This window comes from Salvelinus alpinus, chromosome 6 (assembly GCF_045679555.1).
Source record: "Salvelinus alpinus chromosome 6, SLU_Salpinus.1, whole genome shotgun sequence".
Lineage (NCBI taxonomy): Eukaryota > Metazoa > Chordata > Actinopteri > Salmoniformes > Salmonidae > Salvelinus > Salvelinus alpinus.
In genome coordinates, this window is record NC_092091.1 from 5806790 (window position 1) to 5945608 (window position 138819).

The 138819-nt window shown below is 45.3% G+C and overlaps 5 protein-coding genes across 10 annotated transcripts in view; all 5 read right to left on the reverse strand.

Annotated features, from left to right (window-relative positions):
* Positions 1-7236, reverse strand: part of LOC139577464 (tripartite motif-containing protein 16-like) — a 13985-nt gene extending 6749 nt beyond the window's left edge. The window contains exons 1-2 of one of the 2 annotated variants that reach the window (XM_071404479.1): positions 5264-7236; positions 3058-3153 (exon numbers count right to left, since the gene is read on the reverse strand). In XM_071404479.1, the coding sequence (XP_071260580.1) occupies positions 3058-3153; positions 5264-5860 (693 nt within the window). In that variant the 5' untranslated portion in view covers positions 5861-7236. The remainder of the gene's footprint in view (positions 1-3057; positions 3154-5263) is intronic. The other variant, XM_071404478.1, reaches the window with a different exon arrangement.
* A 25992-nt stretch (positions 7237-33228) lies between these two features.
* On the reverse strand, positions 33229-47536 carry LOC139577461 (tripartite motif-containing protein 16-like). Its single transcript, XM_071404475.1, has 6 exons — positions 46708-47536; positions 46189-46284; positions 38240-38473; positions 35326-35485; positions 35141-35200; positions 33229-34927 (listed from the first exon to the last, which is right to left on the reverse strand). Exons 1-6 carry the CDS (start codon positions 47302-47304, stop codon positions 34413-34415), a joined length of 1662 nt encoding a protein of 553 aa, XP_071260576.1. The 5' UTR covers positions 47305-47536; the 3' UTR covers positions 33229-34412.
* A 9108-nt stretch (positions 47537-56644) lies between these two features.
* LOC139577460 (tripartite motif-containing protein 16-like) lies at positions 56645-84065 on the reverse strand. Of its 3 annotated transcripts, none has more exons than XM_071404473.1 (6): positions 83095-84065; positions 82569-82664; positions 69494-69727; positions 64288-64447; positions 64103-64162; positions 56645-58323 (listed from the first exon to the last, which is right to left on the reverse strand). In XM_071404473.1, the coding sequence occupies exons 1-6, from the start codon at positions 83689-83691 to the stop codon at positions 58160-58162; spliced, it is 1311 nt and encodes a 436-aa protein (XP_071260574.1). In that variant the 5' UTR covers positions 83692-84065; the 3' UTR covers positions 56645-58159. The 3 variants fall into 3 exon arrangements, 2 of the variants coding, with proteins under 2 accessions (XP_071260574.1, XP_071260573.1); XM_071404472.1 differs by lacking the exon at positions 56645-58323 and adding an exon at positions 63212-63866 and having other exon boundaries at positions 83095-84036; XR_011675300.1 differs by lacking the exons at positions 56645-58323; positions 64103-64162; positions 64288-64447; positions 82569-82664; positions 83095-84065 and adding an exon at positions 76440-77017 and having other exon boundaries at positions 69628-69727.
* Positions 84066-104713: 20648 nt separating this feature from the next.
* LOC139577467 (E3 ubiquitin-protein ligase TRIM47-like) lies at positions 104714-121588 on the reverse strand. 3 transcript variants are annotated; one of them, XM_071404488.1, is made up of 6 exons: positions 119409-121584; positions 118528-118623; positions 112586-112819; positions 107835-107994; positions 107650-107709; positions 104714-107418 (listed from the first exon to the last, which is right to left on the reverse strand). In XM_071404488.1, the coding sequence occupies exons 1-6, from the start codon at positions 120003-120005 to the stop codon at positions 106901-106903; spliced, it is 1665 nt and encodes a 554-aa protein (XP_071260589.1). In that variant the 5' UTR covers positions 120006-121584; the 3' UTR covers positions 104714-106900. The 3 variants fall into 3 exon arrangements, with proteins under 3 accessions (XP_071260589.1, XP_071260587.1, XP_071260588.1); XM_071404486.1 differs by lacking the exons at positions 104714-107418; positions 107650-107709 and having other exon boundaries at positions 107911-108182; positions 119409-121588; XM_071404487.1 differs by lacking the exons at positions 104714-107418; positions 107650-107709; positions 107835-107994 and adding an exon at positions 110751-111658 and having other exon boundaries at positions 119409-121588.
* Positions 121589-134283: 12695 nt separating this feature from the next.
* The window catches only part of LOC139577456 (tripartite motif-containing protein 16-like), a 23139-nt gene continuing 18603 nt past the window's right edge, over positions 134284-138819 (reverse strand). Inside the window, exons 4-6 of the mRNA XM_071404464.1 lie at positions 135873-136032; positions 135688-135747; positions 134284-135451 (exon numbers count right to left, since the gene is read on the reverse strand). Coding sequence (XP_071260565.1) covers positions 134922-135451; positions 135688-135747; positions 135873-136032 — 750 coding nt within the window. The 3' untranslated portion in view covers positions 134284-134921. The remainder of the gene's footprint in view (positions 135452-135687; positions 135748-135872; positions 136033-138819) is intronic.

Consider the following 138819-nt stretch of genomic DNA (forward strand, 5'->3'; position numbering starts at 1 on the left):
ACCATGTATTTTTCATAAATGTTTTATGATGAGTATTTAGGTATTTCAATTTGGTCTCTGTAATTGTTCTAGCTGCTTCGGTGCTATTTCCGATTGTAGCTGCAATGTAAAACTATGATTTATACCTCAAATATGCACATTTTTCAAACAAAACATAGATTTATTGTAAAACATGTTATAAGACTGTCATCTGATGAAGTTGTTTGTTGGTTAGTTTGGTTGGTTCTTGGTTAGTTTGGTTGGTTTTGTGCAAGCCACCTGTGCTGTGAAAAATGTCTGTGCTTTTTTGTATTTGGTGGTGAGCTAACATAAATATACGTGGTATTTTCGCTGTAAAACATTTAAAAAATCGGACACGTTGGCTGGATTCACAAGATGTTTATCTTTCATTTGCTGTATTGGACTTGTTAATGTTTGAAAGTTAAATATTTTAAAAAAATTGATTTTGAATTTCGCGCCCTGCACTTGGACGGGCTGTTGTCATAAGTGTACCGGCACCGCCCTGCAACCATAAAAGGTTAATATAAAACTACATTAAATACAACGTTATCTAGATATCATCGACACGTAACTTATGTGGAATTTATAAGACGCGGTTAACGTTACCGTTAGCTAGCTAACAACGTCTGTTACACTGTAACTTACCGGCAGCCACACATAAAAACGTATTGGTTAACAAAGCTTTGATTATGACCAAAGTCTATAGTAGTGAAAAGTCTCTCTCTCTATTGTAACTTACCACAAATTGCCATCATAGCCTATCTACATGAATGTGTCCTGTCAGAGACTTTTCCTCTCCGTTAACCGTTAGCTAGCAGTCTCGAGCCACAGCTGACGTTGACCACAATGAGCTACAAGTAGGACTGACGTCACTAGCGGTGCAGCAGCCTCTGCAGCAGCAGCCTCCCCCGGGTCCTAGTGCCCGCCCGGTAACACGGTTAAGATGCGATGGAACGGTTGACGGGAAAACAACAAATCACAGAGAAAATATATTGACTGATATATTGAATTGTTTAGGGTAGCTTTAGCTTTGGCTTTAATAAATTCTGAAAATACTTGAAAACCAAAATAAAAAAGAATAGTAACCCTCCTCAGGAACCACAAAACCCTCACAGACCAACTTCTTCTTCTATGATATAATGGTGGTCCTCAAACCAACGTTAAATGTGCATGGCGCCACCTAATGTGCTGGAGTGTGTCACATCTTGGAGTCTCCCTCCTACAAACTGCTGCAACATGACCATAAACGTTGCACCTGAAACAGCTCAGTGGATTCAACACAAAGACTCTAACAGGATAACTGATACATCCCAACATGACTTTGTCGGGTAAAGACTCAAAACTCAAAAGGACTGACAGTGACTCCTCTGTTTCACCACCGGGTCAAACGGCATCACAAACACCAAGAGTCTTCAACTTCAATTTCTCCACACCTCCACACTTAACACAATCCCAGAAATCACACATTTCAAGGGTGCCCTGTTCCTGAGAGCAAAGCAAGAAACAGATCTTGACCCAAGTTGTGTGACATGGAGCGCCCACTCCCTCTGGTCAGAAGAAACACAAACACATATCCCAAGTCCACTACAGGTTACCTAGGTTACCTGATTCAACTGCACCCAACTCCTTTCCCACCCACCCTGAAACTACTAATGGATCTGCCAAAAGGTATGGATCCACTTTCTCCAACAATGTAACTCCTACTGGACCCAACTCCTTTCCCACCCTCCCTGAAACCACTAATGGATCTGCCAAAAGGTATGGATCCACTTTCTCCAACAATGTAACTCCTACTGGACCCAACTCCTTTCCCACCCACCCTGAAACCACTAATGGATCTGCCAAAAGGTATGGATCCACTTTCTCCAACAATGTAACTCCTACTGGACCCAACTCCTTTCCCACCCACCCTGAAACCACTAATGGATCTGCCAAAAGGTATGGATCCACTTTTTCCAAAAATGTAACTCCTACTGCACCAGATTCTTCTTTATCATGTCCATTGATGCCATGCTCTGGTTCTGAGCTCTTCACCACACCTTCTACCTCACTTAACTCTCCCTCATTCATTTCCATTTCACCTCCAGAACTCAGTCTGGCGCACGACTCACTCAGTTTGAACTTGAATTATAACATTTGAAGTTTAATGTTTACTGTTGATTTCTGGTTGTTTATTTCACTTTTGTTTATTATCTATTTCACTTGCTTTGGCAATGTAGACATATGTTTCCCATGCCAATAAAGCCCTTTGAATTGAATTCAAATGAGAGAGAGAGCTCCGGGGCCTCCCGGGTGGTGCAGTGGTCTAGCTGTGCCACCAGAGATTCTGGGTTCGTCCAGGGTCTGTCGTAGCCATCCGCGACCGGGAGACCCATGGCGGCGCACAATTGGCCGAGCGTCGTCCGGGTTAGGGAGGGTTTGGCCGGTAGGGATATCCTTCTCTCATCGCACACTAGCGACTCCTGTGGCGGGCCGGGCGCAGTGCAGGCTGACACGATCACCAGGTGTACGGTGTTTCCTCCGACACTTTGGTGCGACTGGCTTGTGGGTTGGATGTGCGTTGTGTCAAGAAGCAGTGCGGCTTGGTTGGGTTGTGTTTCGGAGGACACATGGCTCTCGACCTTCGCCTCTCCCAAGTACGTACGGGAGTTGTAGCGATGAGACAAGACTTTAACGACTACCAATTGGATACCATGAAATTGAGGAGTAAAAAGGGGTAAAAATTAAAAAAGAGAGAGAGAGAGTTCCATGTTAATGTATAGGGGACATGAGTCGGTCATGGTTACTCATGGTTATGTGATGAGGTAGCCCCGCCTGCTACTTCTAAATCAGTGTCGGTCCAATAGGGAATGTCCTCTTGGTGTAACGGTCAAGATGTTGGTTTCTTCCGCGGTAGACCTGGGTTCATATCCCGTCAGTTACAATAAACAGTCAATTCTCTGAAAGGGGTCCAGACAGCCTGTTCTCAACAGTGGGATTGGATAGGGGCCCCTCTCCCTCTCTCTGATTGGAGAAGAGAAGTGAAATGGTGTGTCTCCTCTGGTCAACAATACTCACCTTGAGAGACTCCACATCCTGTTGAAGCTCCGTCAGCTCCTTCTCTCTCTGCTGGAATCTCTGCTGGACCTTCTGCTGACTCATCCCTAGCTGCCTCTGTGGAGAATCACTCTTCAATGAGCTATCAAGCTTTATTAGTCCAGTAGATCAATAGTATAGTCATGTGACATAGGACCCATAGAAGATAGGGATACAAATATTGAGGAAGTGTCTGTCTGAAATTATATCATTATGTAGTCATGTGAATGATTATAGTTTTAACAGTACACAAATCAGGGAGTTGATTGATTGTTTGATAACGAATGATAATGGTGTTTGATAACTAATGATAATGATGTTTGATAACTAACGATAATGATGTTGGATAATGAATGATAATGGGGTTTGATAACTAATGATGTTTGACTTGTTGGATTCTAGCTAGAAATATACTTATTCATGTTACCATACTATAACGTACTGATGACTTTACATGTATAAGGAATGTATATGTTGGGGTCAATGACGGGTGGATAGGAACTGGGTGTATGGAAAGTTACTGAGAGAGACAAGGGGAAGTGCTGAAATATTCTGTTCAAACATGTCATTGTTGAATATCAATGTTCCTAAAGAGGGAGACAAAGGGCAACTAGTTTCAGTCTCTGATAAGGCAGGCCAGCTGCAGAACTAGGGAGGAGTCAGGAATTCAACAGTCTAGTTAGTCTCTGATAAGGCAGGCCAGCTGCAGAACTAGGGAGGAGCCAGGAATTCAACAGACTAGTTAGTCTCTGATAAGGCAGGCCAGCTGCAGAACTAGGGAGGAGACAGGAATTCAACAGTCTAGTTAGTCTCTGATAAGGCAGGCCAGCTGCAGAACTAGGGAGGAGACAGGAATTCAACAGTCTAGTTAGTCTCTGATAAGGCAGGCCAGCTGCAGAACTAGGGAGGAGTCAGGAATTCAACAGTCTAGTTAGTCTCTGATAAGGCAGGCCAGCTGCAGAACTAGGGAGGAGCCAGGAATTCAACAGACTAGTTAGTCTCTGATAAGGCAGGCCAGCTGCAGAACTAGGGAGGAGACAGGAATTCAACAGTCTAGTTAGTCTCTGATAAGGCAGGCCAGCTGCAGAACTAGGGAGGAGCCAGGAATTCAACAGACTAGTTAGTCTCTGATAAGGGAGGCCAGCTGCAGAACTAGGGAGGAGACAGGAATTCAACAGTCTAGTTAGTCTCTGATAAGGCAGGCCAGCTGCAGAACTAGGGAGGAGTCAGGAATTCAACAGTCTAGTTAGTCTCTGATAAGGCAGGCCAGCTGCAGAACTAGGGAGGAGCCAGGAATTCAACAGACTAGTTAGTCTCTGATAAGGCAGGCCAGCTGCAGAACTAGGGAGGAGACAGGAATTCAACAGTCTAGTTAGTCTCTGATAAGGCAGGCCAGCTGCAGAACTAGGGAGGAGCCAGGAATTCAACAGACTAGTTAGTCTCTGATAAGGGAGGCCAGCTGCAGAACTAGGGAGGAGACAGGAATTCAACAGTCTAGTTAGTCTCTGATAAGGCAGGCCAGCTGCAGAACTAGGGAGGAGCCAGGAATTTAACAGTCTAGTCAGTCTCTGATAAGGCAGGCCAGCTGCAGAACTAGGGAGGAGCCAGGAATTCAACAGTCTAGTTAGTCTCTGATAAGGCAGGCCAGCTGCAGAACTAGGGATGAGCCAGGAATTCAACAGTCTAGTTAGTCTCTGATAAGGCAGGCCAGCTGCAGAACTAGGGAGGAGCGAGGAATTTGTCTCGAGGTCAAGCCACCACAACGACCCTCCTACTAAGGTCCTATCTCACACACATACACGTCCACACCCACGAAGGTTTAAGCATCAGACAGGGCCATGACTACACCAGTGAGAGGAAACAATTCAGTTCCTGCCTAGCAACAGAGATGTATTGGCTGTCTAGATGTGTAAGGAGTTGATCCTGCCTAGCAACAGATATGTATTGGCTGTCTAGATGTGTAAGGAGTTTATCCCGCCTAGTATGAGGTTATAAATATATGTTCTTGTGTAATCATACATTGTCTTTGCAGCTGTATGACCCAGTGGGTGAATAAACTTCCTTTGAGTTTTTACTCCGTCTGTTCAGAACCTAACAGACTGATCTCATATTCAAACAGCCTTAGGTCCTACTGTATCTTTAATTTTTTGTTTGTCAGACAGTCACCAGCAAGTTGTTCTGGTCTTACCTGTTTCTCAGTCCTCTCTGCTGCAGCTGACACTGTATCATGGCCTTTATGTTCATCCATTGTACACAGATAACAGATACACTGCTGATCGGTACGACAGTAAACCTCCAGCAGTTTGTCATGATGAGAGCAGATCTTCTCCTGTAGTTGTGCGGTGGCTTTGACCAGCTTGTGCTTCTTCAAAGCAGGAGATTCATAGTGAGATTGGAGGTGAGTCTCACAGTAAGAGGCCATACACACCAGACAGGACATGAGGGCTTTCTGCTTTCTGGTTCCAGTGCAGACATCACACGCCACATCTCCAGGTCCAGCATAGCACAGAGCAGGAGAAGGAGCAGCATGGAGTCCTGTCTTCCTCAGTTTCTCCACCATCTCAGCCAACATGTTATTTTTCCTCAGATTAGGCCTTGGAGTGAAGGTCTCTCTGCACTGAGGACAGCTATAGAACCCTTTCAGAACATCCTGATCCCAGCAGCCCTCAATACAGCTTCTACAGTAATTGTGTCCACAGGGGATGGTGACCGGTTCTTTCAGTAGATCTAGACAGACAGAACAACAGAACTGGTCCTGCTCCAGCAGAACTCCCTGCTGAGCCATTTGGACGGTTGTTCACTCTCACACAGACAGATGAGACAGAGACTCAGATCTGTTTCGTTTCCACAGAAGAGAGTTTTTGGGAGGTATGGACTTTCTGGTTCTGCCAGATAGGTGAGTTTAGAGAGAGGGAGGGGTTAGAGAGAGGGAGGGGTTAGAGAGAGGGAGGGGTTAGAGAGAGGGAGAGGTTAGAGAGAGGGAGGGGTTAGAGGGAGGGAGAGAGAGAGAAATGCATGCAGCTTTGTCGAGAAGGAGACAAAGATTTTAGTTCCTAGGTTAAATTATAGTTCCTGGTTAAATTATAGTTCCTGGTTACATTTTATTTAATCCATTTTAGAGAAAGACTGTAATGTAACCAAATGTGGAAAAAGTAAAGGTGTCTGAATAACTTCTGAATGCCCTGTAATGCCGTCTACAGTGCCTTGCGAAAGTATTCACCCCCCTTGGCATTTTTCCTATTTTGTTACCTTACAACCTGGAATTAAAATAGATTTTACGGGGAGGGTTGTATTATTTGATTTACACAACATGCCTCCCACTTTGAAGATGCAAATTGTTTTTTATTGTGAAACAAACAAGAAATAAGAGAAAAAAACTATAAACTGGAGTGTGCATAACTATTCACCCCCCAAAGTCAATACTTTGTAGAGCCACCTTTTGCAGCAATTACAGCTTCAAGTCCCTTGGGATATGTCTCTATCAGCTTGGCACATCTAGCCACTGGGTTTTTTTCCAATGTTTCAAGGCAAAACTGCTCCAGCTCCTACAAGTTGGATGGGTTCCACTAGGGTGTACAGCAATCTTTAAGTCTTTGAGATCTTTTGTGGGCTATACTCGGCCTTGTCTCAGGATTGTAAGTTGGTGGTTGAAGATATCCCTCTAGTGGTGTGGGGGCTGTGCTTTGGCAAAGTGGGTGGGGTTATATCCTGCCTGTTTGGCCCTGTCCAGGGGTATCATCGGATGGGGCCACAGTGTCTCCTGATCCCTCCTGTCTCAGCCTCCAGTATTTATGCTGCAGTAGTTTATGTGTCGGGGGGCTAGGGTCAGTTTGTTATATCTGGAATACTTCTCCTGTCTTATCCGGTGTCATGTGTGAATTTAAGTATGCTCTCTCTAATTCTCTCTTTCTCTCTTTCTTTCTTTCTCTCTCTCGGAGGATCTGAGCCCTAGGACCATGCCTCGGGACTACCTGGCATGATGACTCCTTGCTGTCCCCAGTCCACCTGGCCGTGCTGCTGCTCCAGTAGCAACTGTTCTGCCTGCGGCTATGGAACCCTGACCTGTTCACCGTGCTACCTGTCCCAGACCTGCTGTTTTCAACTCTCTAGAGACAGCAGGAGCGGTAGAGATACTCTTAATGATCGGCTATGAAAAGCCAACTGACATTTACTCCTGAGGTGCTGACTTGTTACACCCTCAACAACTACTGTGATTGTTATTATTTGACCATGCTGGTCATTTATGAACATTTGAACATCATGGCCATGTTCTGTTATAATCTCCACCCGGCACACCCAGAAGAGGACTGGCCACCCCTCATATCCTGGTCCTCTCTAGGTTTCTTCCTTGGTTTTGGCCTTCCTAGGGAGTTTTTCCTAGCCACCGTGCTTCTACGCCTGCATTGCTTGCTGTTTGGGAATTTAGGCTGGGTTTCTGTACAGCACTTTGAGAGATCAGCTGATGTAAGAAGGGCTTTATAAATACATCTGATTTGATTTGATATCTTCTTCCTCCCTGAAGTTGACAATCAGTCTACAACTACCATAAGACATAAGATATCTTCTTCCTCCCATCCTTACTGGGATTTACATTTAGCAGACAGTCTTATCCAGAGACTTACAGGAGCAATTAGGGTTAAGTTCCTTGCTCAAGGGCACACCGGCAGATGTTTCACCTTGTGGGCTGATTTATAGTAGAGGTTAGTTAGATGAATCATTGATGTGACTGAGGGGGAGTAGAGATTATTTACCTGAAATATTTCCCCTGAGGGGCAAGAAGGTATGTAACACAGATAAGAGGAGAGATGTCTTCCAGTGTTCTGTTCTCATCACAACCTGCTCTTCCACATTCTCACACACATTCCTCACTGCTGCAGACCTTAGCCTGAGTCCATTCTCACACACATTCCTCACTGCTGCAGACCTTAGCCTGAGTCCCAGTCTATTTGTGCCATCATGCCAACTCCTTGTCACTCATGGTGATGCCAAATGATTGGCTTGACAACAACAGCAATAGAGTTGGCAAGAACACAAATCTATGACCAGGCTACAGACACCTAGGATTATTCCTGTAGTCAACTCACACTGCACCACAAACACACACACGAACCCACTACCTGTACATCCCCCTCTGTCTAGGATCAGTAACCCACACTAACCCACTACCTGTATGTCTCCTCTGTCTAGGATCAGTAACCCACTACCTGTATGTCTCCTCTGTCTAGGATCAGTAACACACACTAACCCACTACCTGTATGTTTCCTCTGTCTAGGATCAGTAACCCACACTAACCCACTACCTGTATGTCCCCTCTGCCTAGGATCAGTAACCCACACTAACCCACTACATGTATGTCTCCTCTGTCTAGGATCAGTAACCCACTACCTGTATGTCCCCTCTGTCTAGGATCAGTAACACACACTAACCCACTACCTGTATGTCCCCTCTGTCTAGGATCAGTAACCCTCACTAACCCACTACCTGTATGTCTTCTCTGTCTAGGATCAGTAACCCTCACTAACCCACTACCTGTATGTCCCCTCTGTCTAGGATCAGTAACCCACACTAACCCACTACCTGTATGTCTCCTCTGTCTAGGATCAGTAACCCACACTAACCCACTACCTGTATGTCCCTTCTGTCTAGGATCAGTAACCCACTACCTGTATGTCTCCTCTGTCTAGGATCAGTAACCCACTACCTGTATGTCTCCTCTGTCTAGGATCAGTAACACACACTAACCCACTACCTGTATGTCTCCTCTGTCTAGGATCAGTAACCCACACTAACCCACTACCTGTATGTCTCCTCTGTCTAGGATCAGTAACCCACACTAGCCCACTACCTGTATGTCTCCTCTGTCTAGGATCAGTAACCCACACTAACCCACTACCTGTATGTCCCCTCTGTCTAGGATCAGTAACCCACTACCTGTATGTCTCCTCTGTCTAGGATCAGTAACCCACACTAACCCACTACCTGTATGTCTCCTCTGTCTAGGATCAGTAACCCACACTAACCCACTACCTGTATGTCTCCTCTGTCAATCTGTTTTCTATTTAGAGAATTATCTACTGTTATGAACTTGTATGTTTCTACTGATGCAAACTGTCTTTGTGTAACTCAGGAATGCGGTTAAGAGCAGTTTGGGTGTGACCAAAGTAAGTGACATATCCTGTTTGTTGGTATCTGCAATGGACACAGCTGGGTGGAGACATGTCAGAGAACAGAAACCAGCTGGAGCAGCAGCACCTAAATATCAGCAGAGAAGAGTACAGGCAGTTATCACTGGTCTGCACTCTATGTCTCCACCCATGTCTTCACACAGCAACACCTAAATATCAGCAGAGAAGAGTACAGACACAGGCAGTTATCACTTGTCTGCACTCTATGTCTCCACCCATGTCTTCACACAGCTGCACCTGAATATCAGCAGAGAAGAGTACAGACACAGGCAGTTATCACTGGTCTGCACTCTATGTCTCCACCCATGTCTTCACACAGCAGCACCTGAATATCAGCAGAGAAGAATACAGACACAGTTATCACTTGTCTGCACTCTATGTCTCCACCCATGTCTTCACACAGCTGCTAACTGCCATGTAGACAAAGAGGTTGTCCTTTTCTATAAAAGATGAGACCCAACCCTGTTTGTTGGGCTTTAGACTCTGCACTGTTGAGTGATGGTCAAATATCAGCAGAAATGTCACGACTTCCACCGAAGGTGGCTCCTCTCCCTGTTCGGGCGGTGCTCGGCGGTCGTCGTCGCCGGCCTACTAGCTGCCACCGATCCATTTTTCATTTTCGTTTGTGTCTGTCTGTATTGTTTATACCTGTGTCCTATTAGTTGATTTGGGCGGGTTTATTAAAACTTCTTGTCAATAGGTTAGCACTTTGTAATAATTACGTTCCCAAATTAAACTGCCTCGTACTCAATTCTTGCTCGTACAATATGCATATTATTATTACTATTGGATAGAAAACACTCTCTAGTTTCTAAAACCGTTTGAATTATATCTGTGAGTGAAACAGAACTGGACTTAGAGCAATTTCCCTATGTGGATGTGAGAATGCCAAATTTTCCAACCTGCTCTCAGACCTGTGTATAACTCTGCCTGTCTTCTATTTGTTGAGATGCACTGCATACGCCTTCCCCTGGATGTTAGCGAATAGTGAGACTTGAAATGGAGTCTCTACGTAGATCTGAAAGGTTATAAATAGCTTGGCAAGGAGGTGTCTGGTCTTTTCCCTCTTCGCTCTGACGCACGGAGGACCTTGGCATGTCGTACTAGAACCTTCGGTTATAGCTCTTAGAAATATCCGGCTGTGTTTTTATTCGATATAGGCTTTAAAGACATCATAATTTTGTTATTTTAAACCGAATTATATCAGTTTATGTCAGTATATTGCGATTTTCGGGTATTTATTTTTGTGGCGTTCTAGGTAGTTGGGTATCTCTGGCTTACATGCTAATGTTTACTGCTAATTGCAACGTTGAAGACGACATTCTACAACCGAGCAACGATTCTTTTGGACAAAGGACACCTTTCCCAAGATTCTGATGGGAGTTCATCAAAAAGTAAGAACTATTTATGCTGTTAATTCGTTGTTCTGTTGAAAAATGTAAAATGCATAAGCCGCCATTAATTTCAGTGCAGCCTCGCTTTAACGCACGCTGTATGTTGTAGTAACGTTCATTTAAAAAATATAACACAGCGATTGCATTAAGAACTAATTTATCTTTCATTTGCTGTCCAATCTGTATTTTTTAGTCAAGTTTATGATTACTTATCGATTAGAATAGGTGCTTTTCCCAAGATTTCTCCTGACATTTTCTTTGCAGCTTGGCTACTTTTCTCATTGTATAACCACGATTTGTGCCGCTAAATATGCACATTTTCGAACAAACTCTATATGCATTGTGTAATATGATGTTATAGGACTGTCATCTGAAGAATTCTGAGCAGGTCAGTGAAAAAATTAATATCTTTTGCTGGGTTATACGTTATCGCTATTTTTGGCTTGAATCAATGCTGTTGTGTGGTTTGCTATTGTGGTAAGCTAATATAATGCTATATTGTGTTTTCGCTGTAAAACACTTAAAAAATCTGAAATATTGGCTGGATTCACAAGATCTGTGTCTTTCATTTGCTGTACGCTGTGTATTTTTCAGAAATGTTTTATGATGAGTATTTAGGTCATTCACGTTGCTCTCTGTAGTTATTCTAGTCGCTTTGGTGAGAGTTGTGATGGTGGCTGCAATGGTAAACTATGATTTATACCTGAAATATGCACATTTTTCTAACAAAACATATGCTATACAATAAATATGTTATCAGACTGTCATCTGATGAAGTTGTTTCTCGGTTAGTGGCTATTTATATCTTTATTTGGTCGAATTTGTGATAGCTACTGATGGAGTAAAAAAATGGTGGAGTAAAAAAGTGGTGTCTTTTGCTAACGTGGTTAGCTAATAGATTTAAATATTGTGTCTTCCCTGTAAAACATTTTAAAAATCAGAAATGATGGCTGGATTCACAAGAAGTGTATCTTTCATTTGGTGTCTTGGACATGTGATTTAATGATATTTAGATGCTAGTATTTACTTGTGACGCTATGCTAGGCTATGCTAGTCAGCTTTTTTACTGATGGGGGTGCTCCCGGATCCGGGTTTGGGAGGAATTAGAGGTTAACCTCCGCTGCCTGCTAGTCTTTGTGTGGGATTGTTTGCTGTGGTTACGTTGTCAGGGGTTTATTAACCTCCGCTGCCTGCTAGTCTTTGTGTGGGATTGTTTGCTGTGGTTACGTTGTCAGGGGTTTATTAACCTGTTTGGCGTGCAAGCCCGACGTCGGTACACTTATGACAACAGCCAGCTCAAAGTGCAGGGCGCGAAATTCAAAATATATATATTTTTTAATATTTAACTTTCACACATTAACAAGTCCAAGACACCAGATGAAAGGTACAGATCTTGTGAATCCAGCCATCATTTCTGATTTTTAAAATGTTTTACAGGGAAGACACAATATGTAAATCTATTAGCTAACCACGTTAGCAAAAGACACCACTATTTTTACTCCATCAGTTTTTTACTCCATCAGTAGCTATCACAAATTCGACCAAATAAAGATATAAATAGCCACTAACCAAGAAACAACTTCATCAGATGACAGTCTGATAACATATTTATTGTATAGCATATGTTTTGTTAGAAAAATGTGCATATTTCAGGTATAAATCATAGTTTACATTGCAGCTACTGTCAGAAATTGCACCAAAAGCAGACAGAAAAATTACAGACACCAACGCCAAATAACTAAATACTCATCATAAAACATTTCTGAAAAACACATAGTGTACAGCAATTGAAAGACAGGCATCTTGTGATTCCAGACAATATTTCTGATTTATCAAGTGTTTTACAGCGAAAACACAATATAGCGTTATATTAGCTTAGCACAATAGCAAACATCACACCAGCATTGATTCAAGGCAAAAATAGCTATAACGTAATTCTTCAGATGACAGTCCTGTAACATCATATTACACAATGCATATAGAGTTTGTTCGAAAATGTGCATATTTAGCGGCACAAATCGTGCTTATACAATGAGAATAGTGTCCATAACGTCAAGCAATCTGTCCGGCGCCATCTTGTAAAGGCTATTCTTATCGAAAACTATTCATAAACTTGACTAAAAAAATACAGGTTGGACAGCAATTGAAAGACAAATTAGTTCTTAATGCAATCGCTGAATTACATTTTTAAAATTAACCTTACTGCGCAATACAGGCTGCGATAACGCAAGGCTACACTGCAGGAAATGGCGTCTTATGCATTTGACATTTTTCAACAGAACAATGAATTATCAGCATAAATAGTTCTTACTTTTCGATGAACTCCCATCAGAATCTTGGGAAAGGTGTCCTTTGTCCAAAAGAATCGTTGCAAGGTTGGAGAAGGTCGTTTTCAACGTTGCAATTAGCAGTAAACAATAGCCATGTGGGCCAGAGATACCCAACTTCCTACAACGTCACGAAAATAAATACCCGAAAATCGCAATATACTGACATAAACTGATATAATTCAGTTTAAAATAACAACATTACGATGTCTTCAACACCTATATCGAATAAAAACAGAGCCGGATATATCTAGGAGCTAAAACGGGAGCTTCTAAAATGACATGCCAAGACCCTCCCTGTGTCTGAGCGAAGAGTGGAAAGATGGGACACTTCGGTTCCAAGCAATTTATAACCTTTGGGAACTACGTAGAAACTCCATTTCAACTCTCCCTATTCGCTGACACCCAGTGGAAGGCGTATGCAGTGCATCTCAACCAATAGAGGACAGGCAAATTAATACACAGGTCTCAGAACAGCCAGCAAAATTCTGCATTCTGACATACACATAGGAAAATTGCTCTAAGTCCAGTTCTGTTTCACCCACAGATATAATTCAAACGGTTTTAGAAACTAGACAGTGTTTTCTATCCAATAGTAATAATAATATGCATATTGTACGAGCAAGAATTGAGTACGAGGCCTTTTTGAAATGGGCACCTTTTATCTGGCTACTCAATACTGCCCCTTGAGCCCAAACAGGTTAACCTCCGCTGCCTGCTAGTCTTTGTGTGGGATTGTTTGCTGTGGTTACGTTGTCAGGGGTTTATTAACCTCCGCTGCCTGCTAGTCTTTGTGTGGGATTGTTTGCTGTGGTTACGTTGTCAGGGGTTTATTAACCTCCGCTGCCTGCTAGTCTTTGTGTGGGATTGTTTGCTGTGGTTACGTTGTCAGGGGTGTCTGCACCACGGGGTTTTCTTTCTTGTACCGTGTTGGTGTTTAGGAGTAGAGGTTTCTCCTTTCTTGTACCGTGTTGGTGTTTAGGAGTAGAGGTTTCTCCTTTCTTGTACCGTGTTGGTGTTTAGGAGTAGAGGTTTCTCCTTTCTTGTACCGTGTTGGTGTTTAGGAGTAGAGGTTTCTCCTTTCTTGTACCGTGTTGGTGTTTAGGAGTAGAGGTTTCTCCTTTCTTGTACCGTGTTGGTGTTTAGGAGTAGAGGTTTCTCCTTTCTTGTACCGTGTTGGTGTTTAGGAGTAGAGGTTTCTCCTTTCTTGTACCGTGTTGGTGTTTAGGAGTAGAGGTTTCTCCTTTCTTGTACCGTGTTGGTGTTTAGGAGTAGAGGTTTCTCCTTTCTTGTACCGTGTTGGTGTTTAGGAGTAGAGGTTTCTCCTTTCTTGTACCGTGTTGGTTTTTAGGAGTAGAGGTTTCTCCTCCGTGTGTAGCGTTTATTTCTCTGTGTGTGTCGACCTCTTTTGGGGGCGTAATTCCCCCCCATGTTTTTGTTGAGTTGGGACTTCTGAATAAAGGATTGTGTCACTGGGACTTCCTTGCTCTCCTGCTCCTGATTCCTGCACCTCCCTCCTTCTAGGAGGCACGTAACACATAGTTCCATTTACTGAGGAAGTAGGTTCTGCATACACACTGACATTCTGAAGTTTATAACGTATTCCCAACTACATATTAGGGTGGAATGTTCCATTTGTCAACAGTAAGGTCAGAGTTATGTTATTGTAGATAGAGAGGTTATACTGACAAGGACTTTCCCCCAACTGGAGACCGGTTCCATTTGTAAACAGTAAGGTCAGAGTTATGTTATTGTAGACAGAGAGATTATACTGACAAGGACTTTCCCCCAACTGGAGACCGGTTCCATTTGTCAACAGTAAGGTCAGAGTTATGTTATTGTAGACAGAGAGGTTATACTGACAAGGACTTTCCCCCAACTGGAGACCGGTTCCATTTGTCAACAGTAAGGTCAGAGTTATGTTATTGTAGACAGAGAGGTTATACTGACAAGGACTTTCCCCCAACTGGAGACCGGTTCCATTTGTCAACAGTAAGGTCAGAGTTATGTTATTGTAGACAGAGAGGTTATACTGACAAGGACTTCCCCCAACTGGAGACCGGTTCCATTTGTCAACAGTAAGGTCAGAGTTATGTTATTGTAGACAGAGAGGTTATACTGACAAGGACTTTCCCCCAACTGGAGACCGGTTCCATTTGTCAACAGTAAGGTCAGAGTTATGTTATTGTAGACAGAGAGGTTATACTGACAAGGACTTCCCCCAACTGGAGACCGGTTCCATTTGTCAACAGTAAGGTCAGAGTTATGTTATTGTAGACAGAGAGGTTATACTGACAAGGACTTCCCCCAACTGGAGACCGGTTCCATTATCTATATCTCTGATTTACCACCCCAAGATATCCCTGCACAATGTCTATTTTCTCCCCTACTGGATGGAAACTACAAGTGTAATGGCTATGGTCAATGCAATGGCACTTATACATGTAGATCCTTCAAACTCCCCCAAACAGGGAAACAGATCCCAATCAAAGGTGTTATCACGTGCTCCACTAAGGCAGTTATCATATAACTTGTCCAAGGGATGGAAATTATTCTGGTAAAACAAAGCGCGAGTTAAAAGTACGAATCTCGGAGCATCAAAGCACCATTATTAGGTGCGAAATCTCGACATACCCAGTTGCGGCCCACTTTTTGGAAGCGAACCACTCGATTTCGTCCCTACGTAATATCAGCATCGAACATGTCTCCCTCCCTAGGAGAGGGGGTGACCTCGACAATTTATTGTTGAAACGAGAGGCTGCCTGGATCTGTCATTTATAGACCCTTGCTCCCTTCGGTCTCAACGTAGATTTTGATCTGAAGCCATTCTTGTGATTATTGTGATTTTGCTATTCATTGTAAATGTTTGTAGGCTTATGTAGCCAAATTGTATCTATGATCGTATGCTATCCATTCATCTAAAAATATATATTTAACCTTTATTTATCCAGGTTTTTCTCATTGAGATAACATCTATTTTCCAAGAGAGACCTGGTCCAATAGCAGCAAGGGGGAACAACGTTTCAGACAAAACAACTTACATACACTAACACAACATTAAACAAAACTATAAACACACACAGTACAACAATTACATATTACGTAAAAAAACACGGAAGTCTTAACTAAAAAACAGCTGTCCTGAAGACAATTACACTCTATGATATTTACATCAGTCAAGTGTTTAAACTCCACCAACGAATCTAGATCATCACACGTTAAAATGTTCAGGAGGGAATTCCAGGACCACGGAGCTGAGTAACTAAAACTATTTCTACCATGACCTGTTTTAAAGTTTGGTTCTGTTAGAAGCAAATGAGAATGAGACTGTAATTGATATTTATTTACTGACCTGACTAAAAAAGAACAGAGATTAAATGGCATTTTACCCAGAGAGAGAACACAGTAGACGGCACACGTCAAACGTGTGATTTATGACCCTATGTTATGGCTCACGTGGTCATGCCCATGTATGGGCATCCTGCAGGACATCCTGTCAGGGAGATCTCAAGCGCTCTAGGGAGTGCCCATATATGGGCATCCTGTCGTTCCGTTCTCACGCTTTAGAGTGAGTGTTTATTTAACCAGATACTGCATCTGTTCATTTGAAGCTGTCCTGATGATTGATGTGTAGGGACCTCGTTGAACTGGGGGATCTGTTTGAACATTTCAAAGAGTATGGTCTCCCCCCCCCTGTTGTAGTGACCTTAGGGCTGTTGTCTATGAAACAGGAATGTCCGGGGGTTTTGGGGGCAGCCGCATTATAAATAAGAGCTGAACACTACAAGCGACCTCTAAAAAACACTAAACAAGAAATGAAACATGTATTTTGTGATCAGTGACACACACGTGATGACAGTAACAACAGAAGCAGGACCCTGGTTGACCGTAACAGCAGAAGCAGGACCCTGGTTGACCGTAACAACAGAAGCAGGACCCTGGTTGACCGTAACAACAGAAGCAGGACCCTGGTTGACCGTAACAACAGAAGCAGGACCTGGTTGACCATAACAACAGAAGCAGGACCTGGTTGACCGTAACAACAGAAGCAGGACCCTGGTTGACCGTAACAACAGAAGCAGGACCCTGGTTGACCGTAACAACAGAAGCAGGACCCTGGTTGACAGTAACAACAGAAGCAGGACCCTGGTTGACCGTAACAACAGAAGCAGTACCCTGGTTTACCGTAACAACAGAAGCAGGACCTCGGTTGACCGTAACAACAGAAGCAGGACCCTGGTTGACAGTAACAACAGAAGCAGGACCCTGGTTGACCGTAACAACAGAAGCAGGACCCTGGTTGACCGTAACAACAGAAGCAGGACCTCGGTTGACCGTAACAACAGAAGCAGGACCCTGGTTGACCGTAACAACAGAAGCAGGACCTCGGTTGACCGTAACAACAGAAGCAGGACCTCGGTTGACCGTAACAACAGAAGCAGGACCCTGGTTGACCGTAACAACAGAAGCAGGACCTGGTTGACCGTAACAACAGAAGCAGGACCTCGGTTGACCGTAACAACAGAAGCAGGACCCTGGTTGACAGTAACAACAGAAGCAGGACCTCGGTTGACCATAACAACAGAAGCAGGACCTCGGTTGACCGTAACAACAGAAGCAGGACCCTGGTTGACCGTAACAACAGAAGCAGGACCTCGGTTGACCGTAACAACAGAAGCAGGACCTCGGTTGACCGTAACAACAGAAGCAGGACCCTGATTGACCGTAACAACAGAAGCAGGACCCTGGTTGACCGTAACAAGAGAAGCAGGACCCTGGTTGACCGTAACAACAGAAGCAGGACCCTGGTTGACCGTAACAACAGAAATAGGACCCTGGTTGACCGTAACAACAGAAGCAGGACCTCGGTTAAAACATAGAGAAAGGGAAGAGTATAAAGGAACAATATACGAAGCGCCAAAAAAGCTTTTTCTAAATATGTACAGTGAGGGAAAAAAGTATTTGATCCCCTGCTGATTTTGTACGTTTGCCCACTGACAAAGAAATTATCAGTCTATAATTTTAATGGTAGGTTTATTTGAACAGTGAGAGACAGAATAACAACAAAAATATCCAGAAAAATGCATGTCAAAAATGTTATAAATTGATTTGCATTTTAATGAGGGAAATAAGTATTTGACCCCTTCTCAATCAAAAAAGATTTCTGGCTCCCAGGTGTCTTTCATACAGGTAACGAACGGAGATTAGGAGCACACTCTTAAAGGGAGTGCTCCTAATCTCAGTTTCTTACCTGTATAAAATATACCTGTCCACAGAAGCAATCAATCAATCAAATTCCAAACTCTCCACCATGGCCAAGACCAAAGAGCTCTCCAAGGATGTCAGGGACAAGATTGTAGACCTACACAAGGCTGGAATGGGCTACAAGACCATCGCCAAGCAGCTTGGTGAGAAGGTGACAACAGTTTCTGTGATTATTCGCAAATGGAAGAAACACAAAAGAACTGTCAATCTCCCTCAGCCTGGGGCTCCATGCAAGATCTCACCTCGTGGAGTTGCAATGATCATGAGAACGGTGAGGAACCAGCCCAGAACTACACAGGAGGATCTTGTCAATGATCTCAAGGCAGCTGGGACCATAGTCATCAAGAAAACAATTGGTAACACACTATGCCGTGAAGGACTGAAATCCTGCAGCGCCCGCAAGGTCCCCCTGCTCAAGAAAGCACATATACATGCCCGTCTGAAGTTTGCCAATGAACATCTGAATGATTCAGAGGACAACTGGGTGAACGTGTTGTGGTCAGATGAGACCAAAATTGAGTTATTTGGCATCAACCCAACTTGCCGTGTTTGGAGGAGGAGGAATGCTGCCTATGACCCCAAGAAACCATCCCCACCGTCAAACATGGAGGTGGAAACATTATGCTTTGGGGGTGTTTTTCTGCTAAAGGGACAGGACAACTTCACCGCATCAAAGGGACGATGAACGGGGCCATGTACCGTCAAATCTTGGGTGAAAACCTCCTTCCCTCAGCCAGGGTATTGAAAATGGGTCGTGGATGGGTATTCCAGCATGACAATGACCCAAAACACACGGCCAAGGCAACAAAGGAGTGGCTCAAGAAGAAGCACATTAAGGTCCTGGAGTGGCCTAGCCAGTCTCCAGACCTTAATCCCATAGAAAATCTGTGGAGAGAGCTGAAGGTTCGAGTTGCCAAACGTCAGCCTCGAAACCTTGATTGACTTGAAGAAGATCTGCAAAGAGGAGTGGGACAAAATCCCTCCTGAGATGTGTGCAAACCTGGTGGCCAACTACAAGAAAAGTCTGACCTCTGTGATTGCCAACAAGGGTTTTGCCACCAAGTACTAAGTCATGTTTTGCAGAGGGGTCAAATACTTATTTCCCTCATTAAAATGCAAATCAATTCATAACATTTTTGACATGCGTTTTTCTGGATTTTTTTGTTGATATTCTGTCTCTCACTGTTCAAATAAACCTACCATTAAAATTATAGACTGATCATTTCTTTGTCAGTGGGCAAACGTACAAAATCAGCAGGGGATCAAATACTTTTTTCCCTCACTGTATAGAAGCCAAATACCGCCCGTAACTGCGCTGAAAGATCAAGTGCTGATGTCTAATGGACAACTATGGGGTTATGTGTTTGATTACCCAGCATGTAGAGTGAAACTCTATACCGTAGCCGAAGGAGAAGAATATACTGACCAGACTTTAGGAGTGGACTACAGGCTTGAAGACTGGCAGGTGTTTCGCAAGCTGGTGTGTCCCGAACTGAGAGTTATCACAAAGGGTTATAGCTTGTTCACGGGCTACGAGACCCGTTGGGAAGGTGCCCCTGACTCCTCAGGCAGAATATTTCATAGGGTGAAAATACAAAGAAAGAATGGACTTCCATGTGGGTGGAGTTCTGTATCAGCAACGAGGAAATCCTCAACGAAAACATCCGTGAAGGTGGACTGACTGGGGATTTTAGCTTATTCTTTTTTAAAGTTGGAATATAATGGAATTGAAAATGTTAGAGTTAGTGGATGCTCTTTTTGTACAGAGCCAACAAAGGCAGAGTATTGTTCAGCTAAGGAAGTGCATAATATATACGAATCCTGAGGATTATGATTCAAAGGAGCCCTCAGAAGGTTCATCCTCAGAAGGGTCAGCCCTCAGAAGGTTCATCCTCAGAAGGGTCAGCCACTGAAGGTTCATCCTCAGAAGGGTCAGCCCCTGAAGGTTCATCCTCAGAAGGTTCATCCTCAGAAGGGTCAGCCCTTGAAGAAAATTAGGTATGCGGCTGTTACGTTAACCACGCCCCGATACCATAGGACTGGTTCAACAATAAAAGGGGTGAACGTAAAGCCTCCTGTTCTTCATTTCAGCATATACCATGGATATTCATATACCATATCAGGACTCCGATACGTCATGGGTACCAGACCCTAAGGACTCTATGCCTCACAGCCCTCCTTTCTACGCCCCCCAAGCAAGCCCCCCGACACCCTCTACATGTACACAGCCTGAGGATGTGTTTGATGGGCTGGTCAGTACTATTTTTGTGGACACCATCAAGGCCTCTGTAGCCGCAGTTTTAGACGTGGTGATTGGCGAGTATATAAGAGAAAAATGCATCGGTTGTGAGATCAATCACACCAGCCAACAACAAGATCCGTGTTAATATGATATTTTGAGGAGCTGGTGAAAAGACTGTGGTCCAGCCGCTTTATACCATCGATGGTTAGAGCCCTGGAGTCTATGGGTCTTGTGCCATCTATTCCCAGTGTTTACGGTGTAACCGAGGCTTTCCTACATGAACTGAAGGAGGTGATCTACATCCACGAGAAACTCAAAGAAATCCGGCACACCCTGGTGGACGACAACAAATACAAGGAAGCTTTGGTGGCTGATGTGGAGACTTTCTGGCTCAATAAACCCCAAGAGAACGAGTAACAATATATATTTTTTATTTAGATGTAAAGCAATGGGTAACTATATGCATATGATGTTAGAGAGAATAAATACTTTTTTAATTTGAGAGAATTTACAAATGTTATGCAGCAAATTATTGAAAATGTATCGCTCTACAATGTATCGCTCTACACAACCCCCAATACCGGTGCTAATGCAGAACGTGTGCAGCAAATTTAGCAAATCATAAGTCATGTAAGACAAACGGGCAAGAATCTGCAATGGACACAACTGGTATCCCGTCTTGTGGATGATTCTGAGGAACTACAAACATCCTTGTCTAAGATTTTAGTTTATTTGTTTGAAACACCGTTTAATTGAAACATGTATCATATTTGTTGTTTATATACTTATATAACGGATGCGTCTTAAAAATTCAGCGATACAAGCCTGTAAATGTAAAGTATACAAGGTGTTGCATGCATGGGTCATTGAGAAAACAGGTACTACTATCCTGCTACGTATCCTGAAGGGTATGGATGCGTAATACTTAATGTTTGATAAAATATAATACAAATGAAATGTTGTCGTTATTTGAAAGGGGCTCATTAATGTTATTGTCCATCAGAGAAGCAAGAAGGATGGCGGAGCAGATGTTGAAAAACATTTATTATACCCCCTCTAACCCAGGGTCTTTAACTATACCCCCTCTAACCCAGGGTCTTTAACTATACCCCCTCTAACCCAGGGTCTTTAACTATACCCCCTCTAACCCAGGGTCTTTAACTATACTCCCTCTAACCCAGGGTCTTTAATAATACCCCCTCTAACCCAGGGTCTTTAACTATACCCCCTCTAACCCAGGGTCTTTAATAATACCCCCTCTAACCCAGGGTCTTTAACTATACCCCCTCTAACCCAGGGTCTTTAACTATACCCCCTCTAACCCAGGGTCTTTAACTATACCCCCTCTAACCCAGGGTCTTTAACTATACCCCCTCTAACCCAGGGTCTTTAATAATACCCCTCTAACCCAGGTTCTTTAACTATACCCCCTCTAACCCAGGGTCTTTAATAATACCCCCTCTAACCCAGGGTTTTTAACTATACCCCTCTAACCCAGGGTCTTTAACTATACTCCTTCTAACCCAGGGTCTTTAACTATACCCCCTCTAACCCAGGGTCTTTAACTATACCCCCTCTAACCCAGGGTCTTTAACTATACTCCCTCTAACCAAGGGTCTTTAACTCTACCCCCTCTAACCCAGGGTCTTTAACTATACCCCCTCTAACCCAGGGTCTTTAACTATACCCCCTCTAACCCAGGGTCTTTAACTCTACCCCCTCTAACCCAGGGTCTTTAACTATACTACCTCTAACCCAGGGTTTTTAATAATACCCCCTCTAACCCAGGGTCTTTAACTATACCCCCTCTAACCCAGGGTCTTTAATTACACCCCCTCTAACCCAGGGCCTTTAACTATACCCCCTCTAACCCAGGGTCTTTAACTATATCCCCTCTAACCCAGGGTTCTTAACTATACCCCCTCTAACCCAGGGTCTTTAACTCTACCCCCTCTAACCCAGGGTCTTTAACTCTACCCCCTCTAACCCAGGGTCTTTAACTATACCCCCTCTAACCCAGGGTCTTTAACTATACCCCCTCTAACCCAGGGTCTTTAACTCTACCCCCTCTAACCCAGGGTCTTTAACTATACCCCCTCTAACCCAGGGTCTTTAACTATACCCCCTCTAACCCAGGGTCTTTAACTATACTCCCTCTAACCCAGGGTCTTTAACTATACCCCCTCTAACCCAGGGTCTTTAACTCTACCCCCTCTAACCCAGGGTCTTTAACTATACCCCCTCTAACCCAGGGTCTTTAATAATACCCCCTCTAACCCAGGGTCTTTAACTATACCCCCTCTAACCCAGGGTCTTTAACTCTACCCCCTCTAACCCAGGGTCTTTAATAATACCCCCTCTAACCCAGGGTCTTTAATAATACCCCCTCTAACCCAGGGTCTTTAATAATACCCCCTCTAACCCAGGGTCTTTAATAATACCCCCTCTAACCCAGGGTCTTTAATAATACCCCCTCTAACCCAGGGTCTTTAACTATACCCCCTCTAACCCAGGGTCTTTAACTATACCCCCTCTAACCCAGGGTCTTTAATAATACCCTATTTAACCCAGGGTCTTTAACTATACCCCCTCTAACCCAGGGTCTTTAATTATACCCCCTCTAACCCAGGGTCTTTAATTATACCACCTCTAACCCAGGGTCTTTAATAATACCCTATTTAACCCAGGGTCTTTAACTATTGTCACGTTCCTGACCTATTTCTGTTAGTTTGTTGTATGTGTTAGTTGGTCAGGACGTGAGTTTGGGTGGGCATTCTATGTTTTCTGTTTCTATGTTGGTTTAAGGGTTGCCTGGTATGGCTCTTAATTAGAGGCAGGTGTTTGGCGTTCCTCTAATTGAGAGTCATATTTAGGTAGGTTGTTTCACAGTGTTCGTTGTGGGTGGTTGTCTCCTGTGTCAGTGTTTGTCGCACCATACAGGACTTTTCTTTTTGTTTGCAAGTTCGGTCTTTTGTGTAGTCATTTTCCTGTTCGTGAGTTCTGCGTTTTATGTATGTTCGCATGTCCAGGTTTGTCTACTCCGTTTTGTTGTTTTGTTAGTTTATAGTCAAGTTCGTATTTTCGTCTTTTCTGTAAATAAATATGTCATCACAACCCGCTGCGCCTTGGTTCAATCACTACTCCTCCTCTTCGGTTGAAGAGGAGGAGAACTACCATTACAACTATACCCCCTCTAACCCAGGGTCTTTAAATATACTCCCTCTAACCCAGGGTATTTAACTTATTTCAGCTAGGGGGCAGTATTTTTATGTTTGGAAAAATAACGTTCCCAAGGTAAACTGACTATTTCTCAGGTCCAGATGCTAGAATATGCATATAATTGACAGATTAGGATAGAAAACACTCTAAAGTTTCCAAAACGGTCAAAATATTGTCTGTGCGAGCCTAACCTTGACCGTGTGGCATTAACCCTTAACAGTTAAAGGAAGGTGTTTACATCAAACAGTTTGCATTGACTTCTCTCCCCATAGGAATACATTGCCTTCTCTCCCCATAGGAATACATTGCCTGCTCCCCTAAATTCAACCTGAAGCCTATGTGGGTTATGAATGTCTTATGAACCTGTCTTCGATGACAATCCATCAGGCCACTATGAGGTCTACCTATGTTGATTCTAAGCTTCCTGGAGCAACCGGAAATGGTTAAAATCACCCTAAAAGTTGTCTTGATATACATGACCTGCAATTGTGAAAACCACTGCATTCAACCCTATACAGATCAGTCAATTCTTAACATATAGACTTAAAACTCAGGATTCTGTAAAAGCCTACCCCAATGAGGATATGTGTTCACGTTCAGCTTCCTGTGCCAACCGGAAGTGCCTTAAATTGGGGTGTTAGGGGCTGTATCGAAGAGTTAAAAAAGTGAGATCTTTCCAAAACTTTAAATGTGTGATTAGGCAACCCTCATGAACTGTAAATCAGTCATGTCTCCCATAAAATTTCCAAGGAAAACTCACACACACACACAGCTAGGACGGAGGGACACAGTGTGGGGCTTAGAGACACACAGAGCCTGCAATAGTTACCTTTGTTCGAACTATTAACCTTTCTAGGGTATGTGGGACAGTAGCGTCCCACCCTGTCAACAGCCAGTGAAATTGCAGGGCGCCAAATTCAAAACAACAGAAATCCCATAATTTAAATTCCTCAAACATACAAGTATTTTACACCATTGTTAAGCTACACTTCTTGTTGATCCAGCCAGTGTCCGATTTCAAAAAGGTTTTACGACGAAAGCACACCAAATGATTATGTTAGGTATGAGCCAGAAAAAGACAGCCATTTTTACAGCTAAAGAGAGCAGTTACAAAAAGCAGAAATAGAGATGAAATTAATCACTAACATTTGATAATCTTCATCAGATGACACTCATAGGACTTCATGTTACACAATACATTTATTTTTTGTTCGGTAAAGTCTATATTTATATCCAATAATCTGAGTTTAGGCAAGAGGCTACTGTATCACTTGGCAAAAAGCCTGAGAATATGCAGAGCGACAAATTAAAATGAATTACTATGAAAATTACTATAACATCAAACTTTCATTAAATCACACATGAAAGATACCAAATGAAAGCTACACTGGTTGTGAATCCAGCCAACATGTCAGAATTCAAATAGGCTTTTCAGCGAAAGCATACGATGCTATTATCTGAGCATAACACCATAGTAAACAAAAGAGAGAAAACATTCCAACCCTGCAGGCATGACACAAAACGTAGAAATAAAAATATAATTCATGCCTTACCTTTGACGAGCTTCTGTTGTTGGCACTCCAATATGTCCCATAAACATCACAAATGGTCCTTTTGATTGATTAATTCCGTCGATATATATCCAAAATGTCAAATTATTTGGTGCGTTTGTCCCAGAAAAACACTGGTTCCAACTTGCTCAAACGTGACGACAAAATATCTCAAAGGTTACATACTTTTGTTTTAATGTGTAAATATTATTACGCATTTTATTTTTGGACTTACGTCGAAAATAGCGTGATGGTGACGGGCGTAAAGAAGAACCGGGGGCTGTTTGCACCCCTGTTTCCTCATCTAATGTTGGATCCAAATCAATTATTCCCAGTAGCAGTTGTGTAAATGTCGGGTATCCTATAGACGTTAAGGAAATCTGCTTTTGTACTGCCTCTCCTGAAAGGTGGAGATCCTTCGCTACTTGACAACTATCGACCCATATCAACATCGTCTGTACTGTCAAAGGTACTGGAGTCCTTAGTTAGTAGGCAGCTGAAGGCCTACCTCGAAGAAAACAACATTTTAAATGGATGCAGTCAGGTTTTAGGTCTGGCCACAGCACTGTTTCAGCAACATTGAAGGTTTTAAATGACATCCACTGTGCTCTTGACAACAAGTGTGTCTGTCTTTATTGATTTGTCGAAGGCGTTTGACACCGTGGACCATGCTGTGTTAATGCAAAGGTTAAAATGTTGTGGAATTACAGGTCATGATCTAGACTGGTTTATAAATGACCTATCAAATCATACACAATGTGTAATGGCGGATGGTTGTAAATCTGAGTCCATAGAGTTGTGCTCAGGTGTTCCGCAAGGTTCTATTTTGGGCCCACTGTTGTTCCTTTTGTATATCAACAACATTGGGGATCTTAATGAAACAGCGGATGTTCATTTTGTATATCAACAACATTGGGGATCTTATTGAAACAGCGGATGTTCATTTTGTATATCAACAACATTGGGGATCTTAATGAAACAGCGGATGTTCATTTTTGTATATCAACAACATTGGGGATCTTAATGAAACAGCGGATGTTCATTTTTAAGCTGATACTGTTCTTTATTCAAGTGGTAGTTTATCTTTAGTAGTTTATCTTTAGTAGATTATCTTTATCTTTTGAAAATGCCTTAAGAGCATTTAACATCATACAACAGAATCTGTATGATTTGAAGCTGAATTTCATATACCAGGCATGTTACTAATCATGTCATTGCCACATTGTCTGGACATACTATAGAGCAAGTCAAAATGTACCTATATTTGGGTGTGTGGGTTGATGACAAGCTGAGCTTCACTGTTCATGTGGAGAACTTGATAAGGAAGCTCAAGCTGAAAATAGGTTTTAATTACCGGCATAAGGCTTGTTTTTCTCTGGAGGCCAGGAAGGAGCTGGTACGATGTACATTACTGGCGGTTTTAGATTTTAGTGATGTTATATATATGCAGGCCTCAACCACGACCCTGAGAGCACTTGATTCAGTGTATCATGCAGCCCTCAGCCACTACCCTGAGAGCACTTGATTCAGTGTATCATGCAGGCCTCAACCACTACCCTGAGAGCACTTGATTCAGTGTATCATGCAGCCCTCAGCCACTACCCTGAGAGCACTTGATTCAGTGTATCATGCAGCCCTCAGCCACTACCCTGAGAGCACTTGATTCAGTGTATCATGCAGCCCTCAGCCACGACCCTGAGAGCACTTGATTCAGTGTATCATGCAGCCCTCAGCCACTACCCTGAGAGCACTTGATTCAGTGTATCATGCAGCCCTCAGCCACTACCCTGAGAGCACTTGATTCAGTGTATCATGCAGCCCTCAGCCACTACCCTGAGAGCACTTGATTCAGTGTATCATGCAGGCCTCAGCCACTACCCTGAGAGCACTTGATTCAGTGTATCATGCAGCCCTCAGCCACTACCCTGAGAGCACTTGATTCAGTGTATCATGCAGCCCTCAGCCACGACCCTGAGAGCACTTGATTCAGTGTATCATGCAGCCCTCAGCCACGACCCTGAGAGCACTTGATTCAGTGTATCATGCAGCCCTCAGCCACTACCCTGAGAGCACTTGATTCAGTGTATCATGCAGCCCTCAACCACTACGCTGAGAGCACTTGATTCAGTGTATCATGCAGCCCTCAGCCACTACCCTGAGAGCACTTGATTCAGTGTATCATGCAGCCCTCAGCCACTACCCTGAGAGCACTTGATTCAGTGTATCATGCAGCCCTCAGCCACGACCCTGAGAGCACTTGATTCAGTGTATCATGCAGCCCTCAGCCACTACCCTGAGAGCACTTGATTCAGTGTATCATGCAGCTCTCAGCCACTACCCTGAGAGCACTTGATTCAGTGTATCATGCAGCCCTCAGCCACTACCCTGAGAGCACTTGATTCAGTGTATCATGCAGCCCTCAGCCACTACCCTGAGAGCACTTGATTCAGTGTATCATGCAGCCCTCAGCCACGACCCTGAGAGCACTTGATTCAGTGTATCATGCAGCCCTCAGCCACTACCCTGAGAGCACTTGATTCAGTGTATCATGCAGCCCTCAGCCACGACCCTGAGAGCACTTGATTCAGTGTATCATGCAGCCCTCAGCCACTACCCTGAGAGCACTTGATTCAGTGTATCATGCAGCCCTCAGCCACTACGCTGAGAGCACTTGATTCAGTGTATCATGCAGCCCTCAGCCACTACCCTGAGAGCACTTGATTCAGTGTATCATGCAGCCCTCAGCCACTACCCTGAGAGCACTTGATTCAGTGTATCATGCAGCCCTCAGCCACGACCCTGAGAGCACTTGATTCAGTGTATCATGCAGGCCTCAGCCACTACCCTGAGAGCACTTGATTCAGTGTATCATGCAGCCCTCAGCCACGACCCTGAGAGCACTTGATTCAGTGTATCATGCAGGCCTCAGCCACTACCCTGAGAGCACTTGATTCAGTGTATCATGCAGGCCTCAGCCACTACCCTGAGAGCACTTGATTCAGTGTATCATGCAGCCCTCAGCCACTACCCTGAGAGCACTTGATTCAGTGTATCATGCAGCCCTCAGCCACTACCCTGAGAGCACTTGATTCAGTGTATCATGCAGCCCTCAGCCACGACCCTGAGAGCACTTGATTCAGTGTATCATGCAGCCCTCAGCCACTACCCTGAGAGCACTTGATTCAGTGTATCATTCAGCCCTCAGCCACTACCCTGAGAGCACTTGATTCAGTGTATCATGCAGCCCTCAGCCACTACCCTGAGAGCACTTGATTCAGTGTATCATGCAGCCCTCAGCCACTACCCTGACAGCACTTGATTCAGTGTATCATGCAGCCCTCAGCCACTACCCTGAGAGCACTTGATTCAGTGTATCATGCAGCCCTCAGCCACGACCCTGAGAGCACTTGATTCAGTGGATCATGCAGCCCTCAGGTTCATTACAAATCAGAAACGTCTAACACATCATTGTGATCTCTACAGCGCTGTTGGCTGGTCGTCATGGACCTTGAGTAGGCTTAAACACTGGTAACACTGATTTATAAGGCCATGTTGGGTACAATGACATTATATCTCTGTTCTTTTTTAGTCAGGTCAGTAAATAAATATCAATTACAGTCCCATTCTGATTTGCTTCTAACAGAACCAAACATTAGAACAGGTCATGGTAGAAATAGTTTTAGTTACTCAGCTCCGTGGTCCTGGAATTCTCTCCTGAACATTTTAAAATGTGATGATCTAGTTTCGTTAGTGGAGTTTAAACACTTGATCGATGTATATATCATAGAAGATTGTAATTGTTTTTAGGCCAGCTGTTTTTTGTCAAGATTTTTTTGTTGTTAATGTAAAATGTAATTGTTGTACTGTATGTGTGTTTATAGTGTTGTTTAATGTTGTGTTAAATACAAACTATAATAAAAAAATCAATACAGGTACTGTATGTAGAACCATAGTAAAGACCAGTATGGACTATCAATACAGGTACTGTATGTAGAACCATAGTAAAGACCAGTATGGACTATCAATACAGGTACTGTATGTAGAACCATAGTAAAGACCAGTATGGACTATCAATACAGATACTGTATGTAGAACCATAGTAAAGCCCAGTATGGACTATCAATACAGGTACTGTATGTAGAACCATAGTAAAGACCAGTATGGACTATCAATACAAGGTGACCATTTAGAATGAGGCCCAGTTCAATGAGAGGAAGTCTTAACAGAACTAGGGGATGACAGACAGGAAGTGGGGGGGTGGAGATCTAATATATTGTTGTGCCGAACACTAAAGCATGATATTGTAATAAATCTACACCCTATTCCCTACGTAGAACACTACTTTAGACCTGGTCAGAAGCACCGTAGTGCACTACGTAGGGAATAGGGAACCATTTGGAACAGAGACAGTAATTCCCCTGAACATCTTCCTCTTCCTCATCTGGTTCTTGAACAGCCCTTCACTCCTCCCCTCTTCCTCCCCTCCTCCCTTTTCATTCTATTCTATCAGCCACACCACTAGCTCACCTCCACACAATACATTTACAAGTTAAAGACACACCTTGGAATAAATAACAAAGGAAAACTATTACTAGATGAAGTTTAGTGTTTTTTATTATTTCCCATCACCATAAATCATATTTAATCACTGAACAGTAGCAGACCTAACTTCATCTGTTCCTGACTCTGGATAGTGGATTAAAAAGACCATCAATCTCCAATGATATTAAAGTCCTATTCTGAACATTACTGATATACTGAGTGGCAAGTCAAGATATCTGCTGGTTTTATTGTTTGGTCAACAGCACCACCTGCTGGACAGGTTTAATGTTGCTGGACTGAGCAGTATGGGAGGATGAAAGATGACACATTTAGGGACGGTTTCCTGGACATCTACATTGAACATACTTTTTAGTCCAGGACTAGGATTAATCTGTGTCTGGGAAACCAGTCCATATAGTTTAGTAGAAAGTAAGTGATACCAGCTTGTAGTGGGCTGACTAGTCCTGAATTGTCCTTTAGTTCCTGGACCATTTTCCATGCAGCTCCAGGTGACAGAGAACACATCAATTAGGACCAACAAGCTGATCAATGATACTGAGGAGAATTACATAGAGACAGAGAACCAACTGAGAAAACATATCAATGGTTCTGAATGACAACCAATATACATCAACACCAGACATCATGATTCATGGAAATGTACAAGATTAAAACATTGCAATTACAAAAATATGAAAACATTGAATTTTAATTCATAACATCTTCTGAAAATCAAATCAGTTAAATAATTGTAGATAAAACAGAGCAGAATGAATCATCACATCTGGGGACCATCACCACCAGCATGACTAGTATCTATGTGGACCCTACTACAGTTTAACCAGCTCAGCTATAGACTACACCAGTATGACTAGTATCTATGTGGACCCTACTACAGTTTAACCAGCTCAGCTATAGACTACACCAGTATGACTAGTATCTATGTGGACCCTACTACAGTTTAACCAGCTCAGCTATAGACTACACCAGCATGACTAGTATCTATGTGGACCCTACTACAGTTTAACCAGCTCAGCTATAGACTACACCAGCATGACTAGTATCTATGTGGACCCTACTACAGTTTAACCAGCTCAGCTATAGACTACACCAGCATGACTAGTATCTATGTGGACCCTACTACAGTTTAACCAGCTCAGCTATAGACTACACCAGCATGACTAGTATCTATGTGGACCCTACTACAGTTTAACCAGCTCAGCTATAGACTACACCAGCATGACTAGTATCTATGTGGACCCTACTACAGTTTAACCAGCTCAGCTATAGACTACACCAGCATGACTAGTATCTATGTGGACCCTACTACAGTTTAACCAGCTCAGCTATAGACTACACCAGCATGACTAGTATCTATGTGGACCCTACTACAGTTTAACCAGCTCAGCTATAGACTACACCAGCATGACTAGTATCTATGTGGACCCTACTACAGTTTAACCAGCTCAGCTATCGACTACACCAGCATGACTAGTATCTATGTGGACCCTACTACAGTTTAACCAGCTCAGCTATAGACTACACCAGCATGACTAGTATCTATGTGGACCCTACTACAGTTTAACCAGCTCAGCTATAGACTACACCAGCGTGACTAGTATCTATGTGGACCCTACTACAGTTTAACCAGCTCAGCTATAGACTACACCACCTTGACTAGTATCTATGTGGACCCTACTACAGTTTAACCAGCTCAGCTAGAGACTACACCAGCATGACTAGTATCTATGTGGACCCTACTACAGTTTAACCAGCTCAGCTATAGACTACACCAGCATGACTAGTATCTATGTGGACCCTACTACAGTTTAACCAGCTCAGCTATAGACTACACCAGCATGACTAGTATCTATGTGGACCCTACTACAGTTTAACCAGCTCAGCTATAGACTACACCAGCATGACTAGTATCTATGTGGACCCTACTACAGTTTAACCAGCTCAGCTATAGACTACACCAGCATGACTAGTATCTATGTGGACCCTACTACAGTTTAACCAGCTCAGCTATAGACTACACCAGCATGACTAGTATCTATGTGGACCCTACTACAGTTTAACCAGCTCAGCTATAGACTACACCAGCATGACTAGTATCTATGTGGACCCTACTACAGTTTAACCAGCTCAGCTATAGACTACACCAGTATGACTAGTATCTATGTGGACCCAACTACAGTTTAACCAGCTCAGCTATAGACTACACCAGTATGACTAGTATCTATGTGGACCCTACTACAGTTTAACCAGCTCAGCTATAGACTACACCAGCATGACTAGTATCTATGTGGACCCTACTACAGTTTAACCAGCTCAGCTATAGACTACACCAGCATGACTAGTATCTATGTGGACCCTACTACAGTTTAACCAGCTCAGCTATAGACTACACCAGCATGACTAGTGTCTATGTGGACCCTACTACAGTTTAACCAGCTCAGCTATAGACTACACCAGCATGACTAGTATCTATGTGGACCCTACTACAGTTTAACCAGCTCAGCTATAGACTACACCAGCATGACTAGTATCTACGTGGACCCTACTACATTTTAACCAGCTCAGCTATAGACTACACCAGTATGACTAGTATCTATGTGGACCCTACTACAGTTTAACCAGCTCAGCTATAGACTACACCAGCATGACTAGTATCTATGTGGACCCTACTACAGTTTAACCAGCTCAGCTATAGACTACACCAGCATGACTAGTATCTATGTGGACCCTACTACAGTTTAACCAGCTCAGCTATAGACTACACCAGTATGACTAGTATCTATGTGGACCCTACTACAGTTTAACCAGCTCAGCTATAGACTACACCAGCATGACTAGTATCTATGTGGACCCTACTACAGTTTAACCAGCTCAGCTATAGACTACACCAGCATGGCTAGTATCTATGTGGACCCTACTACAGTTTAACCAGCTCAGCTATAGACTACACCAGCATGACTAGTATCTATGTGGACCCTACTACAGTTCAACCAGCTCAGCTATAGACTACACCAGCATGACTAGTATCTATGTGGACCCTACTACAGTTTAACCAGCTCAGCTATAGACTACACCAGCATGACTAGTATCTATGTGGACCCTACTACAGTTTAACCAGCTCAGCTATAGACTACACCAGCATGACTAGTATCTATGTGGACCCTACTACAGTTTAACCAGCTCAGCTATAGACTACACCAGCATGACTAGTATCTATGTGGACCCTACTACAGTTTAACCAGCTCAGCAATAGACTACACCAGCATGACTAGTATCTATGTGGACCCTACTACAGTTTAACCAGCTCAGCTATAGACTACACCAGCATGACTAGTATCTATGTGGACCCTACTACAGTTTAACCAGCTCAGCTATAGACTACACCAGCATGACTAGTATCTATGTGGACCCTACTACAGTTTAACCAGCTCAGCTATAGACTACACCAGCATGACTAGTATCTATGTGGACCCTACTACAGTTTAACCAGCTCAGCTATAGACTACACCAGCATGACTAGTATCTATGTTGACCCTACTACAGTTTAACCAGCTCAGTTATAGACTACACCAGCATGACTAGTATCTATGTGGACCCTACTACAGTTTAACCAGCTCAGCTATAGACTACACCAGCATGACTAGTATCTATGTGGACCCTACTACAGTTTAACCAGCTCAGGTATAGACTACACCAGCATGACTAGTATCTATGTGGACCCTACTACAGTTTAACCAGCTCAGCTATAGACTACACCAGCATGACTAGTATCTATGTGGACCCTACTACAGTTTAACCAGCTCAGCTATAGACTACACCAGCATGACTAGTATCTATGTGGACCCTACTACAGTTTAACCAGCTCAGCTATAGACTACACCAGCATGACTAGTATCTATGTGGACCCTACTACAGTTTAACCAGCTCAGCTATAGACTACACCAGCATGACTAGTATCTATGTGGACCCTACTACAGTTTAACCAGCTCAGCTATAGACTACACCAGCATGACTAGTATCTATGTGGACCCTACTACAGTTTAACCAGCTCAGCTATAGACTACACCAGCATGACTAGTATCTATGTGGACCCTACTACAGTTTAACCAGCTCAGCTATAGACTACACCAGCATGACTAGTATCTATGTGGACCCTACTACAGTTTAACCAGCTCAGCTATAGACTACACCAGCTTGACTAGTATCTATGTGGACCCTACTACAGTTTAACCAGCTCAGCTATAGACTACACCAGCATGACTAGTATCTATGTGGACCCTACTACAGTTTAACCAGCTCAGCTATAGACTACACCAGCTTGACTAGTATCTATGTGGACCCTACTACAGTTTAACCAGCTCAGCTATAGACTACACCAGCATGACTAGTATCTATGTGGACCCTACTACAGTTTAACCAGCTCAGCTATAGACTACACCAGCATGACTAGTATCTATGTGGACCCTACTACAGTTTAACCAGCTCAGCTATAGACTACACCAGCATGACTAGTATCTATGTGGACCCTACTACAGTTTAACCAGCTCAGCTATAGACTACACCAGCATGACTAGTATCTATGTGGACCCTACTACAGTTTAACCAGCTCAGCAGTACCAGAGAGACAAATCCCAGGATAGAGGGGCTGAGTGAATGTGGTCTGGACTCTGTGGACGAGGGTCATTGTGTCAGAGACACTGTAGAAGGACAGAGTACCTGCCTTGTGATCCAGGTACACTCCTACTCTGGAGGACTGAGGACATGATACTTTAGTCTCAACATTATTGTGTCTGAAACAATAACCACCATTATAGCACTGTAAACTCCAGGACTTGTTATTGTGTCCAAATCTATTACCTTTTCCTGTCCCTGTTCTGCTGATGTCTTTATATGAGACTGCTGTAATAACAACACCAGTCCCCTCCACCTCCCAGTAACAGCGTCCAGACAGACCCTCTCTACACAGAACCTGCCACCAGTAGGTGAATCTGTCTGGATGGTCAGGATATGGTTGGACTTGGTGTGTATAGGTCACCTTTCTGTTCCCTTTAGACAGAGAGAGGTGTGTGTTTGCTGTGTTTGGGTCCAGTGTGAGCTGACAGGAATCTGGGAGAAGAGCAGAGACCAATGAGGGGAGTCAGATACTGTATCTACCCTGTCTTTGATTAGAGCACAGCAGAGATCAAATCAGAGACATATGAGGAGTCAGATAGATACCCAGTCTTTGATTAGATCTACTATTGCTATATATTTCTAGAGGGATTGTTAGGAGTGTCAGTAAAAAGAGACTGTTAGTTACTTCACAATAAAGAGACTCACATTGTAACAACTGTTCTCTGGTCTTGGGCTCTGGAGGCAGTACAACATCCACTATATTCACTACAGACACACAAACACATTGACAGAGAGAGGGAATGTTATCATCAGACCATATTCCACATGTATATGACTAGTAGGGAACTTTCAATGGTCTAAAGTTGATGTTCTTATTGTTTTCAACACACCTGTAGTGGAGATCTTGGTCCATTCTCCTTTAAGGAAGTCTTCTAGTTTCTCTCTCAGTTCAGACACAGTCTTACTCACATCTCCAAAGTACTGAAGAGGACGGACAACGATGCTGGGTAAGTCTGAAGATACACTGATACTGGAGAGAGACTGATAACTCTGGAGAGAGAGAGAGAGAGAGAGAGAGAGAGAGAGAGAGAGAGACAGAGAGAGACACAGAGAGAGAGAGGGGGACAGACAGAGAGAGAGAGGGACGGACAGAGGGACAGAGAGAGGGGGACGGACAGAGAGAGAGAGAGGGACGGACAGAGAGAGAGAGAGACGGACAGAGAGAGATAGGGACGGACAGAGAGAGATAGGGACGGACAGAGAGAGATAGGGACGGACAGAGAGAGATAGGGACGGACAGAGAGAGAGGGACGGACAGAGAGAGAGGGACGGACGGACAGAGAGAGAGGGACGGACAGACAGAGAGAGAGGGACGGACAGAGAGAGAGAGATGGACGGACAGAGACAGAGAAAGGGGGACGGACAGAGACAGAGAGAGGGGGACGGACAGAGAGAGATAGGGACGGACGGAGAGAGAGAGGGACGGACGGAGAGAGAGAGGGACGGACGGAGAGAGAGAGGGACGGACGGAGAGAGAGAGGGACGGACGGAGAGAGAGAGGGACGGACGGAGAGAGAGAGGGACGGACGGAGAGAGAGAGGGACGGACAGAGAGAGAGAGAGGGACGGACGGAGAGAGATAGGGACGGACAGAGAGAGATAGGGACGGACGGAGAGAGAGAGGGACGGACGGAGAGAGAGAGGGACGGACGGAGAGAGAGAGGGACGGACGGAGAGAGAGAGGGACGGACGGAGAGAGAGAGGGACGGACAGAGAGAGAGATAGGGACGGACGGAGAGAGATAGGGACGGACAGAGAGACAGGGACGGACAGAGAGAGAGAGAGGGACGGACAGAGAGAGAGAGGGACGGACAGAGAGAGAGAGAGGGACGGACAGAGAGAGAGAGAGGGACGGACAGAGAGAGAGAGAGAGGGACAGACAGAGAGAGAGAGAGAGGGACGGACAGAGAGAGAGAGAGGGACGGACAGCGAGAGAGAGAGGGACGGACAGAGAGAGAGAGAGGGACGGACAGAGAGAGAGAGAGGGACGGACAGAGAGAGAGAGAGAGGGACGGACAGAGAGAGAGAGAGAGGGACGGACAGAGAGAGAGAGGGACGGACAGAGAGAGAGAGGGACGGACAGAGAGAGAGAGAGGGACGGACAGAGAGAGAGAGAGAGGGACGGACAGAGGGAGAGAGATGGACGGACAGAGAGAGAGAGAGAGGGACGGACAGAGAGAGAGAGATGGACGGACAGAGAGAGGGGGACGGACAGAGAGAGGGGGACGGACAGAGAGAGGGGGACGGACAGAGAGAGGGGGACGGACAGAGAGAGATAGGGACGGACGGAGAGAGATAGGGACGGACGGAGAGAGATAGGGACGGACAGAGAGAGATAGGGACGGACAGAGAGAGATAGGGACGGACAGAGAGAGAGGGACGGACAGAGAGAGAGGGACGGACGGACAGAGAGAGAGGGACGGACAGAGAGAGAGAGAGAGGGACAGACAGAGAGAGAGAGAGAGGGACGGACAGAGAGAGAGAGAGGGACGGACAGAGAGAGAGAGAGGGACGGACAGAGAGAGAGAGAGGGACGGACAGAGAGAGAGAGACAGACAGAGAGAGAGAGAGAGGGACGGACAGAGAGAGAGAGAGGGACGGACAGCGAGAGAGAGAGGGACGGACAGAGAGAGAGAGAGGGACGGACAGAGAGAGAGAGAGGGACGGACAGAGAGAGAGAGAGAGGGACGGACAGAGAGAGAGAGGGACGGACAGAGAGAGAGAGGGACGGACAGAGAGAGAGAGAGGGACGGACAGAGAGAGAGAGAGGGACGGACAGAGGGAGAGAGATGGACGGACAGAGAGAGAGAGAGAGGGACGGACAGAGAGAGAGAGATGGACGGACAGAGAGAGAGAGAGAGATGGACGGACAGAGAGAGGGGGACGGACAGAGAGAGGGGGACGGACAGAGAGAGATAGGGACGGACGGAGAGAGATAGGGACGGACGGAGAGAGATAGGGACGGACGGAGAGAGATAGGGACGGACGGAGAGAGATAGGGACGGACAGAGAGACAGAGAGACAGGGACGGACAGAGAGACAGAGAGACAGGGACGGACGGAGAGAGATAGGGACGGACGGAGAGAGATAGGGACGGACGGAGAGAGATAGGGACGGACAGAGAGACAGAGAGACAGGGACGGACAGAGAGAGAGACAGGGACGGACAGAGAGAGAGAGAGGGACGGACAGAGAGAGAGAGAGGGACGGACAGAGAGAGAGAGAGGGACGGACAGAGAGAGAGAGAGGGACGGACAGAGAGAGAGAGAGGGACGGACAGAGAGAGAGAGAGAGGGACGGACAGAGAGAGAGAGAGAGAGGGACGGACAGAGAGAGAGAGAGAGGGACGGACAGAGAGAGAGAGAGAGGGACGGACAGAGCGAGAGAGAGAGGGACGGACATAGAGAGGGTCGGACAGAGAGAGAGAGAGAGGGATGGACAGAGAGAGAGAGAGAGAGAGAGAGAGAGAGAGAGAGAGAGAGAGAGAGGACGGACAGAGAGAGAGAGGGACGGACAGAGAGAGAGAGAGGGACGGACAGAGAGAGAGAGAGGGACGGACAGAGAGAGAGAGAGAGGGACGGACAGAGAGAGAGAGAGAGGGACGGACAGAGAGAGAGAGAGAGGGACGGACAGAGAGACCGGGACAGAGAGATAGAGAGGACAACATAATGATGTAGATGAATAGTTTCACATGAAGTTAATTTCACATCACATGTAACAAGACTAAGGTAAGACAGTTTAGTTACCTGGAGGAAATGGATGTGATCCTCTGTGTGTGAGAGCTGCTCCAGCTCAGTGCTTCTCTTCCTCAGCTCAGCTATCTCCTGCTTCAGTTGCTCCAGGAGTCCTTCAGCTTGACTCACTTGAGCCTTCTCTTGGGCTCTGATCAGCTCCTTCACCTCAGAGCTCCTTCTCTCAATGGAGCGGATCAGCTCAGTAAAGATCTGATCACTGTCCTCCACTGCTGCCTTTGCAGAGCGCTGTTAAGAAAGAGAGAGAGACAGAGACAGAGAGAGACAGTAGGTACAGTAGCCTCTCTGCACCTCATTGAGTCAGAACACTGCCACCCTGCTCTCCAGGTCCACCAGGCCTTGTCCCCCCTCCTGGACAGACAGGTACAGAACACCTCTTGGTCCTGCTCTACTCTCCTCCCTCCTGGACAGACAGGTACAGAACACCTCTTGGTCCTGCTCTACTCTCCTCCCTCCTGGACAGACAGGTACAGAACACCTCTTGGTCCTGCTCTACTCTCCTCCCTCCTGGACAGACAGGTACAGAACACCTCTTGGTCCTGCTCTACTCTCCTCCCTCCTGGACAGACAGGTACAGAACACCTCTTGGTCCTGCTCTACTCTCCTCCCTCCTGGTACCCCCTCCAGTAGCCTGCCCCGTAGCAGAGCTAGACCCAGCCTCTGCCCCCTGAGTCCTAGTTGGCTGGACAATATAACGAGTCCAAACGGCCAAAGAACGTTGTCTGAGCTGGAATACTAGCGAGGCCATAGCAAATGAATTGAAACAAACCTTCACAGAGCCTCTTCTGACTGGAATGATCCTTAGAATTACATTTCCCCTAAATGGCACCAAAAAATGTCTCCCTTTTTATTTGACCACTAAAACCTGTTCTTAGGACGGAACTGGAAAATAACAACTTGTCTCCCCTCCTGGACCGCTTGGTGTTAAGTAGCAGACTAGGTGAAAAATCTGTAAATCGCCTTTTTTAGGCAGATTTAGTCACTTAACCCTAGTGGCTCTGGATAAGAGTGTCTGCTAAATGACTCACATGGAAACTTAAATACAAAGTTAACTAGATATAATTTGTGTCATTTATAGCCTGGCACAGATAGTAAAACTACATTAAATACAACGTTAACTAGATATCATCTGTGTCATTTATAGCCTGGTACAGATAGTAAAACTACATTAAATACAACGTTAACTAGATATCATCTGTGTCATTTATAGCCTGGCACAGATAGTAAAACTACATTAAATACAACGTTAACTAGATATCATTTGTGTCATTTATAGCCTGGTACAGATAGTAAAACTACATTAAATACAACGTTATCTAGATATCATCGCCACATAACTTATGTTGAATTTAAAAGACACCGTTAACGTTACCGTTAGCTAGCTCACAACGTCTGTTACACTGTAACTTACCGGCAGCCTCACATAAAAACGTATTGGTTAACAAAGCTTTGATTCTGACCAAAGTCTATAGTAGTGAAAAGTCTCTCTCTCTATTGTAACTTACCACAAATTGCCATCATAGCCTATCTACATGAATGTGTCCTGTCAGAGTCTTTTCCTCTCCGTTAACCGTTAGCTAGCAGTCTCGAGCCACAGCTGACGTTGACCACAATGAGCTACAAGTAGGACTGACGTCACTACCGGTGCAGCAGCCTCTGCAGCAGCAGCCTCCCCCGGGTCCTAGTGCCCGCCCGGTAACACGGTTAAGATGCGATGGAACGGTTGACGGGAAAACAACAAATCACAGAGAAAATATATTGACTGAGATATTGAATTGTTTAGGGTATCTTTAGCTTTGGCTTTAATACATTCTGAAAATACTTGAAAACCAAAATAAAAAAGAATAGTAGCCCTCCTCAGGAACCACAAAACCCTCACAGACTAACCTCTTCTTCTATGATATAATGGCGGTCCACAAACCAACGTTAAAGGTGCATGGCGCCACCTACTGTGCTGGAGTGTGTCCAATCACGGTTAACATCATTTCTAAATCCTCCTACCTAACTCAGAACTTCTGAGAAAATAAAAAAGAGTCCTACTAACTTCTAATAGACCCTCCCCCATCCCCCAAATCCCTTCCAAACCCCCCCCCAACCCCGTCCAACCTCAATGACCCTACACTTCAATCTTTCCCTCTCTTCAACATCCTTACAACAATATAACAACACATGCTCCACCGTTTCATTGACCACACCCTCCAGACACAAACCATTCACATGCTGCCAACCAGATGTAAGGACCAGTTCAATGTACAATGTCCTAAACACAATCGAGTAAACACCACCTCTTCCTTCCTAATCTGACCTTTGATCCTTGGTCCACCGACCTTTAGAGGACATATAAATGTCCCTTGTGCTCAGAGTCCCATCTCTTCTGCCACACATCTATCAAAATGTCTCTGATCTTACATTTGGCCTCACCTCTACCCAGTGGAACATTAATATAAATGATATCTTGTTTCAAAGCTCTTTTAGATAACTGGTCTACAATTTAATTTCCTTCCACACCTGAATGTGCTGGGACCCAGCAGAATCTCACTACTACACCCATTCTCTCAATTCTCCATAATAACATTAATACCTACAACTGTCCAACCAAAGCCACTGCCTTGTCTACTAGTATATTCCCAACAGTCATCTAGAACAGTAGCAGTGGGATGCTCAACCTCACAGCCTTTCAACCCAATAAGCTAATGACAAAAAAGGCCAAGCTTCCTGCCATCCAGGACCTCTATACCAGGCGGTGTCAGAGGAAGGCCCTAAAATTTGTCAAAGACTCGAGCCACCCCAGTCATAGACTGTTCTCTCTGCTACCGCAAGGCAAGCGGTACCACATTCCACATTGACTCTGTACCGGTACCCGCTGTATATAACCTCCACATTGACTCTGTACCGGTACGCCTTGTATATAGCCTCCACATTGACTCTGTACCGGTACCCCCTGTATATAGTCTCCACATTGACTCTGTATCGGTACACCCTGTATATAGCCTCCACATTGACTCTGTACCGGTACCCCCTGTATATAGTCTCCACATTGACTCTGTACCGGTACCCCCTGTATATAGCCTCCACATTGACTCTGTACCGGTACCCCCTGTATATAGCCTCCACATTGACTCTGTATCGGTACCCCCTGTATATAGCCTCCACATTGACTCTGTACCGGTACCCCCTGTATATAGTCTCCACATTGACTCTGTACCGGTACCCCCTGTATTTAGCCTCCACATTGACTCTGTACCGGTACCTCCTGTATATAGCCTCCACATTGACTCTGTACCGGTACCCCCTGTATATAGCCTCCACATTGACTCTGTACCGGTACCCCCTGTATATAGCCTCCACATTGACTCTGTACCGGTACCCCCTGTATATAGTCTCCACATTGACTCAGTATCGGTACCCCCTGTATATAGCCTCCACATTGACTCTGTATCGGTACCCCCCTGTATGTAGCCTCCACATTGACTCTGTATCGGTACCCCCCTGTATATAGCCTCCACATTGACTCTGTACCGGTACCCGCTGTATATAGCCTCCACATTGACTCTGTACCGGTACCCCCTGTATATAGTCTCCACATTGACTCTGTACCGGTACCCCCTGTATATAGCCTCCACATTGACTCTGTACCGGTACCCCCTGTATATAGCCTCCACATTGACTCTGTACCGGTACCCCCTGTATATAGCCTCCACATTGACTCAGTATCGGTACCCCCTGTATATAGCCTCCACATTGACTCTGTACCGGTACCCCCTGTATATAGCCTCCACATTGACTCTGTACCGGTACCCCCTGTATATAGCCTCCACATTGACTCTGTACCGGTACCCCCTGTATATAGCCTCCACAATGACTCAGTCAATGTGGAGGCTATATACAGGGGGTACCGGTACAGAGTCAATGTGGAGGCTATATACAGGGGGAACCGGTACAGAGTCAATGTGGAGGCTATATACAGGGGGTACCGGTACAGAGTCAATGTGGAGACTATATACAGGGGGTACCGGTACAGAGTCAATGTGGAGACTATATACAGGGGGTACCGGTACCCCCTGTATATAGTCTCCACATTGACTCTGTACCGGTACCCCCTGTATATAGCCTCCACATTGACTCTGTACCGGTTCCCCCTGTATATAGCCTCCACATTGACTCTGTACCGGTACCCCCTGTATATAGCCTCCACATTGACTCAGTATCGGTACACCCTGTATATAGCCTCCACATTGACTCTGTACCGGTACCCCCTGTATATAGTCTCCACATTGACTCTGTACCGGTACCCCCTGTATATAGCCTCCACATTGACTCTGTACCGGTACCCCCTGTATATAGCCTCCACATTGACTCTGTACCGGTACCCCCTGTATATAGTCTCCACATTGACTCTGTACCGGTACCCCCTGTATATAGTCTCCACATTGACTCTGTACCGGTACCCCCTGTATATAGCCTCCACATTGACTCTGTACCGGTTCCCCCTGTATATAGCCTCCACATTGACTCTGTACCGGTACCCCCTGTATATAGCCTCCACATTGACTCAGTATCGGTACACCCTGTATATAGCCTCCACATTGACTCTGTACTGTAACACCCTGTATATAGCCTCCACATTGACTCTGTACCGGTACCCCCTGTATATAGCCTCCACATTGACTCTGTACCGGTACCCCCTGTATATAGCCTCCACATTGACTCTGTACCGGTACCCCCTGTATATAGCCTCCACATTGACTCTGTACCGGTACCCCCTGTATATAGTCTCCACATTGACTCTGTACCGTTACCCCCTGTATTTAGCCTCCACATTGACTCTGTACCAGTACCCCCTGTATATAGCCTCCACATTGACTCTGTACCGGTTCCCCCTGTATATAGCCTCCACATTGACTCTGTACCGGTACCCCCTGTATATAGCCTCCACATTGACTCTGTACCGGTACCCCTGTATATAGCCTCCACATTGACTCTGTACCGGTACACCCCTGTATATAGCCTCCACGTTGACTCTGTACCGGTACACCCCTGTATATAGCCTCCACATTGACTCTGTACCGGTACCCCTGTATATAGCCTCCACATTGACTCTGTACCGGTACCCCCTGTATATAGTCTCCACATTGACTCTGTACCGGTACACCCCTGTATATAGCCTCCACATTGACTCTGTACCGGTACGCCCCTGTATATAGCCTCCACATTGACTCTGTACCGGTACCCCCTGTATATAGTCTCCACATTGACTCTGTACCGGTACCCCCTGTATATAGCCTCCACATTGACTCTGTACCGGTACGCCCCTGTATGTAGCCTCCACATTGACTCTGTACCGGTTCCCCCTGTATATAGCCTCCACATTGACTCTGTACCGGTACCCCCTGTATATAGCCTCCACATTGACTCTGTACCGGTACCCCCTGTATATAGCCTCCACATTGACTCTGTACCGGTACGCCCCTGTATATAGCCTCCACATTGACTCTGTACCGGTACCCCCTGTATATAGCCTCCACATTGACTCTGTACCGGTACCCCCTGTATATAGCCTCCACATTGACTCTGTACCGGTACCCCCTGTATATAGCCTCCACATTGACTCAGTATCGGTACGCCCCTGTATATAGCCTCCACATTGACTCTGTACCGGTACCCCCTGTATATAGCCTCCACATTGACTCTGTATCGGTACGCCCCTGTATGTAGCCTCCACATTGACTCTGTACCGGTACCCCCTGTATATAGCCTCCACATTGACTCTGTACCGGTACGCCCCTGTATATAGCCTCCACATTGACTCTGTACCGGTACCCCCTGTATATAGCCTCCACATTGACTCAGTATCGGTACGCCCCTGTATATTGTCTCGCTATTGTTATTTTACTGCTGCTCTTTAATTACTTGTTACTTTTAATTCTTATTCTTATCCATATATTTTTTTTTGTTGATTAGGATCTCGTAAGTAAGCATTTCACAGTAAGGTCTACACCTGTTGTATTCAGCATTTCACAGTAAGGTCTACACCTGTTGTATTCGGCGCATGTGACTAATACAATTTGATTTGATTTAGTAGGTCACTCCTACTAGATTTACCAGATGATAAACTATTCAATACAGACAGAGAATCTGAGCATCCTATAATTCTAACAGGTTGTACGTCCTCCACCCACTGGAGGACAACTATTATCACCAACAGTTCAACTGAGGGTACTGACAGTTCATCTGTTAGTCTTCTACATATCTGCACATCAAATTCAGGAAGGTAAACGCCTGCTCCTGTGTGCCCAGTATCTGGGTCCTTGGATCCATCTGGGAAAAGAGGTCAAAAAGCATAGAAACTTCTACCAATGAAATTGTCAACCAGTTTCCCTTCATCACTGACTTCTGACCAATAATTTCCTTTTGTCTACCAAGGTTAGATCAACAACAGGATCTGGGAGTAACCATGGAGGAACATCCCCTATCACCACAGAAGGGCCAACCTCCAACTCCCTCAAACCACTCTCATCAGCAAGCTTTCCAACTGTCCAACCAAAACCACTGCCTTGTCTACTAGTATATTCCCAACAGTCATCTAGAACAGTAGCAGTGGGATGCTCAACCTCACAGCCTTTCAACCCAATAAGCTAATGACAATTTTTTACACCGTATATCCAAAGGCATCTCACCTGCCTCCACTAGTAAGACACATACAGATGTTGATTTAAATGCACCAATACATATCCTTAAGGCTATATACTGGATTCTGTCCAGCTTCTGAAGACAAGTCTTTGCTGTTGTGTCATAAACTATACACCTGTAATCAATTGTTGTCCTGATCAGAGCTCTATAAATATCCATCAACGATTGTCTGTCAGCACCCCATTCATAACCAGAGACCCACACAACCAACTACCACGAAAGTGATGGAATGAGAGAGAGAGAGAGAGAGACATCGTTACAACACTGTACATAGACATAATATAACGTTTCTTCTTCTTTGGAGTTTAACGGTGGTTGGCATCCAATTGTTGCATTATCGCCCCCAACTGGACAAAATGGGAAAAAAAAGGGGAAATTATGATAATACTAAGTAACACCATTCCAACTAACCCTACACTCATTAAAAACCCACTACCCCATTCCACTACTTTGACCCTATCTGCTCCTGCACCATGCCAACTAACCCTACACTCATTAAAAACCCACTACCCCATTCCACTACTTTGACCCTATCTGCTCCTGCACCATGCCAACGACCTGGGAGGACGGGACACCACCACTCAACACACCCTGGAACTCTTCTGAAGTCAAATCTCGTATGACCAAATACTTCTCTGGTTCTGAACTCTTCACCACACGTTCTACCTCACTTAACTCTCCCTCATTCATTTACATTTCACCTCCAGAACTCAGTCTGGCGCACAACTCACACTGTTTGCAATTGAATTATAACATTTGAAATGTCTCTATTCTTTTGAAAATAAATGTTGTGTAATGTTTACAGTTCATTCACGATTGTTTATTATCTACTTCACTTGCTTTGGCATAGTAAAGATATGTTTCCCAAGCCAATAAAGATCTTTGAATTGAATAGAGAGAGAGAGAGCTCCATGTTAATGTATAGGGGACATGAGTCAGTCATGGTTACTCATGGTTATGTGATGAGGTAGCCCCGCCTGCTACTTCTAAATCAGTGTCGGTCCAATAGGGAATGTCCTCTTGGTGTAACGGTCAAGATGTTGGTTTCTCCCACGGTAGACCTGGGTTCATATCCCGTCAGTTACATTAAACAGTCTATTCTCTGAAATGGGTCAAGACAGCCTGTTCACAACAGTGGGGTCAGTGGGATTGGATAGGGGCCCCTCTCTCTCTCTCTCTCTCTCTCTCTTTCTCTTTCTCTGACTGGAGAAGAGAAGTGAAATGGTGTGTCTCCTCTGGTCAACAATACTCACCTTGAAAGACTCCACAGCCTGTTGGAGCTCCTTCAGCTCCTTCTCTCTCTCCTGGAATCTCTGATGGACCTTCTGCTGACTCATCCCCAGCTGCCTCTGTGGAGAATCACTCTTCAATGAGCTATCAAGCTTTATTAGTCCAGTAGATCAATAGTATAGTAATGTGACATAGGACCCATAGAGAGGAAGGTCTACAATCCCGAGGAAGTCCCTTTACAATATGATATTATGTTGCTATGTGAATGATTATAGTTTTTATGGTGGGCTTACATGTATCAAGGGGTTGACACTGAACTTTGAACTCATAAAAGGCCCTTCAGAATGATAATAGTGTTTGACTTTAGAAAATGGTGATACATTTGGAGAATCTGGGTTAACATATCTATATACTCAAGGTTTGTGTTCATATTTGTGAATCCATTTCATTTGATTTCTCTCTAGTTCAAACAGATTTAGTTCCTACTGTATCTTTAATTCTTTGTTTATCAGACAGTCACCAACAAGTTGTTCTGGTCTTACCTGTTTCTCAGTCCTCTCTGCTGCAGCTGACACTGTATCATGGCCTTTATGTTCATCCATTGTACACAGCATACAGATACACTGCTGATCGGTACGACAGTAAACCTCCAGCAGTTTGTCATGATGAGAGCAGATCTTCTCCTGTAGTTGTGCGGTGGCTTTGACCAGCTTGTGCTTCTTCAAAGCAGGAAATTCATAGTGAGGTTGGAGGTGAGTCTCACAATAAGAGGCCAGACACACCAGACAGGACATGAGGGCTTTCTGCTTTCTGGTCCCAGTGCAGAAATCACACGCCACATCTCCAGGTCCAGCATAGCACAGAGCAGGAGGGGGAGCAGCCTGGAGTCCTGTCTTCTTCAGTTTCTCCACCAGCTCAGCCAACATGTTATTTTTCCTCAGATTAGGCCTTGGAGTGAAGGTCTCTCTGCACTGAGGACAGCTATAGACCCCTTTCAGAACATCCTGATCCCAGCAGCCCTCAATACATATTCTACAGTAATTGTGTCCACAGGCAGTAGTGACCGGCTCCTTCAGTAGATCCAGACAGACAGAACAACAGAACTGGTCCTGGTCCAGCAGATCTCCCTGTTGAGCCATTTGGACAGTTGTTCACTCTCACACAGACAGACGACAAAGAGACTCAGATCAGTTTCGTTTCCTCAGAAGAGAGTTTGTGGGAGGGGGAGGGACATCCTGGTTCTGCCAGAGGGGTGGGGTTAGAAGGAGGGAGGGGTTAGAGGAATGGAGGAAGAGAGAGAGGAACTGCATGCAACAGCAAGAGGGAGACAAATAGTTTTGTTCCAATGTTAGAGCCCTTAACATGGAACAAATGACATAATGAATCTTAAAATGTGAGTTGTTAGAATATCTGAAGGGTAACAGTTTCTATGAAGTAAGTATCATTATTTTAATGACCTTTATAATGCCTTATAACACACCTATGTGTTGTAATTAATCAATAAGGCCTGAGGAGGTGTGGTATATGGTTAATATACAGCACCACGGATAAGGACTGAGGAGGTGTGGTATATGGTTAATATACAGCACCACGGATAAGGACTGAGGAGGTGTGTTATATGGTTAATATACAGTACCACGGATAATGACTGAGGAGGTGTGGTATATGGTTAATATACAGCACCACGGATAAGTACTGAGGAGGTGTGGTATATGGTTAATATACAGTACCACGGATAAGGACTGAGGAGGTGTGCTATATGGTTAATATACAGCACCACTGATAAGGACTGAGGAGGTGTGGTATATGGTTAATATACAGCACCACGGATAAGGACTGAGGAGGTGTGGTATATGGTTAATATACAGCACCACGGATAAGGACTGAGGAGGTGTGGTATATGGTTAATATACAGCACCACGGATAAGGACTGAGGAGGTGTGGTATATGGTTAAGGGTATATGGTTAATATACAGCACCATGGATAAGGACTGAGGAGGTGTGCTATATGGTTAATATACAGTACCACGGATAAGGACTGAGGAGGTGTGGTATATGGTTAATATACAGCACCACGGATAAGGACTGAGGAGGTGTGGTATATGGTTAATATACAGTACCACGGATAAGGACTGAGGAGGTGTGGTATATGGTTAATATACAGCACCACGGATAAGGACTGAGGAGGTGTGGTATATGGTTAATATACAGCACCACGGATAAGGACTGAGGAGGTGTGGTATATGGTTAATATACAGCACCACGGATAAGGACTGAGGAGGTGTGGTATATGGTTAATATACAGTACCACGGATAAGGACTGAGGAGGTGTGGTATATGGTTAATATACAGTACCACGGATAAGGACTGAGGAGGTGTGGTATATGGATAATATACAGCACCATGGATAAGGACTGAGGAGGTGTGGTATATGGTTAATATACAGTACCAAGGATAAGGACTGAGGAGGTGTGGTATATGGTTAATATACAGTACCACGGATAAGGACTGAGGAGGTGTGGTATATGGTTAATATACAGCACCACGGATAAGGACTGAGGAGGTGTGGTATATGGTTAATATACAGCACCATGGATAAGGACTGAGGAGGTGTGGTATATGGTTAATATACAGTACCACGGATAAGGACTGAGGAGGTGTGGTATATGGTTAATATACAGCACCATGGATAAGGACTGAGGAGGTGTGGTATATGGTTAATATACAGTACCACGGATAAGGACTGAGGAGGTGTGGTATATGGTTAATATACAGCACCATGGATAAGGACTGAGGAGGTGTGGTATATGGTTAATATACAGTACCACGGATAAGGACTGAGGAGGTGTGGTATATGGTTAATATACAGCACCACGGATAAGGACTGAGGAGGTGTGGTATATGGTTAATATACACATATTTATCAGATGCTATTGCAGGTGTAGTGAAATGCTTGTGTTCCTGGCTACAGCAGTGCAGTAATATCTAACATTGCTTGTGTTCCTGGCTACAGCAGTGCAGTAATTGTAAAGGTTTTCTTCCAGGGGTGAAGGAGAGGACCAAAATGCAGCGCAAACATGTTTAATTAAAGAACAGTGAACACTACAAACAACTACCAAAATAACAAACGTGACAAAAACCGATACAGACCTATCTGGTGCAGAACACAAACACAGAGACAGGTAACAACCACCCACAACGAACACTGTGAAACAACCTACCTAAATATGACTCTCAATTAGAGGAACGCCAAACACCTGCCTCTAATTGAGAGCCATACCAGGCAACCCTTAAACCAACATAGAAACAGACAACATAGAATGCCCACCCAAACTCACGTCCTGACCAACTAACACATACAACAAACTAACAGAAATAGGTCAGGAACGTGACAGTAATATCTAACATTGCTGGTGTTCCTGGCTCCAACAGTGTAGTAATATCTAACAATGCTTGTGTTCCTGGCTCCAACAGTGCAGTAATATCTAACAATGCTTGTGTTCCTGGCTCCAACAGTTCAGTAATATCTAACAATGCTTGTGTTCCTGGCTCCAACAGTGTATTAATATCTAACAATGCTTGTGTTCCTGGCTCCAACAGTGCAGTAATATCTAACAATGCTTGTGTTTCTAGCTCCAACAGTGTAGTAATATCTAACAATGCTTGTGTTTCTAGCTCACAGAGGGCAAATCTAAAAAGTAAAAGAATATATTAGGACAAACATTGATATATATATATATATATATATATACTGTATACTGTTTACTGTGATGTGATGCAGAGACAATTTGGAGTACATCTGTAGTATATCTGAAGAATAGTATATGTACAGTAGTAGTTAAATACGACAGGCCTTGACTAGAATACAGTATATACATATGAAGTGGACAGTAGTAGTTAAATAGGATGAACCAGGACTAGAATACAGTATATACATATGAAGTGGACAGGAGTAGTTAAATAGGACAGGCCTTGACTATAATACAGTATATACATATGAAGTGGACAGTAGTAGTTAAATAGGACAGGCCTTGACTAGAATACAGTATATACATATGAAGTGGACAGTAGTAGTTAAATAGGATAGGCCTTGACTAGAATACAGTATATACATATGAAGTGGACAGGAGTAGTTAAATAGGACAGGCCTTGACTAGAATACAGTATATACATATGAAGTGGACAGTAGTAGTTAAATAGGATGAACCAGGACTAGAATACAGTATATACATATGAAGTGGACAGTAGTTGTTAAATAGGACAGGCCTTGACTAGAATACAGTATATACATATGAAGTGGACAGTAGTAGTTAAATAGGATGAACCAGGACTAGAATACAGTATATACATATGAAGTGGACAGTAGTAGTTATATAGGATGAACCAGGACTAGAATACAGTATATACATATGAAGTGGACAGTAGTAGTTAAATAGGACAGGCCTTGACTAGAATACAGTATATACATATGAAGTGGGTAAAACAGTACACATTATTAAAGTGACCAGTGATTCCATGACTATGTACACAGGGCAGCAGCCTCTAAGGTGCAGGGTAGAGTAACCGGGTGGTAGTCGTCTATTGACAGTGACTAAAGTTCAGGACAGGGTAGAGTAACCGGGTGGTAGCCGTCTAGTGACAGTGACTAAAGTTCAGGACAGGGTAGAGTAACCGGGTGGTAGCCGTCTAGTGACAGTGACTAAAGTTCAGGACAGGGTAGAGTAACCGGGTGGTAGCAGTCTAGTGACAGTGACTAAAGTTCAGGACAGGGTAGAGTAACCGGGTGGTAGCCGTCTAGTGACAGTGACTAAAGTTCAGCACAGGGTAGAGTAACCGGGTGGTAGCAGTCTAGTGACAGTGACTAAAGTTCAGGACAGGGTAGAGTAACCGGGTGGTAGCCGTCTAGTGACAGTGACTAAAGTTCAGGACAGGGTACTGGGCGGGGCTAGCTAGTGGTGACTAGTCTGATGTCTTTGAGATAGAAGCTGTTTTTTAGTCTCTCGGTCCCAGCTTTGATGCACCTGTACTGACCTCGCCTTCTGGATGGTAGCGGGGTGAACAGGCCGTGGCTCGGGTGGCTGAGGTCCTTGATGATCTTCTAGATGGTATTAGGGTGAACAGGCCGTGGCTTGGGTGGCTGAGGTCCTTGATCATCTTCTTGGCCTTCCTGTGACACCGGGTGCTGTAGATACCTGGAGGGCAGGCATTGTTCCACTTCTTTGCATAGTGAACACTGCATTTCAATAACACATTTCTACTTCCTCAATCAGCCTCTGAGGAGCTTTTACTTCTCTACCTGACCGTCTCATTACAACAGGCTGCCCTGGTGGGTCTGATACAGGAGTGTCTGGGCTTCTCTACCTGACCGTCTCATTACAACAGGCTGCCCTGGTGGGTCTGATACAGGAGTGTCTGGGCTTCTCTACCTGACCTCATTACAACAGGCTGCCCTGGTGGGTCTGATACAGGAGTGTCTGGGCTTCTCTACCTGACCTCATTACAACAGGCTGCCCTGGTGGGTCTGACACAGGAGTGTCTGGGCTTCTCTACCTGACCGTCTCATTACAACAGGCTGCCCTGGTGGGTCTGATACAGGAGTGTCTGGGCTTCTCTACCTGACCGTCTCATTACAACAGGCTGCCCTGGTGGGTCTGATACAGGAGTGTCTGGGCTTCTCTACCTGACCGTCTCATTACAACAGGCTGCCCTGGTGGGTCTGATACAGGAGTGTCTGGGCTTCTCTACCTGACCGTCTCATTACAACAGGCTGCCCTGGTGGGTCTGATACAGGAGTGTCTGGGCTTCTCTACCTGACCGTCTCATTACAACAGGCTGCCCTGGTGGGTCTGATACAGGAGTGTCTGGGCTTCTCTACCTGACCGTCTCATTACAACAGGCTGCCCTGGTGGGTCTGATACAGGACTGTCTGGGCTTCTCTACCTGACCGTCTCATTACAACAGGCTGCCCTGGTGGGTCTGACACAGGAGTGTCTGGGCTTCTCTACCTGACCGTCTCATTACAACAGGCTGCCCTGGTGGGTCTGACACAGGAGTGTCTGGGCTTCTCTACCTGACCGTCTCATTACAACAGGCTGCCCTGGTGGGTCTGATACAGGAGTGTCTGGGCTTCTCTACCTGACCGTCTCATTACAACAGGCTGCCCTGGTGGGTCTGATACAGGAGTGTCTGGGCTTCTCTACCTGACCTCATTACAACAGGCTGCCCTGGTGGGTCTGATACAGGAGTGTCTGGGCTTCTCTACCTGACCTCATTACAACAGGCTGCCCTGGTGGGTCTGACACAGGAGTGTCTGGGCCTGACGTGGTCTGACCTGTAATGTCACGCTCTTGCCTGTCTGTCTGCTCACACTCAGGTACATGGAACACGTGTCTCCTATTTGTCCTGTATGGAACTCCCTCAGGTTTCATTACATCATGTGACCTGGTTGCCACTGTTTTCACCACACGGGCCTCAACGCTCCATGTTTTCCCATCATGCATTTCACCCCTATCATTTGGCCTGAGTGCACGGAGCACCTTGGACCCTTTGTCAACGTACCTTTTCTGTTCCCTCTTTCCTCTCCGTTTGTTAAGAATCACCTCGTCCTGCTGCTCTGTTTCTAGGAGGACAACCTAGTGTGGAGTTTCCTGTTGAACAACAGCTCTGCAGGAGACACACCAGGTTTTAGTGGAGTAGCCCTCTAGTTTAACAAGATACGGATCTGTCTTTGAGTCCAGAGCTTTCTTAACCAGTAGTTTGACTGTTCTGACCCCGTTCTCCTCTAACCCATTAGACTGTGGGTACAGTGGGCTGGAGGGGACATACTTGAACCCCTACAGCTGATCACAATCACTGAAAGCTGAACAGCTGAACTGTGAGGTGTTGTCCGTACGGACTACCTCTGAGATCCCATGACGAGCAAAGAATGACTCAATGTGAGTTATCAGCTGACTAGCAGTAGTGTCCTTCAGCAAAGCCTTCTGGGTAATGAGAGTCCATCAGTAGAACATGGTTCTCTCCCTCCAGAGAACAGACATCTAGTCTTCCTTTGGCCCATGGTCCTAATACCTCTTCTTCCTCAACCCTCATTGGCTCTTTGCTCTGTTTTGACCTGTATTTCTGGCATGTTCCACAGGCTCCGAGTGTCTGCTCTATATCACCATTCATCTTGGGCCAGAATAACACTGCTTCTGTACGTCGTTTTGACTTTTCCATCCCGAGATGGTCCTGGTGTATTTTGATCAGCATGTTGTTCTGTAATTCATGAACACTTAAACAGAATTCCCTCCAGTACAGATATCTCATCCCTGTGTTGACCATAATGGTAGGGTATAGGTCAACTCCCTCCAGTACAGATATCTCATCCCTGTTCTTATGTTAGACCTTCTTTACAATGTTAGACCTTCTTTACAATAGTAACCAGAGGTTTATGATCTGTTTCTCCCACACTGTTTTACCATAGATAAACACATGGACTTTATCACATGCATATGACAGTGGCAATGCCTCTTTGTCAATCTGATCATAGTTCCACTCAGAAGTTGTCAGAGCCCTGGAGTCATATGTGACTGGGCGCCATCTAGTGGCATACTGCTGTAACAACACAGCACCTAAACCTGCTTTAGAGGCATCTGGACACCACCTAGTATCATACTGCTGTAACAACACAGCACCTAAACCTGCTTTAGAGGCATCTGGACACCACCTAGTGTCATACTGCTGTAACAACACAGCACCTAAACCTACTTTAGAGGCATCTGGACACCACCTAGTATCATACTGCTGTAACAACACAGCACCTAAACCTGCTTTAGAGGCATCTGGACACCACCTAGTATCATACTGCTGTAACAACACAGCACCTAAACCTGCTTTAGAGGCATCTGGACACCACCTGGTATCATACTGCTGTAACAACACAGCACCTAAACCTGCTTTAGAGGCATCTGGACACCACCTAGTATCATACTGCTGTAACAACACAGCACCTAAACCTGCTTTAGAGGCATCTGGACACCACCTAGTATCATACTGCTGTAACAACACAGCACCTAAACCTGCTTTAGAGGCATCTGGACACCACCTAGTATCATACTGCTGTAACAACACAGCACCTAAACCTGCTGTAGAGGCATCTGGACACCACCTAGTATCATACTGCTGTAACAACAGAGCACCTAAACCTGCTTTAGAGGCATCTGGACACCACCTAGTATCATACTGCTGTAACAACACAGCACCTAAACCTGCTTTAGAGGCATCTGGACACCACCTAGTATCATACTGCTGTAACAACACAGCACCTAAACCTGCTTTAGAGGCATCTGGACACCACCTAGTATCATACTGCTGTAACAACACAGCACCTAAACCTGCTTTAGAGGCATCTGGACACCACCTAGTATCATACTGCTGTAACAACACAGCACCTAAACCTGCTTTAGAGGCATCTGGACACCACCTAGTATCATACTGCTGTAACAACACAGCACCTAAACCTGCTTTAGAGGCATCTGGACACCACCATACTGCTGTAACAACACAGCACCTAAACCTGCTTTAGAGGCATCTGGACACCACCTAGTATCATACTGCTGTAACAACACAGCACCTAAACCTGCTTTAGAGGCATCTGGACACCACCTAGTGTCATACTGCTGTAACAACACAGCACCTAAACCTGCTTTAGAGGCATCTGGACACCACCTAGTATCACACTGCTGAAACAACACAGCACCTAAACCTGCTTTAGAGGCATCTGGACACCACCTAGTATCATACTGCTGTAACAACACAGCACCTAAACCTGCTTTAGAGGCATCTGGACACCACCTAGTATCATACTGCTGTAACAACACAGCACCTAAACCTGCTTTAGAGGCATCTGGACACCACCTAGTATCATACTGCTGTAACAACACAGCACCTAAACCTGCTTTAGAGGCATCTGGACACCACCTAGTATCATACTGCTGTAACAACACAGCACCTAAACCTGCTTTAGAGGCATCTGCTGAGATGTTGGTGTTGAGCATCACAGAACCTCAGTACTGGAGCGTTCATGATCAATGCCTTGAGCTGCTCCAACTCTTTCTGCTGATGACTGTTCCAACACCACTCTGTAGTTTTACACAGTACACTTCTCATCTGACTTGTGGGAGTTGACAGACTAGGTACACATTTACCCACATAGTTAACCATATCTTAGAACCTTTGTACACCCTCTTGATCGGTAGACGGTGGCATGTTCTTGATGGCTGTCACTTTGCTCTGGTCCATCTGAACACCTTCACATGTTAGTTTTTCACCCAAGAAGGTGATTTGTGTCTTTCTGAATTGCCATTTGTCTGTGTTTTATCTTTAGTCCGTTATCTCTGGTTAGATCAAGTGCTGCTTTCAACCTGGTGTTGTGTTCTTCAACAGTCTGACTCCATATTAACACGTCATTAATGGACACTGTGGTGCCTGGCACACTCTCTCATATCTGTTGGACTGTCCTATGAAAGACTTCTGGGGCTGAAGTGAGACCAAACGGGAGCCATTTAAATGAGAACCTACCAGAAGGACTATTGAAAGTAGAAAGCCTTGTACTCTCCTTGTCTAGACTGATCTGACAAAACCCTGATGAGGCGTCTAGCTTTGAGTAGTATTTATCCCCTGTTATGTCCCTGAATATCTCCCCTCTGGTAGGCAGCAGGAAGTGTTCCCTTTTTACATGCTTGTTTATCTCTGTTGGATCCATACACAGTCTGAGAGAGCCGTCTTTCTTCTCCACTATTACTAGTGAGTGGACCCATTCAGTAGGCTCTGCTACTTTGTCTAGGATATCTAAGGCCTCTAGCCTCAGTATCTCTGCTATTAGCTGGTCTCTTAGTGATAATGAGACCTTTCTAGGTACATGGATCACTGGTCTACAGTATCTCTGCTTTTAGCTGGTCTCTTAGTGATAATGAGACCTTTCTAGGTACATGGATCCCTGGTCTACAGTATCTCTGCTTTTAGCTGGTCTCTTAGTGATAATGAGATCTTTCTAGGTACATGGATCCCTGGTCTACAGTATCTCTGCTTTTAGCTGGTCTCTTAGTGATAATGAGATCTTTCTAGGTACATGGATCCCTGGTCTACAGTATCTCTGCTTTTAGCTGGTCTCTTAGTGATAATGAGATCTTTCTAGGTACATGGATCCCTGGTCTACAGTATCTCTGCTTTTAGCTGGTCTCTTAGTGATAATGAGACCTTTCTAGGTACATGGATCCCTGGTCTACAGTATCTCTGCTTTTAGCTGGTCTCTTAGTGATAATGAGACCTTTCTAGGTACATGGATCCCTGGTCTACAGTATCTCTGCTTTTAGCTGGTCTCTTAGTGATAATGAGATCTTTCTAGGTACATGGATCCCTGGTCTACAGTATCTCTGCTTTTAGCTGGTCTCTTAGTGATAATGAGATCTTTCTAGGTATATGGATCCCTGGTCTACAGTATCTCTGCTTTTAGCTGGTCTCTTAGTGATAATGAGACCTTTCTAGGTACATGGATCCCTGGTCTATCTGTCTGTTGTAACTCCATGTTGTGCTGCACCTTGAGTTTTCCTCGTCCCTGAAAAACATCAGCATCTGCATCCTCAACATGAGTCATTTCACCATATGAACCCGTTTCACTAGACCCAGTAAGTCACATGACTTTAACCCAATGATGGCTGTTTTTCCCCCCTTTACTATGACAACCTGAACCTTAGTTCCATTAGTCTTGTAGGTAGCAGTCCAGTCCTCCTCTGGTCCTGTAAGTGTGACTGTTCCCACATATACGTCAAGTATGTCCAGTCTTCAGTCTTTTTACATCTTGTCTCTCAGATGAGAGGGACAGAATTGGTTGTGTGTCCCTGTGGTGTTTTTTAGATAAAGACTTTCTAGTCCACCTGATAGAGAAGGACCCAAGGATACGTTACACATGTGACCAGGCTCTTCAGCAGCCCTGGTAGAGTGAACACACACACCTTCTGGTACATATTGTTGTCCTCCAACAGAGCCTGGCCCTCATGTCTGAGACAGTGTATTCCTGGGTCATATTATTGTGGGAGTGGGACAGAGCTGAGACAGTGTATTCCTGGGTAATATTATTGTGGGAGTGGGACAGAGTTTAGACAGTGTATTCCTGGGTCATATTATTGTGGGAGTGGGACAGAGTTTAGACAGTGTATTCCTGGGTCATATTATTGTGGGAGTGGGACAGAGCTGAGACAGTGTATTCCTGGGTCATATTATTGTGGGAGTGGGACAGAGCTGAGACAGTGTATTCCTGGGTAATATTATTGTGGGAGTGGGACAGAGCTGAGACAGTGTATTCCTGGATCATATTATTGTGGGAGTGGGACAGAGTTTAGACAGTGTATTCCTGGGTAATATTATTGTGGGAGTGGGACAGAGTTTAGACAGTGTTTGTACTCTGGCTTTTTAAAAATGGACGTCTGCTTGTTTTCATCTCTGTATTTGTGTTGTTTTTAATGGTCATTATCCTTCCCCCTTGACAATGTTGCATCCTGAGATGCTGGGATCTTTTACTAAAGACTCCGAAGCGTACTTATAATAAACGGAACAGATGTATTTCATGTTCTCCTGAACACATTCCAGTCCACTCTCTACAGTGTCTTCAGACCAACTCACCAACACATCACTGAACTTTACCCGCCCTTTCATCTCCTAATCCAATCACTTCAATACAAGAACGGAAACCCCATTGTCATTTGTTAATTCAAATAACTCAACCCCTGCATACAAACAAAACAGTCTGACATAGAATATATACCCTGTGATGTGTGGAAGAGGAGATAGCTAGTGAGAAATTGTTAGTTTGGCTTTTTGAGATATGATACTTTGAGATATTAACAAACTTACCATGTGACCTGTGATGAAATCTATTATTGAGAAAATGGTGCCTGGATCAATTTTATTCTATTGACATGGTTTATGTGTTATAGCAGTAATGGGGTTAAACTGATATTAAAATGACAACTCCATAGGTGGTACCAGGTCAGGGGAGTTCATCTCTGCTCCCAGCATCCCTGGGACAGTACTGATCAACATAGCTGACCTGATGCAGAGGTGGACCAGTGATGTTTTCCTCTCAGTGGTGAGACTTGCCCTTCCATTTGACACACCTTTACCTGATGAGATCATACAAGACGTTACAGGCTTATTGCACGTGGAAACACACCTGCGTTAAAATAATGTTGAATATTTAATAAGCAGTGGTTGATTGAGTTTGTTGTAATGGAACCAATAGAAAAGTCCTAAAAGTACAAACAAACCCCGCCCACCTGGAGGACTAAAGGAAATGCTCAAAGTATTTGTAAGATTTCAAATAGTATTTGAATCCAGGGTCGTATTCGTTAGAGAACACTGTAGCAAAACATTTAGCAACATAATTATTTTAGTTCAGTTAGTCCCTCCCTGTTTCAGTTATTTTTCTTCAGTTTGGTGCCTCGTGGATATGATTCAGGTCTCCGTGGAAACATCAATGTAAATTCACCTTTGATTTTCACTTTCAGGTCCATAGGGTTTTACTGCCCCCTGCTGGAGACTGGAGCACACTGCAGTCCCTTTCAGGTCCATAGGGTTTTACTGCCCCCTGCTGGAGACTGGAGCACACTGCAGTCCCTGGCTTTCTTTTTGCAGCCGGATGATGAGGCCCTCATCAATACAGGTACTGTATGTAGAACCATAGTAAAGACCAGTATGGACTATCAATACAGGTACTGTATGTAGAACCATAGTAAAGCCAAGTATGGACTATCAATACAGGTACTGTATGTAGAACCATAGTAAAGCCAAGTATGGACTATCAATACAGATACTGTATGTAGAACCATAGTAAAGACCAGTATGGACTATCAATACAAAGTGACCATTTAGAATGAGGCCCAGTTCAATGAGAGGAAGTCTTAACAGAACTGGGGGATGACAGACAGGAAGTGGGGGGGTGGAGATCTAATATATTTTTGTGCCAAACACTAAAGCATGATATTGTAATAAATCTACACCCTATTCCCTACGTAGAACACTACTTTAGACCTGGTCAGAAGCACCGTAGTGCACTACGTAGGGAATAGGGAACCATTTGGAACAGAGACAGTAATTCCCCTGAACATCTTCCTCTTCCTCATCTGGTTTCTTGAACAGCCCTTCACTCCTCCCCTCTTCCTCCCCTCCTCCCTTTTCATTCTATTCTATCAGCCACACCACTAGCTCACCTCCACACAATACATTTACAAGTTAAAGACACACTTTGGAATAAATAACAAAGGAAAACTATTACTAGATGAAGTTTAGTGTTTTTTATTATTTCCCATCACCATAAATCATATTTAATCACTGAACAGTAGCAGACCTAACTTCATCTGTTCCTGACTCTGGATAGTGGATTAAAAAGACCATCAATCTCCAATGATATTAAAGTACTATTCTGAACATTACTGATATACTGAGTGGCAAGTCAAGATATCTGCTGGTTTTATTGTTTGGTCAATAGCACCACCTGCTGGACAGGTTTAATGTTGCTGGACTGAGCAGTATGGGAGGATGAAAGATGACACATTTAGGGACGGTTTCCTGGACATCTACATTGAACATACTTTTTAGTCCAGGACTAGGATTAATCTGTGTCTGGGAAACCAGTCCATATAGTTTAGTAGAAAGTAAGTGATACCAGCTTGTAGTGGGCTGACTAGTCCTGAATTGTCCTTTAGTTCCTGGACCATTTTCCATGCAGCTCCAGGTGACAGAGAACACATCAATTAGGACCAACAAGCTGATCAATGATACTGAGGAGAATTACATAGAGACAGAGAACCAACTGAGAAAACATATCAATGGTTCTGAATGACAACCAATATACATCAACACCAGACATCATGATTCATGGAAATGTACAAGATTAAAACATTGTAATTAAAAAAATATGAAAACAATGAATTATAATTCATCACATCTGGTTACCATCACCACCAGCATGACTAGTATCTATGTGGACCCTACTACAGTTTAACCAGCTCAGCTATAGACTACACCAGCATGACTAGTATCTATGTGGACCCTACTACAGTTTAACCAGCTCAGCTATAGACTACACCAGCATGACTAGTATCTATGTGGACCCTACTACAGTTTAACCAGCTCAGCTATAGACTACACCAGCATGACTAGTATCTATGTGGACCCTACTACAGTTTAACCAGCTCAGCTATAGACTACACCAGCATGACTAGTATCTATGTGGACTCTACTACAGTTTAACCAGCTCAGCTATAGACTACACCAGCATGACTAGTATCTATGTGGACTCTACTACAGTTTAACCAGCTCAGCTATAGACTACACCAGCATGACTAGTATCTATGTGGACCCTACTACAGTTTAACCAGCTCAGCTATAGACTACACCATCATGACTAGTATCTATGTGGACCCTACTACAGTTTAACCAGCTCAGCTATAGACTACACCAGCATGACTAGTATCTATGTGGACCCTACTACAGTTTAACCAGCTCAGCTATAGACTACACCAGCATGACTAGTATCTATGTGGACCCTACTACAGTTTAACCAGCTCAGCTATAGACTACACCAGCATGACTAGTATCTATGTGGACCCTACTACAGTTTAACCAGCTCAGCTATAGACTACACCAGCATGACTAGTATCTATGTGGACCCTACTACAGTTTAACCAGCTCAGCTATAGACTACACCAGCATGACTAGTATCTATGTGGACCCTACTACAGTTTAACCAGCTCAGCTATAGACTACACCAGCATGACTAGTATCTATGTGGACCCTACTACAGTTTAACCAGCTCAGCTATAGACTACACCAGCATGACTAGTATCTATGTGGACCCTACTACAGTTTAACCAGCTCAGCTATAGACTACACCAGCATGACTAGTATCTATGTGGACCCTACTACAGTTTAACCAGCTCAGCTATAGACTACACCAGCATGACTAGTATCTATGTGGACTCTACTACAGTTTAACCAGCTCAGCTATAGACTACACCAGCATGACTAGTATCTATGTGGACCCTACTACAGTTTAACCAGCTCAGCTATAGACTACACCAGCATGACTAGTATCTATGTGGACTCTACTACAGTTTAACCAGCTCAGCTATAGACTACACCAGCATGACTAGTATCTATGTGGACTCTACTACAGTTTAACCAGCTCAGCTATAGACTACACCAGCATGACTAGTATCTACGTGGACCCTACTACAGTTTAACCAGCTCAGCTATAGACTACACCAGCATGACTAGTATCTATGTGGACTCTACTACAGTTTAACCAGCTCAGCTATAGACTACACCAGCATGACTCGTATCTATGTGGACCCTACTACAGTTTAACCAGCTCAGCTATAGACTACACCAGCATGACTAGTATCTATGTGGACCCTACTACAGTTTAACCAGCTCAGCTATAGACTACACCAGCATGACTAGTATCTATGTGGACCCTAATACAGTTTAACCAGCTCAGCTATACACTACACCAGCATGACTAGTATCTATGTGGACCCTACTACAGTTTAACCAGCTCAGCTATAGACTACACCAGCATGACTAGTATCTATGTGGACCCTACTACAGTTTAACCAGCTCAGCTATAGACTACACCAGCATGACTAGTATCTATGTGGACCCTACTACAGTTTAACCAGCTCAGCTATAGACTACACCAGCATGACTAGTATCTATGTGGACCCTACTACAGTTTAACCAGCTCAGCTATAGACTACACCAGCATGACTAGTATCTATGTGGACCCTACTACAGTTTAACCAGCTCAGCTATAGACTACACCAGCATGACTAGTATCTATGTGGACCCTACTACAGTTTAACCAGCTCAGCTATAGACTACACCAGCATGACTAGTATCTATGTGGACCCTACTACAGTTCAACCAGCTCAGCTATAGACTACACCAGCATGACTAGTATCTATGTGGCCCCTACTACAGTTTAACCAGCTCAGCTATAGACTACACCAGCATGACTAGTATCTATGTGGACCCTACTACAGTTTAACCAGCTCAGCTATAGACTACACCAGCATGACTAGTATCTATGTGGACCCTACTACAGTTTAACCAGCTCAGCTATAGACTACACCAGCATGACTAGTATCTATGTGGACCCTACTACAGTTTAACCAGCTCAGCTATAGACCACACCAGCATGACTAGTATCTATGTGGACCCTACTACAGTTTAACCAGCTCAGCTATAGACTACACCAGCATGACTAGTATCTATGTGGACCCTACTACAGTTTAACCAGCTCAGCTATAGACCACACCAGCATGACTAGTATCTATGTGGACCATACTACAGTTTAACCAGCTCAGCTATAGACTACACCAGCATGACTAGTATCTATGTGGACCCTACTACAGTTTAACCAGCTCAGCTATAGACTACACCAGCATGACTAGTATCTATGTGGACCCTACTACAGTTTAACCAGCTCAGCTATAGACTACACCAGCATGACTAGTATCTATGTGGACCCTACTACAGTTTAACCAGCTCAGCTATAGACTACACCAGCATGACTAGTATCTATGTGGATCCTACTACAGTTTAACCAGCTCAGCTATAGACTACACCAGCATGACTAGTATCTATGTGGACCCTACTACAGTTTAACCAGCTCAGCTATAGACTACACCAGCATGACTAGTATCTATGTGGATCCTACTACAGTTTAACCAGCTCAGCTATAGACTACACCAGCATGACTAGTATCTATGTGGACCCTACTACAGTTTAACCAGCTCAGCTATAGACTACACCAGCATGACTAGTATCTATGTGGACCCTACTACAGTTTAACCAGATCAGCTATAGACTACACCAGCATGACTAGTATCTATGTGGACCCTACTACAGTTTAACCAGCTCAGCTATAGACTACACCAGCATGACTAGTATCTATGTGGACCCTACTACAGTTTAACCAGCTCAGCTATAGACTACACCAGCATGACTAGTATCTATGTGGACCCTACTACAGTTTAACCAGCTCAGCTATAGACTACACCAGCATGACTAGTATCTATGTGGACCCTACTACAGTTTAACCAGCTCAGCTATAGACTACACCAGCATGACTAGTATCTATGTGGACCCTAGTCCTGTTTAACCAGCTCAGCAGTACCAGTGAGATGAAACCCAGGATAGAGGGTCTGAGTGAATGTGGTCTGGACTCTGTGGAGGAGGGTCATTGTGTCAGAGACACTGTAGAAGGACAGAGTACCTGCCTTGTGATCCAGGTACACTCCTACTCTGGAGGACTGAGGGCCTGATACTTCAGTCTCAACATTATTGTGTCTGAAACAATAACCACCTCTAGAGTACTGTAAACTCCAGGACTTGTCATTGTATCCAAATCCACCATCTGTCTCTGTTCTGCTGATGTCTTTATATGAGACTGCTGTATAAACCCACTCCCCACTCCACTCCACCTCCCAGTAACAGCGTCCAGACAGACCCTCTCTACACAGAACCTGAATGTAGTTGGTGAATCTGTCTGGATGGTCAGGATATGGTTGGACTTGGCGTGTAAAGGTCACCTTTCTGTTCCCTTCAGACAGAGAGAGGTGTGTGTGTGCTGTGTTTGGGTCCAGTGTGAGCTGACAGGAATCTGGGAGAAGAGCAGAGCAGAGACCAATGAGGGGAGTCAGAACAATAAGTTAAGTCAGATACTGTATCTACCCTGTCTTTGATTAGAGCACAGCAGAGATCAAATCAGAGAAATATGAGGAGTCAGATAGATACCCAGTCTTTGATTAGATCTACTATTGCTATATATTTCTAGAGGGATTGTTAGGAGTGTCAGTAAAAAGAGACTGTTAGTTACTTCACAATAAAGAGACTCACATTGTAACAACTGTTCTCTGGTCTTGGGCTCTGGAGGCAGTACAACATCCACTATATTCACTACAGAGACACAAACACATTGACAGAGAGAGGGAATGTTATCATCAGACCATATTCCACATGTATATGACTAGTAGGGAACTTTCAATGGTCTAAAGTTGATGTTCTTATTGTTTTCAACACACCTGTAGTGGAGATCTTGGTCCATTCTCCTTTAAGGAAGTCTTCTAGTTTCTCTCTCAGTTCAGACACAGTCTTACTCACATCTCCAAAGTACTGAAGAGGACGGACAACGATGCTGGGTAAGTCTGAAGATACACTGATACTGGAGAGAGACTGATAACTCTGGAGAGAGAGAGAGAGGGACAGAGGGAGAGAGAGGAGAGAAAGACAGAGAGAGAGAGACAGAGAGAGAGAGACAGAGGGACAGAGCAAGAGAAGCAAGAGAGAGAGAGGGACAAAGAAGGGACAGAGAAGGAGAGAGGGAGAGAGCGAGAGAGAGAGAGAGGGACAGAGAGAGAGAGAGAGGGACAAAGAGAGAGAGAGAGGGACGGACAGAGAGAGAGGGACGGACAGAGAGAGAGAGAGGGACGGACAGACAGAGAGAGAGAGGGACGGACAGAGAGAGAGAGAGGGACGAACAGAGAGAGAGAGAGAGGGGGACGGACAGAGAGAGAGAGAGGGACGGACGGAGAGAGAAGGACGGACAGAGAGAGAGGGACGGACAGAGAGAGAGGGACGGACAGAGAGAGAGAGACGGACAGAGAGAGAGACACAGAGAGAGAGAGAGACACAGAGAGAGAGAGAGACAGAGAGAGAGAGAGAAGGACAGAGAGAAAGAGGGACAGAGAGAAAGAGGGACAGAGAGAAAGAGGGACAGAGAGAAAGAGGGACAGAGAGAAAGAGGGACAGAGAGAAAGAGGGACAGAGAGAGAGGTGGACAGAGAAGGACAAAGAGGGGGAGGGACAGAGACGGACAGAGACAGAGGGAGAGAGAGGGAAGGACAGAGGGAGAGAGAGGGAAGGACAGAGGGAGAGAGAGGGACGGACAGTGGGAGAGAGAGGGACGGACAGTGGGAGAGAGAGGGACAGAGAGAGACAGAGAGAGAGGGACAAAGAGAGAGAGAGAGGGACAAAGAGAGAGAGAGAGGGACAAAGAGAGAGAGAGAGGGACAAAGAGAGAGAGAGAGGGACAGAGAGCGAGAGGGACAAAGAGAGAGAGAGAGGGACAAAGAGAGAGAGAGGGACAGAGAGAAAGAGGGACAGAGAGAAAGAGGGACAGAGAGAAAGAGGGACCGAGAGAAAGAGGGACAGAGAGAAAGAGGGACAGAGAGAAAGAGGGACAGAGAGAGAGGTGGACAGAGAAGGACAAAGAGGGGGAGGGACAGAGACGGACAGAGACAGAGGGAGAGAGAGGGAAGGACAGAGGGAGAGAGAGGGAAGGACAGAGGGAGAGAGAGGGACGGACAGAGGGAGAGAGAGGGACGGACAGTGGGAGAGAGAGGGACGGACAGAGGGAGAGAGAGGGACGGACAGAGGGAGAGGGAGGGACGGACAGAGAGAGAGAGGGACGGACAGAGAGAAAGAGAGGGACGGACAGAGAGAGAGAGGGACGGACAGAGGGAGAGAGAGGGACGGACAGAGGGAGAGGGAGGGACGGACAGAGGGAGAGGGAGGGACGGACAGAGAGAGAGAGACAGAGGGACAGAGAGAGGGACGGACAGAGAGAGAGAGAGGGACGGACAGAGAGAGAGAGAGGGACGGACAGAGAGAGAGAGACAGAGGGACAGAGAGAGGGACGGACAGAGAGAGAGAGAGGGACGGACAGAGAGAGAGAGAGGGACGGACAGAGAGAGAGAGAGGGACGGACAGAGAGAGAGAGAGGGACGGACAGAGAGAGAGAGAGAGGGACGGACAGAGAGAGAGAGAGAGGGACGGACAGAGAGAGAGAAAGGGACGGACAAAGAGAGAGGGACGGACAGAGAGAGAGAGACGGACAGAGAGAGAGAGACGGACAGAGAGAGAGAGACGGACAGAGAGAGAGAGAAGGACAGAGAGAGAGAGAGACACAGAGAGAGAGAGAGAGAGAGAGAAGGACAGAGAGAGAGAGAGAGAGGACAGACAGAGAGAGACAGAGAGAGAGAAAGAGAGAGAAGGACAGAGAGAGAGAGAGAGGGACAGAGAGAGAGAGAGAGGGACAGAGCGAGAGAGAGAGAGAGGGACAAAGAGAGAGAGAGAGGGACAAAGAGAGAGAGAGAGGGACAAAGAGAGAGAGAGAGGGACAGAGAGAGAGAGAGAGGGACAGAGAGAAAGAGAGAGGGACAGAGAGAAAGAGAGAGGGACAGAGAGAAAGAGGGACAGAGAGAAAGAGGGACAGAGAGAAAGAGGGACAGAGAGAAAGAGGGACAGAGAGAAAGAGGGACAGAGAGAAAGAGGGACAGAGAGAAAGAGGGACAGAGAGAGCGAGCAAGAGAGAGAGGGACAGAGAGAGAGGTGGACAGAGAAGGACAAAGAGGGGGAGGGACAGAGACGGACAGAGACAGAGGGAGAGAGAGGGAGAGAGAGGGAAGGACAGAGGGAGAGAGAGGGACGGACAGAGGGAGAGAGAGGGACGGACAGAGAGAGAGAGACAGAGGGACAGAGAGAGGGACGGACAGAGGGAGAGAGAGGGACGGACAGTGGGAGAGAGAGGGACGGACAGAGGGAGAGAGAGGGACGGACAGAGGGAGAGGGAGGGACGGACAGAGAGAGAGAGACAGAGGGACAGAGAGAGGGACGGACAGAGAGAGAGAGAGGGACGGACAGAGAGAGAGAGGGACGGACAGAGAGAAAGAGAGGGACGGACAGAGAGAGAGAGGGACGGACAGAGGGAGAGAGAGGGACGGACAGAGGGAGAGGGAGGGACGGACAGAGGGAGAGGGAGGGACGGACAGAGAGAGAGAGACAGAGGGACAGAGAGAGGGACGGACAGAGAGAGAGAGAGGGACGGACAGAGAGAGAGAGAGGGACGGACAGAGAGAGAGAGAGGGACGGACAGAGAGAGAGAGAGGGACGGACAGAGAGAGAGAGAGAGGGACGGACAGAGAGAGAGAAAGGGACGGACAAAGAGAGAGGGACGGACAGAGAGAGAGAGACGGACAGAGAGAGAGAGACGGACAGAGAGAGAGACGGACAGAGAGAGAGAGAAGGACAGAGAGAGAGAGAAGGACAGAGAGAGAGAGAGACACAGAGAGAGAGAGAGAGAGAGAGAAGGACAGAGAGAGAGAGAGAGGGACAGAGAGAGACAGAGAGAGAGAAAGAGAGAGAAGGACAGAGAGAGAGAGAGAGGGACAGAGAGAGAGAGAGGGACAGAGCGAGAGAGAGAGAGAGGGACAAAGAGAGAGAGAGAGGGACAAAGAGAGAGAGAGAGGGACAAAGAGAGAGAGAGAGGGACAGAGAGACAGGAGAGAGAGAGAGGGACAGAGAGAAAGAGAGAGGGACAGAGAGAAAGAGAGAGGGACAGAGAGAAAGAGGGACAGAGAGAAAGAGGGACAGAGAGAAAGAGGGACAGAGAGAAAGAGGGACAGAGAGAAAGAGGGACAGAGAGAAAGAGGGACAGAGAGAAAGAGGGACAGAGAGAGCGAGCAAGAGAGAGAGGGACAGAGAGAGAGGTGGACAGAGAAGGACAAAGAGGGGGAGGGACAGAGACGGACAGAGACAGAGAGGGAGAGAGAGGGAGAGAGAGGGAAGGACAGAGGGAGAGAGAGGGACGGACAGAGGGAGAGAGAGGGACGGACAGAGAGAGAGAGACAGAGGGACAGAGAGAGGGACGGACAGTGGGAGAGAGAGGGACGGACAGTGGGAGAGAGAGGGACGGACAGAGGGAGAGAGAGGGACGGACAGAGGGAGAGGGAGGGACGGACAGAGAGAGAGAGACAGAGGGACAGAGAGAGGGACGGACAGAGAGAGAGAGAGGGACGGACAGAGAGAGAGAGGGACGGACAGAGAGAGAGAGAGGGACGGACAGAGAGAGAGAGAGGGACGGACAAAGAGAGAGAGAGAGGGACGAACAGAGAGAGAGAGAGAGAGGGACGGACAGAGAGAGAGAGAGAGAGGGACGGACGGAGAGAGAGGGACGGACAGAGAGAGAGGGACGGACAGAGAGAGAGGGACGGACAGAGAGAGAGGGACGGACAGAGAGAAAAGGACGGACAGAGAGAAAAGGACGGACAGAGAGAGAGACACAGAGAGAGAGAGAGGGACGGACAGTGGGAGAGAGAGGGACGGACAGAGAGAGAGGGACGGACAGAGAGAGGGACGGACAGAGAGAGAGGGACGGACAGAGAGAGAGGGACGGACAGAGAGAGAGGGAGGGACAGAGAGAGAGAGAGAGAGAGAGAGAGAGAAGGACAAAGAGAGAGAGAGACACAGAGAGAGAGAGAGACACAGAGAGAGAGAGAGAGAGAGAGAGAGAGAGAGAGAGAGAAGGACAAAGAGAGAGAGAGAGGACAGAGAGAAGGACAGAGGGAGAGAGAGGGAAGGACAGAGGGAGAGAGAGGGAAGGACAGGGGGAGAGAGAGGGAGGGAGAGAGGGAGAGAGAGGGACGGACAGTGGGAGAGAGGGACGGACAGTGGGAGAGAGAGGGACGGACAGAGAGAGAGAGAGGGACGGAGAGAGAGAGAGAGAGAGGGACGGACAGAGAGAGAGAGAGAGGGACGGACAGAGAGAGAGAGAGGGACGGACAGAGAGAGAGAGAGAGGGACGGACAGAGAGAGAGAGAGAGTGAGGGACGGACAGAGAGAGAGAGAGAGTGAGGGACGGACAGAGAGAGAGAGAGGGACGGACAGAGAGAGAGGGACGGACAGAGAGTGAGGGACGGACAGAGAGAGAGAGAGGGACGGACAGAGAGAGAGGGACGGACAGAGAGAGAGGGACGGACAGAGAGAAAAGGACGGACAGAGAGAGAGGGACGGACAGAGAGAGAGGGACGGACAGAGAGAAAAGGACGGACAGAGAGAAAAGGACAGACAGAGAGAGAGACACAGAGAGAGAGAGAGGGACGGACAGTGGGAGAGAGAGGGACGGACAGAGAGAGAGGGACGGACAGAGAGAAAAGGACGGACAGAGAGAAAAGGACGGACAGAGAGAAAAGGACGGACAGAGAGAGAGACACAGAGAGAGAGAGAGGGACGGACAGTGGGAGAGAGAGGGACGGACAGAGAGAGAGGGACGGACAGAGAGAGAGGGACGGACAGAGAGAAAAGGACGGACAGAGAGAGAGACACAGAGAGAGAGGGACGGACAGAGAGAGAGACAGGGACAGAGAGACACACAGGACAACATAATGATGTAGATGAATAGTTTCACATGAAGTTAATTTCATATCACATGTAACAAGACAGTTTAGTTACCTGGAGGAAATGGATGTGATCCTCTGTGTGTGAGAGCTGCTCCAGCTCAGTGCTTCTCTTCCTCAGCTCAGCTATCTCCTGCTTCAGTTGCTCCAGGAGTCCTTCAGCTTGACTCACTTGAGCCTTCTCTTGGGCTCTGATCAGCTCCTTCACCTCAGAGCTCCTTCTCTCAATGGAGCGGATCAGCTCAGTAAAGATCTGATCACTGTCCTCCACTGCTGCCTGTGCAGAGCGCTGTTGAGAGAGAGAGAGAGAGAGAGAGAGAGAGCAGAGCAGTCTGCTCTCACTACCCATGCATAAAGAAAGAGGGAATCTGTAATGGGTGGAAGCTGAAAATCAAAGAGACAGATGACCCTGACAGCACCATGATAACAATCAACCTCTACAAGACTGGAACTGTCATGGTGCAAGGTAACATTAGGCTGTTTGAAACAGACTTTCAGACCATTAAGGAGAGAGTGGAGAGAGAGAAGAACACCACCAGTGACATGCCCTGCCACAAGACAAACTCTACCCTCCCCACCCACAAAGGCACATCCAGCACCTCTCTTCCCACCATAGTGGAGGACACGCCCCAGGAGGAGAGCGACCCCCTCAGTGCAGAGCAGGCTCAGGCCCTCCTCACCACCATGGCTGCCATGAGGGATGAGTTCACCAAACTGGAGGGGGAGGTGGTCCTGCTCAGGGAGAGCGTGAGCAAACAGCAACCAGACAACCACACCTTAGAGGAGCTCCTAACCAAGGTGAGGACAGAGCAGGACAGCAGCCTTGCAACACAGCTGAAAGAGGTTCAGCAAGAGAGAGACGGACTCAAGAGAGAGCTGGCTGATCTAACAAAGGAGGTGAGAGAGCTCCAAAAAGACAGGCAGAGCAACAATAAGGAGCTGACCACACTAAGAGAGGAGCTGCAGGAGAGAAAGAGAGCAGAGGACAGGCTGCAGGAGCAGATAGATCACCACCCTATGACCTGCCCTCACACAGCAGAGGAACCCAGCTCAACCAGCCAGACTTCCCCAGCCCTGGCTGCTGCATCCCTCCTCCCCAACCCACAGAACAGCCTCCCACTGACAGTGGCACCGACACAGACCAGCCACACCCCAGCTCCAACACCCACCAGCCCCCCCTCTGCCCCCCCCAGTCCAGAAGAAACACTGGCTGACATCGTCCTGTTAATGGACTCAAATGGGAAGTATGTTCAGGAGAAGAAACTTTTCCCTAGACACATAACGAGAAAGGTGTGGTGCCCAACAACGCAAAGTGCCATGGAGCTGCTTGATAAGGCCCATCTCGGGTCGCCAAGCCACATAATCATACATACCGGAAGCAACGACCTGCGTGCTCAGCAGGAGAGGGTGGCGACTTCACTACGGGGAGTGATTGAGAAGGCCTCCGCAATCTTCCCCAACACAAAAATCATAGTGTCAACCCTTCTACAGAGGAGGGACTTCCACCCTGCCACAATCCAAAGAATAAACGCCAGCCTATCCCGGGACTGTGCCCTGCGACCCAATGTACACCTGGCCCACCATCCCACCCTCGATCTGGACTGTCTCTATGACCATGTTCACCTGTACAGGGAGACAGTCCCCATCCTTGCCAAGACTCTCAAGGACGTCGCTTTAAACCGCAGCCCGACCTCTCCACCCAGGAACAGCGGAGCAATCTCCACCCCGCCGAGATCACCGAGACAACATCCCGGACCAGCACCCTGGACCCCCCAGCCACGACCACAGCACCACCAACCTCAATGCCCACCACAGCCAGGGCAGCACAGACCACCCCAGCCCAGCTTCAGAGCCACCCAGACGAGGCCTCCCACCCCCCTGCCCCCCACCGCAGATCCACACCTGAAGGAGCCACAGCCCAGCAGGCAGAGCAACGCACAGGCTGTGAGAGGAGCAACTGGCCCAGCCCCCACCAACCAAATGAGTGACATTAAACAAATGCTGAGTCTACTATGCTCACATGTGATGGGCCGAGGGTCATGGTAAGATGAGCACAAGAACTCCACCATTCTCACACTACATCCACCCAAGTGGCATGACACAAATTCTATCTTAAATTATAAACAAATCACATTTGCAAAATAAGAGTTTACTTTAATTGAAAAGTCCTATTTTAATGGTTCTTCTTGGATTGTGAGTGTTTGTCTCATTTTGAAAGGTAAAGAAAAGAAAAGAAAAAAAGTTATGAAGTCTTTTTACGTTGCATGTTGGAATTTACAAGGATTGAAGTCCTCTGCTTTTGGGCTAAAGAGCAGAAACCCAGACTTCCTGAAAGAAATTGATGATGTTGATATTGTAGTACTACAGGAAACATGGTGCAGAGGTGATGTTTCCACTGGCTGTCCACTAGGTTATAGGGAGATAATCATACCATCCAATAAATTAAAAGGAATCAAACAGGGCAGAGACTCAGGGGGAATGCTAATATGGTATAAATCTGAACTAATTAATTCAATCGAATTGATCAAAACAGGAGAATTCTTTATCTGGTTAAAAATCAACAAGGAAGCTATCTTGACAGATAAAAACGTCTTCCTCTGTGCCACATACATTCCCCCCTCAGAGTCACCCTACTTCAACGAAGAGAGCTTCTCCATTCTAGAGAGGGAGATTAGTCACTTTCAGGCCCAAGGCAACGTACTGGTCTGTGGAGACCTGAATGCTAGAACAGCAGAAGAACAAGACACTATTAACAGTCATGGGGATAAACACCTACCAGGAAGCAATAACCTTTCCCTCCCCACATACCCCCACAGAAACAACTATGACAAAGTGAAAAACAAAAATGGAGTACAGCTCCTGAGGCTCTGTCGAACACTGGGTCTGTACATAGTCAATGGCAGGCTGAGAGGAGACTCTTTTGGTAGGTACACCTACAGCTCATCCCTTGGCAGCAGCACTGTAGACTACTTCCTCACCGACCTAAACCCAGAGTCTCTCAGAGCCTTCACAGTCAGCCCACTAACACCTCTCTCAGACCACAGTAAAATCACAGTGTATCTGAGAAGAGCAGAACCCAACCATGAAGCATCACGGCCCAATAAATTACATGGTACTAAACAAGCCTATAGATGGAGTGCAAACAGTACAGACATCTACCAAAAAGCAATTAGTAGCCAAAAAATACAATCTCTCCTGGACAACTTTTTAGCCTTAACATTCTCCTTCAGCAATGAAGGTGTAAATTTGGCCGTTAGGAACATAAACTTTATATTTGACAAATTAGCCTCCTTGGCTAATCTAAAGAAGCATAAGAGCAAACCAAAAATAACAGATAATGAAAAATGGTTTGATAATGATTGCAAAAATCTAAGAAAGTCATTGAGAAATATATCTAATCAAAAACACAGAGAACCAGACAACAAAAATATACGCCTTCAATATGGGGAAACACTGAAGCAATACAAACGCACCCTAAGAACAAAAAAGGAACAGCACATTAGAAATCAGCTGGATGGAATTGAGGAATCCATAGAATCAAACCACTTCTGGGAGAATTGGAATAAATTAAACAAACCTCATCATGAGGAATTGGCTATCCAAAATGGGGATATGTGGAGAAATCACTTTGCAGACCTCTACAGCAATATAACAAAGAGCCCAGAACAAAAAGATATACAAGAAACATTACAAATCCTTGAATTAGCAGTCAAAGACTATCAGAATCCTGTGGATACCCCAATTACAGAAGAAGAATTATTGGAAAAACTATGCAATCTCCAACCCAAAAAGGCCTGTGGTGCTGATGGTATTTTAAATGAAATGATCAAATATACAGACCACAAATTCAAATTGGCTATACTCAAACTCTTCAACATTATCCTCACTGCAGGTATTTTCCCCGATATTTGGAACCAGGGATTGATCACACCAATCTATAAAAATGGAGACAAATTTGACCCAAATAATTACAGAGGAATTTGCGTTAACAGCAACTTGGGGAAAATTCTCTGCAGTATTATAAATAGCAGACTACATCATTTCCTTGACGAACACAACGTCCTGAGCAGAAGCCAGATTGGATTTCAAAAAAATTATCGTACAACAGACCACATTTACACCCTCCACACTCTAATTGATAAACAAGTTAACCAAAACGAAGGCAAAATCTACTCGTGTTTTGTAGATTTCAAGAAAGCATTTGATTCAATTTGGCACGAAGGTCTTTTTTATAAACTAATAGAAAGTGGTATTGGAGGGAAAACATATGATTTTATTAAATCAATGTACACTAAAAACAAATGTGCGGTTAAAATTGGCAACAAGCAAACAGACTTCTTCTCTCAGGGGCGTGGAGTGAAACAGGGCTGCCCAATAAGTCCAACATTATTTAACATCTACATGAATGAATTGGCAAAAACATTAGAAGAATCGGCAGCACCTGGTATCACCCTACACAACACTGAAATCAAGTGTCTGCTGTACGCAGATGACCTGGTGCTGCTGTCTCCCACTAAAGAGGGGTTACAGCAACACCTAGATCGTCTTCACAGGTTCTGTCAGACCTGGGCTCTGACCGTTAACCTAAAAAAAACAAATATAATGATATTCCAAAAAAGGTCGGGAAATAAGGATGACAAATATAAATTCTATTTGGACACAGTTCTATTAGAACACACCAAAAACTACACATATCTAGGACTAAATATCAGCAACACAGGTAGCTTTCACATGGCTGTGAATGAGCTGAGAGACAAAGCAAGAAGAGCATTCTATGCCATTAAAAGGAACATCAAAATTGAAATTCCAATTAGAATCTGGCTCAAAATTTTTCAATCAGTTATAGAACCAATTGCTCTATATGGCAGTGAAGTATGGGGTACACTCTCTAATAATGAATTTACCAAATGGGACAAACATCCAATTGAAATATTGCATGCAGAGTTTTGCAAGACTGTATTGCAAGTACAAAGAAAAACTCCAAATAACGCATGTAGGGCAGAATTGGGCCAATACCCCCTCCTCATTCGAATAGAAAAAAGAGCCATCAAATTTTACAATCATCTAAAAACAAGTGACCCCAAAACATTCCATCACACAGCTCTACAATGTCAAGAGATGAAACCAGAGAAGAGTCCCCTCAGCCAGCTAGTTCTGAGGCTCAGTTCACCAACCCAAACCAACCCCATAGAGCCTCGGGACAGCCCTCAGAAAATCTGGCCCAACCAAATCATCACAAAACAAAAAGAAAAATATATAACCTATTGGAAAGACACCACAAAAAATCAAAGTAAACTTCAATGCTATTTGGCTCTAAACAGACAGTACATGGTGGCAGACTATCTGACCACTGTGACTGATAGAAAACTGAGGAAAACATTGACTAGGTACAGACTCAGTGAGCACAGTCTGGCTATAGAGACCGGTCGTCACAGACAAACCTGGCTGCCCAGAGAGGACAGGCTGTGCTCACTCTGCTCCAGGGGAGAGGTAGAGACAGAGGTGCATTTCCTACTACACTGTGACAAATACTCAGACCTAAGAGCATATTTCTTTCCCAAAATTATAACTCAATACAAAGAATTTGAAACTATAAAAGATGAAGAAAAAATCAAATATTTATTGGGTGAAAAGCCAAAATGTGCAGTTTTGGCAGCCAAATATGTGTCCTCCTGCCACAACCTGAGGGACAGCCAGTGAAAAATGCAAAGTAATGTTGATAATATTTCCCATTTAGCTTAGTTTTGTTTTGTCGTTCATACCAGGTCATATGTCTTCTCAAGTCATGTTGACACTGGTCTACTACCATTGATTTAATGTATTGTTGTTCTGATTAATATTGTTGTTGTAGCTGTTATTAATGGTAATCCCATGTCCACTACTACTATTATTATTACTGTTGGTTCCACCATTTATTTATATATAAATATATATATATATTTTGTATATATATAAATATATATATATATTGTGTATATATATACATATATATTTTATTTAAATTTTTCGATATGTATACTTTGACAATGTAAGTAATAATAACTTGCCACGTCAATAAAGTCAATTGAATTGAATTGAATTGAGAGAGAGAGAGAGAGAGAGAGAGAGAGAGAGAGAGAGAGAGAGAGAGAGAGAGAGAGAGAGAGAGAGAGAGAGACAGAGAGAGAGAGAGAGAGAGAGAGAGAGAGAGAGAGAGAGAGAGAGAGAGAGAGAGAGAGAGAGAGAGAGAGAGAGAGAGAGAGAGAGAGAGAGAGAGAGAGAGAGAGAGAGAGAGAGAGAGAGAGAGAGAGAGAGAGAGAGAGAGAGAGAGAGAGAGAGAGAGAGAGAGAGAGAGAGAGAGAGAGAGAGAGAGAGAGTGTAGGTACAGTTGCCTCTCTGCACCTCATTGAGTCAGAACGCTGCCACCCTGCTCTCCAGGTCCACCAGGCCTTGTCCCCCCTCCTGAACAGACAGGTACAGAACACCTCTTGGTCCTGCTCTACTCTACTCCCTCCTGGACAGACAGGTACAGAACACCTCTTGGTCCTGCTCTACTCTCCTCCCTCCTGGACAGACAGGTACAGAACACCTCTTGGTCCTGCTCTACTCTCCTCCCTCCTGGACAGACAGGTACAGAACACCTCTTGGTCCTGCTCTACTCTCCTCCCTCCTGGACAGGCAGGTACAGAACACCGCTTGGTCCTGCTCTACTCTCCTTCCTCCTGGACAGACAGGTACAGAACACCTCTTGGTCCTGCTCTCCTCTCCTCCCTCCTGGACAGACAGGTACAGAACACCTCTTGGTCCTGCTCTACTCTCCTCCCTCCTGGTACCTAGATATCATCGCCATATAACTTATGTGGAATTTAAAAGACACCGTTAACGTTACCGTTAGCTAGATAACAACGTCTGTTACACTGTAACTTACCGGCAGCCTCACATAACAACCTATTGGTTAACAAAGCTTTGATTGTGACCAAAGTCTATAGTAGTGAAAAGTCTCTCTCTCTATTGTAACTTACCACAAATTGCCATCATAGCCTATCTACATGAATGTGTCCTGTCAGAGTCTTTTCCTCTCCGTTAACCGTTAGCTAGCAGTCTCGAGCCACAGCTGACGTTGACCACAATGAGCTACAAGTAGGACTGACGTCACGACCGGTGCAGCAGCCTCTGCAGCAGCAGCCTCCCCCGGGTCCTAGTGCCCGCCCGGTAACACGGTTAAGATGCGATGGAACGGTTGACGGGAAAACAACAAATCACAGAGAAAATATATTGACTGATATATTGAATTGTTTAGGGTAGCTTTAGCTTTGGCTTTAATAAATTCTGAAAATACTTGAAAACCAAAATAAAAAAGAATAGTAGCCCTCCTCAGGAACCACAAAACCCTCACAGACCAACTTCTTCTTCTATGATATAATGGCGGTCCACAAACCAATGTTAAAGGTGCATGGCACCGCCTACTGTGCTGGAGTGTGTCCAATCACGGTTTACACCATTTCTAAATCCTCCTACCTAACTCAGAACTTCTGAGAAAATAAAAAAGAGTCCTACTAACTTCTAATAGACCCTCCCCCATCCCCCAAATCCCTTCCAAACCCCCCCAACCCCGTCCAACCTCAATGACCCTACACTTCAATCTTTCCCTCTCTTCAACATCCTTACAACAATATAACAACACATGCTCCACCGTTTCATTGACCATACCCTCCAGACACAAACCATTCACATGCTGCCAACCAGATGTAAGGACCAGTTCAATGTACAATGTCCTAAACACAATCGAGTAAACACCACCTCTTCCTTCCTAATCTGACCTTTGATCCTTGGTCCACCGACCTTTAGAGGACATATAAATGTCCCTTGTGCTCAGAGTCCCATCTCTTCTGCCACACATCTATCAAAATGTCTCTGATCTTACATTTGACCTCACCTCTACCCAGTGGAACATTAATATAAATTATATCTTGTTTCAAAGCTCTTTTAGATAACTGGTCTACAATTTAATTTCCTTCCACACCTGAATGTGCTGGGACCCAACAGAATCTCACTACTACACCCATTCTCTCAATTCTCCATAATAACATTAATACCTACAACTGTCCAACCAAAGCCACTGCCTTGTCTACTAGTATATTCCCAACAGTCATCTAGAACAGTAGCAGTGGGATGCTCAACCTCACAGCCTTTCAACCCAATAAGCTAATGACAAAAAAGGCCAAGCTTCCTGCCATCCAGGACCTCTATACCAGGCGGTGTCAGAGGAAGGCCCTAAAATTTGTCAAAGACTCGAGCCACCCCAGTCATAGACTGTTCTCTCTGCTACCGCAAGGCAAGCGGTACCACATTCCACATTGACTCTGTACCGGTACCCGCTGTATATAACCTCCACATTGACTCTGTACCGGTACGCCTTGTATATAGCCTCCACATTGACTCTGTACCGGTACCCCCTGTATATAGTCTCCACATTGACTCTGTACCGGTACCCCCTGTATATAGCCTCCACATTGACTCTGTACCGGTACCCCCTGTATATAGCCTCCACATTGACTCTGTATCGGTACCCCCTGTATATAGCCTCCACATTGACTCTGTACCGGTACCCCCTGTATATAGTCTCCACATTGACTCTGTACCGGTACCCCCTGTATTTAGCCTCCACATTGACTCTGTACCGGTACCTCCTGTATATAGCCTCCACATTGACTCTGTACCGGTACCCCCTGTATATAGCCTCCACATTGACTCTGTACCGGTACCCCCTGTATATAGCCTCCACATTGACTCTGTACCGGTACCCCCTGTATATAGTCTCCACATTGACTCAGTATCGGTACCCCCTGTATATAGCCTCCACATTGACTCTGTATCGGTACCCCCCTGTATGTAGCCTCCACATTGACTCTGTATCGGTACCCCCCTGTATATAGCCTCCACATTGACTCTGTACCGGTACCCGCTGTATATAGCCTCCACATTGACTCTGTACCGGTACCCCCTGTATATAGTCTCCACATTGACTCTGTACCGGTACCCCCTGTATATAGCCTCCACATTGACTCTGTACCGGTACCCCCTGTATATAGCCTCCACATTGACTCTGTACCGGTACCCCCTGTATATAGCCTCCACATTGACTCAGTATCGGTACCCCCTGTATATAGCCTCCACATTGACTCTGTACCGGTACCCCCTGTATATAGTCTCCACATTGACTCTGTACCGGTACCCCCTGTATATAGCCTCCACATTGACTCTGTACCGGTACCCCCTGTATATAGCCTCCACATTGACTCTGTACCGGTACCCCCTGTATATAGTCTCCACATTGACTCTGTACCGGTACCCCCTGTATATAGTCTCCACATTGACTCTGTACCGGTACCCCCTGTATATAGCCTCCACATTGACTCTGTACCGGTTCCCCCTGTATATAGCCTCCACATTGACTCTGTACCGGTACCCCCTGTATATAGCCTCCACATTGACTCTGTACCGGTACCCCCTGTATATAGCCTCCACATTGACTCTGTACCGGTACCCCCTGTATATAGCCTCCACATTGACTCAGTATCGGTACCCCCTGTATATAGCCTCCACATTGACTCTGTACCGGTACCCCCTGTATATAGTCTCCACATTGACTCTGTACCGGTACCCCCTGTATATAGCCTCCACATTGACTCTGTACCGGTACCCCCTGTATATAGCCTCCACATTGACTCTGTACCGGTACCCCCTGTATATAGTCTCCACATTGACTCTGTACCGGTACCCCCTGTATATAGTCTCCACATTGACTCTGTACCGGTACCCCCTGTATATAGTCTCCACATTGACTCTGTACCGGTACCCCCTGTATATAGTCTCCACATTGACTCTGTACCAGTACCCCCTGTATATAGCCTCCACACTGACTCTGTAGCGGTACCCCCTGTATATAGCCTTCACATTGACTCTGTACCGGTACCCCCTGTATATAGCCTCCACATTGACTCTGTACCGGTACCCCCTGTATATAGTCTCCACATTGACTCTGTACCGTTACCCCCTGTATTTAGCCTCCACATTGACTCTGTACCGGTACCCCCTGTATATAGCCTCCACATTGACTCTGTACCAGTACCCCCTGTATATAGCCTCCACATTGACTCTGTACCGGTACACCCTGTATATAGCCTCCACTTTGACTCTGTACCGGTACACCCCTGTATATAGCCTCCACGTTGACTCTGTACCGGTACACCCCTGTATATAGCCTCCACATTGACTCTGTACCGGTACACCCCTGTATATAGCCTCCACATTGACTCTGTACCGGTACGCCCCTGTATATAGCCTCCACATTGACTCTGTACCGGTACCCCCTGTATATAGCCTCCACATTGACTCTGTACCGGTACCCCCTGTATATAGCCTCCACATTGACTCTGTACCGGTACGCCCCTGTATATAGCCTCCACATTGACTCAGTATCGGTACGCCCCTGTATATAGCCTCCACATTGACTCTGTACCGGTACCCCCTGTATATAGCCTCCACATTGACTCTGTACCGGTACCCCCTGTATGTAGCCTCCACATTGACTCAGTATCGGTACCCCCTGTATATAGCCTCCACATTGACTCAGTATCGGTACGCCCCTGTATATTGTCTCGCTATTGTTATTTTACTGCTGCTCTTTAATTACTTGTTACTTTTAATTCTTATTCTTATCCATATATATTTTTTTTGTTGATTAGGATCTCGTAAGTAAGCATTTCACTGTAAGGTCTACACCTGTTGTATTCGGCGCATGTGACTAATACAATTTGATTTGATTTAGTAGGTCACTCCTACTAGATTTACCAGATGATAAACTATTCAATACAGACAGAGAATCTGAGCATCCTATAATTCTAACAGGTTGTACTATTATCACCAACAGTTCAACTGAGGGTACTGACAGTTCATCTGTTAGTCTTCTACATATCTGCACATCAAATTCAGGAAGGTAAACGCCTGCTCCTGTGTGCCCACTATCTGGGTCCTTGGATCCATCTGGGAAAAGAGGTCAAAAAGCATAGAAACTTCTACCAATGTAATTGTCAACCAGTTTCCCTTCATCACTGACTTCTGACCAATAATTTCCTTTTGTCTACCAGGGTTAGATCAACAACAGGATCTGGGAGTAACCATGGAGGAACATCCCCTATCACCACAGAAGGGCCAACCTCCAACTCCCTCAAACCACTCTCATCAGCAAGCTTTCCAACTGTCCAACCAAAACCACTGCCTTGTCTACTAGTATATTCCCAACAGTCATCTAGAACAGTAGCAGTGGGATGCTCAACCTCACAGCCTTTCAACCCAATAAGCTAATGACAATTTATTACGCCGTATATCCAAAGGCATCTCACCTGCCTCCACTAGTTAGACACATACAGATGTTGATTTAAATGCACCAATACATATCCTTAAAGCTATATACTGGATTCTGTCCAGCTTCTGAAGACAAGTCTTTGCTGCTGTTCCATAAACTATACACCTGTAATCAATTGTCGTCCTGATCAGAGCTCTATAAATATCCATCAACGATTGTCTGTCAGCACCCCATTCATAACCAGAGACCCACACAACCAACTACCACGAAAGTGATGGAATGAGAGAGAGAGAGACATCGTTACAACACTGTACATAGACATAATATAACGTTTCTTCTTCTTTGGAGTTTAACGGTGGTTGGCATCCAATATGTTGCATTACCGCCCCCAACTGGACTATAATATGAATCTATTTTACTTTGTGACACAAAATGGGAAAAGGGGAAATTATGATAATACTAAGTAACACCATTCCAACTAACACTACATTCATTAAAAACCCACTACCCCATTCCACTACTTTGACCCTATCTGCTCCTGCACCATGCCAACTAACCCTACACTCATTAAAAACCCACTACCCCATTCCACTACTTTGACCCTATCTGCTCCTGCACCATGCCAACTAACCCTACACTCATTAAAAACCCACTACCCCATTCCACTACTTTGACCCTATCTGCTCCTGCACCATGCCAACTAACCCTACACTCATTAAAAACCCACTACCCCATTCCACTACTTTGACCCTATCTGCTCCTGCACCATGCCAACTAACCCTACACTCATTAAAAACCCACTACCCCATTCCACTACTTTGACCCTATCTGCTCCTGCACCATGCCAACTAACCCTACACTCATTAAAAACCCACTACCCCATTCCACTACTTTGACCCTATCTGCTCCTGCACCATGCCAACGACCTGGGAGGACGGGACACCACCACTCAACACACCCTGGAATTCTGCTGAAGTCAAATCTCGTATGACTAAATACTTCTCTGCAGCTGCCACCACAACATCTATTGTCTGTGATGTACGTTCCATTTCTGTGGTACAGTGGATAACCATTGCTATGAACGTTAAGAAGCCAACCTTACTGAAGCATATATCACTCGTTGGCCTTTCCCTCTGTGCTGCACAGATCTACTACTCACAGGGATCCTCTCATGATCCCTCACCCTTGACCCATCCTCCTCTACTTTCTTCACTGCCTCAGTATACGACACCTTCTACACTACTACCACCTCAACCTGCCTCTCTCTCACCGGACACTTCTCATCCCCAGCAACATGGACACCCCTACAGTCGACACACACAACTTTATCCACTGAAACTACACAATCCTCTATCCCATGACCTCCTGCACACTTCCCACATCTTGGAATCTCCATCCTACAAACTGCTGCAACATGACTGTAATATGAGTCGGTTTGAATTGAATTGAATAGAGAGAGAGATCCATGTTAATATATAGGGGACATGAGTCAGTCATGGTTACTCATGGTTATGTGATGAGGTAGCCCCGCCTGCTACTTCTAAATCAGTGTCGGTCGAATAGGGAATGTCCTCTTGGTGTAACGGTCAAGATGTTGGTTTCTCCCACGGTAGACCTGGGTTCATATCCCGTCAGTTACATTAAACAGTCTATTCTCTGAAAGGGGTCCAGACAGCCTGTTCACAACAGTGGGGTCAGTGGGATTGGATAGGGGCCCATCTCCCTCTCTCTGATTGGAGGAGAGAAGTGAAATGGTGTGTCTCCTCTGGTCAACAATACTCACCTTGAAAGACTCCACAGCCTGTTGGAGCTCCTTCAGCTCATTCTCTCTCTCCTGGAATCTCTGCTGGACCTTCTGCTGACTCATCCCCAGCTGCCTCTGTGGAGAATCACTCTTCAATGAGCTATCAAGCTTTATTAGTCCAGTAGATCAATAGTATAGTAATGTGACATAGGACCCATAGAGAGGAAGGTCTACAATCCTGAGGAAGTCCCTTTACAATATGATATTATGTTGCTATGTGAATGATTATAGTTTTATGGTGGGCCTACATGTATCAAGGGGTTGAGACTGAACTTTGGACTCATGAAAGGCCATTCAGAATGATAATAGTGTTTGACTTTAGAAAATGGTGATACATTTGGAGAATCTGGGTTAACATATCTATATACTCAAGGTTTGTGTTCATATTTGTTCTGCTGTGGATCGATTTCATTTGAATTCTCTCATATTCAAACAGATTTAGTTCCTACTGTATCTTTAAATCTTTGTTTATCAGACAGTCACCAACAAGTTGTTCTGGTCTTACCTGTTTCTCAGTCCTCTCTGCTGCAGCTGACACTGTATCATGGCCTTTATGTTCATCCATTGTACACAGATAACAGATACACTGCTGATCGGTACGACAGTAAACCTCCAGCAGTTTGTCATGATGAGAGCAGATCTTCTCCTGTAGTTGTGCGGTGGCTTTGACCAGCTTGTGCTTCTTGAAAGCAGGAGATTCATAGTGAGGTTGGAGGTGAGTCTCACAGTAAGAGGCCAGACACACCAGACAGGACATGAGGGATTTCTGCTTTCTGGTCCCAGTGCAGACATCACACGCCACATCTCCAGGTCCAGCATAGCACAGAGCAGGAGGGGGAGCAGCCTGGAGTCCTGTCTTCCTCAGTTTCTCCACCAGCTCAGCCAACATGTTATTTTTCATCAGTGTAGGCCTTGGAGTGAAGGTATGTCTGCACTGAGGACAGCTATAGACCCCTTTCAGAACATCCTGATCCCAGCAGCCCTCAATGCAGCTCCTACAGTAACTGTGTCCACAGGGGATGGTGACCGGCTCCTTCAGTAGATCCAGACAGACAGAACAACAGAACTGGTCCTGGTCCAGCAGAACTCCCTGTTGAGCCATTTGGACGGTTGTTCACTCTCACACAGACAGACGACAGAGAGACTCAGATCAGTTTCGTTTCCTAAGAAGAGAGTTTGTGGGAAGGGGAGGGACTTCCTGATTCTGCCAGAGGGGTGGGGTTAGAAGGAGGGAGGGGTTAGAGGAATGGAGGAAGAGAGAGAGGAACTGCATGTAACAGCAAGAGGGAGACAAATAGTTTTGTTCCAAGGTTAGAGCCCTTAACATGGAACAAATGACATAATGAATGTTAAAATGTGAGTTGTTACAATATCTGAAGGGTGAGTTTCTATGAAGTAAGTATGTATCATTATGTTAATGACCTTTATAATGCCTTATAATACACCTATGTGTTGTAATTAATCAATAAGGACTGAGGAGGTGTGGTATATGGTTAATATACAGTACCACGGATAAGGACTGAGGAGGTGTGGTATATGGTTAATATACAGCACCACAGATAAGGACTGAGGAGGTGTGGTATATGGTTAATATACAGCACCACGGATAAGGCCTGAGGAGGTGTGGTATATGGTTAATATAGAGTACCACAGATAAGGACTGAGGAGGTGTGGTATATGGTTAATATACAGCACCACGGATAAGGACTGAGGAGGTGTGGTATATGGTTAATATACAGCACCACGGATAAGGACTGAGGAGGTGTGGTATATGGTTAATATACAGCACCACGGATAAGGACTGAGGAGGTGTGGTATATGGTTAATATACAGCACCACAGATAAGGACTGAGGAGGTGTGGTATATGGTTAATATACAGCACCACGGATAAGGACTGAGGAGGTGGGGTATATGGTTAATATACAGCACCACGGATAAGGACTGAGGAGGTGTGGTATATGGTTAATATACAGCACCACAGATAAGGACTGAGGAGGTGTGGTATATGGTTAATATACAGCACCACGGATAAGGACTGAGGAGGTGTGGTATATGGTTAATATACAGTACCACGGATAAGGACTGAGGAGGTGTGGTATATGGTTAATATACAGTACCACGGATAAGGACTGAGGAGGTGTGGTATATGGTTAATATACAGGGTGGTAGCCGTTAAGTGACAGTGACTAAAGTTCAGGGCAGGGTAGTGTAACCGGGTGGTAGCCGTCTAGTAACAGTGACTAAAGTCCAGGACAGGGTAGAGTAACCGGGTGGTAGCCGTCTAGTGACAGTGACTAAAGTTCAGGGCAGGGTAGAGTAACCGGGTGGTAGCCGACTATTGACAGTGACTAAAGTTCAGGACAGGGTAGAGTAACCGGGTGGTAGCCGTCTAGTGACAGTGACTAAAGTTCAGGACAGGGTAGAGTAACCGGGTGGTAGCCGTCTAGTGACAGTGACTAAAGTTCAGGACAGGGTAGAGTAACCAGGTGGTAGCCGTCTAGTGACAGTGACTAAAGTTCAGGACAGGGTAGAGTAACCGGGTGGTAGCCGTCTAGTGACAGTGACTAAAGTTCAGGACAGGGTAGAGTAACCGGGTGGTAGCCGTCTATTGACAGTGACTAAAGTTCAGGACAGGGTAGAGTAACCGGGTGGTAGCCGTCTAGTGACAGTGACTAAAGTTCAGGACAGGGTAGAGTAACCGGGTGGTAGCCGTCTAGTGACAGTGACTAAAGTTCAGGACAGGGTAGAGTAACCGTGTGGTAGCCGTCTAGTGACAGTGACTAAAGTTCAGGACAGGGTAGAGTAACCGGGTGGTAGCCGTCTAGTGACAGTGACTAAAGTTCAGGACAGGGTAGAGTAACCGGGTGGTAGCCGTCTAGTGACAGTGACTAAAGTTCAGGACAGGGTAGACAGTGACTAAAGTTCAGGACAGGGTACTGGGCGGGGCTAGCTAGTGGTGACTATTTAACAGTCTGATGGCCTTGAGATAGAAGCTGTTTTTCAGTCTCTCGGTCCCAGCTTTGATGCACCTGTACTGACCTCACCTTCTGGATGGTAGCAGGGTGAACAGGCCGTGGCTCGGGTGGCTGAGGTCCTTGATGATCTTCTGGATGATAGCAGGGTGAACAGGCCGTGGAGTGTCTGGGCTTCTCTACCTGACCGTCTCATTACAACAGGCTACCCTGGTGGGTCTGATACAGGAGTGTCTGGGCTTCTCTACCTGACCGTCTCATTACAACAGGCTGCCCTGGTGGGTCTGATACAGGAGTGTCTGGGCTTCTCTATCTGACCGTCTCATTACAACAGGCTGCCCTGGTGGGTCTGATACAGGAGTGTCTGGGCTTCTCTACCTGACCGTCTCATTACAACAGGCTGCCCTGGTGGTTCTGACACAGGAGTGTCTGGGCTTCTCTACCTGACCGTCTCATTACAACAGGCTGCCATGGTGGGTCTGATACAGGAGTGTCTGGGCTTCTTTACCTGACCGTCTCATTACAACAGGCTGCCCTGGTGGGTCTGACACAGGAGTGTCTGGGCTTCTCTACCTGACCTCATTACAACAGGCTGACCTGGTGGGTCTGATACAGGAGTGTCTGGGTTTCTCTACCTGACCGTCTCATTACAACAGGCTGCCCTGGTGGGTCTGATACAGGAGTGTCTGGGCTTCTCTACCTGACCGTCTCATTACAACAGGCTGCCCTGGTGGGTCTGATACAGGAGTGTCTGGGCTTCTCTACCTGACCTCATTACAACAGGCTGCCCTGGTGGGTCTGATACAGGAGTGTCTGGGCTTCTCTACCTGACCGTCTCATTACAACAGGCTGCCCTGGTGGGTCTGATACAGGAGTGTCTGGGCTTCTCTACCTGACCTCATTACAACAGGCTGCCCTGGTGGGTCTGATACAGGAGTGTCTGGGCTTCTCTACCTGACCGTCTCATTACAACAGGCTGCCCTGGTGGGTCTGATACAGGAGTGTCTGGGCTTCTCTACCTGACCGTCTCATTACAACAGGCTGCCCTCGTGGGTCTGATACAGGAGTGTCTGGGCTTCTCTACCTGACCGTCTCATTACAACAGGCTGCCCTGGTGGGTCTGACACAGGAGTGTCTGGGCTTCTCTACCTGACCGTCTCATTACAACAGGCTGCCCTGGTGGGTCTGATACAGGAGTGTCTGGGCTTCTCTACCTGACCTCATTACAACAGGCTGCCCTGGTGGGTCTGATACAGGAGTGTCTGGGCTTCTCTACCTGACCTCATTACAACAGGCTGCCCTGGTGTGTCTGATACAGGAGTGTCTGGGCTTCTCTACCTGACCTTCTCATTACAACAGGCTGCCCTGGTGGGTCTGACACAGGAGTGTCTGGGCTTCTCTACCTGACCGTCTCATTACAACAGGCTGCCCTGGTGGGTCTGATACAGGAGTGTCTGGGCTTCTCTACCTGACCTTCTCATTACAACAGGCTGCCCTGGTGGGTCTGACACAGGAGTGTCTGGGCTTCTCTACCTGACCGTCTCATTACAACAGGCTGCCCTGGTGGGTCTGACACAGGAGTGTCTGGGCTTCTCTACCTGCCCGTCTCATTACAACAGGCTGCCCTGGTGGGTCTGACACAGGAGTGTCTGGGCTTCTCTACCAGACCGTCTCATTACAACAGGCTGCCCTGGTGGGTCTGATACAGGAGTGTCTGGGCCTGACGTGGTCTGACCTGTAATGTCACTCTCTTGCCTGTCTGTCTGCTCACACTCAGGTACATGGAACACGTGTCTCCTATTTCTCCTGTATGGAACTCCCTCAGGTGTCATTACGTCATGTGACCTGGTTGCCACTGTTTTCACCACACGGGCCTCAACGCTCCATGTTTTCCCATCATGCATTTCCCCCCTATCATTTGGACTGAGTGCACAGAGCACCTTGGACCCTTTGTCATCGTACGATTTCTGTTCCCTCTTTCCTCTCCGTTTGTTAAGAATCACCTGGTCCTGCTGCTCTGTTTCTAGGAGGACAACCTAGTGTGGAGTTTCCTGTTGAACAACAGCTCTGCAGGAGACACACCAGGTTTCAGTGGAGTAGCCCTCTAGTTTAACAAGATACGGATCTGTCTTTGAGTCCAGAGCTTTCTTAACCAGTAGTTTGACTGTTCTGACCCCGTTCTCCTCTAACCCATTAGACTGTGGGTACAGTGGGCTGGAGGGGACATGCTTGAACCCCTACAGCTGATCAAAATCACTGAAAGCTGAACAGCTGAACTGTGAGGTGTTGTCCGTACGGACTACCTCTGAGACCCCATGACGAGCAAAGAATGACTCAATGTGAGTTATCAGCTGACTAGCAGTAGTGTCCTTCAGCAAAGCTGTCTGGGTAATGAGAGTCCATCAGTAGAACATGGTTCTCTCCCTCCAGAGAACAGACATCTCGTCCTACTTGGTCACATGGTCTCAATACCTCTTCTTCCTCAACCCTCATTGGCTCTTTGCTCTGTTTTGACCTGTATTTCTGGCATGTTCCACAGGCTCTGACTGTCTGCTCTATATCACCATTCATCTTGGGCCAGAATAACTCTGCTTCTGGATGTCGTTTTGACTTTTCCATCCCTAGATGGTCCTGGTGTATTTTGATCAGAATGTTTTTCTGTAATTCATGAACCCTTAAACAGAATTCCATCCAGTACAGATATCTCATCCCTGTGTTGACCATAATGGTAGGGTATAGGTCAACTCCCTCCAGTACAGATATCTCATCCCTGTATTGACCATAATGGTAGGGTATAGGTCAACTCCCTCCAGTACAGATATCTCATCCCTGTATTGACCATAATGGTAGAGTATAGGTCAACTCCCTCCAGTACAGATATCTCATCCCTGTATTGACCATAATGGTAGGGTATAGGTCAACTCCCTCCAGTACAGATATCTCATCCCTGTATTGACCATAATGGTAGGGTATAGGTCAACTCCCTCCAGTACAGATATCTCATCCCTGTATTGACCATAATGGTAGGGTATAGGTCAACTCCCTCCAGTACAGATATCTCATCCCTGTATTGACCATAATGGTAGGGTATAGGTCAACTCCCTCCAGTACAGATATCTCATCCCTGTATTGACCATAATGGTAGGGTATAGGTCAACTCCCTCCAGTACAGATATCTCATCCCTGTATTGACCATAATGGTAGGGTATAGGTCAACTCCCTCCAGTACAGATATCTCATCCCTGTATTGACCATAATGGTAGGGTATAGGTCAACTCCCTCCAGTACAGATATCTCATCCCTGTATTGACCATAATGGTAGGGTATAGGTCAACTCCCTCCAGTACAGATATCTCATCCCTGTATTGACCATAAGGGTAGGGTATAGGTCAACTCCCTCCAGTACAGATATCTCATCCCTGTATTGACCATAATGGTAGGGTATAGGTCAACTCCCTCCAGTACAGATATCTCATCCCTGTATTGACCATAATGGTAGGGTATAGGTCAACTCCCTCCAGTACAGATATCTCATCCCTGTATTGACCATAATGGTAGGGTATAGGTCAACTCCCTCCAGTACAGATATCTCATCCCTGTATTGACCATAATGGTAGGGTATAGGTCAACTCCCTCCAGTACAGATATCTCATCCCTGTATTGACCATAATGGTAGGGTATAGGTCAACTCCCTCCAGTACAGATATCTCATCCCTGTATTGACCATAATGGTAGGGTACAGGTCAACTCCCTCCAGTACAGATATCTCATCCCTGTATTGACCATAATGGTAGGGTACAGGTCAACTCCCTCCAGTACAGATATCTCATCCCTGTATTGACCATAATGGTAGGGTACAGGTCAACTCCCTCCAGTACAGATATCTCATCCCTGTATTGCCCATAATGGTAGGGTACAGGTCAACTCCCTCCAGTACAGATATCTCATCCCTGTATTGCCCATAATGGTAGGGTACAGGTCAACTCCCTCCAGTACAGATATCTCATCCCTGTATTGACCATAATGGTAGGGTATAGGTCAACTCCCTCCAGTACAGATATCTCATCCCTGTATTGACCATAATGGTAGGGTATAGGTCAACTCCCTCCAGTACAGATATCTCATCCCTGTATTGACCATAATGGTAGGGTATAGGTCAACTCCCTCCAGTACAGATATCTCATCCCTGTATTGACCATAATGGTAGGGTATAGGTCAACTCCCTCCAGTACAGATATCTCATCCCTGTATTGACCATAATGGTAGGGTATAGGTCAACTCCCTCCAGTACAGATATCTCATCCCTGTATTGACCATAATGGTAGGGTATAGGTCAACTCCCTCCAGTACAGATATCTCATCCCTGTATTGACCATAATGGTAGGGTATAGGTCAACTCCCTCCAGTACAGATATCTCATCCCTGTATTGACCATAATGGTAGGGTATAGGTCAACTCCCTCCAGTACAGATATCTCATCCCTGTATTGACCATAATGGTAGGGTATAGGTCAACTCCCTCCAGTACAGATATCTCATCCCTGTATTGACCATAATGGTAGGGTACAGGTCAACTCCCTCCAGTACAGATATCTCATCCCTGTATTGACCATAATGGTAGGGTACAGGTCAACTCCCTCCAGTACAGATATCTCATCCCTGTATTGCCCATAATGGTAGGGTACAGGTCAACTCCCTCCAGTACAGATATCTCATCCCTGTATTGCCCATAATGGTAGGGTACAGGTCAACTCCCTCCAGTACAGATATCTCATCCCTGTATTGACCATAATGGTAGGGTATAGGTCAACTCCCTCCAGTACAGATATCTCATCCCTGTATTGACCATAATGGTAGGGTATAGGTCAACTCCCTCCAGTACAGATATCTCATCCCTGTATTGACCATAATGGTAGGGTATAGGTCAACTCCCTCCAGTACAGATATCTCATCCCTGTATTGACCATAATGGTAGGGTATAGGTCAACTCCCTCCAGTACAGATATCTCATCCCTGTATTGACCATAATGGTAGGGTATAGGTCAACTCCCTCCAGTACATACAGTGGGGAGAACAAGTATTTGATACACTGACGATTTTGCAGGTTTTCCTACTTACAAAGCATGTAGAGGTCTGTAATTTTTATCATAGGTACACTTCAACTATGAGAGACGGAATCTAAAACAAAAATCCAGAAAATCACATTGTATGATTTTTAAGTAATTAATTTGCATTTTATTGCATGACATAAGTATTTGATACATCAGAAAAGCAGAACTTTATATTTGGTACAGAAACCTTTGTTTGCAATTACAGAGATCATACGTTTCCTGTAGTTCTTGACTAGGTTTGCACACACTGCAGCAGGGATTTTGGCCCACTCCTCCCTACAGATCTTCTCCAGATCCTTCAGGTTTCGGGGCTGTCGCTGGGCAATACGGACTTTCAGCTCCCTCCAAAGATTTTCTATTGGGTTCAGGTCTGGAGACTGGCTAGGCCACTCCAGGACCTTGAGATGCTTCTTACGGAGCCACTCCTTAGTTGCCATGGCTGTGTGCTTCGTGTCATTGTCATGCTGGAAGACCCAGCCACGACCCATCTTCAATGCTCTTACTGAGGGAAGGAGGTTGTTGGCCAAGATCTCGCGATACATGGCCCCATCCATCCTCCCTCAATACGGTGCAGTCGTCCTGTCCCCTTTGCAGAAAAGCATCCCCAAAGAATGATGTTTCCACCTCCATGCTTCACGGTTGGGATGGTGTTCTTGGGGTTGTACTCATCCTTCTATTCCTCCAAACACGGCGAGTGGAGTTTAGAGCAAAAAGCTCTATTTTTGTCTCATCAGACCACATGACCTTCTCCCATTCCTCCTCTGGATCATCCAGATGGTCATTGGCAAACTTCAGACGGGCCTGGACATGCGCTGGCTTGAGCAGGGGGACCTTGCGTGCGCTGCAGGATTTTAATCCATGACGGCGTAGTGTGTTACTAATGGTTTTCTTTGAGACTGTGGTCCCAGCTCTCTTCAGGTCATTGACCAGGTCCTGCCGTGTAGTTCTGGGCTGATCCCTCACATTCCTCATGATCATTGATGCCCCACGAGGTGAGATCTTGCATGGAGCCCCAGACCGAGGGTGATTGACCGTCATCTTCAACTTCTTCCATTTTCTAATAATTGCGCCAACAGTTGTTGCCTTCTCACCAAGCTGCTTGCCTATTGTCCTGTAGCCCATCCCAGCCTTGTACAGGTCTACAATTTATCCCTGATGTCCTTACACAGCTCTCTGGTCTTGGCCATTGTGGAGAGGTTGGAGTCTGTTTGATTGAGTGTGTGGACAGGTGTCTTTTATACAGGTAACGAGTTCAAACAGGTGCAGTTAATACAGGTAATGAGTGGAGAACAGGAGGGCTTCTTAAAGAAAAACTAACAGGTCTGTGAGAGCCGTAATTCTTACTGGTTGGTAGGTGATCAAATACTTATGTCATGCAATAAAATGCAAATTAATTACTTAAAAATCATACAATGTGATTTTCTGGATTTTTGTTTTAGATTCCGTCTCTCACAGTTGAAGTGTACCTATGATAAAAATGACAGACCTCTACATGCTTTGTAAGTAGGAAAACCTGCAAAATCGGCAGTGTATCAAATACTTGTTCTCCCCACTGTATATCTCATCCCTGTATTGACCATAATGGTAGGGTATAGGTCAACTCCCTCCAGTACAGATATCTCATCCCTGTATTGACCATAAGGGTAGGGTATAGGTCAACTCCCTCCAGTACAGATATCTCATCCCTGTATTGACCATAATGGTAGGGTATAGGTCAACTCCCTCCAGTACAGATATCTCATCCCTGTATTGACCATAATGGTAGGGTATAGGTCAACTCCCTCCAGTACAGATATCTCATCCCTGTATTGACCATAATGGTAGGGTATAGGTCAACTCCCTCCAGTACAGATATCTCATCCCTGTATTGACCATAATGGTAGGGTATAGGTCAACTCCCTCCAGTACAGATATCTCATCCCTGTATTGACCATAATGGTAGGGTATAGGTCAACTCCCTCCAGTACAGATATCTCATCCCTGTATTGACCATAATGGTAGGGTACAGGTCAACTCCCTCCAGTACAGATATCTCATCCCTGTATTGACCATAATGGTAGGGTACAGGTCAACTCCCTCCAGTACAGATATCTCATCCCTGTATTGCCCATAATGGTAGGGTACAGGTCAACTCCCTCCAGTACAGATATCTCATCCCTGTATTGCCCATAATGGTAGGGTACAGGTCAACTCCCTCCAGTACAGATATCTCATCCCTGTATTGACCATAATGGTAGGGTATAGGTCAACTCCCTCCAGTACAGATATCTCATCCCTGTATTGACCATAATGGTAGGGTATAGGTCAACTCCCTCCAGTACAGATATCTCATCCCTGTATTGACCATAATGGTAGGGTATAGGTCAACTCCCTCCAGTACAGATATCTCATCCCTGTATTGACCATAATGGTAGGGTATAGGTCAACTCCCTCCAGTACAGATATCTCATCCCTGTATTGACCATAATGGTAGGGTATAGGTCAACTCCCTCCAGTACAGATATCTCATCCCTGTATTGACCATAATGGTAGGGTATAGGTCAACTCCCTCCAGTACAGATATCTCATCCCTGTATTGACCATAATGGTAGGGTATAGGTCAACTCCCTCCAGTACAGATATCTCATCCCTGTATTGACCATAATGGTAGGGTATAGGTCAACTCCCTCCAGTACAGATATCTCATCCCTGTATTGACCATAATGGTAGGGTATAGGTCAACTCCCTCCAGTACAGATATCTCATCCCTGTATTGACCATAATGGTAGGGTATAGGTCAACTCCCTCCAGTACAGATATCTCATCCCTGTATTGACCATAATGGTAGGGTACAGGTCAACTCCCTCCAGTACAGATATCTCATCCCTGTATTGACCATAATGGTAGGGTACAGGTCAACTCCCTCCAGTACAGATATCTCATCCCTGTATTGCCCATAATGGTAGGGTACAGGTCAACTCCCTCCAGTACAGATATCTCATCCCTGTATTGCCCATAATGGTAGGGTACAGGTCAACTCCCTCCAGTACAGATATCTCATCCCTGTATTGACCATAATGGTAGGGTACAGGTCAACTCCCTCCAGTACAGATATCTCATCCCTGTATTGACCATAATGGTAGGGTATAGGTCAACTCCCTCCAGTACAGATATCTCATCCCTGTATTGACCATAATGGTAGGGTATAGGTCAACTCCCTCCAGTACAGATATCTCATCCCTGTATTGACCATAATGGTAGGGTATAGGTCAACTCCCTCCAGTACAGATATCTCATCCCTGTATTGACCATAATGGTAGGGTATAGGTCAACTCCCTCCAGTACAGATATCTCATCCCTGTATTGACCATAATGGTAGGGTATAGGTCAACTCCCTCCAGTACAGATATCTCATCCCTGTATTGACCATAATGGTAGGGTATAGGTCAACTCCCTCCAGTACAGATATCTCATCCCTGTATTGACCATAATGGTAGGGTATAGGTCAACTCCCTCCAGTACAGATATCTCATCCCTGTATTGACCATAATGGTAGGGTATAGGTCAACTCCCTCCAGTACAGATATCTCATCCCTGTATTGACCATAATGGTAGGGTATAGGTCAACTCCCTCCAGTACAGATATCTCATCCCTGTATTGACCATAATGGTAGGGTATAGGTCAACTCCCTCCAGTACAGATATCTCATCCCTGTATTGACCATAATGGTAGGGTACAGGTCAACTCCCTCCAGTACAGATATCTCATCCCTGTATTGACCATAATGGTAGGGTACAGGTCAACTCCCTCCAGTACAGATATCTCATCCCTGTATTGCCCATAATGGTAGGGTACAGGTCAACTCCCTCCAGTACAGATATCTCATCCCTGTATTGCCCATAATGGTAGGGTACAGGTCAACTCCCTCCAGTACAGATATCTCATCCCTGTATTGACCATAATGGTAGGGTATAGGTCAACTCCCTCCAGTACAGATATCTCATCCCTGTATTGACCATAATGGTAGGGTATAGGTCAACTCCCTCCAGTACAGATATCTCATCCCTGTATTGACCATAATGGTAGGGTATAGGTCAACTCCCTCCAGTACAGATATCTCATCCCTGTATTGACCATAATGGTAGGGTATAGGTCAACTCCCTCCAGTACAGATATCTCATCCCTGTATTGACCATAATGGTAGGGTATAGGTCAACTCCCTCCAGTACATATATCTCATCCCTGTATTGACCATAATGGTAGGGTATAGGTCAACTCCCTCCAGTACAGATATCTCATCCCTGTATTGACCATAATGGTAGGGTATAGGTCAACTCCCTCCAGTACAGATATCTCATCCCTGTATTGACCATAATGGTAGGGTATAGGTCAACTCCCTCCAGTACAGATATCTCATCCCTGTATTGACCATAATGGTAGGGTATAGGTCAACTCCCTCCAGTACAGATATCTCATCCCTGTATTGACCATAATGGTAGGGTATAGGTCAACTCCCTCCAGTACAGATATCTCATCCCTGTATTGACCATAATGGTAGGGTATAGGTCAACTCCCTCCAGTACAGATATCTCATCCCTGTATTGACCATAATGGTAGGGTATAGGTCAACTCCATCCAGTACAGATATCTCATCCCTGTATTGACCATAATGGTAGGGTATAGGTCAACTCCCTCCAGTACAGTTATCTCATCCCTGTATTGACCATAATGGTAGGGTATAGGTCAACTCCCTCCAGTACAGATATCTCATCCCTGTATTGACCATAATGGTAGGGTATAGGTCAACTCCCTCCAGTACAGATATCTCATCCCTGTATTGACCATAATGGTAGGGTATAGGTCAACTCCCTCCAGTACAGATATCTCATCCCTGTATTGACCATAATGGTAGGGTATAGGTCAACTCCCTCCAGTACAGATATCTCATCCCTGTATTGACCATAATGGTAGGGTATAGGTCAACTCCCTCCAGTACAGATATCTCATCCCTGTATTGACCATAATGGTAGGGTATAGGTCAACTCCCTCCAGTACAGATATCTCATCCCTGTATTGACCATAATGGTAGGGTATAGGTCAACTCCCTCCAGTACAGATATCTCATCCCTGTATTGACCATAATGGTAGGGTACAGGTCAACTCCCTCCAGTACAGATATCTCATCCCTGTATTGACCATAATGGTAGGGTATAGGTCAACTCCCTCCAGTACAGATATCTCATCCCTGTATTGCCCATAATGGTAGGGTATAGGTCAACTCCCTCCAGTACAGATATCTCATCCCTGTATTGACCATAATGGTAGGGTATAGGTCAACTCCCTCCAGTACAGATATCTCATCCCTGTATTGACCATAATGGTAGGGTATAGGTCAACTCCATCCAGTACAGATATCTCATCCCTGTATTGACCATAAGGGTACAGCTTGTACCCTCCTGAACCTTATTTTACCATTTCACTATTTGAAATCATGTAAAACTTATTGGTGACTGGGGGGCAGTATTGAGATGATTGGATGATGAGTAAACCTCCTGCTACTCAGCCATAAAAGCTAGAATATAGAAGTCGATTTAGTAGATTTGGAAAACACTCTGAAGTGTCTAAAACTATTTTAATGATGTCTGTGAGTATAACAGAACTCATATGGCAGGCGAAAAAAAACAGAGACAATATCCAACCAGGAAGTGGCAAATCTGAGGTTGATCAATTTTCAACTGTAAAGGATCATAAGGGCTCTTTGAGTCAGTGGTCTGGCAGAGTGCCACAGGCTCGTGACACGCGGTCATGTGAGAGGTAGCTCCCGTTCCATTGCATTTCTGAAGACAAAGGAATTCTCCGGTTGGAACATTATTGAAGATGTATGTTAGTAACATCCTAAAGATTGATTCTGTACATCGTTTGACATGTTACTATGGACTGTCTACGGAACTTTTTGACATCACTGCATGTTTTGGAACTACTGAATCTAACACACAAATGTAAAATTAGATTGTTGGATATAAAACTGCACTTTATCGAACAAAACATACATGTATTGTGTAACATGAAGTCCTATGAGTGTCATCTGATGAAGATCATCAAAGGTTAGTGATTCATTTTATCTATATTTCTGCTTTTTGTGACTCCACTCTTTGGCTGGAAAAATGGCTGTGTTTTTCTGTGACTTGGTGGTGACCTAAAATAATCGTTTGTGGTGCTTTCGCTGTAAAGCCTTTTGAAATCAGACACTGTGGCTGGATTAACGAGAATGTTATCTTTAAAATGGTGTAAAATACTTGTATGCTTGAGGAATTTTAATTATGAGATTCTGCACTTTCACTGGCTGTTGGCTACCGTCCCGGATATCCCAGAGAGGTTAAAAAACTTTATCTGGGCTTGATTAAACTTGGCTGGTACAATGGAACAAATAGAACAATACTAAAAGTTCAAAACCCTGACCACCTGACACTCCAGGCAGGCAAAAGCAAACGCTCAATGTATTTGAAAGATTTCAAATAGTATTTAAACCCAGGTCAGGAGTGGATGATGAAAGGAAAGGAAAGGAAAGGAAAGATTTCAAATAGTGTCACACCCTGACCATAGAGAGCCCTTGGTTCTCTATGGTGTTGTAGGTCAGGGCGTGACTAGGGGGTGTTCTAGTCAATTATATTTCTATGTTTGGGTTTGAGTATGGTTCCAAATTAGAGGCAGCTGATTATCATTGTCCTTGTTCCCACCTGCATTGTGGGATATTGTTTTAGTTAGTGATTTGTGCGCTCCGTGACTGCACGTTTGTTATATTCTTTGTTGTAAGTTTCACTATTAAATATAATGTGGAACTCTACGCACGCTGCACCTTGGTCCACTCATTTCAACAATCGTGACAAATACTATTTGAACCCAGGTCAGGAGTGGATGATGTTGGTGTATTGGTACTGAATATACCAGAGATGGAGACAGGACAGACTGGAACAGAACCAGTGAGACCCAGACCAAGACTCAACCAATAGAGACCTCTAGACCTCTAGACCCATGTGTCTCACCTGTAATGAGACCAAGACCAGTTTAATTGTGGACCAATGAGACCCAGACCAATTTAAATGTGTCTCACCTGTAATGAGACCAAGACCAGTTTAAATGTGTCTCACCTGTAATGAGACCAAGACCAGTGTAAATGTGTTTCACCTGTAATGAGACCAAGACCAGTTTAAATGTGTCTCACCTGTAATGAGACCCAGACCAGTTTAAATGTGTCTCACCTGTAATGAGACCAAGACCAGTTTAAATGTGTCTCACCTGTAATGAGACCCAGACCAGTTTAAATGTGGACCAATGAGACCCAGACCAGTTTAAATATTGACCAATGAGACCCAGAGTGTGAACATTAACACTAGTGTGATGATGATGCTGTCAGTACAGCATAGTGTGGTGAGGTTCAGAGTTGGTCATTAGTCCTCAAAGGGGATGGTTTCATTCTATGGAGCAGCAGTGGTCTTCATGACATTGTGCATGTTGGAGATCAGCTCCATTACAATCAACTGAGAAGAATAACTCATCTACAAATCACCTTTCTTCTCCAATAATGACTCACTAAGGGGGTTTCACACCAACCTGGTTTGGAGTGGGGGGTTTCACACCAAACTGGTTTGGAGCGGGGGGTTTCACACCAAACTGGTTTGGAGCGGGGGGTTTCACACCAAACTGGTTTGGAGCGGGGGGTTTCACACCAAACTGGTTTGGAGCGGGGGAGTTCACACCAAACTGGTTTGGAGCGGGGGGGTTTCCAACTTGTCTGGTCTGGTGTGAACACTATCCACACTCTGGAGTGCCTCAAACAATCCACCTAGGTTCTCTCTAAAAGGCTGGTCTAGTTCCGTTTCCATTCACACCCCGTGGGGCTGTAGTATCGTGGTGCGTTTTGCTGCAGGTGTCAACCCAGTCCGGACAAAACACAGGAAAAGAACCAAGCGCTCAGTATTATTGGTTGTTTGACTGGGAACGTTTGATCAAATGCAACATTATAATAACTTGATATCTCTGAAACATGTTGTGAATAGCAGGGCATTTATGATCACATCTGTAAGGGGGTTAATACAGTTCTATTCCAGCCACTAGGGGGCAGCCCATGGGGAATATAGAATAACAGTTGTATTCCAGCCACTAGGGGGCAGCCCATGGGGAATAAAGAAGAACAGTTGTATTCCAGCCACTAGGGGGCAGCCCATGGGGAATAAAGAAGAACAGTTGTATTCCAGCCACTAGGGGGCAGCCCATGGGGAATAAAGAAGAACAGTTGTATTCCAGCCACTAGGGGGCAGCCCATGGGGAATAAAGAAGAACAGTTGTATTCCAGATACTAGGGGGCAGCCCATGGGGAATAAAGAAGAACAGTTGTATTCCAGCCACTAGGGGGCAGCCCATGGGGAATAAAGAAGGACAGTTGTATTCCAGCCACTAGGGGGCAGCCCATGGGGAATATAGAAGGACAGTTGTATTCCAGCCACTAGGGGGAAGCCCATGGGGAATAAAAAAGAACAGTTGTATTCCAGCCACTAGGGGGCAGCCCATGGGGACTAAAGAAGAACAGTAGGCTTTCCAGCCACTAGGGGGCAGCCCATGGGGAATATAGAAGAACAGTTGTATTCCAGCCACTAGGGGGCAGCCCATGGGGAATAAAGAAGAACAGTTGTATTCCAGCCACTAGGGGGCAGCCCATGGTGAATATAGAAGGACAGTTGTATTCCAGCCACTAGGGGGCAGCCCATGGGGAATATAGAAGAACAGTTGTATTCCAGCCACTAGGGGGCAGCCCATGGGGAATAAAGAAGAACAGTTGTATTCCAGCCACTAGGGGGCAGCCCATGGGGAATATAGAAGGGCAGTTGTATTCCAGCCACTAGGGGGCAGCCCACGGGGAATAAAGAAGTACAGTTGTATTACATCCACTAGGGGGCAGCCCATGGGGAATATAGAAGTACAGTTGTATTCCAGGCATTAGGGGGCAGCCCATGGGGAATAAAGAAGAACAGTTGTATTCCAGCCACTAGGGGGCAGCCCATGGGGAATAAAGAAGAACAGTTGTATTCCAGCCACTAGGGGGCAAACCATGGGGAATAAAGAAGAACAGTTGTATTCCAGCCACTAGGGGGCAGCCCATGGGGAATAAAGAAGAAAAGTTGTATTCCAGCCACTAGGGGGCAGCCCATGGGGAATAAAGCAGGACAGTTGTATTCCAGCCACTAGGGGGCAGCCCATGGGGAATAAAGAAGGACAGTTGTATTCCAGCCACTAGGGGGCAGCCCATGGGGAATAAAGAAGGCCAGTTGTATTCCAGCCACTAGGGGGCAGCCCATGGGGAATAAAGAAGGACAGTTGTATTCCAGCCACTAGGGGAAACCCAGGGGGAATGAAGAAGGACAGTTGTATTCCAGCCACTAGGGGGCAGCCCATGGGGAATAAAGAAGAAAAGTTGTATTCCAGCCACTAGGGGGCAGCCCATGGGGAATAAAGAAGAACAGTTGTATTCCAGCCACTAGGGGGCAGCCCATGGGGAATAAAGAAGAACAGTTGTATTCCAGCCACTAGGGGGCAGCCCATGGGGAATAAAGAAGAAAAGTTGTATTCCAGCCACTAGGGGGCAGCCCATGGGGAATAAAGAAGAACAGTTGTATTCCAGCCACTAGGGGGCAGCCCATGGGTAATAAAGAAGGACAGTTGTATTCCAGCTACTAGGGGGCAGCCCATGGGGAATAATGAACAGTTGTATTCCAGCCACTAGGGGGCAGCCCATGGGGAATAAAGAAGAACAGTTGTATTCCAGCCACTAGGGGGCAGCCCATGGGGAATAAAGAAGAACAGTTGTATTCCAGCCACTAGGGGGCAGCCCATGGGGAATAAAGAAGGACAGTTGTATTCCAGCCACTATGGGGCAGCCCATGGGGAATAAAGAAGGACAGTTGTATTCCAGCCACTAGGGGGCAGCCCATGGGGAATAAAGAAGAACAGTTGTATTCCAGCCACTAGGGGGCAGCCCATGGGGAATAAAGAAGGACAGTTGTATTCCAGCCACTAGGGGGCAGCCCATGGGGAATAAAGAAGGACAGTTGTATTCCAGCCACTAGGGGGCAGCCCATGGGGAATAAAGAAGGACAGTTGTATTCCAGCCACTAGGGGAAACCCAGGGGGAATGAAGAAGGACAGTTGTATTCTAGCCACTAGGGGGAAGCCCATGGGGAATAAAAAAGAACAGTTGTATTCCAGCCACTAGGGGGCAGCCCATGGGGACTAAAGAAGAACACTAGGCTTTCCAGCCACTAGGGGGCAGCCCATGGGGAATAAAGAAGAACAGTTGTATTCCAGCCACTAGGGGGCAGCCCATGGGGAATATAGAAGGACAGTTGTATTCCAGCCACTAGGGGGCAGCCCATGGGGAATAAAGAAGGACAGTTGTATTCCAGCCACTAGGGGAAACCCAGGGGGAATGAAGAAGGACAGTTGTATTCTAGCCACTAGGGGGAAGCCCATGGGGAATAAAAAAGAACAGTTGTATTCCAGCCACTAGGGGGCAGCCCATGGGGACTAAAGAAGAACACTAGGCTTTCCAGCCACTAGGGGGCAGCCCATGGGGAATAAAGAAGAACAGTTGTATTCCAGCCACTAGGGGGCAGCCCATGGGGAATATAGAAGGACATTTGTATTCCAGCCACTAGGGGGCAGCCCACGGGGAATATAGAAGGACAGTTGTATTCCAGCCACTAGGGGGCAGCCCACGGGGAATATAGAAGAACAGTTGTATTCCAGCCACTAGGGGGCAGCCCATGGGGAATAAAGAAGAACAGTTGTATTCCAGCCACTCGGGGGCAGCCCATGGGGAATATAGAAGGACAGTTGTATTCCAGCCACTAGGGGGCAGCTCACGGGGAATATAGAAGGACAGTTGTATTCCAGGCACTAGGGGGCAGCCCACGGGGAATATAGAAGAACAGTTGTATTCCAGGCACTAGGGGGCAGCCCACGGGGAATATAGAAGAACAGTTGTATTCCAGCCGTTAGGGGGCAGCCCATGGGGAATAAAGAAGGACAGTTGGAGTGGACTGGGGGAGAGGAAGAAAAACTAACAACAAATGCTGTAACATCAGACTGACATGATAACAATTCTAGTGTCATGACGTTGCCTGCGTGGGTATAGCAAACCCCATCCCCCTCTCCCTGCCTCTCCACCACAACCCATGCGGTGATCACAGAGAGATGTCGTAAATTCCTGAGAATCTCCCCACCACAAACAGTATTAAGACAGAGGGTAAACTTTCAGGACAAAGGAATTCTCTTCCACCTCACAGAACTTGAGGTACGAACATATTTCATGTTCCTGCCAAAGTAGGAAAGATTGGTGAAGATCCTAGCTATTAACATGTCCATTTGTCCCCATGTGGGAATCTCAGGAGAGACTGTGGGACCACATTACCATACCGCTGTTTATATAATAACCTCAGATATGAGGTTTACATCTGTTTGTTGTATAAAATGAATGAGTGAGTATGATACTGTTTGTATAATTGTGTAATATGATTTTGGACTGTTTAATTAAGAAAAATACAAATACCTTTTTGATTTGAACTAAATCCAAGGACCGCCCTGAGCCCAGTATGGGTCAGAGACCATGGGACCACCCCTCTCTGCTATCTGAATAAAACCCAACTCCTAAGAAATTACCATTAAGACCATGTTTCTCTCAATCACGAGAGGACAAAGGTTGCAGACCAGCTTACCTCGATAACGAGAGGGCCAAGGTTTGAGACCAGACTGCGGAATCTTTTAACCATACCACGTGGTTAAACTCTTATACGAATCATAACAAGTCTTTGATATTGACTTCTAGTCTGCAGCTAGGAATTCTGTATCATTGAACGCGAAGAAAGACAACCGCCGAAACAATCATTCTTTAACGAATGTCCCTCAGAACAATCCACAACCGAGACAGAACTTCACTCCAACCAAAACGAACTTTTCTCCAACGACCAAGGCGACACACACACTGGACGTAACTATATATATATTGATTGCAATTGTTCCCGAATGAGTGAGCGTTCATGTGTAAGGATTAGCATGTCAATTGTTATAGTTATGGACTCTGTAGTGAATTCTTAGTCGAACGCAACTTTCCCTTTGTCTAACAGCCGCCATGCCGGTTTAGCCCACTAGGGCATATTCCTTCCACCATTTCATGTAACTATTTTAAGTTTGTTTGTTTATGCATTTCTGTGAATTAATTAGTTAGTAATAAATAAATGATTTAAGACAATTGATGTATGGATGACTCATAGTGAAGACTGGGTTCGTGCAGATCAGCGATTTACGACGTTTGGAATGAGACTGACGAAAGGTAGAATAAATACAAATTGAATTAGAAGACCATTGATCAGATAGTAAAATATCGGAAAGGTTATATTGGGAAATAATAACCTTGTAATCTAATAACTTTCCCTGGTGCCCTCGAATTCATAGTTAATTAGTTACGCTATTACTCAAGTGGTCGCGTAATCCCTAATTATAGGAATCTATGATAAAAACTAGTAAGTCTTCAATTTAACGATAGCAAAGACACGACACTAGTAAACAGTATCTTTCACGTTGTAGTTTATATCATCAGATCATAGAAAGGGTAACACCTATGCAGATTAGGGGAGAGCAGGGCCAAACAGGAGATAAAGGTTACTGAATATATTCACTGCACCTCACAGTTCTAGTCAGAAGACCAAAGCAACAGTAGTATGAATATGGGAGGAAGACAAGTGATGCTTCATGATGATTATAGATAGATGTCATGTGACCATTTCTGATAAATAAACATTTGACTTGGATGAACACCTGGTTTTGTTGAGGCATTTTAGTTTGTTTGTCATTTGGCAATGTGAAACCAACCGGACCAAATTAAAAAAATACAATGTGAAAAATAATCAAACTCTGATTCCAGCTACAGCTCATAATTTAACAGATTAAACTCCATTGTGGAGGAGGTTTCTGATCCCAGCTACAGCTCATAATTTAACAGATTAAACTCCATTGTGGAGGAGGTTTCTGATCCCAGCTACAGCTCATAATTTAACAGATTAAACTCCATTGTGAAGGAGGTTTCTGATTCCAGCTACAGCTCATAACTTAAACTGATATTAAAATGACAACTCCATAGGTGGTACCAGGTCAGGGGAGTTCATCTCTGCTCCCAGCATCCCTGGGACAGTACTGATCAACATAGCTGACCTGATGCAGAGGTGGACCAGTGATGTTTTCCTCTCAGTGGTGAGACTTGCCCTTCCATTTGACACACCTTTACCTGATAAGATCATACAAGACGTTACAGGCTTATTGCACGTGGAAACAGACCTGCGTTAAAATAATGTTGAATACTTAATAAGCAGTGTTTGATTGAGTTTGTTGTAATGGAACCAATAGAAAAGTCCTAAAAGTACAAACAAACCCCACCCACCTGGAGGACTAAAGGAAATGCTCAAAGTAATTGTAAGATTTCAAATAGTATTTGAATCCAGGGTCGTATTCATTAGAGAACACTGTAGCAAAACATTTAGCAACATCATTATTTTAGTTCAGTTTGTCCCTCCCTGTTTCAGTTCATTTTCTTCAGTTTGGTGCCTCGTGGATATGATTCAGGTCTCCGTGGAAACATCAATGTAAATTCACCTTTGATTTTTACTCCTCACTTTCCCTTTCAGGGATATATTGTTGTGCCAAACACTAAAGCATGATATTGTAATAAATCTACACCCTATTCCCTACGTAGAACACTACTTTAGACCTGGTCAGAAGCACCGTAGTGCACTACATAGGGAATAGGGAACCATTTGGAACAGAAACAGTAATTCCCCTGAACATCTTCCTCTTCCTCATCTGGTTTCTTGAACAGCCCTTCACTCCTCCCCTCTTCCTCCCCTCCTCCCTTTTCATTCTATTCTATCAGCCACACCACTAGCTCACCTCCACACAATACATTTACAAGTTAAAGACACACCTTGGAATAAATAACAAAGGAAAACTATTACTAGATGAAGTTTAGTGTTTTTTATTATTTCCCATCACCATAAATCATATTTAATCACTGAACAGTTGCAGACCCAACTTCATCTGTTCCTGACTCTGGATAGTGGATTAAAAAGACCATCAATCTCCAATGATATTAAAGTACTATTCTGAACATTACTGATATACTGAGTGGCAAGTCAAGATATCTGCTGGTTTTATTGTTTGGTCAATAGCACCACCTGCTGGACAGGTTTAATGTTGCTGGACTGAGCAGTATGGGAGGATGAAAGATGACACATTTAGGGCCGGTTTCCTGGACATCTACATTGAACATACTTTTTAGTCCAGGACTAGGATTAATCTGTGTCTGGGAAACCAGTCCATATAGTTTAGTAGAAAGTAAGTGATACCAGCTTGTAGTGGGCTGACTAGTCCTGAATTGTCCTTTAGTTCCTGGACCATTTTCCATGCAGCTCCAGGTGACAGAGAACACATCAATTAGGACCAACAAGCTGATCAATGATACTGAGGAGAATTACATAGAGACAGAGAACCAACTGAGAAAACATATCAATGGTTCTGAATGACAACCAATATACATCAACACCAGACATCATGATTCATGGAAATGTACAAGATTAAAACATTGCAATTACAAAAACTTGACATCTTCTGAAGATCAAATCAATTGATCAGTTAAATCATTGTAGATAAAACAGAGCAGAATGAATCATCACATCTGGGGACCATCACCACCAGCATGACTAGTATCTATGTGGACCCTACTACAGTTTAACCAGCTCAGCTATAGACTACACCAGCATGACTAGTATCTATGTGGACCCTACTACAGTTTAACCAGTTCAGCTATAGACTACACCAGCATGACTAGTATCTATGTGGACCCTACTACAGTTTAACCAGCTCAGCTATAGACTACACCAGCATGACTAGTATCTATGTGGACCCTACTACAGTTTAACCAGCTCAGCTATAGACTACACCAGCATGACTAGTATCTATGTGGACCCTACTACAGTTTAACCAGCTCAGCTATAGACTACACCAGCATGACTAGTATCTATGTGGACCCTTCTACAGTTTAACCAGCTCAGCTATAGACTACACCAGCATGACTAGTATCTATGTGGACCCTACTACAGTTTAACCAGCTCAGCTATAGACTACACCAGCATGACTAGTATCTATGTGGACCCTACTACAGTTTAACCAGCTCAGCTATAGACTACACCAGCATGACTAGTCTCTATGTGGACCCTACTACAGTTTAACCAGCTCAGTTATAGACTACACCAGCATGACTAGTATCTATGTGGACCCTACTACAGTTTAACCAGCTCAGCTATAGACTACACCAGCATGACTAGTATCTATGTGGACCCTACTACAGTTTAACCAGCTCAGCTATAGACTACACCAGCATGACTAGTATCTATGTGGACCCTACTACAGTTTAACCAGCTCAGCTATAGACTACACCAGCATGACTAGTATCTATGTGGACCCTACTACAGTTTAACCAGTTCAGCTATAGACTACACCAGCATGACTAGTATCTATGTGGACCCTACTACAGTTTAACCAGCTCAGCTATAGACTACACCAGCATGACTAGTATCTATGTGGACCCTACTACAGTTTAACCAGCTCAGCTATAGACTACACCAGCATGACTAGTATCTATGTGGACCCTACTACAGTTTAACCAGCTCAGCTATAGACTACACCAGCATGACTAGTATCTATGTGGACCCTTCTACAGTTTAACCAGCTCAGCTATAGACTACACCAGCATGACTAGTATCTTTGTGGACCCTACTACAGTTTAACCAGCTCAGCTATAGACTACACCAGCATGACTAGTATCTATGTGGACCCTACTACAGTTTAACCAGCTCAGCTATAGACTACACCAGCATGACTAGTATCTATGTGGACCCTACTACAGTTTAACCAGCTCAGCTATAGACTACACCAGCATGACTAGTCTCTATGTGGACCCTACTACAGTTTAACCAGCTCAGTTATAGACTACACCAGCATGACTAGTATCTATGTGGACCCTACTACAGTTTAACCAGCTCAGCTATAGACTACACCAGCATGACTAGTATCTATGTGGACCCTACTACAGTTTAACCAGCTCAGCTATAGACTACACCAGCATGACTAGTATCTATGTGGACCCTACTACAGTTTAACCAGCTCAGCAGTACCAGAGAGACAAATCCCAGGATAGAGGGGCTGAGTGAATGTGGTCTGGACTCTGTGGAGGAGGGTCATTGTGTCAGAGACACTGTAGAAGGACAGAGTACCTGCCTTGTGATCCAGGTACACTCCTACTCTGGAGGACTGAGGGCCTGATACTTTAGTCTTAACATTATTGTGTCTGAAACAATAACCACCACTACAGTAATTTAAACTCCAGGACTTGTTATTGTTTCCAAATCCACCATCATTACCTCTCTCTGTTCTGCTGATGTCTTTATATGAGACTGCTGTATAAACCCACTCCCCAGTCCACTCCACCTCCCAGTAACAGCGTCCAGACAGACCCTCTCTACACAGAACCTGGTACCGGTTGGTGAATCTGTCTGGATGGTCAGGATATGGTTGGACTTGGTCTGTACAGGTCACCTTTCTGTTCCCTTCAGACAGAGAGAGGTTTGTGTTTGCTGTGTTTGGGTCCAGTGTGAGCTGACAGGAATCTGGGAGAAGAGCAGAGACCAATGAGGGGAGTCAGAACAATAAGTTAAGTCAGATACTGTATCTACCCTGTCTTTGATTAGAGCACAGCAGAGATCAAATCAGAGAAATATGAGGAGGCAGATAGATACCCAGTCTTTGATTAGATCTACTATTGCTATATATTTCTAGAGGGATTGTTAGGAGTGTCAGTAAAAAGAGACTGTTAGTTACTTCACAATAAAGAGACTCACATTGTAACAACTGTTCTCTGGTCTTGGGCTCTGGAGGCAGTACAACATCCACTATATTCACTACAGACACACAAACACATTGACAGAGAGAGGGAATGTTATCATCAGACCATATTCCACATGTATATGACTAGTAGGGAACTTTCAATGGTCTAAAGTTGATGTTCTTATTGTTTTCAACACACCTGTAATGGAGATCTTGGTCCATTCTCCTTTAAGGAAGTCTTCTAGTTTCTCTCTCAGTTCAGACACAGTCTTACTCACATCTCCAAAGTACTGAAGAGGACGGACAACGATGCTGGGTAAGTCTGAAGATACACTGATACTGGAGAGAGACTGATAACTCTGGAGAGAGAGAGAGAGAGAGAGAGAGAGGTTATATATAATATGACATTTGTAATGTCTTTATTGTTTTGAAACTTCTGTATGTGTAATGTTTACTGTTCATTTTTATTGTTTATTTGACTTTTGTATATTATCTACCTCACTTGCTTTGGCAATGTTAACACATGTTTCCCATGCCAATAAAGCCCCTTGAATTGAATTGAATTGAATTGAATTGAGAGAGGGACAGAGAGAGAGAGAGAGAGAGAGAGGGACAGGGGCAGAGAGACAGAGAGGGAGAGAGAGAGAGGGACAGAGGGAGAGGGAGAGAGAGGGACAGAGGGAGAGAGAGAGAGGGAGATAGAGAGAGGGACAGAGAGAGAGACATAGAGGGAGAGAGGGACAGAGAGAGAGGGAAAGAGAGGGCGAGAGACAGAGAAGGAGAGAGAGAGGGACAGAGAGAGAGAGAGAGAAACAGAGGGACAGAGAGAGAGAGAGAGAGAGAGAGAGAGAGAGAAGGACAGAGAGAGAGAGAGGGACGGACAGAGAGAGAGGGATGGACAGACAGAGAGAGAGAGAGGCAGGGACAGAGAGACAGACAGGACAACATAATGATGTAGATTTACATTTACATTTACATTTAAGTCATTTAGCAGACGCTCTTATCCAGAGCGACTTACAAATTGGTGCATTCACCTTAAGATATCCAGTGGAACAACCACTTTACAATAGTGCATCTAACTCTTTTAAGGGGGGGGGGGGGGGTTAGGAGGATTACTTTATCCTATCCTAGGTATTCCTTAAAGAGGTGGGGTTTCAGGTGTCTCCGGAAGGTGGTGATTGACTCCGCTGACCTGGCGTCGTGAGGGAGTTTGTTCCACCATTGGGGTGCCAGAGCAGCGAACAGTTTTGACTGGGCTGAGCGGGAACTGTACTTCCTCAGAGGTAGGGAGGCGAGCAGGCCAGAGGTGGATGAACGCAGTGCCCTTGTTTGGGTGTAGGGCCTGATCAGAGCCTGAAGGTACGGAGGTGCCGTTCCCCTCACAGCTCCGTAGGCAAGCACCATGGTCTTGTAGCGGATGCGAGCTTCAACTGGAAGCCAGTGGAGAGAGCGGAGGAGCGGGGTGACGTGAGAGAACTTGGGAAGGTTGAACACCAGACGGGCTGCGGCGTTCTGGATGAGTTGTAGGGGTTTAATGGCACAGGCAGGGAGCCCAGCCAACAGCGAGTTGCAGTAATCCAGACGGGAGATGACAAGTGCCTGGATTAGGACCTGCGCCGCTTCCTGTGTGAGGCAGGGTCGTACTCTGCGAATGTTGTAGAGCATGAACCTACAGGAACGGGTCACCGCCTTGATGTGAGTTGAGAACGACAGGGTGTTGTCCAGGATCACGCCAAGGTTCTTAGCGCTCTGGGAGGAGGACACAATGGAGTTGTCAACCGTGATGGCGAGATCATGGAACGGGCAGTCCTTCCCCGGGAGGAAGAGCAGCTCCGTCTTGCCGAGGTTCAGCTTGAGGTGGTGATCCGTCATCCACACTGATATGTCTGCCAGACATGCAGAGATGCGATTCGCCACCTGGTTATCAGAGGGGGGAAAGGAGAAGATTAATTGTGTGTCGTCTGCATAGCAATGATAGGAGAGGCCATGTGAGGATATGACAGAGCCAAGTGACTTGGTGTATAGCGAGAATAGGAGAGGGCCTAGAACAGAGCCCTGGGGGACACCAGTGGTGAGAGCACGTGGTGCGGAGACAGATTCTCGCCACGCCACCTGGTAGGAGCGACCTGTCAGGTAGGACGCAATCCAAGCGTGGGCCGCGCCGGAGATGCCCAGCTCGGAGAGGGTGGAGAGGAGGATCTGATGGTTCACAGTATCAAAGGCAGCCGATAGGTCTAGAAGGATGAGAGCAGAGGAGAGAGAGTTAGCTTTAGCAGTGCGGAGCGCCTCCGTGACACAGAGAAGAGCAGTCTCAGTTGAATGACTAGTCTTGAAACCTGACTGATTTGGATCAAGAAGGTCATTCTGAGAGAGATAGCAGGAGAGCTGGCCAAGGACGGCACGTTCAAGAGTTTTGGAGAGAAAAGAAAGAAGGGATACTGGTCTGTAGTTGTTGACATCGGAGGGATCGAGTGTAGGTTTTTTCAGAAGGGGTGCAACTCTCGCTCTCTTGAAGACAGAAGGGACGTAGCCAGCGGTCAAGGATGAGTTGATGAGCGAGGTGAGGTAAGGGAGAAGGTCTCCGGAAATGGTCTGGAGAAGAGAGGAGGGGATAGGGTCAAGCGGGCAGGTTGTTGGGCGGCCGGCCGTCACAAGACGCGAGATTTCATCTGGAGAGAGAGGGGAGAAAGAGGTCAAAGCACAGGGTAGGGCAGTGTGAGCAGAACCAGCGGTGTCGTTTGACTTAGCAAACGAGGAACGGATGTCGTCGACCTTCTTTTCAAAATGGTTGACGAAGTCATCCGCAGAGAGCGAGGAGGGGGGGGAGGGGGAGGAGGATTCAGGAGGGAGGAGAAGGTGGCAAAGAGCTTCCTAGGGTTAGAGGCAGATGCTTGGAATTTAGAGTGGTAGAAAGTGGCTTTAGCAGCAGAGACAGAAGAGGAGAATGTAGAGAGGAGGGAGTGAAAGGATGCCAGGTCCGCAGGGAGGCGAGTTTTCCTCCATTTCCGCTCGGCTGCCCGGAGCCCTGTTCTGTGAGCTCGCAGTGAGTCGTCGAGCCACGGAGCAGGAGGGGAGGACCGAGCCGGCCTGGAGGATAGGGGACATAGAGAGTCAAAGGATGCAGAAAGGGAGGAGAGGAGGGTTGAGGAGGCAGAATCAGGAGATAGGTTGGAGAAGGTTTGAGCAGAGGGAAGAGATGATAGGATGGAAGAGGAGAGAGTAGCGGGGGAGAGAGAGCGAAGGTTGGGACGGCGCGATACCATCCGAGTAGGGGCAGTGTGGGAAGTGTTGGATGAGAGCGAGAGGGAAAAGGATACAAGGTAGTGGTCGGAGACTTGGAGGGGAGTTGCAATGAGATTAGTGGAAGAACAGCATCTAGTAAAGATGAGGTCGAGCGTATTGCCTGCCTTGTGAGTAGGGGGGGAAGGTGAGAGGGTGAGGTCAAAAGAGGAGAGGAGTGGAAAGAAGGAGGCAGAGAGGAATGAGTCAAAGGTAGACGTGGGGAGGTTAAAGTCACCCAGAACTGTGAGAGGTGAGCCATCCTCAGGAAAGGAACTTATCAGGGCGTCAAGCTCATTGATGAACTCTCCAAGGGAACCTGGAGGGCGATAAATGATAAGGATGTTAAGCTTGAAAGGGTTGGTAACTGTGACAGCATGGAATTCAAAGGAGGCGATAGACAGATGGGTCAGGGGAGAAAGAGAGAATGTCCACTTGGGAGAGATGAGGATCCCAGTGCCACCGCCCCGCTGACCAGAAGCTCTCGGGGTGTGCGAGAACACGTGGGCAGACGAGGCGAGAGCAGTAGGAGTAGCAGTGTTGTCAGTGGTGATCCATGTTTCCGTCAGTGCCAAGAAGTCGAGGGACGGGAGGGACGCATAGGCTGAGATGAACTCTGCCTTGTTGGCCGCAGATCGGCAGTTCCAGAGGCTGCCGGAGACCTGGAACTCCACGTGGGTCGTGCGCGCTGGAACCACCAGGTTAGAATGGCAGCGGCCACGCGGTGTGAAGCGTTTGTATGGTCTGTGCAGAGAGGAGAGAAGAGGGATAGACAGACACATAGTTGACAGGCTACAGAAGAGGCTACGCTAATGCAAAGGAGATTAGAATGACAAGTGGACTACACGTCTCGAATGTTCAGGAAGTTAAGCTTACGTTGCAAAAATAAAATAAAATCTTATTGACTAAAATGATATAGTACTGCTGGCGGTGAAGTAGGCTGGCTAGCAGTGGCTACGTTGTTGACTTAGTTTGAACGTGTAGCTGGCTAGGTAACCTCTAACTGGCTAGGTAACCTCGACAATTTCTCAAAACTACACAATTATCTTGGATACAAGGACAGCAAAGACAACTATGTAGCTAGCTAACACTACGCTAATCAAGTCGTTCCGTTGTAATGTAAGTTGTAATGTGAGTTTCTACAGTGCTGCTATTCGGTAGAAGTTGGCTAGCTAGCAGTGTTAGCTAGCAGTGTTGACTAGGTAGGAGACGGCAGCGCGGCGGACGAAAATAGCTGGCTAGTTAACCGAATAATTACTCTAACCAACTCAAAGCTACACAATTATCTTAGATACAAAGATAGCAAAGACAACTATGTAGCCAGCTAACACTACACTAATCAAGTCGTTCCGTTGTAATGTAATCGTTTCTCCAGTGCTGCTATGCTGCTATTCGGTGGTCTAGCTGGCTAGCTAGCAGTGTTGACTACGTTACGTTACGAAAATAGCTGGCTAGTTAACCGAATAATTACTCTAACCAACTCTAAGCTACACAATTATCTTAGATACAAAGATAGCAAAGACAACTATGTAGCCACCTAACACTACACTAATCAAGTCAACTATGTAGTAATCAAATCTAATCATCTAATCAAGTCGAAACTATTCATGTAGATGAATAGTTTCACATGAAGTTAATTTCATATCACATGTAACAAGACAGTTTAGTTACCTGGAGGAAATGGATGTGATCCTCTGTGTGTGAGAGCTGCTCCAGCTCAGTGCTTCTCTTCCTCAGCTCAGCTATCTCCTGCTTCAGTTGCTCCAGGAGTCCTTCAGCTTGACTCACTTGAGCCTTCTCTTGGGCTCTGATCAGCTCCTTCACCTCAGAGCTCCTTCTCTCAATGGAGCGGATCAGCTCAGTAAAGATCTGATCACTGTCCTCCACTGCTGCCTGTGCAGAGCGCTGTTAAGAGACAGAGAGAGAGAGACAGAGACAGAGAGACAGAGAGACAGAGAGACAGAGAGACAGAGAGAGAGAGAGAGACAGAGAGAGACAGAGAGAGAGAGAGAGAGAGAGAGAGAGAGAGAGAGAGAGACAGATCATCCTCATTACACTAACACCCCCTCTTCTAAAAACACATTGCATGCCACCACAACCTCCACACAATCACATTATCCAACACCACAGTACAATACACCATCAGCACCACATTCCATCTGTCCATCCAACCCCTCCTCTCCAACCGTACATCCAACCCCTCCTCTCCAACCGTACATCCAGCCCCTCCTCTCCAGCCGTACATCCAACCCCTCCCCTCCTCTCCAACCGTACATCCAACCCCTCCTCTCCAACCGTCCATCCAGCCCCTCCTCTCCATCCGTCTATCCAACCCCTCCTCTCCATCCGTACATCCAACCCCTCCTCTCCAACCGTACATCCAGCCCCTCCTCTCCATCCGTACATCCAACCCCTCCTCTCCAGCCGTACATCCAACCCCTCCTCTCCAGCCTCTCCAATGATGTTGATAATTTTGTAAAACTCAAACTCAACCCCAAGGTGTTAACAGTAATGACATTACCCTGGCAACACAGAAAAAACATAATGAACAGTCTGTCATTGCAGAAAACAGACACCCCTCCCCAACTCCCAGGTCATCCCGAGCCAACCAGCTGTTGGTGTCCAGGGCTCCACGTAATACCCTCCACTGGATGACCCCTGACCTTTCCAGCACTGGGAGCTTATAGAGCACCCTCCACCTATACCCTGCCATGCTCTCAGCCCCCACACCCCCCTGCCACTGATGCCCCTTCACTCCCACTAAGCCCACCTCCGTACGGTACAGTAGCCTCTGTGCTGCTTTGAGTCAGAACCCTGCTCTCCAGGTCCACCAGTGATCAGTGGGTTGTGGAAGATGGGCTCCTCCCATACCCACGGCCCAGGCACCACACCCCCCTCTCGTGTGGGTCTCAGCAGCTGCCCTCAGTACTGCAGCATAGAAATCAGAGACCTCTGCTGTATTGAGTCTCTCCGGCCGCATGATGAAGAGCTGCTGATCCAGCCACAAACCCAATTCCATTTTTAAATGGCACCAAAAAATATCTATCTTTTTATTTTACCGCTACAATCTGTTCTCAGAATGAAACTGGAAAAATATATATTATAAAAATAACAACAACAACTGGTTTTAATTTTAACAGCAAAAAACACGGCTTACCATTTATCTATGACCATTTGACTTTGTGTTTAACATTTAGTGGTTTGTTATCAAGTGGTTAAGAGCGTTGGGCAGTAACTGAAAGGTGGCTGGTTCGAATCCCCGAGCAGACTAGGTGAAAAATCTGTAAAATCTACTTTTTTAGGCAGATTTAGTCACTTAACCCTAGTGGCTCTGTAGAAGAGTGTCTGCTAAATGACTCGCATGTAAACGTAAACTAGATTATTTAGATAATTGACAACCTGAGGATTAATTATAAACATCGTTTGACATGTTTCGACGAACTTTACTGGTACTATTATTATGTATTGGTCTGCATGTTTTGACTGCCTTTGAGCCAGAGGATTACTGAACAAAACGTACCAACAAAACAAGTAACTTATTAACTTTTCATTAATCACAGACAGACTCCTCTGAAGGCAGGCAGGCAGCACACTCCTGAAAACTAACTGCTCAGCAAAGCAAAGGCTCTTTTGAGAGCTACCAGATTTATATTATAAAAGCTCATTTTCAGTGTCTGTGTTTATATGTTAAGGGTATTTTACTTTGGCAGATAATGTCACCGATATACATACATGTATTTTTATATAATTAACTAAATGTATGATGTTTTTGGTTTATGTCAGTTTCATTATGTTATAAATGGTTATTTTATGGCTGTTAGTGATAAAATGAACTAGAACATTTTATATTTTGTAATTCTGAGTAATTCCTACTTTAGTCAGGATATACACTTTATTCAGTACTGCTGCAGTTGCTAAATAATTCCAATAGATGGGAGCATAAACCAGTTCAGATTAGTTTAGGTCAAGAACAAGTAGCCAACTCAACAAGCCCCTCCAAAAGCTTGTTCCGTCAGCAGCAGCGAGCGCTCTGCCTTCTCCCACTAGAGAGGGGCATGTTGAGGTACATTTACTAACCAAGAGGGCTGCATGATGTCATGTATTGTCGGGCTGGAAGATGCATCGTCTGTTCTATTCCGAGGCTGTTTACTCCCATTATGACATATTAACATGATGTCATAATGCATGTTTACTAGGGTTGAGGTTAGTACATCTGACTAGGTATTATTAGACCGGGGTTCAATACCTGCTATAGTTAATATTGTTTTACTCTCCCATAAGCAAAACAGGACTAATACGAGATAAATAGCTAACTGTAAAGTAATGAGTCATTTTAGAAAATCATGGGACATATAGTCTGTGGTTGCATGCTATTTTATGTCAATCATATTGCTGCTTGTAGCCTATAACTGATACATCGTGGTCTTATGCTGCCATCTATTGGAAATATTTACCTATTAAAAGTTATTAATTCACGTAAAGACATTGGAGAGGCAGCTGAGAAATAAAGTATATTTAATTCCAGAGATCAGTCTCAAACCTGCCCCACCTGTCCCACGCCAATTGCTGGACTTTCACATAGAGGTTACTATGTCCACTAGTTCAAACCACATTTAAAAAATAAAACAAATGAGTCTTGTTTATCAAGTGTTCTGCCTTGCAATAATAAATATAATAAAATAACTAATAAAAAGCAAATGCTTACATAGGTTTTATTTAAAAAATAACAAATGTTATTTAGTACTTAAAATGGTATTTACTAACATAATATTATTACTAAAATAGTTCTAGGCTACCCTACCCTAGAAATAGGGTTCAGGATAAACTAGGTTATACGTAGGGTTAGAGTTTCTGTACAGCACTTTGTGACATCTGCTGATGTAAAAAGGGCTTCATAAATACATTTGATTGATTGTTAGGTTCAGGGTATTTAAAGAGAAAAACTGTATGGGTTTATAGCTCTCTTGCTCCTCCCTGTGGTCTTCTGTGGGTACTACATAGCTCATTCACGACACTTGATAGACTCCTAATCTGAGGTTGCAACTGCGTCAGAGCTACAAATCAATGAGCTCCACCTTTCCATTTGGTTTACAACTCAGTGAACCTGCACAGCATTCTCTCTATTTGATGCCTACGAACCAACAGATTTCAACAACTATCAAATTACTCAGCAGCCACACAGAAACAACATATATAAAAATAAAAATAAATCTTCATTAAAACATTTTTATTTTTCTGTCTGTTTAAATCGGCCACATCTTGAAAAAGAGGACAGGGACATACGTTTTGTTTAGGTTTTAAACCTTTTTCTGAAAAAAAATATGGTTAAACATATTTAACGTTTGACGGCTTTGCACCAACCATCTCTTCTACTCACTAACACTGTAGGTCACTACAACGTGTAACCAGGTGAACAGTGAGCTTCCTCACCAAGTAGCTGTAACTTAGTTAATAATAAGTTACCTGAGGTAAACCTACAAGGTTAATGCAGGCTGGTCTCATTGATAACAATAGTGAAGCTGACATTGTGATGCAGAACAATGGACTGGGAATAGAACTTTCAGAAGGTAAGTTGGTGCAACAGAGTTCAACACAACTAATAGGAGCTGGCAGGGTGAAACATCACCTAAAATAAGACCTGTTTTATCAATACAACTAATAGGAGCTGTCAGGGTGAAACAAGACCTAAAATAAGACCTGTTTTATCAATACAACTAATAGGAGCTGGCAGGGTGAAACAAGACCTAAAATAAGACCTGTTTTATCAATACAACTAATAGGACCTGGCAGGGTGAAACATGACCTAAAATAAGACCTGTTTTATCAATACAACTAATAGGAGCTGGCAGGGTGAAACATGACCTAAAATAAGACCTGTTTTATCAATACAACTAATAGGACCTGGCAGGGTGAAACATGACCTAAAATAAGACCTGTTTTATCAATACAACTAATAGGAGCTGGCAGGGTGAAACATGACCTATAATAAGACCTGTTTTTCAATACAACTAATAGGATCTGGCAGGGTGAAACATGACCTATAATAAGGCCTGTTTTTTCAATACAACTAATAGGAGCTGGCAGGGTGAAACATGACCTATAATAAGACCTGTTTTTCAATACAACTAATAGGATCTGGCAGGGTGAAACATGACCTAAAATAAGGCCTGTTTTTTCAATACAACTAATAGGAGCTGGCAGGGTGAAACATGACCTAAAATAAGACCTGTTTTTTCAATACAACTAATAGGAGCTGGTAGGGTGAAACATGACCTATAATAAGACCTGTTTTTCAATACAACTAATAGGATCTGGCAGGGTGAAACATGACCTAAAATAAGGCCTGTTTTTTCAATACAACTAATAGGAGCTGGTAGGGTGAAACATGACCTATAATAAGACCTGTTTTTCAATACAACTAATAGGAGCTGGCAGGGTGAAACATGACCTAAAATAAGACCTGTTTTTTCAATACAACTAATAGGAGCTGGCAGGGTGAAACATCACCTAAAATAAGGCCTGTTTTTTCACGTTTACTCCAAAACTACGGCAAACAGCTGGGACATATGGTAATATTATATAACTGGGCTCCTCGGCGGATGCAATGAACTAGTTTTATCAGTAAATGTGGTTAAAAATGTAGTGTCCAGCCTAGTCCTAGCCCCCGCTGCTGGCTGGTCACGCTTGTCTGCCCTAAACAAACCCTATGTACCACCCCTCCCCTGTTTAACCTGGAATTTAGTTAAGAAACAAACACTTGTCTACGAAAATAGACACCCAGCCGAGAGCCACGAAACGAAAACCACTTGTAAATTTACCAAAACGAACCAACTCTTTACGGATCTGTTCGTAAGTAATAAACGGAGGCAGATTAGACACCACTACTCTTGTCGAAATCGGCACCAACACACCCCTCACATAAATCATACTGGTAACTAGCCGGGCAACAAGACTCACCTTTTACATTACCACAACCACAGCCTTGTTCATTCTGGATACAGAGTGTATATGTTCCTCTCCCACCTGTTCATTCTGGATACAGAGTGTATATGTTCCACTCCCACCTGTTCTCCTGTTAAATGATCAATAATTCCTCCACACCATTCTCCAGAACTCACCTGAAGAGACAGCGTTTCTTCTCCACTCGGTTGAGGACATCACGCCGCCCAAACAAACTACCCTACTCCCCCTCAACTCTAACCTATAAACAGTGGAAACTAATAAATAAACTACCCTACTCCTCCTCAACACTAACCTATAAACAGTGGAAACTAATAAATAAACTACCCTACTCCCTCCTCAACTAAAACCTATAAACAGTGGAAACCAATAAACAAACCCTATACCATGAAAAATTAAATTCAGAAAACACTTGAAAACCAAAATAAAAAAGAATAGTAGCCCTCCTCAGAACCACAAAACCCTCACAGACCAACTTCTTCTTCTATGATATAATGGCGGTCCGTCAACTTCCTCTACTTTCTTCACTGCCTCAGCAGTGACAGCCTGTTCCCAACAGTGGCTTCAGCAGGATTGAAGAGGGGCCCCTCTCCCTCTCTCTGACTGGAGGAGAGAAGTGAAATGGTGTGTCTCCTCTGGTCAACAATACTCACCTTGAAAGACTCCACAGCCTGTTGGAGCTCCTTCAGCTCCTTCTCTCTCTCCTGGAATCTCTGCTGGACCTTCTGCTGACTCATCCCCAGCTGCCTCTGTGGAGAATCACTCTTCAATGAGCTATCAAGCTTTATTAGTCCAGTACATCAATAGTATAGTAATGTGACATAGGACCCATAGAGAGGAAGGTCTACAATCCTGAGGAAGTCCCTTTACAATATGATATTATGTTGCTATGTGAATGATTATAGTTTTTATGGTAGGCCTACATGTATCAAGGGGTTGAGACTGAACTTTGGACTCATAAAATGTCACGCCCTGACCTTAGAGATCCTTATTATTCTCTATGTTTGGTTGGGTGTGACACGGGTGGGAAATTCTGTGTTTTCTGTTTCTTTGTTTTTGACTGAGTGTGGTTCCCAATCTATCGTTGTCTCTGATTGGGAATCATACTTAGGCTGTCTTTTCCCTCCTATGTTGTGGGACCTTATTTTCTGTTTTGCTACAGTTGCTACTGTTTGTTTTGTTTTCTATTTCATTATTTTGTTTGTCCTTTTGGAATTAAAATCATGAACACTTTCCACGCTGCGCTTTGGTCTCCTTCTACCACCAACGAGAGCCGTTACATAAAAGGCCATTCAGAAATATGACTGAACTTTGGACTCATAAAAGGGCATTCAGAATGATAATAGTGTTTGACTTTAGAAAATGGTGATACATTTGGAGAATCTGGGTTAGCATATCTATATACTCAAGGTTTGTGTTCATATTTGTGGATCCATTTCATTTGAATTCTCTCATATTCAAACAGATTTAGTTCCTACTGTATCTTTAATTCTTTGTTTATCAGACAGTCACCAACAAGTTGTTCTGGTCTTACCTGTTTCTCAGTCCTCTCTGCTGCAGCTGACACTGTATCATGGCCTTTATGTTCATCCATTGTACACAGCATACAGATACACTGCTGATCGGTACGACAGTAAACCTCCAGCAGTTTGTCATGATGAGAGCAGATCTTCTCCTGTAGTTGTGCGGTGGCTTTGACCAGCTTGTGATTCTTCAAAGCAGGAGATTCATAGTGAGATTGGAGGTGAGTCTCACAGTAAGAGGCCAGACACACCAGACAGGACATGAGGGCTTTCTGCTTTCTGGTCCCAGTGCAGAAATCACACGCCACATCTCCAGGTCCAGCATAGCACAGAGCAGGAGGGGGAGCAGCCTGGAGTCCTGTCTTCTTCAGTCTCTCCACCAGCTCAGCCAACATGTTATTTTTCCTCAGAGTTGGCCTTGGAGTGAAGGTCTCTCTGCACTGAGGACAGCTATAGACCCCTTTCAGATCATCCTGATCCCAGCAGCCCTCAATACAGCGCCTACAGTAACTGTGTCCACAGTGGATGGTGACTGGTTCCTTCAGTAGATCCAGACAGACAGAACAACAGAACTGGTCCTGGTCCAGCAGAACTCCCTGCTGAGCCATTTGGACGGTTGTTCACTCTCACACAGACAGATGAGAAAGAGACTCAGATCAGTTTTGTTTCCACAGAAGTGAGTTTGTGAATGGGAGGGACTTCCTGGTTCTGCCAGAGGGCTGGGGTTAGAGGGAGGGAAGGAGGGAGTGAGAGAGGGAGGGAGAGAGAGAGGAAGGGAGGGAGGGAGAGAACTGCAGGCAAAGTTGAGAAGGAGACAAATATTTTAGTTCCCAGGTTAGGACCCTTAATATGGAATAAATTAAATAGAGTGGTTAGAATATATAAAGGGTAACAGTTTCTATGAAGTACATATCTATAATGCTTTTAATGAATGTTGTAATGTCTTAAACTGATATGCTGTGATACTAACTATACGCGTCCATAAAAACTCATACGTGGTTGTAAAACTGTACAATGTGTTCTAGATAATTAGCTACAATGGGGGGAGGGGGACTTGAAATGGATACAATGTACTGTAGGTGAAATGAATACTGGATGTATAGACTGATCATTGAGAATGATGTAACTCTTTACATTACAGTGTGTTTATTGGTGTGTAATTGGTCCTGTTAGTACAGTGGTGTAACAGGTACTGTGATGCCTCATTCTTCCACTGTACCAGCAGCAGTAACCCTAACCAGTAATAAGGCTACTGTCATGGAAAGTGGTACAGCAAATATAAAGTAAGGATTTATACATGTCATCTAGGATATACTGTATGTAATGATATGTCTCTGTCTTCTAGATGGTGTTCTATACTGTATGTAATGATATGTCTCTGTCTTCTAGATGGTGTTCTATACTGTATGTAATGATATGTCTCTGTCTTCTAGATGGTGTTCTATACTGTATGTAATGATATGTCTTCTAGATGGTGTTCTATACTGTATGTAATGATATGTCTTCTAGATGGTGTTCTATACTGTATGTAATGATATGTCTCTGTCTTCTAGATGGTGTTCTGTACTGTATGTAATGATATGTCTTCTAGATGGTGTTCTATACTGTATGTAATGATATGTCTATGTCTTCTAGATGGTGTTCTATACTGTATGTAATGATATGTCTTCTAGATGGTGTTCTATACTGTATGTAATGATATGTCTCTGTCTTCTAGATGGTGTTCTATACTGTATGTAATGATATGTCTTCTAGATGGTGTTCTATACTGTATGTAATGATATGTCTTCTAGATGGTGTTCTATACTGTATGTAATGATATGTCTTCTAGATGGTGTTCTATACTGTATGTAATGATATGTCTCTGTCTTCTAGATGGTGTTCTATACTGTATGTAATGCTATGTCTTCTAGATGGTGTTCTATACTGTATGTAATGATATGTCTCTGTCTTCTAGATGGTGTTCTATACTGTATGTAATGATATGTCTTCTAGATGGTGTTCTATACTGTATGTAATGATATGTCTCTGTCTTCTAGATGGTGTTCTATACTGTATGTAATGATATGTCTCTGTCTTCTAGATGGTGTTCTATACTGTATGTAATGATATGTCTCTGTCTTCTAGATGGTGTTCTATACTGTATGTAATGATATGTCTTCTAGATGGTGTTCTATACTGTATGTAATGATATGTCTATGTCTTCTAGATGGTGTTCTATACTGTATGTAATGATATGTCTTCTAGATGGTGTTCTATACTGTATGTAATGATATGTCTCTGTCTTCTAGATGGTGTTCTATACTGTATGTAATGATATGTCTCTGTCTTCTAGATGGTGTTCTATACTGTATGTAATGATATGTCTATGTCTTCTAGATGGTGTTCTATACTGTATGTAATGATATGTCTTCTAGATGGTGTTCTATACTGTATGTAATGATATGTCTTCTAGATGGTGTTCTATACTGTATGTAATGATATGTCTTCTAGATGGTGTTCTATACTGTATGTAATGATATGTCTCTGTATTCTAGATGTTGTTCTATACTGTATGTAATGATATGTCTTCTAGATGGTGTTCTATACTGTATGTAATGATATGTCTTCTAGATGGTGTTCTATACTGTATGTAATGATATGTCTTCTAGATGGTGTTCTATACTGTATGTAATGATATGTCTTCTAGATGGTGTTCTATACTGTATGTAATGATATGTCTTCTAGATGGTGTTCTATACTGTATGTAATGATATGTCTTCTAGATGGTGTTCTATACTGTATGTAATGATATGTCTCTGTCTTCTAGATGGTGTTCTATACTGTATGGAATGATATGTCTTCTAGATGGTGTTCTATACTGTATGTAATGATATGTCTCTGTCTTCTAGATGGTGTTCTATACTGTATTTAATGATATGTCTTCTAGATGGTGTTCTATACTGTATGTAATGATATGTCTCTGTCTTCTAGGTGGTGTTCTATACTGTATGTGATGATATGTATTCTAGATGGTGTTCTATACTGTATGTAATGATTTGTCTTCTAGATGGTGTTCTATACTGTATGTAATGATATGTCTCTGTCTTCTAGATGGTGTTCTATACTGTATGTAATGATATGTCTTCTAGATGCTGTTCTATACTGTATATAATGATATAAAATATGAATCTCCTCCTCCCCTGTCTTATCCGGTGTCCTGCGTGAATTCAAGTATTCTCTCTCTCTCTCTCTCTCTCTCTCTCTCTCTCTCTCTCTCTCTCTCTCTCTCTCTCTCTCTCTCTCTCTCTCTCGCTCTCTCTCTCGCTCTCTCTCTCGCTCTCTCTCTCAGGACCTGTGCCCTAGATCCACGCCTCAGGACTACCTGGCATGATGACTCCTTGCTGTCCCCAGTCCACCTGGCTAAATATCCATGAACGTTTCATGTGTTTCGACCTGTTCCCAAATTAATATAGTTGGTTAAGAGTTTTGATATTTCAGCCTGCATGTCCTGATTATGTCTGGTGTGGTTGGACAAAATCAACATCCCGGTGTAGACAGCATGTTAGGCATACGGTTATTAGCGTGGTTTAAAATCACGTTTTAAGAAGAGAAATTGTATAATTAGGCGATCACTTTGTGGCTGTGGTAACTAGTGACGACCCAGCTCAGCTGATGCTGCCAGTGAATCTGTGGTGCTGTCACTAAATCACTGAAGCTGGAGACTCATATCTCCCTCACTAACTTGAAGCATCAGCTATCAGAGCAGCTTACAGATCATTGCACCTGTACATAGCCCATCTGTAAAATAGCCCATCCAACTACCTCATCCCCATTTTGTTATTTATTTTATTTATATGTATTTTTCTTCCTTCTCCTTTGCACCCCAGTATCTCTACTTGCACATTCCTCTTCTGCACATCTACCACTCCAGTGTTTATTTGCTAAATTGTAATTATTTCGCCACTACGGCCTATTTATTGCCTCACCTCCCTAATCTTACTTCATTTGTACACACTGTATATAGACGTTTCTATTGTGATATTGACTTGGTTCAAATACTAACACACATTCAGTTAATGGCTTAGTGATTACGGTAGTTGAACAGTTGGGTGTGTACTGGCTGGAATAATGAGCCTGTACACCCAGTAGGACCAGGAATGAAGAACGGTAGTGTAAACTGTAACTGTAACTGTAAACCTATGAGCCAACTGGCCCCGATGCCCTGTTTCCTAGGTTGAAGAATGTATGGCATTCTAGCCTTTAACTCACTGGCTATCACACTGGGGTTTTTAGTGTATAAAAACAGAACTTGAAGTAGAAGCTAAGGAAAGACAGGAAGCAGTGAAACCATCGTGCAATCAGAGTTATACGTTCAGAAAAGAGAAATGGTGGTGAAATCTCAACTCTGAATCCTGCTCTGGGTCACTCTGGGAACTCTATGGCTTCAGAATCTACTAGATGGTGAGTTATCAGACTCATTTATAGTTAGTGTTATTGTCTTTAGATATTTTAAATATTCTGTGTCTTGAATGCCTTGAGTAGATATCCAGTTACATAATTAGTATGTTATATAATGTGATAGAATACCACAACAGGTTCTGAGTGGAAGTCCAGTTACATAATTAGTATGTTATATAATGTGATAGAATACCACAACAGGTTCTGAGTGGAAGTTGAGTTTGACAATCTTTATCAATATGTAAATGTTCATATGCAATGGTCCTGAGTGGAACAACATTTTTTTCTCATAATGAATCATTTAAAAGGAACAACATTTTTTCTCTCTCAGACGTGTCTGGTGCCGTACATGGTGATCTTCCTACCCAGGGCCAATCCCTCAGTGATGCCAACCTGATGTTTGAGGTTACACTTCTATTAGGCTGGTCCCAGATCAGTTTGGGATGTCTTACTGACAACGACCATCAAAGTCAGCAAGAAAACACAAACAGGTCTGGGACCAGGCTACACTTTAATGGGCATATTGTCATAAACTCTTTATTGTTCCTCCGCTCACCCATATCAGCTCACTCCTAAACTTCTTTCTTATACATATGTTATTATCGACCCACATTTCACTGATCGTTAGTTTCTTTCCTCTCCATATAGTTCTTGTTGGGTGGAGTAGAGATCGACAAAGACAACATCATCTTGCTGGACCTGGAGATGGCATCTATGAGGCAGGGACGGGCCTTCCTGGCTCGCATCAACCACAACATCCCCAAGACCCTCTCTTCCATGGAGCAGATGGTGAAGGACCTGGAGATGGCATCTATGAGGCAGGGACGGGCCTTCCTGGCTCGCATCAACCACAACATCCCCAAGACCCTCTCTTCCATGGAGCAGATGGTGAAGGACCTGGAGATGGCATCTATGAGGCAGGGACGGGCCTTCCTGGCTCGCATCAACCACAACATCCCCAAGACCCTCTCTTCCATGGAGCAGATGGTGAAGGACCTGGAGATGGCATCGATGAGGCCAGGGACAGGCCTTCCTGGCTCGCATCAACCACAACATCCCCAAGACCCTCTCTTCCATGGAGCAGATGGTGAAGGACCTGGAGATGGCATCTATGAGGCAGGGACGGGCCTTCCTGGCTCGCATCAACCACAACATCCCCAAGACCCTCTCTTCCATGGAGCAGATGGTGAAGGACCTGGAGATGGCATCTATGAGGCAGGGACGGGCCTTCCTGGCTCGCATCAACCACAACATCCCCAAGACCCTCTCTTCCATGGAGCAGATGGTGAAGGACCTGGAGGACCAGAGAGGGGCTATCCCTCTGGCTGCACCCCGCTTTGAGAGCCTCATCCTGGGCATAGTCTACTCTGCCCACCAGGCCAAGCTCCAGGAGAGAGAGGAGGACCAGGAGAAATGGGGAGAGGTGCTGAAACGTTTAGCTAATGTTACAGTCAACGAACTGCGTAGACCGGAAGCCATCACAACATTTACTTAGATTTGAATACAGACTGTTCATTAGCCTGGTCCCAGATCTGTTTGTGCTGTATTGCAAAATACCATAGGAGTTGGCAAGACAACACAAACTAACCTGGGACCAGGCTAACTATTCATCAGTTTAAGGTACCAGGCTAACTATTCATCAGTTTAAGGGACCAGGCTAACTATTCATCAGTTTAAGGGACCAGATTAACTATTCATCAGTTTAAGGGACCAGATTAACTATTCATCAGTTTAAGGTACCAGATTAACTATTCATCGGTTTAAGGTGAAGAATAAATACACAATCAAGTTCAAGATCAAAATTCTCTTTTTTAATACAGTATAAAAAGTTTATAAAAAGTAACAATTTATCACCAGAAACAGAGGTATATAAAACATCTGAAACACAAGATATATCTTTGAAACACTGTAGAAAAGTGATCAATGTTGAGACATATTTCAAACATCTGTGGATGTTATGTTGTGTGGAGTCAAAGTCACGATTGTCCCTGTTTATAACAATAGTGTAAAGGCAGTCATTGTTGTTCTCCTCCTCAGACGAGGAGGAGCATGGATCGGACCAAGATGCGGATTGGTGATTAATCATACTTTTAATGAAAACAGCAAACAAGACACTACAAAACAACAAACGTGACTAACCTTCAACCGTCCTGTGTGGCCCAAACACTGACACAGGAACAAACACCCACAAAACCCCAGTGAAACCCTGGCTGCCTTAGTATGACTCTCAATCAGAGACAAACGATACACACCTGTCTCTAATTGAGAATCATACCAGGCCGAACACAAAACCCAACATAGAAATACAAAACATAGACTACCCACCCAACACTCACGCCCTGACCAATAAAGACATACAAAACAAGAGAAAACAGGTCAGGAACGTGACAAATAGGAATGGAACATTTTCAATAAAACACATGATTTGAACAAGAAAAAGGTAACAGATGACAAATGCAGACAGGTAACTGACTAAATTAAAGGAAACACGAGTAAATGAGGGATACAAAGTATATTGAAAGTAGGTGTTTCCACATAGGTGTGGTTCCTGAGTTAATTAACAAATTAATGGCCAATCAGAGTTGCACACCTCATGTAGCCTAGTCCTATATGTTTTAATAAGGTTAGTATCACACCTCATGTAGCCTAGCCCATAGTCCTATATGTTTTAATAAGGTTAGTATCACACCTCATGTAGCCTAGCCCATAGTCCTATATGTTTTAATAAGGTTAGTATCACACCTCATGTAGCCTAGCCCATAGGCCTATATGTTTTAATAAGGTTAGTATCACACCTCATGTAGCCTAGCCCATAGTCCTATATGTTTTAATAAGGTTAGTATCACACCTCATGTAGCCTAGCCCATAGTCCTATATGTTTTAATAAGGTTAGTATCACACCTCATGTAGCCTAGCCCATAGTCCTATATGTTTTAATAAGGTTAGTATCACACCTCATGTAGCCTAGCCCATAGTCCTATATGTTTTAATAAGGTTAGTATCACACCTCATGTAGCCTAGCCCATAGTCCTATATGTTATAATAAGGTTAGTATCACACCTCATGTAGCCTAGCCCATAGCCCTATATGTTTTAATAAGGTTAGTATCACACCTCATGTAGCCTAGCCCATAGTCCTATATGTTTTAATAAGGTTAGTATCACACCTCATGTAGCCTAGCCCATAGTCCTATATGTTTTAATAAGGTTAGTATCACACCTCTTGTAGCCTAGCCCATAGTCCTATATGTTTTAATAAGGTTAGTATCACACCTCATGTAGCCTAGCCCATAGTCCTATATGTTTTAATAAGGTTAGTATCACACCTCATGTAGCCTAGCCCATAGTCCTATATGTTTTAATAAGGTTAGTATCACACCTCATGTAGCCTAGCCCATAGTCCTATATGTTTTAATAAGGTTGGTATCACACCTCATGTAGCCTAGCCCATAGTCCTATATGTTTTAATAAGGTTAGTATCACACCTCATGTAGCCTAGCCCATAGCCCTATATGTTTTAATAAGGTTAGTATCACACCTCATGTAGCCTAGCCCATAGTCCTATATGTTTTAATAAGGTTAGTATCACACCTCATGTAGCCTAGCCCATAGTCCTATATGTTTTAATAAGGTTAGTATCACACCTCATGTAGCCTAGCCCATAGTCCTATATGTTTTAATAAGGTTAGTATCACACCTCATGTAGCCTAGCCCATAGTCCTATATGTTTTAATAAGGTTAGTATCACACCTCATGTAGCCTAGCCCATAGTCCTATATGTTTTGATAAGGTCTGTACCAAAGTGGCCAAATAACTCCTTCAAATGAAGCACATGAATCCTCTTTATAACCGGTGTAGAGTCTCAGACCCCCATGAATCCTCTTTATAACCGGTGTAGAGTCTCAGACCCACATGAATCCTCTTTATAACCGGTGTAGAGTCTCAGACCCCCATGAATCCTCTTTATAACCGGTGTAGAGTCTAAGACCCCCATGAATCCTCTTTATAACCGGTGTAGAGTCTCAGACCCCCATTGTTAGGGTGGAGACATGAGCATCTCATCATTATTTACAGATCTCTGGTTTCAGCTTCTTGTGAAATGGAAAGGAAAGTTAGCGAGTTCACAGTGCACAGTTAGGATGCTGGATTGGCCTAAAGTAACGTGATGTTTCACCAACATTATAGAATTACTCCTCTAAATAACATTATAAAAATACTTCACCAGGGAGCATCTTAGCCACAGAGGAACATTCACTTCATTAAAATAAATGCTGTGGATTGTTTCAAATCCCCCCAGTGTGTTTGGGAAGCCTGCGATTTGGGTAGTGGGCATGGCAGTAGGTGTAGTTGATTGAGTTGTGACTGTCAGTGAAAATCGCCTTAAACGTGTGAAGATAATGTGTCATGAGTATAATTTAACATTTGCGTGTGGAGAGACAGCGTGATTGGAGTTCCACATCTTTATTTTTAGAGAAACTTAAAACAAACCAAGAAACAAACAACGACCTACTGCGGTGCACCAAGCTCTCACTCAAAACAATATCCCACAGAGCAGGTGGGAACAGGGAACCCTTAAGTATGATCCCCAATTAGAGACAACCAACATCAGCTGCCTCTAATTGGGAACCATACCAAGAGCACCAACATAGAAATATATAACCTAGAACACCCCCTAGTCACGCCCTGACCTACCACACCATAGAGAACCAAGGGCTCTCTATGGTCAGGGCGTGACAGTGTCATGAGTATAATTTAACATTTCGCATCAAGAAGAAGGGGAGGTGGTGAAGTTATGGTGTGTCTCTCTCCAGAATGCATTCAGATGTAGGAAAGTGCCCATTTGGCAATGTCTGATTTCTGATTGTCTTAACTCACCATGTACACCACTGGCCTCACAAGTCAACAAAGTCTGTTTTTACATCCATTGCAAATGATACCAGCCCGCTGGACAACAGCGCAACAGGCAGTTCTGGGAAACAGATGAACATTTCTGAGAAGTCACACCGCTAACGTTGTCTTAACATACAGTACCAGTTAAAAGTTTGAACACACCTTCTCATTCAAGGGTTTTTCTTTATTTTCTACAATGTAGAATAATAATAATAATAAAGACATCAACTTTGAAATAATATATAATCACGTATTAACCAACAAAACAAAAGTGTTTGAAAAAAAACAAACATATTTTGATTTGTTTAAGTAGCCACCCTTTGCTCTGATGATGCTCTGCAGGATCTATTAGATGTACCTATATAACTATATCATAGCTTAATAATAGGAGCATAGAGTTGGTAAAGAGCTCTCTGCTTTAAGGAATAAAGAAGGCATATTGCTGTGCACATATGGAGGAGTGAAACTATAGTTTCGCCCAGGGGCGCCGTCATTGATTTGGGGCCCCATGTAAAGATATCACATTGGGCCCCACCACCACACCAACCCTGCACAACTGCTGTAACCACACACCTCCAGAACACAATCCACCCATTCAAAGATTTAAATAACTCTACCTTTGCAGGCTTGCAACTCTTGTAGTCCAATATTTACTGTAGGATATTTCCTGACAGTGAGCTGTGAAGGTATAACACAGGCAACATTCTGCATACAGTGGAATTCACTATTTGATGAAATGTGCTAAAAGACATCTTTTACAGTCTAAATGTCATTTTAATGGGAAAATTCTTGAATGGAAAATTCTCTTAACATTAATGAATAACTTAAAATAAATATAACTTAAATATACATTATAACCTCTTCAATTAAAATAAATGAACTTTATCATCTATAGAATGATATAACAAACAAAATAATAAAATCAGCAGCAGATATTTTAACTAAGTATACATACCAACGAGACAATAAGCAGCTGTAAAAGTGGAAATGGAAAACAACATGGAAATGAAAAGGCCTGATGGTGGCGCTAGAGGAAAGGTCAAGAGGTCACCAAGTCAACAGGTTTCTTCCACTTGGGGTCTTGATTGTGAACAACATATTTTATGACAATCCAGCCATTACTTTGAGATATATCTTGTTCTCTGCCTGTGGGCCTCATGTGTGTAGTGATCCAATATCCATAGCCCTGCCATTTAACAGTTATCACTGGCCCTTGCTCAGCCTTACTCACCAAGAGCCCAGCTTCCTTGCTAGCAAAGTCACTGATCAGCTTGTTTTTCAGCATCCTCACTTTGTCTTTCTGTGCACCTTCTCTCATTTGCTCCATCCTCATTGGTTCTGCCAGAACTGTCTTTCACCTCTTCCTCCACACCCTGACAAAACTGTATCACTTGAAGAGATTCCTGGCTCTGTAGAGTACATGACTCATATGATAATATATCCTATAATATACTACCATTTGTAATAACAACCAACATGTCAGTTACTACCATTCTGTTGACTTAGATTAACTGAATGCACCACGGAAAAAATTAAACAGCACTGAATCCTGCAGAATATTGACCCAAATTACCTGCAGTAGCGTATCACCACCACTAGATGTCAGTAAACGACCATATTTCAGTCTGCATCAAAGCCATGGAGACATTTGAATTTTATTTGATTTCACCTTTATTTAACCAGGTAGGCTAGTTGAGAACAAGTTCTCATTTACAAATGCAACCATGCCAAGATAAAGCAAAGCAGTGCGACAAACACAGAGTTACACATGGAATTAACAAGCGTACAGTCAATAACACAATAGAAAAAAAAGAAAGTCTATATACAATGTGTGCAAATGGCGAGGAGGTAAGGCAATAAATAGGCCATAGTAGCGAAGTAATTACAATTTAGCAGATTAACACTGGAATGATAGATGAGCAGATGATGATGAGCAGATGAAGGTGTGTAAGTAGTGATACTGGTGTGCAAAAGAGCAGCAAAGTAAATAAAACAATATGGCTGTGAGGTAGATAGATTGGGTGGGCTATTTACAGATGGGCTACGTACAGCTGCAGCGATCGGTTAGCTGATGTTTAAAGTTAGTGAGGGAAATATAAGTCTCCAGCTTCAGCAATTTTTGCAGAATATTGACTCAAATTACCTGCAGTAGCGTATCACCACCACTAGATGTAAGTAAACGACCATATTTCAGTCTGCATCAAAGCCATGGAGACATACCTTGGACATATGACTTGAAGGTATAATTTTAACATTGGCTGTCAATTATACAGACTGAGTCATTCAATGCTTCAAACTGTCCAGCATCCAAGACTACAGGCTGTTTTTGTTTCATATAATGATCATTATGTGGAAAAATAATTACAGTGTTTGAATTCTTATCATTGAAAAGGACTTAATCTTAATTTTTTTTCATAATAATGAAATAAATTCTCACAGACCCCCTGCAATTATGCCAACTGACATGTCATTCAACACAATGCTGCTCACCTTCTTCAGTTGGGAGTAGGGCTGGTTCAGGGGTATGGGGAGACAGGGCTGGTTCAGGGGTATGGGGAGACAGGGCTGGTTCAGGGGTATGGGGAGACAGGGCTGGTTCAGGGGTATGGGGAGACAGGGCTGGTTCAGGGGGATGGGGAGACAGGGCTGGTTCAGGGGGATGGGGAGACAGGGCTGGTTCAGGGGTATGGGGAGACAGGGCTGGTTCAGGGGGATGGGGAGACAGGGCTGGTTCAGGGGGATGGGGAGACAGGACTGGTTCAGGGGGATGGGGAGACAGGGCTGGTTCAGGGGGATGGGGAGACAGGGCTGGTTCAGGGGGATGGGGAGACAGGGCTGGTTCAGGGGTATGGGGAGACAGGGCTGGTTCAGGGGTATGGGGAGACAGGGCTGGTTCAGGGGGATGGGGAGACAGGGCTGGTTCAGGGGTATGGGGAGACAGGGCTGGTTCAGGGGTATGGGGATGGGGAGACAGGGCTGGTTCAGGGGTATGGGGAGACAGGGCTGGTTCAGGGGTATGGGGATGGGGAGACAGGGCTGGTTCAGGGGTATGGGGAGACAGGGCTGATTCAGGGGTAAGGGGAGACAGGGCTGGTTCTGGGGTATGGGGAGACAGGGCTGGTTCAGGGGTATGGGGAGACAGGGCTGGTTCAGGGGTATGGGGATGGGGAGACAGGGCTGGTTCAGGGGTATGGGGAGACAGGGCTGATTCAGGGGTAAGGGGAGACAGGGCTGGTTCAGGGGTATGGGGAGACAGGGCTGGTTCAGGGGTATGGGGAGACAGGGCTGATTCAGGGGTATGGGGAGACAGGGCTGGTTCAGGGGGATGGGGAGACAGGGCTGGTTCAGAGGTATGGGGAGACAGGGCTGGTTCAGGGGTATGGGGAGACAGGGCTGGTTCATGGGTATGGGGAGACAGGGCTGGTTCAGGGGGATGGGGAGACAGGGCTGGTTCAGGGGGATGGGGAGACAGGGCTGGTTCAGGGGTATGGGGATGGGGAGACAGGGCTGGTTCAGGGGGATGGGGAGACAGGACTGGTTCAGGGGTATGGGGAGACAGGGCTGGTTCAGGGGGATGGGGAGACAGGGCTGGTTCAGGGGGATGGGGAGACAGGGCTGGTTCAGGGGTATGGGGAGACAGGGCTGGTTCAGGGGTATGGGGAGACAGGGCTGGTTCAGGGGTATGGGGAGACAGGGCTGGTTCAGGGGTATGGGGAGACAGGGCTGGTTCAGGGGTATGGGGAGACAGGGCTGGTTCAGGGGTATGGGGAGACAGGGCTGGTTCAGGGGTATGGGGAGACAGGGCTGGTTCAGGGGTATGGGGAGACAGGGCTGGTTCAGGGGTAAGGGGAGACAGGGCTGGTTCAGGGGTATGGGGAGACAGGGCTGGTTCAGGGGTATGGGGAGACAGGGCTGGTTCAGGGGGATGGGGAGACAGGGCTGGTTCAGGGGTATGGGGAGACAGGTCTGGTTCAGGGGGATGGGGAGACAGGGCTGGTTCAGGGGGATGGGGAGACAGGGCTGGTTCAGGGGTAAGGGGAGACAGGGCTGGTTCAGGGGTATGGGGAGACAGGGCTGGTTCAGGGGTATGGGGAGACAGGGCTGGTTCAGGGGTATGGGGAGACAGGGCTGGTCCAGGGGGAGGGGGAGACAGGGCTGGTTCAGGGGGATGGGGAGACAGGGCTGGTTCAGGGGTATGGGGAGACAGGACTGGTTCAGGGGGATGGGGAGACAGGACTGGTTCAGGGGGATGGGGATGGGGGGACAGGGCTGGTTCAGGGGTATGGGGAGACAGGGCTGGTTCAGGGGTATGGGAAGACAGGGCTGGTTCAGGGGTATGGGGATGGGGGGACAGGGCTGGTTCAGGGGTATGGGAAGACAGGGCTGGTTCAGGGGTATGGGGTGACAGGGCTGGTTCAGGGGTATGGGAAGACAGGGCTGGTTCAGGGGTATGGAGAGACAGGACTGGTTCAGGGGGATGGGGGGACAGGGCTGGTTCAGGGGTATGGGGGGGATGGGGCTGGTTCAGGGGGATGGGGAGACAGGACTGGTTCAGGGGGATGGGGAGACAGGGCTGGTTCAGGGGTATGGGGAGACAGGACTGGTTCAGGGGGATGGGGAGACAGGGCTGGTTCAGGGGTATGGGGAGACAGGCCTGGTTCAGGGGTATGGGGCTTTGAGGCCCTCATCAATACAGGTACTGTATGTAGAACCATAGTAAAGACCAGTATGGACTATCAATACAGATACTGTATGTAGAACCATAGTAAAGCCCAGTATGGACTATCAATACAGGTACTGTATGTAGAACCATAGTAAAGTCCAGTATGGACTATCAATACAGGTACTGTATGTAGAACCATAGTAAAGACCAGTATGGACTATCAATACAGGTACTGTATGTAGAACCATAGTAAAGCCCAGTATGGACTATCAATACAGATACTGTATGTAGAACCATAGTAAAGACCAGTATGGACTATCAATACAGGTACTGTATGTAGAACCATAGTAAAGTCCAGTATGGACTATCAATACAGGTACTGTATGTAGAACCATAGTAAAGACCAGTATGGACTATCAATACAGATACTGTATGTAGAACCATAGTAAAGCCCAGTATGGACTATCAATACAAAGTGACCATTTAGAATGAGGCCCAGTTCAATGAGAGGAAGTCTTAACAGAACTGGGAGATGACAGACAGGAAGTGTGGGGGTGGAGATCTAATATATTGTTGTGCCAAACACTAAAGCATGATATTGTAATAAATCTACACCCTATTCCCTACGTAGAACACTACTTTAGACCTGGTCAGAAGCACCGTAGTGCACTACGTAGGGAATAGGGAACCATTTGGAACAGAGACAGTAATTCCCCTGAACATCTTCCTCTTCCTCATCTGGTTTCTTGAACAGCCCTTCACTCCTCCCCTCTTCCTCCCCTCCTCCCTTTTCATTCTATTCTATCAGCCACACCACTAGCTCACCTCCACACAATACATTTACAAGTTAAAGACACACCTTGGAATAAATAACAAAGGAAAACTATTACTAGATGAAGTTTAGTGTTTTTTATTATTTCCCATCACCATAAATCATATTTAATCACTGAACAGTAGCAGACCTAACTTCATCTGTTCCTGACTCTGGATAGTGGATTAAAAAGACCATCAATCTCCAATGATATTAAAGTACTATTCTGAACATTACTGATATACTGAGTGGCAAGTCAAGATATCTGCTGGTTTTATTGTTTGGTCAATAGCACCACCTGCTGGACAGGTTTAATGTTGCTGGACTAAGCAGTATGGGAGGATGAAAGATGACACATTTAGGGACGGTTTCCTGGACATCTACATTGAACATACTTTTTAGTCCAGGACTAGGATTAATCTGTGTCTGGGAAACCAGTCCATATAGTTTAGTAGAAAGTAAGTGATACCAGCTTGTAGTGGGCTGACTAGTCCTGAATTGTCCTTTAGTTCCTGGACCATTTTCCATGCAGCTCCAGGTGACAGAGAACACATCAATTAGGACCAACAAGCTGATCAATGATACTGAGGAGAATTACATAGAGACAGAGAACCAACTGAGAAAACATATCAATGGTTCTGAATGACAACCAATATACATCAACACCAGACATCATGATTCATGGAAATGTACAAGATTAAAACATTGTATTGAATTTTAATTAATAACAAATCAGTTTACCAGACCCAGAGAAACGTGGAAAACATCCAATCCTAATCCCAGGATAGAGGGGCTGAGTGAATGTGGTCTGGACTCTGTGGAGGAGGGTCATTGTGTCAGAGACACTGTAGAAGGACAGAGTACCTGCCTTGTGATCCAGGTACACTCCTACTCTGGAGGACTGAGGGCCTGATACTTTAGTCTCAACATGATTGTGTCTGAAACAATAATCACCACTATAGCACTGTAAACTCCAGGACTTGTTATTGAATCCAAATCCACTATCTGTCCCTGTTCTGCTGATGTCTTTATATGAGACTGCTGTAACAACATACCACCCAGCCCACTCCACCTCCCAGTAACAGCGTCCAGACAGACCCTGTCTACACAGAACCTGACTGTAGTTGGTGAATCTGTCTGGATGGTCAGGATATGGTTGGACTTGGTCTGTAAAGGTCACCTTTCTGTTCCCTTCAGACAGAGAGAGGTGTGTGTGTGCTGTGTTTGGGTCCAGTGTGAGCTGACAGGAATCTGGGAGAAGAGCAGAGCAGAGACCAATGAGGGGAGTCAGAACAATAAGTTAAGTCAGATACTGTATCTACCCTGTCTTTGATTAGAGCACAGCAGAGATCAAATCAGAGAAATATGAGGAGTCAGATAGATACCCAGTCTTTGATTAGATCTACTATTGCTATATATTTCTAGAGGGATTGTTAGGAGTGTCAGTAAAAAGAGACTGTTAGTTACTTCACAATAAAGAGACTCACATTGTAACAACTGTTCTCTGGTCTTGGGCTCTGGAGGCAGTACAACATCCACTATATTCACTACAGACACACAAACACATTGACAGAGAGAGGGAATGTTATCATCAGACCATATTCCACATGTATATGACTAGTAGGGAACTTTCAATGGTCTAAAGTTGATGTTCTTATTGTTTTCAACACACCTGTAGTGGAGATCTTGGTCCATTCTCCTTTAAGGAAGTCTTCTAGTTTCTCTCTCAGTTCAGACACAGTCTTACTCACATCTCCAAAGTACTGAAGAGGACGGACAACGATGCTGGGTAAGTCTGAAGATACACTGATACTGGAGAGAGACTTGTAACTCTGGAGAGAGAGAGAGACAGAGAGAGAGAGAGACAGAGAGAGAGAGAGACAGAGATAGAGAGGGACAGAGACAGAGAGAGAGTTAGGGACAGAGAGAGAGAGAGAGAGAGGGACAGAGAGAGAGAGAGAGAGAGAGAGACAGAGAGAGAGAGGGACCGACAGAGGGAGAGAGAGGGACCGACAGAGGGAGAGAGAGGGACCGACAGAGGGAGAGAGACAGAGGGACCGACAGAGGGAGAGAGAGGGACCGACAGAGGGAGAGAGAGGGACCGACAGAGGGACCGACAGAGGGAGAGAGAGGTACCGACAGAGGGAGAGAGAGGGACCGACAGAGAGAGAGAGACAGAGGGACCGACAGAGGGAGAGAGACAGAGAGAGACAGAGGGACCGACAGAGGGAGAGAGACAGAGAGAGACAGAGGGACCGACAGAGGGAGAGAGACAGAGGGACCGACAGAGAGAGAGAGAGAGAGAGAGAGGGACCGACAGAGAGAGAGAGACAGAGGGACCGACAGAGGGAGAGACAGAGGGACCGACAGAGGGAGAGAGAGAGACAAAGGGAGAGAGAGAGAGGGACCGACAGAGGGAGAGAGAGAGACAGAGGGAGAGAGAGAGACAGAGGGACCGACAGAGGGAGAGAGCGGGACCGACAGAGAGAAACAGAGAGAGAGAGAGAGAGGGACAGACAGAGGGAGAGAGAGAGACAGAGAGAGAGAGAGGGACAGACAGAGGGAGAGAGAGGGACCGACAGAGGGAGAGAGAGGGACCGACAGAGGGAGAGAGAGGGACCGACAGAGGGAGAGAGAGGGACCGAGAGAGAGAGAGGGACAGACAGAGGGAGAGAGAGGGACCGACAGAGGGAGAGAGAGGGACCGACAGAGGGAGAGAGAGGGACCGACAGAGGGAGAGAGAGGGACCGACAGAGGGAGAGAGAGGGACCGACAGAGGGAGAGAGAGGGACCGACAGAGGGAGAGAGAGGGACCGACAGAGGGAGAGAGAGGGACCGACAGAGGGAGAGAGAGGGACCGACAGAGGGAGAGAGAGGGACCGACAGAGGGAGAGAGAGGGACAGAGACAGAGAGAGAGAGGGACAGAGAGAGAGAGAGAGAGGGACAGAGAGAGAGAGAGAGAGAGAGGGACAGAGAGAGACAGAGAGAGAGAGGGAGAGAGAGGGACCGACAGAGGGAGAGAGACAGAGGGACCGACAGAGGGAGAGAGAGAGAGAGAGAGAGGGACCGACAGAGAGAGATGGACCGACAGATGGAGAGAGAGGGACCGACAGAGGGAGAGAGAGGGACCGACAGAGGGAGAGAGAGGGACCGACAGAGGGACCGACAGAGGGAGAGAGAGGTACCGACAGAGGGAGAGAGAGGGACCGACAGAGGGAGAGAGAGGGACCGACAGAGAGAGAGAGAGGGACCGACAGAGAGAGAGAGACAGAGGGACCGACAGAGGGAGAGAGACAGAGAGAGACAGAGGGACCGACAGAGGGAGAGAGACAGAGGGACCGACAGAGAGAGAGAGACAGAGGGACCGACAGAGGGAGAGAGAGAGACAGAGGGAGAGAGAGAGACAGAGGGACCGACAGAGAGAAACAGAGAGAGAGAGAGAGAGAGAGGGACAGACAGAGAGAGAGAGACAGAGGGACCGACAGAGAGAGAGAGACAGAGGGACCGACAGAGGGAGAGAGAGGGACCGACAGAGGGAGAGAGAGAGACAGAGAGAGAGAGAGAGAGGGACCGACAGAGGGAGAGAGAGGGACCGACAGAAGGAGAGAGAGGGACCGACAGAGGGAGAGAGAGGGACCGACAGAGGGAGAGAGAGGGACCGACAGAGGGAGAGAGAGGGACCGACAGAGGGAGAGAGAGGGACCGACAGAGGGAGAGAGAGGGACCGACAGAGGGAGAGAAACAGAGAGAGAGAGAGAGAGGGACGGACAGAGAGGGAGAGAGAGGGACCGACAGAGAGAGAGAAACAGAGAGAGAGAGAGAGACAGAGGGACCGACAGAGGGAGAGAGAGAGACCGACAGAGGGAGAGAGAGAGACAGAGGGAGAGAGAGAGACAGACAGAGGGAGAGAGAGGGACCGACAGAGGGAGAGAGAGGGACCGACAGAGGGAGAGAGAGGGACCGACAGAGGGAGGGAGAGGGACAGAGGGAGAGGGACAGAGGGAGAGGGACAGAGGGAGAGGGACAGAGGGAGAGAGAGAGAGAGGGAGAGAGAGAGAGGGAGAGAGAGAGGGAGAGAGAGGGACCGACAGAGGGAGAGAGAGAGAGGGACCGACAGAGGGAGAGAGAGAGAGAGAGGGACAGAGACAGAGGGACCGACAGAGGGAGACAGAGGGACCGACAGAGGGAGAGAGACAGAGGGACCGACAGAGGGAGAGAGAGAGAGAGAGAGGGACCGACAGAGAGAGAGAGACAGAGGGACCGACAGAGGGAGAGACAGAGGGACCGACAGAGGGAGAGAGAGAGACAAAGGGAGAGAGAGAGAGGGACCGACAGAGGGAGAGAGAGAGACAGAGGGAGAGAGAGAGACAGAGGGACCGACAGAGGGAGAGAGAGGGACCGACAGAGAGAAACAGAGAGAGAGAGAGAGAGGGACAGACAGAGGGAGAGAGAGACAGAGAGAGAGAGAGGGACAGACAGAGGGAGAGAGAGGGACCGACAGAGGGAGAGAGAGGGACCGACAGAGGGAGAGAGAGGGACAGACAGAGGGAGAGAGAGGGACCGACAGAGGGAGAGAGAGGGACCGACAGAGGGAGAGAGAGGGACCGACAGAGGGAGA

Coding starts and splice junctions, on each gene's coding strand:
- LOC139577461 (XM_071404475.1), bottom strand. CDS start 47,304: ATGGCTCAACAGGGAGATCTGCTGGACCAGGACCAGTTCTGTTGTTCT. Junction 46,285..46,707: donor CAGAGAGGACTGAGAAACAG/GTAAGACCAGAA, acceptor GATTCTCCACAG/AGGCAGCTGGGGATGAGTCA. Junction 38,474..46,188: donor AGGCTGTGGAGTCTTTCAAG/GTGAGTATTGTT, acceptor CTTTCTTAACAG/CGCTCTGCAAAGGCAGCAGT.
- LOC139577460 (XM_071404472.1), bottom strand. CDS start 83,691: ATGGCTCAACAGGGAGTTCTGCTGGACCAGGACCAGTTCTGTTGTTCT. Junction 69,728..82,568: donor AGGCTGTGGAGTCTTTCAAG/GTGAGTATTGTT, acceptor CTCTCTCAACAG/CGCTCTGCACAGGCAGCAGT. Junction 64,448..69,493: donor ATCACATCCATTTCCTCCAG/GTAACTAAACTG, acceptor CTCTCTCTCCAG/AGTTATCAGTCTCTCTCCAG.
- LOC139577467 (XM_071404488.1), bottom strand. CDS start 120,005: ATGGCTCAGCAGGGAGTTCTGCTGGACCAGGACCAGTTCTGTTGTTCT. Junction 118,624..119,408: donor CAGAGAGGACTGAGAAACAG/GTAAGACCAGAA, acceptor GATTCTCCACAG/AGGCAGCTGGGGATGAGTCA. Junction 112,820..118,527: donor AGGCTGTGGAGTCTTTCAAG/GTGAGTATTGTT, acceptor GTCTCTTAACAG/CGCTCTGCACAGGCAGCAGT.